This window comes from Perna viridis, chromosome 2 (genome assembly GCF_037379345.1).
Source record: "Perna viridis isolate PV_CMFRI_1.1 ecotype Kerala chromosome 2, ASM3737934v1, whole genome shotgun sequence".
Lineage (NCBI taxonomy): Eukaryota > Metazoa > Mollusca > Bivalvia > Mytilida > Mytilidae > Perna > Perna viridis.
In genome coordinates, this window is record NC_142446.1 from 14,154,971 (window position 1) to 14,299,149 (window position 144,179).

General features: G+C 33.6%; 7 protein-coding genes across 16 annotated transcripts; 3 read left to right on the top strand and 4 right to left on the bottom strand.

Annotated features, from left to right (window-relative positions):
* Positions 1-1,231: 1,231 nt before the first annotated feature.
* On the top strand, positions 1,232-18,237 carry LOC148623740 (uncharacterized). 7 transcript variants are annotated; one of them, XR_015919480.1, is made up of 9 exons: positions 3,383-3,652; positions 9,054-9,207; positions 9,966-9,980; positions 12,606-12,757; positions 12,968-13,059; positions 13,399-13,608; positions 14,629-14,663; positions 15,012-15,064; positions 18,066-18,237. XR_015919480.1 is itself a non-coding variant. In XM_088565809.1 (8 exons), the coding sequence occupies exons 1-7, from the start codon at positions 1,329-1,331 to the stop codon at positions 15,220-15,222; spliced, it is 765 nt and encodes a 254-aa protein (XP_088421935.1). In that variant the 5' UTR covers positions 1,232-1,328; the 3' UTR covers positions 15,223-15,227; positions 18,066-18,237. The 7 variants fall into 7 exon arrangements, 6 of the variants coding, with proteins under 6 accessions (XP_088421935.1, XP_088421934.1, XP_088421937.1 ...); XM_088565809.1 differs by lacking the exons at positions 3,383-3,652; positions 14,629-14,663; positions 15,012-15,064 and adding exons at positions 1,232-1,384; positions 15,137-15,227; XM_088565808.1 differs by lacking the exons at positions 14,629-14,663; positions 15,012-15,064 and adding an exon at positions 15,137-15,227 and having other exon boundaries at positions 3,382-3,652.
* Positions 18,238-23,236: 4,999 nt separating this feature from the next.
* On the bottom strand, positions 23,237-34,782 carry LOC148623741 (small nuclear ribonucleoprotein Sm D2). Its single transcript, XM_088565815.1, has 3 exons — positions 34,667-34,782; positions 24,106-24,285; positions 23,237-23,646 (listed from the first exon to the last, which is right to left on the bottom strand). The coding sequence occupies exons 1-3, from the start codon at positions 34,669-34,671 to the stop codon at positions 23,472-23,474; spliced, it is 360 nt and encodes a 119-aa protein (XP_088421941.1). The 5' UTR covers positions 34,672-34,782; the 3' UTR covers positions 23,237-23,471.
* Positions 34,783-42,292: 7,510 nt separating this feature from the next.
* Positions 42,293-56,058, top strand: LOC148623742 (peptidyl-prolyl cis-trans isomerase FKBP2-like). 3 transcript variants are annotated; one of them, XM_088565821.1, is made up of 6 exons: positions 42,293-42,432; positions 44,072-44,143; positions 50,314-50,482; positions 51,500-51,612; positions 51,893-51,975; positions 55,596-56,058. In XM_088565821.1, the coding sequence occupies exons 3-6, from the start codon at positions 50,315-50,317 to the stop codon at positions 55,655-55,657; spliced, it is 426 nt and encodes a 141-aa protein (XP_088421947.1). In that variant the 5' UTR covers positions 42,293-42,432; positions 44,072-44,143; position 50,314; the 3' UTR covers positions 55,658-56,058. The 3 variants fall into 3 exon arrangements, with proteins under 3 accessions (XP_088421947.1, XP_088421944.1, XP_088421946.1); XM_088565818.1 differs by lacking the exon at positions 44,072-44,143 and having other exon boundaries at positions 42,333-42,432; XM_088565820.1 differs by lacking the exons at positions 42,293-42,432; positions 44,072-44,143 and adding an exon at positions 45,209-45,329.
* A 2,477-nt stretch (positions 56,059-58,535) lies between these two features.
* LOC148623743 (AN1-type zinc finger protein 3 homolog) lies at positions 58,536-72,825 on the bottom strand. Of its 2 annotated transcripts, none has more exons than XM_088565817.1 (6): positions 72,679-72,825; positions 72,271-72,311; positions 69,587-69,649; positions 68,514-68,709; positions 62,466-62,602; positions 58,536-61,029 (listed from the first exon to the last, which is right to left on the bottom strand). In XM_088565817.1, the coding sequence occupies exons 1-6, from the start codon at positions 72,729-72,731 to the stop codon at positions 60,878-60,880; spliced, it is 642 nt and encodes a 213-aa protein (XP_088421943.1). In that variant the 5' UTR covers positions 72,732-72,825; the 3' UTR covers positions 58,536-60,877. The 2 variants fall into 2 exon arrangements, with proteins under 2 accessions (XP_088421943.1, XP_088421942.1); XM_088565816.1 differs by having other exon boundaries at positions 68,514-68,712.
* A 38,511-nt stretch (positions 72,826-111,336) lies between these two features.
* On the bottom strand, positions 111,337-115,490 carry LOC148623744 (uncharacterized). Its single transcript, XM_088565822.1, has one exon. The coding sequence runs from the start codon at positions 115,046-115,048 to the stop codon at positions 113,228-113,230; it is 1,821 nt and encodes a 606-aa protein (XP_088421948.1). The 5' UTR covers positions 115,049-115,490; the 3' UTR covers positions 111,337-113,227.
* A 7,995-nt stretch (positions 115,491-123,485) lies between these two features.
* LOC148623745 (cholecystokinin receptor type A-like) lies at positions 123,486-125,877 on the bottom strand. Its single transcript, XM_088571146.1, has 2 exons — positions 125,638-125,877; positions 123,486-125,068 (listed from the first exon to the last, which is right to left on the bottom strand). The coding sequence occupies exon 2, from the start codon at positions 125,040-125,042 to the stop codon at positions 123,855-123,857; it is 1,188 nt and encodes a 395-aa protein (XP_088427272.1). The 5' UTR covers positions 125,043-125,068; positions 125,638-125,877; the 3' UTR covers positions 123,486-123,854.
* A 12,686-nt stretch (positions 125,878-138,563) lies between these two features.
* On the top strand, positions 138,564-143,182 carry LOC148623746 (uncharacterized). The gene is made up of 2 exons (XM_088565823.1): positions 138,564-139,106; positions 142,604-143,182. The coding sequence occupies exons 1-2, from the start codon at positions 138,655-138,657 to the stop codon at positions 142,650-142,652; spliced, it is 501 nt and encodes a 166-aa protein (XP_088421949.1). The 5' UTR covers positions 138,564-138,654; the 3' UTR covers positions 142,653-143,182.
* Positions 143,183-144,179: the final 997 nt, after the last annotated feature.

Here is a 144,179-nt window from a genome sequence, read left to right on the forward strand (position 1 = left end):
CGTAAAAACTGTTCAGAAAGGATCAAGAACATTCTTTATTTAGTAATTTATTATTAAAACAAGTGAAAAGGATTATATATTGTTCAACAATTTTCTTTTAAAACAATATTTTGGTCCTGCTTTGAACCTCCTCATTCCCTTATTTCACCGCTTATCGGCCACTTATTCTCCAGGGGAAAAAAGAATATGTTAGTCCGTCCATGTGTATTTATGACCTCATTCACACTCCGTCAGGTTCTTCAGAATTAAAAATCTGGGACATATGAGAATGTCAATGCGTTCATTATTTCAATGCATTGTAAGCTGAAACGTTCTAGAAAATTTCAATACTTCACATATTTCATAATGAATTTCCTCATTTCCTAAAAAATGTATGAAATGCGATTTTTCATGCAAATATATATTAAGTGATTCACAGGCGAGGGAAATAGATGTTGCATTCAATTTTTGTTAACTGTTACTTCTCTTCGATTAATACAATAAATGTCTTACAAAGGGAATACCGGTTTCCACTATATATATATATATATATAGAAGGGTCTGAAAAATTCCCAACGATGTTGGAACTGTCAAATTTGCGAAGCAAATTTTTGGTCGTTCCCTCCGCGGGACTCGAACTCGTACCGCTGTGGCATCTATGGCAACACCGCCTGCACTAAGTCCAGCGCCCTAGACCACTCGGCCAGCTAGGCTATATAAAAATAGAGCTATCGCTGGCCGGGTCATTCCTCCTCGTAGGATTAATCTAGGGCTGTAACTTAGTACACGATGTATGGTAGTACGGGACAGATCATCTAGGTGTTATTATGTAGGATAGAGGATCAAATTAATGATGCATGTCACTAGATTAATCCTTCGAGGAGGAATGACCGAGCCAGCGAAAGCTATATAATATAGCCTAGCTGGCCGAGTGGTCTAGGGCGCTGGACTTAGTGCAGGCGGTGTTGCCATAGATGTCACAGCGGTACGAGGTCGAGTCCCGCGGAGGGAACGACCAAAAATTTGCTTCGCAAATTTAACAGTTCTAATATCGTTAGGAATTTTTCAGACCCTTATATATATACATGATTTACTTTACTTCGATGTATACCACTACATAAGATTTATTTAATTATTGGTAAATAAATGGTCACAACAAATGCTTTAGAACAATAATTCCTTTTAAGACAGATTCCGATTAGAACGCACCGTACTTAACACTTGTGCATTTAAGTATTAAACTGTATTTAACTGTGCAAGATATTAGATAAAACGCCGCGCCAGTTCTTTTATCCCGTAGTCATTGCCTTTGTTGGTGGTAACAGGATACTGTGAAATGTGTTACAGCCATGGGGAGGAGAAAATCTCGAATGGCCAGGTTAATGGAAATTGCCAAATGGTCAAGGTATGTCACAGTATAGCATAAAACTTACATGTAAAACCTAATCAAGAAATCAGAAATCCATTAACTCCTTTGTGTTGGGAATTAGACCAATTTTGTCTGTGACCCAATAAAAAAAAAACCCTACACCTTTTTTTTGCATCGCGCGAAAAGTAATTCGTTTAATTTTAGGGTTTTTATATTCATTTTTGCTGTGCTATGTTTATGTTTGTATCAGGTAAAAAAATCTAGATTTTATAATGTGCCGTAACAAAATAAAGTTTTCAAAATTCGTATATCTACTAGCGAATCAGTGGCACTCTTTCCCATTCATGGAGATTTTAAAGTCTCTAATGCCATACTTATCTAGCGGCGTATCAGGAAAACAATTCATGGAGATTTTAAAAGTCTCTAATGCCACACTTATCTAGCGGCGTATCAGAAAAACAATTTATGGAGATTTTAAAAGTCTCTAATGCCACACTTCCCTAGCGGCGTATCAGGAAAACAATACATGGAGGTTTTAAAAGTCTCTAATGCCATACTTCTCTAGCGGCATATCAGGAAAACAATTCATGGAGATTTAAAAGTCTCTAATGTCACACTTCTCTAGCGGCGTATCAGGAAAACAATTCATGGAGATTTTAGAAGTCTCTAATGCCATACTTCTCTAGCGGCGTGTCAGGAAAACAACTTTTAGTGACATTCCTCTCCTTTTTTTAATTCCTCTCCTTGCATAAATTGAAGGTGCTAATGGATTAAAAGTAATGCGGAGTCTATATCAAAATAATGTTAAAAACAATATTTAAAAAAATATTTAGTTGCTCTTGTGCCTTCCTGCAAATAATGCCTGCATGTATATCAAAATGGATGTATTCTATTTCACTACATAACAATCTAACATCTATAGATTAGAAAAAGCAACATATGGTGAAACGTAACAAATTCACCATCATATTAATTTGATAAAAATAGTAAATACTTAGAAATCACCGAAAATGTCTTCAATAAGTGTAAACACACCCTCAAGTAAGCCGACTTGGTTTATTTGGAGGTAAAGTTCTATTCTCAACATTATATCTACTAGAGATTTAATTGTCATAGTGGGAACTACAAAAAGGAAGAGCAGTATCATCTGCATAATTCTAAAGCGACCCATGAAACTGTTACATATATGTTACATCTATCTAGCAGAAGGTTCAGTTAGTCTTGGCAGAGTGGTTTGACATCCACGCCTATTGCGAAATATTCAAACTGACCAGATAGTAAGATAAACACGTCTAAAATATTTCTCGGTTATCAGTTTATTGTCATATTTTTCTTCACTCGAGGCAGTTAAAAATCTTAATTTTCAAAGCTATGACAAAAAAATTTAATTTTGAACATTGGAGATGGAGATTGTATTGACATATGAACCTCAACATGTCTTGCATATAAATGTTTATACATAGTACATAGAAACATGTTAGTAATGCAGTATACCTCATTGTATGTTTTCAAAGTCAACCAACAAGAGCTTAGGACAAATACTACTCGTAGTTCGATTTTTTTTCTTAAACGGATTAAAATGCATGTTTTAATAGCTACATTAATGTAAGGTTCATGTTGTTTTAGGCATACTGGAATACTGTCTGTATTAAATAAGCGGTTAATTTATATTAATCCCATATATATATTTCTATGCCGTGTATCCTACGATTTATGTACTTATGTATGCACGGTATTAGATTAGCCGTTAAGTCGGCTTCGTAATACCCGCTCGAATACCTTTCAATAACGGTAGTTAGGAACACAAACATTTTTTCTGTAGGTAAAACAGTTTGGTAAAAAAAGCAAGAACTGCGTCCGAAATGAATGATAATTATGATAAAATGTTCGTTAAAGTTCTTTATTAAGATTTGTAGAAGCAACTTTTTCAAGAAAATTTCAGCTTGAAATTTTAATCATATTTAAAGTCATATTGAATCCTTCATTCCCCAGACAGACCCAATAAACCAGTCCAAGATACCGGTACACTTCAGTTAAATAGTTCAAAGGAGTATGAATAACTTTGGAAGTTTAAATGTTGTTGATAAATTGGACTGAAATAATAATATATATATTTATGGTATAGCTGAAAACTTTCACTGAACAAATGAAACACGACGGAGCGTGAAAAAACGAATGAAAACATTGATCTATTAATTGCAATTTGACAGTTATTTAAAGTGATATCCTAGGATATAACTCAAACAAGATGCCGGGACAAGTTCGGAGACCGTATACTTCCTACGAAATTAAAGGTTATGACGTGTAAGTTTTGTTTTACGAGTTAATCGTGGATTTTAGTTTCTCCGAAGGTAAGATTCAGAATAAAGATATGTGAGAAGGTGTGAATGGTAGAATCTCTAAAGTGAAGCCTACAGACCATGGGTGACTAAAGCTAGGCCTACAGAACCGTTATTTATGGAGGCATCGATAGATATATGTATAGGTGTATTTATCTTTTTAAGTGGCACAAACAAAATAAAATAATAAGAAATCACACGATTTTGTCCTCTAATTATTGAACCTTATTGTTCTCGTAATTTCTGTTGCTGAGTATCTCCGGCACTAACACTCAGTATCACAAATCTTCTAAGACTGCATGTTTTAAGCTAGCTTGTATAACAACGTGAACATTGGACTCTGGTAAATTGGAATAAGAGAAAAATTCACTTGGTCAGCTTTCGATTTAATTCTTTCCAATAATTGTATATACATTAAATTAGTTCAAATCAAGTTCAATTATTTCTTTTAAACTGGGTAGAATTGCGTTTATATGTTTATAGATTGAAAACTGTAATCGAAATTTTCATTTAAATGTGGGTAAACATTATAATCAAATTATTTAATTCCGATTACATTATATTTTAAGTGTAATCTCTTTTATGCATGAACAAATATAAATTGTATGTTATTTACAATTCTGTCGTTGAAAGAGTGGATGATTACTAAGAACTTTCGCAAATCGTTTTTCAAAAGCTTTTTATTTTTGCAAAATCAATTTGCTTTTGACGTAATAAAATTTTGCATTGAACGTACATGGAACTTGTATTTGTTTAACTCTCACGATAGTTTTGAAAGTTGGAACGTATTCAGAATCGATTACAATTGTGTTGGTCGTCATTATCATGGTTGTTGATGATCGTCGAGAGTAAACTTCATCGTGCTTTTCTGGTTTTCCATGGGTTGTAAATACATGCAAAAACCATATCGGCCGGTTTTTCTTTATGAACAGGAATAGCTTACACCATTTTTTTTTTAAATTCAAAAACAATTCTGATAATTGAATAGCATTGAAAGATGACTTTATTGGTTTGTCACAACCAATCCCCAACCGTGTAGTCGTATAGATCTAGAAATGGCTTTTTATGATTTGAAAATAGGTTAAATCATTTAATACTTTGTTCATATGTCTCATAATGAAAATTGATCCCTAGACCTCGTGCCAAAGAACAAAACAAACATCACACGAACATATCTGAATTAATGGATACCAGATCGTTACAGGTTATCGTGGTGGGCATTTATACTATCAAAGACTTGACAATACAATATCTTTCTTATTATTGTTGGGCGCTATTAAATTCACCACTGTCAATAAAACCTGTAAAAGATAATTTAAAGTACAAAGTTTTATGTTCGTACTATACAAATGTTTTGATTTAATCAGGAATGGTAAATTATTCTGATCTGTCACCTATATCTACAGACACTTCGATATTACATTCCAGATAAAAATAGCGCAGTCAAAACAAGTTTCCCTGCTGAATGTGGTATAAATGTGAAGGTGGTATCCTGGTGGGGTACAGTTAACTGTTGTTTTTTGTTTTATTTGTTTTTTTTTACATTTTACTATTATCTTTTAAGAATGTCTGTATGATATTGGGAATTACGTTGTTGATAGAAAATTTGAAATATGATATATTATGCTAAACAGAAAGGATAAACTATACTGCAAACGATATATCTATTTTTTTAATACTTTTGTTTCTGTACAATATTTATTATACCTCTACAACCTGTCAAGCTAGTGGTAATTAACTGGTTATGGGTGTTCAGAATAGTTCATGACCTTTGTAACATATTCAAATGACAAACGTAAGATTCTGTCAACATTTATATGATCAAATAGAACAGACTCATTTCTAAATGAACTTTACGGCAAAGGAAATTACTCACATTAATAATTAATTTCTCTTTTTCTACTGCGTCCATATAGGTCTATTGCATACCTCCAAATTTGATCCTGGACAGAAGCAAACGCGACATAAAGTTCAACCCTTTAATTAAGTGCATTTAGGTGAAAAATGTATTTGAGCGCTTTCGTATACATGTACACATCTTTTGTGCACTTTTTGTTTAATACCAATCGCGAAGATATTTCAAGTTTCTGGTCTTTAATTCTTTCTTAACCAGAAGACGATTGTAGTTGTGCATGAACAAGTTTGACTGGTCATGAACCAATAAGCAACTCGGAGTTGCCGTGATTCACATTTTTAGTTGGGTTTCTTCAGTGTGCGTTTCCTTCATTGCGGTAATTCAAAAGTGCCTTCATCCATTTAAAGTCAACGACGGGAATTATTGCTTCTTTCGGGATATCAGTGTCAGATAAAAATGGTAGCCGGCGAAAAGCAGTATTACTGAACTTACCAAGTTTCTCTCCCTGTTAAGACCCCCACACCGTTGTTAACATAGACAGGGGTTCATTCTTAACTCTTTGACCTGGGGATATTTTTGGTGATTATTTTTTAAGTTTCTTTGACAGGAATGATAATCAAGGTGATAGTTTTAGAAAAAAAAAACGCGACTCCAAGTCTCTTTCAGTTTTTTTCGATAGAATATTATTATTTGAAGACCCCTTAGTAAAATTTTAGAGCTATAGACCACTTATCTGTAGTCCCTAATACGCCCTCCATAGTCTCCAATGCTAATAAGTTCCATGTGTTATAGAGCTTTTCACTTAAGTTTAACCTGATGAAGACTAACTATGTATATATCACCGAAATGCTGCATGTATACAATAACAGTTTTGAAAATATCTTACGAGGGTTAAGTAAGTTATCTCATATGAAAGTTCAGTGCGACCCCGACTCCTTGAAGTCAATTACGACATACATGTCATAAACAGGGGTCGTATCATACAAATAGAATTCAGTGAGTTACAACAGGGAGTTTATTTATTTGTAATAAAACGTCTCGGTTATAGTGACCATTTTAGATACAAAGAAAGAGAATATGATTCTCTGTAAAAACTGTGAACTTTTTCCACAATGACATATCACAAGTGCACTGACATTTGTATAGGATTACATTTTTATGTACTTTCTAAAAGTATATATTTGGGTTTTATTAGTGGTGTGTAACCTAAAAGTTATCTAACTGTTATTACTTTAAACTAAGAATATAATACGCACTGTCAACAGAAACTATTGTACTTAGATATAGCATACCGCATCGGCACTGAAGAATGTGATTGTATTTTCAGTTTTGCAAGTCACTTTGCAAGGTTGTGTATTCTTAGGCCTATGTAATGCAAGAACAGATGACTCTTGAAAGACTTTGTAAGCCTGTGGTGATTTTGAATGGCTCCGTAAATTGAGCTGGGAGAGGTTCCTAAAGGCTTGGTGGCTAGTCAGCACAAAAGGAACTCTCTTTTTCTTGGATATATACTTCATAATGTTATTACGGCTGATGTTTTTATCACGTTCAAATCCCTGTCTGTATCAGCTGTTAGCCATGCGATGACAAATAACCATGGAGTTCATTAAGATGTTTTTGGTGATATCGTCAGATGAGCAAAATACGCCGAATTCGGAGAGGTTGGCTGTATTGTATGCTTTAAGTGAAATGTTTAGGGTGAAAACTAATAGGAGAAATCTATTGGTGACTATCGATGAATTTATCGTGAAGGTCAATATACATAATGCCGTCTTAAAATTACAATAGTAACAGTATTAAAAAATGTAGTACTTGTATCAGAAATTTCATTTGTGAATGTGCGATAAAATTTACTAAATTTATTTTGACTCATTCCATTTTATATCGACATCATCAATGTATCGGTTGAGATAATAATTCATTTTCCAATTTGGCATACGAAGGATACTAAGAGAATGGATATGGTGAGTTTGTCAAAAAGACAGCAACCTCACTGGATGAAAATCGTCAGCTCAAGGATACCTTCGGTCTTCAGTGAACGACGATGAAACCCTCATACCACCGGGCAGGCTGCAGCTGTCCCTAAAGCAATATCATGCACAGGAACAGCGGAATTGTTGCTCCTATAGATCACGTTATTTAGACTCCAAAAACATAAAAGTAAACTGAAAGAGCAAACGAAACAAGACACACAGACTCCAGAAATTCCTGGCTTTGGGCAGATGCAGTAAATGCGGCGGGGTTAAAGTAATTTGACGTGATCACAGCCCTCCCCATTTAAAATCTGGCCACAGTGGAAACAATATTACACAATTAAACAGACCTAAAATCAGTTAAAACATTCTGAGCCCCTTGTTGAAATATAAATAAAAATATTGATTATATTTTAGACAAATGTACAAACAAATGACTACTAACAGTTAACTGACATGGCAATGTCACAGCGGTACGAATTCGAGTTCCATGGAGGGAACAACCAAAATTTTGCTTTGCAAATTAGACAGTTCAAGATAATATCGTTTTGGAATTTTTCACATACTTATGTTTGCTTTAAAGAACATATATTTTGTTTTAGCTCATCTGACCGAAAGGCCATGTGAGTTATTGACATCACTATGTGTCCGTCGTCCGTTGTCGTTCGTTAATTTGTTTCAAACATCTCCATTGAAACCACTTGACAAATTGTAACCAAACTTCGCTTGAATGATCCTTAGTGCTGTTTAAGGCAGATATATATTGGTGATTATATTTGTCTTGATATAATTTTAGTCCTATCAATATATCGTCGGTTATAAGTAAAAATGAATGACTGTTGACAGTAGAAATGAAATGTCTGTATGTGTCCTATACTACTCCTTTTATGTTGCTGGATTGATGTACTCAACTTAAAACACGTTAACATAAAGTTTCTTTCCAAGTCCAAGTATTTTAAGCAAAACCGAACATTTTGTTTTTGTGAAGTATAACTTTTTATCTTTTTTGTTTGTTGTTAATTGTAGATCAGATCGATTATTTGTTAGTTTTGACATTGAGGTAATAGTCGATACAGTGTAAATAAATTATAAGACAGTAAAACTAATTGTCATTTAATTCACGGTATCAGAATGCCAGTGTTGTACATGGAATGAAGTTTGTCATGTTTATAATGGACTATGATCCAATCCATAGGGCAAATTCGGTGACATATCAAGCAACAGGCACTGCTAGGTAGGGTAATAAGTGAACCATCCTTGTTTAGGATTTAGTACTTTTTGATACAAACGAAGTCAAGTACTAAGAAATACAACTTAGGGATATTTTATGAAAGGCAAGGCTGTACATGTGTAACTGTATATTAGTTAATTTGAATCTTCAGTCATAGAGGAAATAAAGAACATAATCAGAACGTATAAGTAAGCACGTAGTACTACACTAAAACATGCCAGACTGTGATCTGCCTATGACGGTCAGTCAACATTGATTTACAAGTTTAGGTGATCAAATGACTTCGAAGATGGTTATAATTTTGTAGATACCCATCTGATGTGTATGAAGAAGATCCTTATGAGAGATGCCCTTCCCCTCCCCCACCAGAAACATCGGGCAGATATGGTGCTTACTCTCCTGCAAAAGGACGCCAAACACCAGGCGTCAGACCGGGATCAAGAACGAACCACGCAACGCAGGTATATACAATTGTAAAATACGGGCAAAATATCTTCGACATTGTACATTTACTAATAATTTAATTTTAACCGCGACCAATTATGAATAACGGGACAAATATGAGTAAGAGGCCAAATATGGAATCTGTCTTGATATGAAATCAAATTCTAGGTTTTTCATAATTTTTCGTTCTTTATGAATACACATCTCGTAAATATAAACTAACTTTTTATGCCATCTGTATAACCGCAACGAAATTTGTGGAGACAATCATGAATAAATACTGCATCATAGCGAGTATTTAGCAAATTAGCAACTACCAACCATCCATACGAAATAGTTCGTATGCTGATCAATAAAGGTGTCATAAAACGAGTTTTGTTTTATATTTGTCCTTTACAGTGTTCTCGGTTAAGTTGCATTGGTCTTTTAATAGCCGTTTTAGGCCTCGACATTGCTTCATCCAAATATGCTTACCCTCGACCAATGAATACAATACAATAAAATACACTCTATAACACTTAAGTATTTCATGAAGTCTTTTAACCAACATAACTTTCGCTTTTCACCATATATGTATAGAAATCATTTCAATCTCAGAACTACGGCATGTAGTGGAAGATCTAGATGGTTAATATTTTTTTAAGATTTCGATTTGTTTACGAATTGTCATTTTTAAAAACTCAGTATTTATTTTTCTAAAACTTTCATTTCTGTTCATCATTATACAAATCAGAAACACTTTCCTTAAAGCATTTCTATGCATGTTTTACTTTAGGATTATTACATGCAGGTAAGTATAACTTAGCGCTTGATTTCTGATTCTGCTACTGCTACCCTCAACACATGCTTTGGTTTTGGTTGCATTTAGTAGGTTATAAGATATTAACTTTAAAACTTTGTACTGAAGTCAACATTACGGGGCGCCGAATGGGACTTGATCTTTTTGTAATCAAAATCAATTTTGTGAGACAAGTCTATTTTGTGAGATAAAATTCAATTTTGTGTCACAAAATTCAATTCTGTGAGACAAAATTCAGTTGTGTATCACAAAAAGTCAATTTTGTATGCAAATTAGTTTACAGAATCCTTTGGATATGCAAATGAATTCAAAATGTGCAATATCATGTACACGTGTATTACAAACTTAAAACATTCACTGCAATACAGTGGATAAGGTACGAACGTGCACGGTTATAATAAAGCACATTGAGTGAAAGAAATATCGGATATCATAATCGTATAACCCACTGTGTCACTTAATCTTGAATCTAGATCATTTGAGCATTTGTACACAAAAGGGAAACGACACGTACTATGTCGGTTTTTCATCTCCCCTGACCTGTTCCACTCAACCGAATTTCTTGTGTCATCCATCAATAGAATCGTATTGTAATAAGAAATCTATCTGTATCTTACAAAAAGTCGTGAGGGATAGTGGAACAAACATGCACAACATATTTCTAATATGATTTTCTTGGCTAATCTGACGATTCATTTCTTTTTCCAGCAAAATTTGGGACAAATATATTAATACAAATTATCTCGTCAAATTTTAACAAATTTAGTTGCGATTAACAGGTCGGGCAAAAGCATTTTATGGTTGAGTTGAAAGATGTCAAGAAATAATCACACGATTTACCAGGGAAAATCCCAATAAATCGAAAGTAGAAAAATCGCGTATTCTAAAGTCTGTTTTATCAAACAAATCTCATAAAAAACGTATAATAGCAATTTTAGTAATTTGAAAACAGTTTTACTGTAGAATGCAACTTAAAATATTTTTCTTGTAATTCCACTTAAAACGACCTTAACCGTACTGCGTTGCTCGAAGTAATCGGAAACCTGTTACTATATCCACTGAGACACCTTCTTACAAAATCGTGATGAGAGAATTTATTTGCATACCCAAATGATTCTGCAAACTAATTTGCATACAAAATAGACTTTTGTAACAAAATTCAATTTTGCCTCACAAAATTGTTTTTTTGTGAAAAAATCAATTTTGTCACAAAATTGAATTTTGTGACACAAAATAGACCTTTGTCTCACAAAATTGACTTTTATGAGACAAAATTGAAAATTTGTAGTATGTTCTAAATTTTTTTAATTAAAATTCATTTTTGTTGAACAAAAATCACTTTTGTCTGTACAAAATTGAAATTTGAGTACAAAACCACAAGAGTCCCATTCGGCGCCCCGTTAACATGAGATAAATAGACAACTATATCAACAAAAGATCGGGCTGAAGTTCACAAGGGGTAAACAGATAGGTATGCCAACAAAGAATTCGGCTGAAGCACAAAAGGAGAGAACTCTGGTAGATATACCAACGTGCCTGCACTTAATTTTGCCTTTTTTTTTGGAAATAAAATACATCCAGGAGAGGCATAAATGATGCTCTAAAACGCTATCTCCGCGGACCCCCTGCCGTAACTTTGCCTACACTTCAATTTGGCCTCAGCTACGCGCCTGAATGATTCGGCTGAAGTCAACTAGGTGGGAACACGGCCAGATATATCAACGAAGGATTGGTGGAAGTCCATCAGGACTTAGACAGGTATACCAACGAAGGATACGACTGCTCAAGTTCATCAAGAGGGAACTCAGACCGATGTACCAACAAAGAGTTCGGCTGAAATCCACCAGGAGACGAATCAGACAGATATGCCCATTCAAAAGATTCCCCAGGAAAGACATTAGACAGATGTTCCAATACGGATTCTCAAGGAGAGAAATCAGACATATATACAAAGAATTCGCCAGGAAAGAAATCAGATACACCGGCAAAGATTTGAAAAGTCATTTCTACTCCATACTGGTCAACGGAAACTTGCATTGTCACAATTCGCGTTCACAAGTTTTAACGTAGATTTAGACATCTTAAAATCTGCCACTGCAGGTGGACCAAAGGTCTCTGAGGGTATTCACCAGCGCAAGATTGTCTGACCTGATTTACATCATAGATTTTAACCGAAATTTGCAGTAGTAAAAATTCGATAGCACCCAAGTAACTGAGGCCCATGTATTGCATTTGGTAAAATTTCTTGGTGCTGGATTTGGCTTCACATTTCGATGTTTTATGGTAATGAGTACTCCTTGTATATATTAAATTTTGGGTAAAGATCTTCCTATGTATTTGCTTCTGATGAGAGCTTACATCTTAAAGAACGTGTACAGCATATCAATATGAGTGTAAACATCAAGAACAAGCTTAAAGTACATCTTCAATTGTATGTATGTATCTACATGTATGCATGTATGTATGTATGTATGTATGTGTGTGTGTATGTATTTATGTATGTATGTATGTATGATTTATTCAAATGTCATTTAGTACGTCAATGGTCAATGATTAGGAATGAAAAGTTTGTAAATGTATCTATTTATTATTTAGAATTATTATCATCTATTACAGACAGAATCAAGGTTAGGAAATTATAGACAGCCAACTCCTAATATGATGCTCCAGAGGGAAATGACTATGCCAGCTATGACGGGAGAACCACTAGATCCAATAACAAGACAATATTATAATAGATTAATGCACAGGGCTTACAGTCCAGACATGTAATTAGTACATCAATTATAATAATCTGAACTTACTTTTACTATTAAAAATAACGTATATATCTTATGTAAATATAATTTAATTCATTTTTTTTCTATAATAGTTAAATTTTAATCATGTCAAATTAAAGTTAGTCTTTACTTATAACTGATTGATATGCTATTTTTTCTGCAGTACTAATGTTCAATGCTTTTATGATCTACCTCCAGGAATTTGAATAGAATGGGACGGGCTGGTGGCAGATGGCGCCATATCACATCTTGTTTTGCAAACACAGGCTCACATATGGCGTTTGTCGAAGGTATTTATAATGCTTTAAATGGCCTTTGAAGATGTAATAGTTCGTTCAATCTGATTATTGAATAATCATTTAATCATATAATGAGTAGATGTTATCAAGAACATGAGTAGTTCATATACGACCCTCTTGTAAAATATTGTTATCTATTAATTGGTCTTATATCCCGAAAAAATATAGTAAAATTGAATATTTGATGGTGACTCCTGTTCGTAGAAATATACCAAGATGGCGACATCCTAAATAAGTAAGCCCTAAAATATTAGCTGTGGAGCTCATTTCTCTTTCGAGTACACGAACCTGTGACCTAGATTAATACAACAAACGTTCTATATTTTACAGGAACGGTAAAACAAGTAGACAACAATCTGTTGTTACCAAAACGACAACCAGTTGACAGACGACATTTTCAGAACGGAATAGCGGCACCACAGACCTCTTATAGAGTATCGTCTGCCACCAAACGGAAACCTAAATATAACTCCGTATTCTATGACCACGCCAAAAATGGGTTTAAGTATTGGTACCAGGATCAAAATAAACCTATGGATCGTAAGTTTTTTTTTTGCTTGCAATAACCATAGATAAATCTAATCACAATTTTTCAACATTTCAATTTAAATCTTTTTATTGCTTTTCATGAGGAGTGGACAGGGGGTAGTTTGACAACCGCTTCCCTCCCCCTTTCATTTTACCCGCGGTTACTGTTCCCAACCATAATTCCTACTTCCCGTATTTTTCACTCTCCGTTTTCTGTCCCTTTGGTTACCGTTCGCCGTCCCTTCCACCACAGTTGTCGCCTCTTCTACCACCGATTCCCGCCCCTTAACCCCCGAATCATCATCCCTTGTCCACCCCCTTTCATAGTATAGCTCAGATAGGTTGGGTTTACATTATGTGAACTGTGACCTTTTTAGCTCACCTGGCGTCCGTCGTCATTGTCCGTTGTCGTGGTAGTTAAAACATTTAAAAAAATCTTTTCTGAAAACAACTTAGTAGGTTATAACCAAATATGGTCATCAGCACTGTTAGGGTATCTACTTTAAACATTGTATAGAGTGTGCTGACCCAGTAACAAGCATGACCACCATGTCTGTTTTGACTGTTTTATAAGCACATCCTACGCTTGAATGGGATGAATTTCTCTGCATCCCGGGTCTTACTGTCTGACCAAGTACACTATCATACGAATGATCATTTGTTGTTTTAATGATAAAATTGTACATGATTGTACAGAAAAAAAACTGATTGTGTGTCTTAAATTGTCTATATACATGTTTCTGTGCATTTAATCATAAATGATATTTTGCCATTACCCCTAGATGTGGGGCCATGATTGGTAAAGTAAAATACTTTGAATTTACAACATACGGTGTAAAACCAATTATTCCAAGATATGTCTAAAAAATATGAAAGATTAGGGAAATTGTTTCAATTGCTGACATATTCTTATGATGTTCATGAGACGAAGAATAAGTTCCAGGTGAGCGATCTTTGGCCTCTAGTTTAAATTAGATTTATCTTTAATTAATCGGTTGTTAATAGTGACGGTATGTTGAAAATTTTTCACAGGTTATGCATATCCGTTACTTTACTCCTGCTAGAAGGTAACTTTATCTTAATGTAGACTATATATAATTGCACAATAGGATTTTATATAGAAGCACGACCAATCAGAAGCCTGTTTTCTTTACATTGTGGCTTCTACTATAATGGTTTCTCTTAAATGACATGCTTGCTTGTTGTTTTAGTATATGCACATACTTAGTATGAATTTATCTTTGAAATAGCAGATTATGCTTGATTTAACGTACACGTGTAAGGAATAACGTAGATGTTCTTTAGATATTTATCATTTCTATCAGTATCTGTTATAAAGTACTAGTATATCCTCATATTTAACCTGTTATTTCCATCAGTAGGATGCACGATGTAAATCTTGTTGCACATTTTAGCTGAAATCGACGAAACTTTATTGGATAGTCTGGTTAATGGTAGAAACATTACGGTAGAATATATTTGTTATTGATAAAATTATTTTGGGTACATGGGTTTAATACTGTCTAATTCCTCATAACAGTGGGCTTAAGGAAGTCAATCGGTGCCCGTGGTACTTGGTTAGGAGTAGCCGGCACGCTTCCGAATCCTTTGTCTGGATTAAACTGATTGTGGTAATGGGAACGAGTGTCTAATAAATTATGTATCTAAGAGTGCTTGCTTCTACTAAAATAATACATTTCTTCGTAGATATTTCAAAATGCATGTACTGTAGTCTATTATTATGGTGTGTGTGTGTGTTATATCAATGTGTGTGCATTGTGTCTTGGTATAAAACGTATCGATTAACAAAACTGCTTCCTATTATAGTGATGTAATAGACCTTTATATTTGTAGCCATTCTGTACATAAAAAAAAACAAGACCAATACATTTTTGGACCTGCGTCACTGTCATATATCTGCCAATGTCTTCACTTTGTTATAAACACTAATCAAGGTCCAAACTACATTGTGGGTTACACTTTCCATGTGATTTTACTACTGATAGCATGCTGCTGGAAGAATGGCTAAGTTCGACCTGCTAAAAATGTTGGTAAATAATTAAATTTCTCCATAATATGAGGTGTACATCTTCAACAGTATTTAATTACTATGCAAAATTTGAATACTGTTGCTTAAATACTTTTTGAGTTACAGATTACACAAAGTGAGTAACCATTAATGTGACGGACGAACGGAATGGAGCGGCCACTAGACCTGCTGTCACCTTTGGTGACGCGGGTATCACTGTATTAAAAATAGTTAAAAAATACAGTTCAAAACTTCAGTTGAATTTTGACAATTATTTTGTATTTAAAATTTGTATAATTAAACAATGACGTACCCGAATTCACTTGGTTGCCTAAAATGTTATCAATGATTGTACTCTCTATAGTTTCCTTTTCATTCTCGGATGTTAAATACGAAGGAATTTTCGAAACGTAGTACATCACTGTATATCTAAAGCATATATACCTAAAGTAAAAAGTTGGAATTGCTTCATCAACTCTTTTTTTACTACTAAATATAGTTATGTGCAAGTGTTTCGAAATTCATTATGTTGTATACAAGGATGTGTATTCTTTTGTGATGGCCTGATAGGAATACTTACAATATTGTTTATGATGACTTAAATATTTTGTTGATGTAGATAAAACATAAAATGATCCGTGTGAATAGTTTGTTGTGACTACAAATGTCTCAAACCTCGATCAAATAGATTGATTGATTGATTGTTGGGGTTTAACGCCCGAGCAGCAAAATGCTGTGGTGTCTTGGCGATGAACATGAAAAGGATGATAAAATGAACATGCAATGATGATGACATGAAAAATGGGATAGACACAAGGACAATGGGATAGACACAAGGATAATGGGATAGACACAAGGATAATGGGGTCGACAAATTTTGATTGCCACTGGTATTAGGGAGAGGTGGGTAGTGTCGGACAATTTAGCCTCCTGTGGCGGAGGTCAATGGTTCCTACACCGATAGAATACCACAGAAGGGTTCTTTATCGTGCGAAGAACGTGGCATCTTTCCCAACACGTTGCACCACTATAGTTTGCGGTCAGGTTTTCCGTATTATGGCCTGACGACCCCAGCATGTAACATGCCAGGGGTACCCCATTCCACCACCTGGGGCGCACAACCCAGTTGCTCTGTTGGCAGAGCGCCCTAGCCCTCGGTCAGAGTTCTGAGCACTATTTAGTCGCCTTTTACAACAAGCTTAGTGCTGCTGCGGGCCTATTCTTTTGACAACCGGACCTGCACGGGACTGATAAAATAGAAGTATGGATATTGTATATTCCAACTTCACATATATCTTCATTTGGATCATAAATATTTGACAAAATATAGGTTTCTGACAGAAGTTAACAATATTGAAAGATTTCTCTTGAATTAAAAAGCCAATATATCAAATAACGACAAATTTTATGAGTGAGTTGTAGATAGTAATCGAAATTCGCCTTGTATGCAAATATGGTTTTTTTCCTATTCCAAACAGATCTTTAATCGCACACAATACATTGCCCACGACAGAGACACAAACCTACGATGACTTAGATTCATTCACTGGTGACAAGCAATTTAAAAAAAAATAAAACTGGCCAGGTCATTTTACCTTATTTTCTGTTGCATAGATGACATTCTATCAATGAATTATCAAGGATCAGTGATTCATCTATCCAAAGAACTTCGAATAAAGGACACTATAGACGCCGATAGGTCTGCCTCATACATGTGAACTTGTAGAATTGCTTACCCTACCGGTGCGTCTGGTCAATACTCCCATTTGCTCATTTCTTCCTTTGTTTTTCTGAGTTATTTTTTGTTAAGTTATGGTGTTTAGTCTGTACTCCCTCGTTCCAAACATGGTTTCCTTGCTTTAGCTTCCACTTGAGTGGTCGAACAGAAAAAGTGGTTTGATATTCCTTCCATTTGAAACATGATCCAGATGGCTTACAGAACAGATGAACTATACAACTTGATTTATTACTATATATTCAATCGAAATCATATTAACTTGTCAGACTGGCTTATACTTTGTATTTCTATCCGTGCATGATTTAGATGTAACTGATCTTAAGATAAAATGATGCATTCTGTCGTGCTTACATTTTGTAAATACTTTACCACTTTTCTCTTGCAGTAATATTTCGGACCAGTTAAATTAAGTTTACTTATCGTGTTAACAACATGTCTGTACGTTAAATTCAACAAAATGCTCATGTCGAATTTTCTTTTCAGTTATTATGGGGAAAAAACAGGATGCAATTATCAAAGAAAAAAAAAATAACACAAAATCAACAACAAAAATACAAACAATATAAAACAGGGTCAAACTGCTTTTCTTTCTAAAAATGGAAATTTGTTACAAATTATAATACGATGAAAAATGAGGCTTCACTAATATAAAAAGCACCATTGACTGTGTAACTATTAACAAAGCAATATTTTTTTCTGCAGTGGCATCCAGTGTTCAGCTAACAGACACAGACTCAATATTTTAAGCTGCATGTACAGGCTACCTTACTACAGACTAGTCCATCAGTTCTTCACGGTTGTTGCTAAGATGTTTTTCTTGTTTCATTGTATTGTCTTTGTTGTTGAACACTTCTCCATTAAACTGATAAATATATTTTGTTTGCCCTTGTCCTAGGGACTTTTCTACGTGTATAATTAAAAAAAAACATAGACATGTAATTTGGTCCTGGACTAAAACATAAACAATCTCCTTCCGGACCAATAGCTCTATTAGCAAGGTTTTACAGTAAAGAAATCAACACAGTACATTATCTGTAAAAACCAAAGACATGGGTTTTAATATAAATCTCCAACTTTCTCATGGTTTCTGGTACGTGGCACATAATCTCAGGGCACGACTTATTAAAAGCCTATCTTGAGGGACACCGCGGACACAAGTTGTTATAAAAACAATTTGACCTCAAGTTCAAAGTTAAAGGTCAAATGTCACTAAACCTACTTATTCACCTCAAAAGTTACAGCCTGGTACTTTGGATTCTTACGAACGCTTGGGCGGACACAATGATCACTTGATCCACATTTTTGTAGAGACTCCTTATAATTTATAATCACTACAGTGCCAGTGTTAATCAGGAGGTATCCTTACTGATTATAAATAATATTTTTCAAAATTTTGTAAATACTATACAATTTAGATAATTTTATATTTGTGTGGACCTGTTAAACCGTCATATATATCTGTCAACACATAAGCGTCTTCAATATGTGTATACACAGTAAACAGTAAAAAGTTTGAATGATATTAGTTTTATACTTTTTAAGTTACAGATTACATAAAGTAGGTACCATTCACAACATAAAAGTAGCTATGTTAAACATGCTAAACATGAAGTCTAGATATGCCCCACTTTATATCGGGCAGCACCCAAAATCACTTATGCCCCATCAATATAAAGCTATACACCAGATTTAAAACCAATCCATCCATTGGGAGCTGAGATTTTTGTGACGAAATTTTTCTCTATCATTCTATATATATATATATATAGTGATAAGATTCATAGGGAGCATTTTTGTGACGAAATTCTGACAGACGGACGGACAAGGCGATTCCAATGTACCTTCCACTAGTTGAAATTAGAAAAAAATTCTCCATATTATAGAACCACAGTTGCAGTGTTTGAATAATATTGGTTCAATTAATACTTTTACCGTCCATTTGCTACAAAAGAGCTTTGCAGAGCGCAACATGATACATCAGCAGCATTTTTAACTATATTCACTTGGGGCAAGTGTGGACACAATATATTTTTTTAAAGATTCATATACAATTTAATTACAAATCCTGCAATACAGCGAACCTCCCTTTAAGCCCAGGGTAGCTGTAAAGGGGATCCCTGATTTCTTACACCCTTCATACTCTGGGATTGTGTGAAGACATACAAAAAACTCCCATAATTCAAATTAAACATTTATAAATAAAATATTCTATATCTTATACAATAACACAATTTATCTATTGCAAGTATCAGCCACATGCACCTCGACAATAATTTCGAATGAATGAATTCTCTCATCACGATTTTGTAAGAAGGTTTCTCGTTTTATAAAATAACCACTAGTCTCGCAGACGCAGAGGCCGTCTTACAAAAATCGTAATGAGAGAGAATTCATTTGCATTCCAAACGATTCTGCAAACTAATTTGCATACAAAATAGACTTTAGTCTAACAAAATTGAATTTTGTGTCACAAAATCTATTTTGTGAGATGAAAGTCCATTTGGCGTCACAAAAGTCAATTTTATATGCAAATTAGTTAACAGAAGTATAATTTTAAGATCCCAAATTATGAAAGGGTTTCTTGTTTCCTTTTTGGGCCCCTCATTCTTAAAAGGTTTAAGTCACAACTCCAAAAATTAATCCCGGTCTTCTTTTTTGGGGATGTGCCACCTAATGGTACAATTTCAGAGGTTCAATCAAACATACTAAAGTCATTGTCCAGTCTTAAAAAATGCTTAGTTTCTGCCCGCTTCTAGGCCCCTAAATTCATAGATCGATTGGTTGAAATGCGTGGGGCTTCTGCATTTTTGACATGATTTCTACCACTGAGAGTGAAAATATTGAAAGTTTTTGTTTGCAAGCGAATATATACTTATATTTGTATTAATTTAAACCACTCCAAGAAGAAAATGGTAAACAAAGTAAGAAATGTTAAAGCATTACACATATGAAGACCAGACTACAGTGACACCACTTCTGTCCGAAGATTACATAGAACTGTTTCATTATTTTCTGTCATGTAAGATTGACCTTTTTACATAAAGTAAATTAAATTAAATCATATTCTAAGATTTAAACTGTTCCGATCTCGATCTTCAATGAAATTATTGATTTCGCCCTTTTTATGGAACGTTACTCCTGACAATTATACCAGTTCCAGGGAGTGTAATATTAAGTCCATGCAAGTACAGAGAACAATACGAATATGTTTATTGTTATTGGTTTTTGATAATTTTATTCGATAACTCATAAGGGTTTCGTGCTGACACTTCCTCGTGTTATAGATTTTTTTTGCTAAAATTAAATATTTTAACAAGTAGTCCATAGGCTGGGAGGGTCCACCGTGCATCCCCCACTCATCAACTTCATGGTGATTTTTAGGTACCTTTATACCTCCCATTACCGAATCAATTTGTCGCCAAAGAATATTCTCGGATTCTTTTTCAGTATAAGCTTTTATTTGTATCCCACTGGGTCAAAAAGCCAAGATTATTTTTTACTAAATTGTTTGAGTGTCTAAGCCTTCCTGGGATAGCATGTGAGAACAAACTAAATGAATTTAAGTATAATCGAGTAGCCCAATGTCTCAGCTGTACAATGATACCAAGAACACAAATGTACCCCTACCCCGCCGAAAAATCGCTTAAATTGACATATTTTTCAATGTCAAAACCCCTAGAGTATTAATGCTTCAGTAAAAAATGGCTTATATGGTATTTTCTGTTTAGTTCTATCACAATTAATACTTCTGGGTTCTTTTGATCATTTTTGGCGATTTTCGTAGTCACAATTTATCAAAAAATAGGATTTTTCGGTCAAAAGTCATATATATTCGACTCCACAAGTTATTACTTAAGTAAAACGTCTCAAATTTGGTATCATTCGATAATTTAATTTTCTACATAAATGAAGCGCGAAAAACTATTTTTGGCATTTTTTGGATAAATTCGGACTACAAAAATCGCAAAATTCCGGAATCATCAATTTCAATTGGTCAAATAGCAAAAATCGTTGAAAAAGGGCAACAACTCCTACATGGTTTAGGTCTCACTAACCACTTCCGGGTCAAATGGCCACACCCCCCCCCCCTATGCAGTACCAAAAACACACTGAACCTAGACATATGCATTGCAAGTGCATTATTTGTGTGTATTATGATTAAAAGTAGTCAAAATGAAGCTGAGAATGTGTACTTCAAAATCATATACGTAATTAATTACAAAAGTGTATGAATATTGCTTACATGTGTGAGTAATTTGCCTCCATGCTGTCAGTTAGCAGAAGAGGTAAAAATGTGGATTTTCAGTATTATTTATACAAGTAAATTTTGTGAAGAATTTCTACTATCATCGTACCATTTGCATAATGATTTTGGAAGCCTTATTTTCCAAGCTTCGCAACGGTATGCAACTTTAAGATGTCGTTTGTCCTGGAAATTCACAGTGAGACTTTGAAAATTACTTTTTTAACATGTAAAGTAATGGAAACGTTAGAAGTGGTTAGTGAGGCCTTAACAGATTAAAACCAAAACTTTAACAGGGATAGATCTCATTATGCTGAACACTTTTACCCATGTCAGAATTTAGCTAAACCTAATGATTTTGGAGATATATATGAAAAACTACTGTCTGACCCATATGTTCTAATTTTAGTAACGGCGGTCATGTTTTTCGACAAATCAAAAATTACCACATCATTTCTATGCAGGATACCCAAAGGAACATTTATACCAAGTTTGGTTCCAATCAGTCAAGTAGTTTTAGAGAAGAGTTTTGTACAATTGTTAACAACGATGACTACGAACGCCAAGTGATGGCAATAGCTCACATGGCCTTTGGCCAGGTGAGCTAAAAAGGTATTGAATGATATGAAAGGAATTTAATTTGGACTATATTTTTATGTAGTGTTCACAATTAGTAGGGAATGTTTTTCCCTGTTTAATTGTTTAATCAACCACATTGTTATTTGAAAGATTAAAGGGAAAGACCACCTTTGCATTAAGTTAGGCTCTAATGATAAATCATACCCACGTAAACAAAAATAAATAACCTTTAATGCAAAATGCACTTTTATAAAATGCTCAAGGCTATGCAAAGTTCGAAATCTTTGACATACATGTAGATAGCCATCTTGCAGAACTCTCTTATCTGAACGAAGATCATAAGCAGACTTTATAGATTTTTACTGATAGCTTCCGATTGGCCCGTGAAGTCACTAAGTGGGTTTGGTACTGATACAAGTACCGCAAATAATATGTAAACAAAAGAATATTCCGTAAATATTTCTACGATCCTGTTTATCTAATCACCACAACACGTCTTGTTAAGCTTACAATGGCAAGAATGATAAAAGAGAAATATTCTGAAAGGTGTTTGACTGGCAACAAGAACATTCTTTGGAAGTAGCCATTAGACTTTCCTCTGAGAGTCTGACATACTAGTCTTCTATCTTCATATCCTGTTGTTTTCGTCAATGTTTTCTGACATTTGCTTGTATGTTGTGTCTCAATCTCTTCTGTTTATTTTGGGTTGAAATTATAGGGGAAAAGTCCCAAATTTGCGATTTCTTTGGACATCGTAATCAATTACCTATTTACATTTGTACTTCCACTTTACAAACTGACTTTGTGACGTCACAGCTCAACCGATCACGGTGGTGCCCATATGCGGGGGAAATTCAAATTCCCTAATTATAAATCACAATTAATTAGTCAAGAAAAGGAAATTATTTTGTTTCAGTTTAATTTTCATGAGCATTTCAAAATTAGTTTCGATATTTATGACTTGCACAATTACATAGTCTTCTCCTTTAAACCTAATTTAGAACAACCTAAGGTAACTTTGTACAAGGATGTAATTTAGTACTACAGAAAATAGACAGATGATTTTAATTACAAAGGAATACAAAAAGGCATTCAAATAAGGAACAGCTTCAGTGTAAATCAGATGAATTAATGAATAAATGACTGAACTATGGATACATCATGATTTGTTTTGGTCATTTTCACAACAACACATTTTGAGAATGTCTGTAAGTGTACTTCCATATCAAAATAACTATATTACATCAAAAAAGATATTTTGACAATCTGTTCTTTCAAAAGTAAAGTTATTTTCCCGTTGCCATTGGATTTCTTAACACCAATATAACAGAGTCCCCTCGAAGAAACATCTTTGAGATGTATCTATCTTTATTGACAGGCTTCGATTTCTTTTTCCCTTTTCCAGTTTTTGGTGTTTCTGTCCACATTTCTTTTACATTTTCAAGTACCATGTTACAATGCCTGAAAAATATCAGTAATTAATTTGATTTCCAATGCCTTTTTAGTTCTATTTATATATAAAAAATTAAAATGAACTATATCTCATTACGGCTAAAATTCTATGAAATCTTACAAAGAATGCAAAAGAATAGCCCATTAAATTGACACTATTTTGGGACAATCCAACTGAAACTTCTCAGAAAACTAACCTGATTAACCCTAAATTGCAATTTATTTATTTAAAACTATGAAGAAGGATTGCCAGAATTCATGAACATTTTTTCAACTTTTTAGAGACAGAAATTAAATGAACAAATGTTTATCCTGTTGAAGTCTGACAACTTATACCAAACATTTAGATCAACAGAAAACTAACAGACATTGGGCCAGTGATTATTTCACTCGACAGGTTTGTAATCAGGCATATTTCAAATCAAAAGCCTTTCAGTGCACTGCATATGTACATTGTATTGATCATACCTATCAAAAGCTTTAACTCTTGCTAGCAATTTCTTGTTGTTCCTGCAGTTGATCAGGACCTGTGTGTTGTTTTTTACTGATTGGGTGAGGACAGATAATGGTCCAGTGTTGAACTCTTCCTGTTCTCTTTGAGATAACTCCTCTGGACTCATCTCACTTTTGGGTTTTTGCAATAGAGCACTGTAAAAAGTAACAAAAAAAATAAACACGATTAATTATGCTCTTCTGACTGGAGTGTTTTCTTCATAAATTTTAAAAGAAAGAGAAACATGATTTTGAATCATGTGAATCTTAAGAGAGAAGTGATTCAAATTGAAATCATAACCCTTTTTGACATGTTTAAAACCAGTTCATTGGAACATTGTATTTTTTAAATGGTTAAAACATGGTTTAAATTCACGGAATAGTGATTCTAAAACATATGGCAGATTCACATTAAAGAAATGCAACCTTGAACACATCTTGTGGTACATGTAATGTAGCATCATGCCATATCAAGGCAAGATAAATGGTAAATTCACCTGCATGTACATTAACAGGTAATAAATGTATAATATCTGGTTATTACCAGAGTTAAATATATATATATATAGTGCTAAATATAAATCCTTGACCAGAAGAATCAATTAGCAATCATAAAATGCTCCACACTCATCATAATTTCCAAATATTTTTTTTAAGCTAATGCTAACAAGTTTATTTATAAAATGCTCCAACCTAACATGATGACAGAGATGGAACCATGAAAAAATAGGGCAAGTAAAGACACAATATTGTATTGAAGTCTACTTCTCTGTCCCTTTTTAGGCCAATTGCTTGGACCATAGACATACATGTACATTAATATATGTATTACTATAGGTTACACCTGTTTAGATTATTTTTAATTTTATATGTAAGGTTGCACTATACAGATGCAATTGAGGTGCATTGTCTTGCAAACAAAACTGATCCTGTTAAATATTGTAAAACTTAAATTAAAAGGCGAAACCTGGTGTAAATATTGATTGTGGGTAGTTGAACATAAATAGACGCAATCCTTGAAAAGATAAAGAGGTGTGAAATGTATGCTTAAAGCTATCCAGAAAGACTCAAGTCCTTGATGGATTGGATTCTCTCCTCTGCACCAACTGGCTGTTTCAAAATTGCAAAATTTTGCACCAACTTTAAGAATTAAAATTATGAACAAATGAGCAGCAAAAGGTACACCTTTCTTGCTTTTTTTTTTTTTTTTTTTTAACAATAATGCCATGCCTGCTTACTTTTTCTGGTAGTTTTAATGTGCCTCATATTTTAGAAAACCTGTTTTTTGACAATTAATTTGGGATGGCATCCAAAATTTGTTATGAAAACTGATATATTTTTTCATTATGTTACCATGGCAGCAGATTTTCATGATAAAATATAAAAGAATATCTATCTTTTTCATGGTTCTCCATGATATAATGTTTTGAAAAATATATACTTTTTACAGGGAAAAATTCTTGGATTTGCTTCCTAGCTTGAGTCCTGTACTCTATCAGGGAAGCTTCTTTGAGAGTCTCAATATAGCTTTATTTCCACATTTTGTCATAAAGTTATCTGCAGTGACCTATCCATAGAGTGAAACCTTAACATGGATACTAAAGAAGGATTAGACATATGTTTTACCAACTGATTTTCTCTCAAAAATTCAGTTTTCAATAACTATATTACAAGGTATGACACTAACTTCACTTGTTTGGTGGTCAATAGGACTACTTCAGAGGTAAAACTGGTAGTCTGCAGACAGTAATAACGGTTCCGTTCTTAGATCTTGTGAAAAATAAGGCAAAATTTAGATAGCCAGTAGAACTACTATGAAAAATTTCCAAGTAGTCAACTACAGTTTGTGTATAAACGACAAAAATGAAAATAACAAAACATGTGATGGTGGGTTCATCTACTGGTGTCATTTTCTCAAATGAGAAGCACAAGTAGCAAGCAAAGCTCAATCTGTGGAACAGCAGAGAGCTCTACGGCAAGATGCAAATGCAAACTAGCAGGGTTCAGAATGCTGAGAACAAAAATATACATGTATCGTCTGGAAGCAATATTTAAACCAGTCAATATAACAATAAGCATCGTGAATACATATTTTAATAACTTGAAGGATGTCATATGAATTATATATATTTGTAGAAAAAAAAAGATGTACACCTTTGTAGGGTAGTTTGAATAAACAAAAACCAGGTGTAAAACCTCAATGAAATACATATTTGGGTGGTATAATCGCTCACTATGTAAATTAAACATACTTGAAATAAGTTTATCATGAAAAAAAAAAAAAAGTTTTTTTTTTCCTATTCCAACACTTTCTAGACCCAACGAGAGTCTGATAATCAATATGGCATCAGTACTTCGAAAATGTTCATGTCCCTTTCTAACGCCTTACTGATTAATATGAGGAAGGCAATGGCCTCAAGTGCAAGCAAAATCAAAAACAAAAGTATTAGGTTCTCTTTTCAACAAATTAGGACTTTGTGCCATTAATCATTTTGCTAATTTTGTTAACGAACTTTTATCATCAGTAATAAGTGGGAGATGGCAAATTAAGATCAAAATACTTGTAAAATTATCAGAACTGTTCCAGGTCCGGTGTTGGTACATGTAGCAGGGTTTTACCAAGATCCTTCCAACCAGAAGTGCCTTTTTGGAAAAAATAACATGGACGTCATTGAAACATTTTGCCTAGCCTTAACTTCTACTACGTGTATTTCTGAAGCGTCAGTGTATCTCCAAGTAGTTCTTTGCTTGGATGAATTTCTATCTTAGACTTTCGTTGGGTACAAGTAGTTTGAAAGTGTTGTATTATGCATAAAAAACTTTTTTCATGAAAAAACTTATTTAATGTTTATTTAAATGAAGTAGGAAGCAATTATACCACAAAAAAAACATATTTTACTGAAGTTTCAGATTTATATACCTGAGTTTTCGGTTATTTAAGGTACTGCATTTATGTATGTTTACTAAATAAGAATGTGACATTGCAATCAGTGATGTTGTTCCCTTACACTCCTTTCCCAAACTCAGTTCCAAAGACATGCAATATGAAAATGCCAGAATTTAAGGTAAAAGAACAAATTTATGCATTTGGTTTAAAACATACAGAAATATTTTATTAGTTTCCCAATCACAGGAGCTTGTTTCATATGAAAAATAAAAATAATAAGAACTAAGTACTCCCTCTCTAAAATGTCAATATGAAGAATCAGACGACGTTTCAATTCAATATTGATACTCCACGAAAACACCACCAAATTTGTATTCACTTCCACCGTGACTCCTGAGACTTTATCTTTTGAATGTGCACAGCCTTCCTACTCGAACTTTTCAATTCACTTCATAATTTGACGATTTGTTGTCCTTGTTTCTGTTTAGAACTTTTACCAATTAATTTAAAGCTGCATTAGCTGCCAAATTTGTTCAGTTCTGATTGTACTGAATTTTGCTGATTTAATGAAATAAGTTTGTAGTAATTCAATTGAAGCAATAAATGTTGATAATACCTACAGAATAAATTATTTTTCGTTATTACATCGTAAGATTGCCTTGATTAAAAATATACTTTAACCTTAGTAAAAAAATAACAATAACGGTAAACATGTGTCTTGTTTACATTTCCTTTCATTTATTTCCTGATTAGTTTTCAAATACATAATGACAATTACTGGCCATATTTGTTCCACATTATATCACAATACGTAAATTTCAAAGGGATGCTTGTGTTATATTCAACTTTATTCTTTTATGACTGGAATCCATCGGTCTTCCTTGTCTTAATTCTGGTTTGTGATGTCAGAGTTAATATAAAATGTTTTCTTTAAAAATACAAATGTAATGTTGTATGAATGTTTATATTTTTAAAAGTTCTTGGAATGCACACTTATACAGAAACAAAATTTATAATTGATTAAGAATTTTAAGAAATTGAAAGTTCATTTGGCGGGAAATAAAGAAAATCCAAAAATACATGTAGATCCAATGGTGAATGGATATGTCTGAAATGAAGGCCAAAACAACACAACTGGTTTCTGGTAAGGTTAACCTGGTTCAATAAGAATTGAAATTAAGTTAAGAAAACACTCTCCCCGTTATCTCTGTTACCACTCAAATATGTCAGGGTGTGTGGTATCAGTGGACCAAACTTTGAAAAACAAGAGGCTCCCAGGAGCCTGAATGGTTCACCTGTTTAAAGTTGGTCTTTCAAGGGCAATAAATTTAACAAGTTGTCCAACAATGATAAGGCTCATTACAGCTATTGAAAGTTTCTATCTATTATAGTATTCAAGATATTGGCTGAAAACTGTACACGGACATGTCCAACAATTTTGACTCAAGGAAACTTTGGTAGGGCTATGATAAGGATCATTTTGGCAAATGAAAGTTTCTTTCTATCTATTATAGTTTTCAAGATATTGGCTAAAAACTGCAATAAAAAATCATCATTTTTCACCTTTCAAAGGCAATAACTCTTACAAGGAGTTGCCTGACAACTTTTGAAGGCCTTATAATAAGAGTTATTTCAGCAATTGAAATAATTTTGCTAAACCTAACAGTTTTGGAGATACATGCGAAAAACCTACTGTCTGACCCCTTTGTCCTATTTTTAGTAATGGAGGCCATTTTTCAACAGATCAAAAATCCCCACATCAGTTCTATGTAGGATACCCCAAGAGACATTCATACCAAGTTTGGTTCCAATTGGTCCAGTAGTGTCAGAGAAGATTTTTAAAAGAAATAACATAAAAATAGCAAATAACATTGAAAAAGGGCAATACATATATATGTAACTCCCAAAATGGCTAAACCGATAAAAATAAAAATTTGATCACAGATAGATCTCACCATGCTGAACACTTTCACCCTATGTCAGAATTTGGCTAAACCTAATGCTTTTGGAGATATATGTGAAAACTACTGTCTCACCGCTATGTTCTATTTTTAGTAATGGTGGCCATGTTTTTCGACAGATAAAAAAATCCCCAAATCAGCCTTTGTCCAGATGAGCTAAAAAAAAAAAGGGGGAGATCGTGTAATGTATTTCCATGTGGTGTTGTGAGAATGGACTGGGGATATTCTTGGTAAGTGCTAGTTAAAATGGCACTTGGTCAAAATGGCAACTATGTAAATAGCTGATATGGCACCTACATAAAGTTAAAATGGCACTATTTCTATTCAAGTACATTTAAGAGGTAAAGATGGGGCAAGATGGTTTTTCTAAGACTGTGTTCAATGTGCTTTAAATTCTTTGGTTATCTGTTATTGAGAAGATTTCTATACTGTTATATGTTATTGACAAATCAATTAAATGTTCTGCTGTTTTCTGAAGATAATTTATTAGTTTTCTGTAATATGTTATTAGCAAACTCAACTTGATTAACCGTCTGTTCCGTTTTTGGAACCCCTTGCGCCCCCAAGTAACAATAAAAAAAAAAGTGTCACGAAAGTTGTTACCAGACCTTCAACATATAGATAAACCCATGAGATGAGGGGATGGAAAGGGGGAATACCTTTCTCCCACCTCATTTTTCCACCCCCTCTGCTCCAAAGTGTGTCTTCCTTTTGAAGACTTTCCTCCTTTCTCCCTGGCGCTCAATACCCAGTGAATTTGCCAGCCTTAATTTACCTCCGAATTTCGGCTGTTTCCCCAGATATAGTTTCCCAATTCTGTGTATTTATTTCCCAAAATTATAAAAACTCCAAACGTAAAACTGGTAAAAATTTGATTGTTTACTTTTGAAAAGAAAAGCCTCTGCTTAGACTTCAAGCGTTGTGGTTCTAATTTTTGTTTCCTGAAGTGCTCAAGAGATTCAGATATCGTTTATTTTTGGTCCGAAGTCAGTGCGGGTACAATTCAACTGTACTTCGTTTCACACCATAATACGCATTTTACCCCAATAGTTCCGGAGATGGAATCATGTCTCACAACACAAATACCAGTGTGGGAAACCACCGCTCGCCAGCTCGCCAAATACGAGTAGAAGTGTAATTTGGCGAGTTCTCATTAGCTTACCCTTGTCAATTTGGCGATCATCATATGATTGGCGAGTTCCAAGGAAAGTTAACCAGCCAACAGCTTATTTAGTTAAACATCCCTTAACATCATACATTAAAAATATGTTCCCTACATATCAAGAAGTTAAGCTTGAATATGTCAAGTAATTTTTCACAATTTTATTGACTTGTAAAGCATTGTATACGATCTGCCATTTTAATTTCCCGTAAATGGGATGTGCCAAAACCTACGCGATGGTCCCTATCTCGTATTAGAAGTCAAACGAAATTATCTGGGTAAATGTTACCATGCAAATTAGTTGTTTATTGTCAAAATAAAAATGAACAAGAAGCAAATGATAAACATTTTCTTGTTTCTTAATGATGAATCTGTTGAAATATAATTTTATTTTTAAAACATGAGTTCAGAAATGGAGTACTTAAAGTACTTGAAAGACTTCAACAGGAGGGAATATTCGAAAATGGAAAAGTTTCTGATAAATTTAGAAACAAATGAAAAGATAGTTGAAGAAGGAAAAGGAAAGGCAGAAGATAGTCAAATCCAAGAGAAAACAGATGATAGTACAGACAAAAAACCAAAAAAAAAAAAATTCTGCTAGATGAATTTCTATTTGGCTAGCAAGATCAATATTCCACTAGCCAGTATGGCAAGTTTGGGAAAAAATGGTTTCCCACAGTGTTATACTAATCCAAAAAGTAAACTAAACGTGGCGCAACAGGTTCTAAAACCATAAAGGACTTATTTTGTACAACCCCAAGTACAAGTAGTGGTAAAAGTGACACAAAGATCGTACAGAAAATTGTTGATGGCATTATTTTTAACATGTTTACATCTTGCTCCAATCAGTCCAGTGTTGACATTTGTGAATCAGATGACCATATTTAAACTCCTCCATCAAAAATGAAGAAACTTACAGTAAGTAAACCACTCCTTAAAGATCCTGTGCAATTAGAATTTCAGTTGAAAAGTTTCAAAATGCAACTTTTTATGTTGAGGAATACTGGTCTGCTTGTCAACCATTTGACCTTTAGCGGTACTCATCTGTTTCATTTTAATGTTTTTACCAACTGTGTTCCAGCCAGGGGTACCTGACTACATGATTCAGATGCATGTCAAATTCAATCATTATGACTTTTCCAACCTTTTTTCTCAAAATGTACAAAGTAAACTGTGTATGATTTTCTAACTGCTAAAAGAAACCAGCTTACATAAACAAACTTCGATGCAATCATGAAAATTTGTCACAGGACTTAAATGAAGAGTTAACAAGTGAAGACCTAGACAAACAGGTTGAAATGTTTAAGGGACTTAAAGACAGAAAAATGGATCTTTAGTTAACCATGTGAAACTGTACTCTAAAGTGAATTATAACAAAGATCAAACTTACTTGTTCTCTTTAGTATTTGAAACAATGAATCAATTTTACATGCAAATACATTTTATTTGCATGTATATAGCTGTTATTTGTTTTGGCATTCTGTCATCATTGTCTGCATATTTTTTTCCCAATTTGGTGTAAATTTCCCAATAAAAAGGGAGGAGGATTCTTTGAAAAAAAGTAACAAAATCACTGATACCCTTTCCACCCTCCCATGAAATAGTGAGGCTGAGCTCTGAAATGTCCTAATATAAAAGGTGATTGATTTTAAGTTTTCATTAAAAATGCAATTTCAGGTTATTACAAAATATAAAAGAAGTTAATGGGACTGTTACTATGCTAGAAGACAAATCCAACGTTAATGATTCTAAACTCATTGGACAATATATTTCAAAACTTCTCAACAAATGTAAAGTCAACCGTAAGGATACAGGGGAAGACCGTCTTGTTATGAAAACATTGCCTTAACTTGTATCGATGCAACAGAATTCACTTTCAATGATATCGCCAGGTTATTGCCAAATGAATAGTTTATTTACAACTGGGATAAAAGCGCTATCATGTTTGCCCATTTCATGCATGTCAGGTTTAACGGTAGGCAACCGTAACTTGAATTGAAGGTTGTTTCTTTAAGAATGTTACAGTATTCCTCGATAAAATGGAGTTAACTGCTGATGATAGAGGCATCCCTAGAAGAGTTGATATGTTCATTCCTTAAACAGGGAACGATTTTCCCATTTTTTATCACTTGCTAAAAAAGGCAAGTGCTGATTTTTTCTACTTTCTAAAATAAATTTTCACTTGCTAAATTTTTTAATATGTAATTAAACAATTTGAACAGCTTAAATACAACTATCAACTATTGGTTAGGGCCATAAGGTACAGTATTTGGCCTCTGTTTTCTGTCCATTGCCTTTCCACTCATGTCAATTCTCATTAAATCAAATATATAGTGGACTATCATCAGTATTTTCTGCAGGGATCAAATTTTACTGGAAAATTTACTGCAAATTTTAGCGAGTGTTGTCTCCATTTACATGTATTTATCGTATATTTTATGTCAAATAAACTTTTTGTACCTGCAAATGATGACCTGTCTGTCGAGTATTTATGGGGGCATAATTTTAGATGAGATGTCTATACAAGAGGACCTTCAACTTGTAGGTACTAAAGGGGGAACAAACTAATCGGTTGGTCCGATTCTGGAAGTGAGGCAAAAAAACATGCAGACCTTAATCAAAGACAGATTACGAACTTGCAAATCATGTGTCTCAATACATTTTTAGTGGGTTGACCGGCTTCCGTTGGCCATTTGCTAATTTCCCACACATGCACAAACCGCTGAACTATTTTAACATTTTAGAAATGTGTAGATGTGCTCTATAGTTCAAGCCTATACATATTGCAGCGTTGATGGATCGGCTAATAATAAGGCATATATAAAAATACACTTCGATTGAGTATGTCCTACTACTAGCAGGATGTTTGTGAGAAATTACAAAGATCCCACAGAAAGAATAATATAATTTTTGATGGACCCTAGCCATTTACTAAAAAAAAGATTAGAAACAGTGTGTTAAGAAGTGGCTTTTTAGATAGTCATCAAAGACTATACATTGATAATCTGGAAAATGTGTATTGACATGTACAATTGGGATCTCATGAATAGCATTAGGGTTAACCACAAATTAACTGACAAACATATTTTACCAAACAATGCCCAAAACATGCTGAACAAACTAGTTTTTCAGACATCAGACTCAAAATGCTAAATTTGATGGAGAGTTATAGAAATTCACTGAAACAGCGCTCAATATCACTGTGCTAACACAAACCCAAACTACAGTCAATAAAGAACTGGAATGCACAGTGTAATACAGGGTGAAACAACAATTTCCAAAAAATCTAATACAGGTGAAGTCTCTGCTAAGCCATCTGCACTATCATTACCACCAAAAAATAAGAATGAATGTTGAAATGAGAACTTTAGTTTTAATCATCCTATCCATTAAAAAATACATGTCAAAAGCACTTGTTTTGTATAAAAATGAAATACACATTTATATTTGTAATTTATAATCCCTCCTTTTTTTATATAGAAATTAACTGTTGACCTGTAGTTCCACTTACACAGGCCCCTCACCATTCTTACAAGCCAGGGGCCTAAGGCCTAATGCAAACTGTGAAGACTGGAGGTTTCATAAATAGTACTCATTTCCAACTATTACTTTGGTTTCCTTTTATGTCTATTTCAGTCATGAAAAAATGTAACATCATCGCATGATCAAAGTTTTATTTTAAGCTGAAGAGAAACTAATTCAATATTCTATGATTTATTTTGTTTAATTTCTCAAACAATATTTTACTCAACACAACGTAGATCTACTGAAAATTATAGTGGTCAGAATAATTATTCAATTCTGCATACAAATCAAATATCACAAATATTTTTGGAAGTTTCCACAATTCAATCTCACGCGCTCTAAAACCAGCTATCATCACATATTACATCACTTGGTAATTCAGGGCACTAATTAGTGTTACCGATCAATTATTCACTGTTGATGGATTACCGCCATTGAAAACAGTAAAACGTCTAAACATAGCCAGTGACAACAAATCGTTAAATTAAGAAGTAAATAGAAAAGTTTGAGTATGAAGGCTATGTACGTTCAAAAGGTAAGTCTCAGGAGTTTAACAGTGTAAGTGAATACAAATTTGGTGTTTTCACGGAGTATCATCATTGAATTGTAACGTCGTCTGATTCTTCATATTGACCTTTTAGAGGGGAGCACTTAGTAATAATTATTATCATTTTTTATAAGAAACAAGCGCCTGCGTTCCCAATGACCTAATTTTAAATTAAATATTGTAACAAACTCAGCTGATCAAGTGTTACTCAAGCATGTTCTATATGTCTTTTACAGTGACGCCTTCTACTCTCCAATATGAAATGCCGTGTTCTCTTTTATGCACTGATTGCAACGCACGAAAAAAAAACAAATTACTGAGCTTGTACAGGACGCGATGTAAACAAATACTATGTCTGCAACACATTGGAATGACATAAGGAAATTTAGCATACATTGGTTTAATTAAGAATTAAATTATAGCCATTAACTTTGTGTGAGAGAATTAAAACTTACGACATTATAGATCAGGGATGCAAATGGATTATTTGCAATAACAAAAATTTAGGCTTAAGCCGCCGTTTTAACCGGAAGTTGTATGTATACGTTGGTCAAGTACAAAATGTGTAACCTATAACCGTAACCATACCAAATTTTCCCGTGAAAATTTAAAAAGGGAAACTGGTTTATTTTCAAAATATGTTTTAGTTGTATTGAAACTATTTTTTTTTACTTTTTTGTTTTATGCAGACAATAGTATCATCTGGGCTGTTAAAAAATCTATTCTTGCAGCAGAGACTTAATATTCGAGTAAATATACACCCCTGCTAATTAATGACCTTCACGGCAGTAAATGGCTGACAGACAACCATTTTTTTTTGTATTTTCATAAGGGGAAGATAAAAGTTATTATATTTACGTCAATATGTAAATTATCCAGTAAGTAAGCAAGTAAGTAAGTACTTATTAATAAGTAAGTAAATAAATCGGATACAAATAAACGAAGTAACATGAGCCATACCGACAAAAAAATAACCAATCATACCACATTAAGATATATCGGAGTTCGATCCACTGAATTTGAGTTCAGCAGAGGCATACGTACAATCAGTAATGGCTCCACATACAATTAAAGATATTGTAACGACAGCATAGGTTCATGCTGAAAAACCAGTAAGTAACTTTAACTCTTCCATCACACGAGGGAAGCGACGCTTAGAATCAGACTCTCAAAAAGCTCGTACCAAAAAGTTAAAGCCATAAAGTAATTGATTTCAATCATAACTATGGTAGTATTTTTGTGGCTTCTTGAGCGATAAAAATTGCTGTATCTTAAATGGGCGGAATAGAGTGCACAATGATTTTACCCCTATAGATTTAGTCGTGGAAGTAGTGTCGTGAACTAATGTATAATACCATATGAAGCACTAGACTATTTTGACAACTTTAATGTGGTAACAACTTGTGTGCTAATCGAGAATACTAATGCTCTCTGTAAATATGATCTATCCAGAATTGTTTCGGACCATTCGCTCTTAATATGGGATTTGAAACTTAATTTTCGGTGTGATTTATTCACCAACAATATTCCGAAAACCATGCAGTCATACTAAGAAAACATGTATGATACTCGTCACATTCCCGACGATTGGCTTTGCACGAATCGTCTGTTTCTGAAATTACACGAATAATTGGAAATTTAGAAAATTCGGAAGCTGCTCTGAGCAAATTAGACATCATGTATGAAGGATTTGTCAACACTATTGAAAACGAAATGCCTTTGAAACTGCATTCGAAAACCGTAATTATTCATGATGGTGTTGGTAATAAAAGGAGAAGATGTAAAAAGTCTTGGTGGAATGATAAGTTAACGATATTGTGGAATGAAGTGTGTAACTTTGAAAAATCGTGATTAAAATGTTCAATTCGGAGGCAAAAGAAAGAATTTCGGCGTCTATATGTTAATAAGCGAAAAAAAATTGAGATGGCTCAGTATCATGTAATAGGGAAGAAGTTTTAAATAAATGGAAATCTGATTTTTCAGATATGTTCAATAGAAATAGTGAAAGTCATTTTCATAGTGTTATTAATGAATCAATACATGTAGATGATAATTTGCTTGATTGTGAAATTTATATTGTAGAGGTGTACAATGTTTTAAAAACTTCCAAAAAATGGAAAAAGTCCAGGGTATGATAAAATTCCGGTTGAAATGTATAAAAACCAGACTGCGATAAAAGCATTAACTAAAATGTTTGATGTCTGTTTTAATTCTGGAAAAGTGCCTCGTATGTGGTCAAAATGCACGCCTTATTAACAAACTTTATGATGTTAACTTTTTACATGATACACTGATTGGCTTGTTGACGACATTAAGAAGCTGAATATTGCAATTGATATTAATTATGAAAAAAATTGTATTTTATTATACGCAGATGATGTATTTTTTAGCTGAAAATGAACAAGATTTACAACAATTGTTGGATGTACTAAATTCATGGTGTTTGAAAAGTTACTCAATTGATATTAATTATGAAAAAAATTGTATTTTATTATACGCAGATGATGTATTTTTTAGCTGAAAATGAACAAGATTTACAACAATTGTTGGATGTACTAAATTCATGGTGTTTGAAAAGTTACTCAATCGTCAATTGTGATAAATCAAAGGTTATTCTCTTCAGAACATAGTCAATGTCAAGAACTTCGTATTAATTTATGCCTAATGATAAAATAGTTGCCACTGTTTCTGATTAAATTATCTTGGTCTATGCTAACCGAATTTTTAAGCTATTATTGTATGGCTAATGCTGTTTCAAAATCAGGTAGTATAGATCATTATAGGGTTATTAATATCTAAATGTAAAGCTAATGGCGGATTTCAATACTCTGTATTTACAAATCTTTTTGATTCTCTTGTAATGTCTGTAATTGAGTATGGTGGTGCAATATGGGGCACAAAGGGGTATTCGTGTATAAACAGTGTAAAAAACAGAGCAATGCGTTTTTTTCATGGGTGTCGGTAAATACATACCAAATTTGGCTCTGTATGGTGATATGGGCTGAAATATGGTGTTTTTATGGTGTAATTCCCAAGGAAATAGGAAAGTTAAAAACTGGCAATTTAAGGTTAATGCAAAATTTAAGAGTATTAATATAGATTATTTGCATGTGTAATACAAACTATGTTATGTCAAAATCTGTTATAAAAGATATTGAGGATAATTCTTTTGAAACGTTCAATCAAGAATGGTATTGTAAACTTATGTCAAATGATACAAGCAAACCTCGTATATACTGAAAATTTAAAAATACTTATGGTAAAGAGAATTATTTGATAAGAAATATGCCTGGTAAATATAGAAGTTCTTCCTCTAAATTTCGGTGTGGTGTAGCGCCGATAAAAATCGAAACCGGTAGAAAATTTACGTATAGAAGAAAGAACATGTTGTAATTGTTGTTTTAGTGTTGAAGATGAACAGCATGTGTTATTGGAATGTCCTTTATATGAAGATATATGTAATGAATTTTTTTTACCCTTGCCTGTTGTATTTATGATGATTTTATAAACATGTCTGATGACCAAAAATTTATTTTTATGTTCAGTAATGATGCCATGATATTTTATACTGCCAAAATCTGCCATAATATTTTATTAAAACGAAAATTTGTTTAATTATGATATATATATATTATGTACATTAGGTGAGACTTTAAGAGTAATCAAGGGAACCAAGGTTATAGCGGTAATCAAAAGAATATAATTCAGGGACAAAGACCAGACATGGAAAACAGACACACACAACAAAGAACATAAAGTAACTAAAATCATACATACAAAGTAACAAAAGTAAATGAGCAACTCGGACTCCACTAAAAACTGGGAGCATGGACCAGGTACACCGGTAGGGTAAGCGTCCTCTGCTTTTCTAGAAACACCCGCCGAGTTGCTCATAAAAAGTCAAGTCCAGGGTAGACAAACGAGGAAAGGTAAACTATGACCCGTTGAATAAATCAGTTTTCATGGTGCTGATGGATACATCATAACGATCCACGAGTTCATGATGACGACCATAAAACTTCTGTAGTGATGACTTCAATCTTGTAGCAACATAACCCTATTCCAGAAGCCTATTTGTTAGACTTCTAGCGCGATACAAAAAGTCTGCGTAGTTTCGGCAAGCTCTGGCATAACGTATGAGTTGTGATATGAACACTCCATACGCAGGAGCCGAAGGGATGTTGCCACAGATGAAAGGAAAATTGACAATTCTGAATGAAAAGTCATCACATTTGTCGTAAAGTTTGGTCAATAGTTTTCCTTTACCATCGATTTCTAAGTGTAGGTCAAGATATGAGGCTGACTTCACAGTGTCTGTAGTATCCTTTATCTCAAGTTCTTTTGGGTAGATGCGATGTATAAAATCCCCGAAATTAGGATTGTTTAAAGATAATACGTCATCTATATAGCGGAAACTGAGATTGAAGGATCTAGCCAAACGATATTCTTTCTTTCTGATCAAATCAGCTATAAAGTCAGCCTTATAAGAGTGAAGAAATAGGTCAGCAAGTAAAGGAGCACAATTTGTTCTCATTGGAATGTCGACCGTTTGTTGAAAAACACGTCCACCACACTGGACAAATATGTTGTCGATTAAAAATTCCAGCATTTTGTAAACATCTTCCTCTGTATATTTGGAAGATGATTTGGAATTATTTCTTACAAAGTATGAGGAATCTCTACCAAGAACTATATATTTGTATCTAGGTGTACCATCTTTTTTGGGAAAAACAACGATGTATAATGTTTTTAAGTCGGGATTTTAACTGAGTATGGGGAATAGAAGTATACAGTGTTGAAAAATCATAGGTTTTAATGCTATAACATTCAGATAATAGTCTTGAACTGATTGTCTCCAAAAGATCTTTCGAATTTTTCAGGATCCACATTGAATTAATACCACTACGGGAGTAACAAGTGTTGTGGTAGGACTGCAGACCCTCTTTGACAGTTGTGAGTATAGAAGTTAAAAGTTTTGAAAGAGGTTTGGTGGTACATTTTGCAGATCCAGCTATGAAACGTTGTTTTGTATGGATTCTTGTGAAGTTTAGGAATCCAGTACATAGACGGTAAATCACCATCATCGTCCTTGGTAGAGAGACCAAAAGAGGATAGCACAGATTTATGGTTTTCCACAATCTCTTCTTTGGAGAGAGTGGTAGCAGTATAGGTCTTATCACTGCTATTATTTTCTACGTTTACCTCTGATAATAAACATTGGATATTAAACGTTTTGCTGACAAAAACACTTTTGTTTTGGGCTTTGTCTGCATAAAGTATTTGGCTTGTCTTGTCTTGTTTACACCCTTAAAAACCTATAAACTGATTAATGTTAATTCAAATAAGTTCAAATAAATTCGTTTTATTTAAACGACTCCATTTAGTAGTGTTTTGAATTGTTTTTACTGAGGTTTATACAAGTTGCTTAATTTCAATCGTTAATCACTAAAAATATTATTGCATACCATAAATGAATACATATTGCACTGCAAGAGAAACTTACAGGTTTGGAAATTGTTGGATTGTTTTCAAGACGATAACAGTACATGGCCATCTTGGTGAAATATTCTAAACTCAGATATATATATTTTTGCAATTTTTAGTAACAACTATATATTTACAAAGTTAGGATTTAACTTATGGGCTTCCAATTCTCTATTTACTCAAATGATTCAAAATTGGACTATCGAGGAGTGCTACTGTCGAATCACTAAGTCGGTAATTTTTTATTACATGCAATTGTTATTCTACACCAGACACGATAGAAAAGAACGAATAATACGGTGAAATGTAACAAATACACTAACACCGTTTGCAGCTACTTCCTGTTTTCTGAACGACTTAGAAGTATTGGGAAATTTCTCAGCACCACTTGGAAAGAGTGATTAGATTTTTGGGACGTATATGACTTAAGCATGATGACGTGTACCGCGTCTCCCTTGTCCAGCCTTTTAGGTCATCTACTTCCTGTTTTCTGAGGGACTTAGAATTTTTGCATGTGCGGTTCTGAGAAATTTTCCGTCGCATATTTCTAAGCACCCATTGGAAGGAACTTGGGTAAAAATATCAGAATTTCCTTGGCACTTTTAATCCCCAAAAGTCTTTTTTCGGTTCTGTACTTAGCCTACAATTAAGATTTCTGTTTGTATGGTCATTTTTGGGAGAACGGGGTGTATAATTGCTCTCAACTAACTGTTAGTATATCCTCCAACGGTTTTATACAGCATTAACCCCGCCGTAGTTTGCAAATGTCCAAAGTAAGGATTTCCGTATGTCTTGTAAAAGGTTAGTCAGTTTATAGCATGGAAGAGTAATCAAGGGAACCAGGATTCGTAGGAATAACCAGAAGAATGAACCCATGGACAAAGACTAGACAAGGAAAACGGACACACGCTACAAAGAACAAAAATCAACAAAAACGGACGAACGGACGGACAGGAGTAAATAAATACCCCGACATTTCGTTGCGAGGACTTAAAAAGGAAACTTTGAATTCCTCTGATTCTGTGTAAAGGAACCCAATCCCAAGTATCATGGGTCGGAAGCATTGCGCTGGAGTGATGGTTGCGATTTCATGTCTATCCGCGTTTTTTGATACGAAGTCAAATTAAACAGGCCTACCCTGCAAAGCCGCTAAGCTTGTCGTAAAAGGCGACTAAATAGTGCTCAGAACCCCGGCCGGAGGCTAGGGCGCTTTGCCACAGAGCAACTGGGTTGTGTGCCCCAAGTGATGCCACGTTCTTCGCACGTTAAAGAATACTTCTGTTGTATTCTCCCGGAGTAGGAGCCAGAGGGCTCCGCCACAAAAGGCTAAATTGCCCGACCCTACCCACCTCTCCCTATTTCCAGTAGCAATCAAAATTTGTCGACCCCATTATCCTTGTGTCACATCCCATTTTCATTTCATCATCATTGCATGTTCATTTTATCATCCATTTCATGTTCATCGCCTGAATATATCTGAAATATTGCTGCTCGGGCGTTAAACCCCAACAATCAATCAATCAACCATTAAGGTAAACTACAATACTGGGTCAAGGACTATGACAAGCCGTGGTGGATTTTATTAAATATTTATTAATATCAATAAATCATTATTGATATCGATAAATGAATTATTGATATTAAGGATAAACTATTGATATCAATAAATGAATTATTGATATTAAGGATAAACTATTGATATCAATAAATGAATTATTGATATTAAGGATAAACTATTGATATCAATAAATATAACATATTTATTCACACGTTAATAAATAAATATTGATATCAATAAATGTTTTATCAACACGTTAATGAATATTTGTCTACATGTTAATATTTAATAATTGATATAAATAAAGTGTACGATTTATCAATACGTTCATAAATATTTATTAACATGTTATTAAATCATTTATTGATATCAACAGATAGATGAATTATTAACGTGTTGATAAAGAGGGTGCCACTATAGATGGTTTAATCGTGGTCAGAAAAGTGTTTGTAATTGCTTATTTTATTGGAAATTGCCCAGCATGCAGAATCTACTAGCTTTAATAACACATGAACTAATATTTATTAACATGTTAATAATTCGTTCAATCTATTGATATCAATAAATGATTTATCAACATGTTAGTAAATGTTTATCAACATATTACTAATTCGTCAATTTATTGATATCAACAAATCATTTATGCACATGCTGATAAATATTTATTAACATGTTATTAAATATATATTAACACGTTGATAAATATTTATTAACATGTTGATAAATATGTATTAATATCAATAAATGGGGAATAAATTCCACAACGGCTTGCCATAAGGGACTGTATATTAGATATAAAGCCCCTGCTATGATATTTGCCATACATGCAAATTCTCTTTGAAGTTAAACATAAACATTGTTTCAGATCTCATAATAACGAAGAATTTGGCGAAAAAGTGATTTGGATGCGGGGGATTTTGGTACGTGTACGGATATCGGTTACATATTTTGTTGCTAGTTTGTTAAACTGATGTTAAAACATCCTCTGCTGCTTTTCCCTTAACTAATCATTTGAAATTAAAACCAGTTTAGTCTTTATCACTTTTGCGTTTTAAGTAAAGGAGACATGCAAGGATAACAAAATACTTAGGCTACACTGAGGCAAAGTTGGACCAGGCAGGAATGAGCAACCCAGGATACCAAGATGGCGGTTTGACCAATTACGTGTGGAATGGCGAGGTAAAAGTGTGATTTCTCTTAACTCCATGAATATATCAGGCTCGTTTTGAAACTGGGAATTTATATGTGCCTACAAATTTTGACCATTTATTTTTATTGAAGTACAATGAAAAATATTACCGAAATCAATAGTTGAAATTTTGGTTAAGGTGGGGAGTAACGGACAGTTTCAACGACATATTTTGTTGGAGAAGAAATTTAGGAATAACATTGAATATCTTCGTGTAATTTCACTTCTATAGCAATATCTATGGCTTCTTGACTGTATAGAAATGTGTTACTACTAAATTTGGTCGATCGTTTTAAAACCATCAGTAAAGATCAATATAGCTTGTTTGTTTACAAATTGTCTCCATTTATGTGGCAATTAATGCCTTCAGCTCAGAGTTGTCTGTCTTAGTGGTCGTTAATGAATTACTTTGAACAATTAATATAAAAATCATGATGTTATAGTTATATTATTTACATTTATATGGGTAACATACATTTTTGATTTTCAGTAAAATGTTTTAAGTGTCAAATCATGTATACTCGGCGTCACATAAATAACATACTGTTAAAATTTGAATAAAAATATTTTCTACGACTTTATTGACACCAACCTTCGTTTAAATTGTCTTAAATGACTTGCTCATTCGTTTAGCCAAACAGCTTCTCAAAAACAAGTCGCTTATTAGCTTAAATCATGCGTAACAAATCCTTACGGGAAAATCCCATACTAATATCCGCCATGTTGGTTTTTACGGGACGATTTGTTTACAAACGAAGTGCGTAAGTTCCCGTCGAACTCCGGTGACAATCGTCTGCTTGATCAACTTCTCGGTATTATACGTTGTTCGCGTAAAATAAATCCGAGATATCCGAAATAACGCCGAATTGCATTCTGGGTTCTTCGGTTTTTGGACAAACCATTTAAACGTAAACAACATCTCCTAGCAACCCGATCACTGTAAACATGGCCGACTTTTTACAATGTAAATATTGCCACCTAGAATTAAAATCTGACTGGAATTTAACGATTCAATGTTTAGGGAGAAGCCGTTTGGCTTAACGAATGAGCAAGTCATTTAAGACAATTTAAACGACGGTAGGTGTCAATAAAGTCGTAGAAAATATTTTTATTCAAATTTTAACAGTATGTTATTTATGTGACGCCGACTATAGTACTACTGATAATTTTGCATATCAAAATATTGCATAATACCATTTGATATATTCACATTGAATTTAAAGGTATTGTTAATAAACCCAATAGGTTGAACACACTCTACACGTTGACATACTCCCACACTGAGTGGGGAGACGCTCTCGGACCCACGTGGGGTCTGGGAGTAGGCCAGAGTGTCAACACAGCAGCCCAGCCGCTAGTAGGACCTACTTGGTGAGCTATCCTGAAGGCTGGGCTCCGCTATCTAACTGACATTACTAATAGAATCCCTGTACGGGGTGATTGTACGAGATCCGTAAGGATAGTCAAGACCATAAAAACCCCCAATCATTATTATTAAATTAATTTTTCATTTGGATGGATTTTCATGATGCAGACTGATGTTTCTGACGAATCTGATCGTTGATATGTTTCCTTTGATTAAATGGTCTTTTTACTCTCTATTGATTAAAGTAATTTTCCATGTTTCAGGTCATATGTGGAGGAAGATAAACTCTGGAGTAAACTCGCCATACTGTGGACATATCTGTGATAAAATTTTATGTATGAATAAATATATAATTATGAATTAATTTTAGCCCGGTCAATGACTATATTAGACATGACAAGTATGAATTGACAGACCCTGTGAGATGAATCTTGGTGTAATTGTGAGACTTATTTCAAATCAAACCTAAAAAAGGTACTAGAGTTTATTTTAAAGGGATTATAATAAGGCTAACTTTATGTTTTATTATAAAAATCTTCAGGTCTTGAAGTACTTCTAGGAAAACCATTGACATCAATCGAAGTTGATACATACAATTTCATGAGACAATAACACGTTCATGTTATGCAATACCTTGGAAAGTGTAATTTACTCCTGAGTACTGAGGCAAACGCTAATGCAGAAAACACCTAATAAAACTTAAATATACTAGGTATTCACATGCATATATGTATACATGTGCATCATTTAAATCAGGAAATAAAGACACAAATAACAAAGGAAAAGAGCCTGTTTATACTACATAAAGCGAAACGAAAAAAAATGTGCTCACACAAAAATTAAAAATTCTAGTAGTCTTCAAGATGTACACCTAAAACTGTTATCATATCCTACAAAACTTCTCAATAAAGATGTTACTGATTTTTAACCATATTGGTCCCGTTAACGTCTATGATAAAGCCGAAATACCTTTATCATGGACTCATTGGAATTCAGAGGTTGCATATAGCGTTTCAGAACCCCTGCATCCAAATACATTCCATTCATTTAGTTTACGCATATAAACATCCATTTTTTAATTCAATACCAGACTGTAACAAGTGAAAGAACAAAACCACTTTGCGAAGAAAATATAAAAAATCAAATATTTGAACGACCAGGCATGAAAAACAGGAATATTGACAGTCACCTTTTAGAAACATTTGTCATATGTATTGATTAAAATCCTAATTCATGTAAAGAAGCATGAAATGTATATTTATAACCAGTCCCTGTCATGGGCTGTTAGAACATCAAATTTTGTCTATACTACCCCGTCAGATACTAATGATGAAGTACTTAAATCAAAGTAAAGTAGAAAGGTCCGTTTAAGAAATGGTATAACCAAATACCCAAAAAATCTTCCACACCTTTTATAATGGGTTTCTCTCCCCTATACTATAATACCCCTGACTGGACGAGCAGAAGCGTTGACACGTACCAGCACTTCAGAATATAGTTTGCTCACACACCAGGAAAAAGGTTTAAGTAGAACCAAGGCTTTTTTTCATTTTTCGTTTATGTCTTACACAGGGAGACGACCAGGCAAAACAAAAATTAGCTTCCCCCAGAGGCAAGACGGCTACTATGGCAAGTGGTTGAATTTAGGGACCGGTTATTATCTCCAGGGTTGGACCAGCAAATTGAAAAATGATCCGGGAAAAAAAAATAACTGACCCCCCCTTTTCCAAACATAAAAATTCTCAACACATTCCTCCTCTCAAGTACCAAAAAAAAAGCCCCCTGCATTTTTTTAAAATGAAATTTCAAAGTATGTATTGATTTATTCAAAACAGAATAGGAAATATATAGTACAATCACAAGTTATTAAGTTTCCAATATTTGAGCATGTTATACAATATAACATGGTTTTGGGCAGTTTACACAGGACATTGTGTATAAAATTCTAGATATTGCACAAGTACACGTGTAAATGATTTTTCTTTAAAAAAAAAAATTATGACCCCTTCATCGATTTGTCAAAAAATACATACCCCCCCTTCAAGTACTGCTATTTTTTCTTTGACCCCCCTACTTTTTTGCCAGCCCACCCCTGGAGATAAATTATGACCGGTCCCTAATTCCTCATTAATTGATATCAATAAATATTTAATAACATGTTAATAAATATTTAATAATACGTTGATAAATATTTAAAAACATGTTAACAAATATTGACAGTCTTCACTGTTAAGCAGTAGTCCAAGGCCCAAGGCTTATCAAAATGGAGGTGGGCCTGTAAAATTAACTACGACTAGGGGACTGATCGACGTGAAATCACAGGTTTAACCTGTAAGAAGATGAAGTATAGGCTAGAGATTGCTTATCAATAGACATGTCCCTTATTTAAGGCAAGCAGTTGTGAAATTTATTCACCATTTATTGATGATAAGGCAATGGCCTTAAGTGCGAGCAAAGTCCGAAGCGAAAGTATCAGGTTTCCTTTTCAACAAATTAAAATTGATGATTGGGGGTTTTTACGGTCTTGACTATCCTTAAGGATCTTGCACGACTGCCCCTTATGGGGATTTTGTTCATAAATGTCTGTTAATAGTTGGAGGTAGCGGAGCCCAGCCTTCGGGATACCCGACAGAAGAACTCGGTCAGAGTATGTCCTACTAGCGGCTGGGCTGCTCTGTTGACGTTCTGGCCTACTCCCAGACCCCACGTGGTTCAGAGAGCGTTTCCCCACTCTAACTGTTTGGGAGTATGTTAATGTGAAGAGTGAAATTAGACTTCATATCATCAGGGACTTTATAGGAGAGTTTGCAAATCTCATTAGTGATGCCATATTCCCTAATTTGCATCTCATTAATTAAGTGTCAAAATTGGTTGGAAAATAAACAACATAATAAACAATTAACAATTTTAGGAAAATCATCCCAGTTTATCAAACCTTAATAAGTTTGTTATTTTATGTCTAATTTTGGTTCCATAAAATGTTTTATTTAGATGAAATAATTCATAATTTGTGGTCATTATTTGTCTGATTGGTCTGGTGTAAATGTGTACATGTAACTATAACTGGTCATTATTTGTCAATTGGTCTGGTGTAAATATGTACGTGTTACTATAATCCTGGTCATTATTTGTCAATTCGTCTGGTGTAAATGTGTACATGTAACTATAATCATGGTCATTATTTGTCAATTGGTGTGTTGGAAATGTGTTCATGTTCACATCTTGTGGTGAATTCTATTCTACTTTTAAACATGAATTCAGAATTGAACCATATCTTCTAAGATTGTCCCCAGCAGAACGCATTCATTTGACAAAATTCAGATGTTCCATCTTAAAACTACCCATAGAAAGTGAGGTGGTCTGGAGTCCCACGGAGTCAAAGAATATGTAATCTTTGTAAAGAAGGAATGGGAGATGAATTTCACACATTATTCCAGTGTAATAATCTAACGGTAAAGTATTTGAGATCTCGTTACATCCCAGATTACTACTCAAAGCACCCAAATATGATTAAATTTGGTGGGTTATAGTCTATCTGTAATGTTCAATTATACAAAAGAGTGTGTGCTTTTTTACGAAAAATAGCAAATCTCATATGAAAGTGAATGTGTTAAAATATAAATGTGAATTTGTATGTATGCATATATTTTAGGATATTGACTGTTCTATGTATTTGTCTTTTTTATGTATATGTTTGTGATTGTTTTTTTCTGTCCTCTTGTACACCTACTGTGTCTGATTGATTGATTGTTGGGGTTTAATGCCTGAGCAGCAATATTTCAGCTATATTCAGGCGATGAACATGAAAGGGATGATAAAATGAACATGAAATGATGATGATGAAATGAAAAAAGGGATGGGACACAAGGATAATAAGGGTCGACAAATTTTGATTGCCACAAGAAAAAGGGAAGGATGGGTAGGGTCGGGCAATTTAGCCTCCTGTGGCGGAGCACAAAGGTTCCTTCTCCTATCGAATACCACAGCAGGGTTCTGTAACGTGCAAGGAACGTGGCATCTTTCCCAACACAGTACACCACTATGGTTTGCGGTCAGGTTTTCTGTATTATAGCCTGACAACCCCTGCATGTAACACGCCAGAGGTACCCCATTCAACCACCTGGGGCACACATCCCAGTTGCTCAGTGGGCAGAGCACCTAGCCCCCGGCTAGGTTTCTGAGCACTATTTAGTTGCCTTTTACGACAAGCTTAGTGCTGCTGCAGGCCTATTCTTTTGACACCTGAACCAGCACAGGCCCTACTGTGTCTGAGGTTATTAATAAAATCATGTCTAATCTTGGAAACGTATAATTACTGATATAATTTAGGAATTGTGCCTAATAACTATAAGTTTTAGGAATTATTCATATGTATGAATACAATTTTTTATCTTGAACATCAGGTTTAATTAAAATTGTATTCATACATATGAAAAAGTATTTTTATACAATATCTTTAAAAATAATCAATGAACTTGCTAACATCAACAAAATAAGTACATGCATGCATTCATTTATTTTTACCTACAATGTTTGGGTGGATAATTACTATTGATTTTTGTGATTAGACATAATTACTGAAATTTCTGGAATCATGCATAATTTATTATTATACACTTTTACAGTAACATAAACATCGCTTATAATGCTATTTAGAAAGAAAAATGACACGACACATTTCTTCTGTTTGTTTTATATGTTTAGGGTACAAATTGCCTATTTTTGTCTCTCCAGGGGACAGTGTGTGAAGTATTTCAGCGTTCACAGAAGACTCATAGTTTTTTTTTATATTTTGTTTTGTTTTATTTTTGCTTTTGTGTTGTCTTTTTACAGATTACACTTTTCTATCATTTCTTTCATTACAATCAGCCAAATTAGTAGCGCAACTGTAACAGTCCTGGTTTTTAGGGTTGATAACAAAACCAAAACATCTAGGGTTTGTAACTTTATTCAACCAAATATAAATGTCAAATACAAAGCCCTGTAATAACAAATATATACATTAGTTGTATAATACTGAGTATTTCTATAAATAAAATACATGATACTTGAATAACCTACACTGCAAATAATTCTCCCTAAGTACAAATGACATGAATTCCTTTCGACCTGTAACATTGACCTGACCTATTCATTTCAACACTGCATATACTACAACACAAATCATGTATATATTTCATACAAGAACATTCAGCAAGGTGTTTTGCACAATAAATGACAAACTTCTGCTTGCAAATACCTTTCATTGGCTAAACACTCAGTTATCAGGACAGATAATTTAAACATATCTGATCATATTAATAGTAATTACAAAAGAGTTAAATTCAAGATAACCCTGCACCAGTAACAATATGCACATAACTATTCTTACAAAGCATCCTAAAATAAAGGGAAATAATCACAAGTAGAATCTATGAAAATTAACTATGAAATATCTGTCACACTTACTCAAGCTAATCGTAAATAAAATCAATACAACCAACTCACCAATTTGTGGAATTGAGCCCATTTAAATGTAAACATCACAACAGCTGCACTTTACTCAACAACTACAAGTACAATTCTTAGACACTAGAGTAATAAGCACCTGCAAGACAATAACACAGTAATAAATACAAGATTCAATAGATCATATAAATCTTTCAAAAATGCATACAACATAAAGTGTTTCAATATAACGAAGTCAAAATAAGAATACCTATTTTGAGCCGAATCAATTACTCTGTGTGACCCAATACACAGGATAAAAAGATCGAAGGTCACTGTCAAATAAATGGAACACTCAGGCAATACACATTCACACAAGGCTCGTACAACAGAAGCATACAACAAGTCATACTCAGGACGTGGGAAAACTTACTCTAAGACTGATGTTGTGAATGGTAACTCCTACTTCTATCAGCTGTCAAGACAGAGCCAAAATGAGGAAAATGACTTACCATGATTTCTGGTATAATATTCTTCTATAATTCTGGTCCTTCAAAATGTTGCATGCAAAACGAAAGTATTAAATAACTAGATGACTTTAAATCTGAAATATTACAAAATAATGACCAGCCATCATTACTAAATTTCCCTAAAAAATTAACACCTGACTAGAATAACCAATTAAAAGTAGAACACCTATACCAGGTAAATAGACAAGAGCAGAACATGTATGTTTAAATCAAATGATAAAAATGTGAAATATAATAGAACACGCCTATAACCAGTGGAATTAGCAAAATGGATAAAAGTTCACTCTACTATACAACCATACAGAAGGTATTATTTATATCCAATTGTATATTTGTTATATTTCTTAATAAAAAACAAAACTATAATCGTGGTCATTATTTGTCAATTGGCCTGTTGGAAATGTGCTCATTTAACTGTGGCCATTAGTAGTCTGATTAGTCTGTTCATTGTTTTGCATAGTAGCTAAACAAATTCTATAGATAGTTTTGTATCGGCAATTTTCAAAATGATGTATGTAAGACATGAAACTCTTCCATTTTTTTTACAGAATGAAGTTGGGATGTTGTTTAAACTCTGCTATTGTGCTCCTTATGGTGGTGCAATCTTGGGCAGGTGAAGAAGAAAAAAAGAAAAAACTACAAATTGGAGTCAAGAAAAGAGTTGATAACTGTCAAATTAAGTCAAGAAAAGGAGATACACTTCACATGCACTATACTGTTAGTTTGTCATCTTTTTTTTAAATACCATATAGGCTTCAATATACAATGTGATATGATATCTTAGTACATGTAGTATAAAATTTGTGAACCAATTTTTTTTGTTTGATTCAATGTTTTATTTTACAATGATTTTTTTTTATTGATTTAGTGAATAATCATTTTTAAAAATTATTAGTTGATAGGAAGCTATGATTCCTTTGCTGTTAAATTTTCCTTTGTAGACAGTTATGTGTATTACTGTACAATGATTTACTTGATATTGGAAGAAAATATTCAATCATAATTATTAATAAATAAAGCCCTTGTTATCCTTATTCTCTCACACAATATCAGAGTTATTTCCCTTGCCGTCATCGCTCAGGATAAAATAATGCAGCATAAATGGTCAGCCCGTGGTAAAACAATGAAAAAATAGAGTTTCTGTGATTTATTTTGATTGTAATAGGACAATTCTTTACATTTTCTTGACTTATTACAGTAACCTAAGAACAGCCATATTTGGCTGGACACTTTACGCTAAAATTAAAATGGTCGCTAGTGAAACTTTGTTTTGTATTTTTTACATATAATAAAAGAAAGGGCCAATTAAGTAGAACAATGATAGATGTAGCAAGAGTTGTTTTCATTATAAGATCAGTGTTCACACATGAACAGGTACAATGTTTCATTCATTGACAATTGTTATTGTTTGTTTTCTTACAAGATGGCACACGTGGCATGTGACAAGTGTTACTGTGTATGTGTGTAAATGATTTTTATGGAATATAATAAAACTTTTTTAAAACATAACATCTTGATATTTTTATTAAATATGAATTTGATGTAAATTAGGCTACTGAAATGAACGAAAATAGCTGATACACATTGGAAGGTTATGTGTTTGTTTACATGATTAAGGTGGGCAGTAACTTGCATACACACAAGCCACACCCAATAAGTTGCATGCTGCTCATATAGCTTTTAATGACGTCATATTAGAATTTATTAATAAACAATTGTGATTAAATTTCACAGGGAAAGTTGGAAGATGGAACAGAATTTGATAGCAGTATACCAAGGAAAGAACCCTTTGTATTTACTTTAGGAGCTGGACAAGTAATAAAGGGCTGGGACCAGGGATTACTTGGGTATGATTTAAACATACTGTATTGACTGAGTAACATTTCGTGCTAAAACAGACCAAGTTTATCTTTTAAAACTGTTTTGATATGAATATTTATACAATGTACTAGAGCTTTACATTTACATTGAAATTTTTACACTGCTCATGTCACAATAAAAAGTGGTCCTTTATGGTAGTGAGTTTAAGTTTTATAAATCTGAAAAAATTGAATCATTTCTAATGCAGATCCTTTTCTATAGCACATATGAACTCTGCCACAGTTAATTACACACATTTTGTTACAGGATGTGTATTGGAGAAAAAAGAAAATTAGTTATACCTTCTGATATGGGTTATGGAGATAGAGGTGCTCCTCCCAAAATTCCAGGTATGATTTTTGTAAGATCCTATTATATTGAAGATGTGCACCTTTTATATGGTGCTAATTTGACATATTTATACTCCCACTTTGTAACATTTTTCTCAGAAACTACAGATCATTTCCTCTTGATATTTGGTATGAAGCCTCAGCTAGTGGTTCTATACCACGCTTATCAATTTTGGTCTTGACAGACAACTTTTACCTTTTAACTGTTTTCCAACTTAAAACATATTTAATCAAATGTAAAATTTTTCTATAAAACCTCTCATCACAGCCACTTGATATTTGGTATGCAGCCTAAGCTACTGGTCCTATACAGCTTTTACAGATTTTGGTCCTGTCAGACAACTACTTCCTGTTTACCGACTATGGGAATTATACATTTTGAGGGTGGGAGAGCAGGGATATACTCAGTGAGAGGTGCTCACATATCCCTTGTTTGATTCAGAATTTTTATCTGTTTTTTACCAGAACTATTATTTGGGAAGGATATGATGAGAATAGTTCATACAAGGACCTAAATTATACTGGGCAATGGACTTTGTATGATAAAATTTTATTTAGACTATAAGTTACAACATATTTTTATCAAAAGCACATCCATATTAGGATGGTACCAGTTAGGATGGTACCAGTATTAAAAAAGTTTTCTCTGACAAACATGTGACCAGGATGCATTGTATGGACAGACATGTAATCAGTCTGGTTTAATATGACAGGGAGTCATAAACTCAAGACAATGTGCCAACGCTCCACAGTATTGTAGAACTGCCTAATTTTGGTCTTGTAATCTGATGCTTTGTAACATTTATCACTTTAAAAAATTGTCAAGCATCTGTAAATCTATATATCTAGAAATAGCTCAAGCCAAGGCCTTCAGGATGTAGTAAAAATTTTCTGGAAAAAAAAAATACCCACAGCAAATAGGGTTACCATAGAAACCATGCAAAAATATGTGAAAATTTGCAAAAAAGTACATAAACTCAGGTTTAAAAATATCCAATTTCCCGCAAAATATCTTAAATTTTTATTTCATGCCCTGACCTATACTGCTACCACTCTCTCAAGGGATTGTGGAAAACCATAAATCGGTGCTATCCTCTTTTGGTCTCTCTACCAAGGACGATGATTGTGATTTAATCCATATAAACAACGTTTCATTGCTGGATCTGCAAAATGTACCACCAAACCTCTTTCAAAACTTTTAACTTCTATACTCACAACTGTCAAAGAGGGTCTGCAGTCCTACCACAACACTTGTTACTCCCGTAGTGGTATTAATTCAATGTGGATCCTGAAAAATTTGAAAGATATTTTGGAGACAATCAGTTCAAGACTATTATCTGAATATTATAGCATTAAAACCTATTATTTTTCAACACTGTGTACTTCTATTCCCCATACTCAGTTAAAATCCCGACTTAAAAACATTATACATTGTTGTTTTTCCAAGAAAGATGGTACACCTAGATACAAATATATAGTCTTGGTAGAGATTCCTCATACTTTGTAAGACATAATTCCAAATCATCTTCCAAATATACAGTTTACAAAATGCTGGAATTTTTAATCGACAAAATATTTGTCCAGTATGGTGGACGTGTTTTTCAACAAACGGTCGGCATTCCAATGGGAACAAATTGTGCTCCTTTACTTGCTGACCTATTCCTTCACTCTTATGCGGCTGACTTTATTGCTGATCTGATCAGAAAGAAAGAATATAGTTTGGCTAGATCCTTCAATCTCAGTTTCCGCTATATAGATGACGTATTATCTATAAACAATCCTAATTTCGGGGATTTTATACATTGCATCTACCCAAAAGAATTTGAGATAAAGAATACTACAGACACTGTGAAGTCAGCCTCATATCTTGACCTATACTTAGAAATCTATTGACCAAACTTTACGACAAACGTGATGACTTTTCATTCAGAATTGTCAACTTTCCTTTCATCTGTGGCAACATCCCTTCAGCTCCTGCGTATGGAATGTTCATATCACAACTCATATGTTATGCCAGAGCTTGCCGAAATTACACAGACTTTTTTTTGCACTAGAACTCTAACAAATAGGCTTCTGGAACATGGTTATGTTACTACAAGATTGAAGTCATCCCTACAGAAGTTTTATGGTCGTCATCATGAACTCGTGGATCGTTAAGGTGTTTCCATTAGCACCATGAAAACTGATTTATTCAACGGGTCATAGTTTTCCTTTCCTCATTTGTCTACTGCGGACTTGACATTTTATGAGCAACTCGGCGGGTGTTTCTAGAAAAGCAGAGGACGCTTACCCTACTGGTGCACCTGGTCCATGCTCCCAGTTTTTAGTGGCGTCCAAGTTGCTCATTTGCTTTTGTTACTTTCTATGTATGATTTTAGTTACTTTATGTTCTTTGTTGTGTATGTCTGTTATCCATGTCTGGTCTTTGTCCCTGGATTACATTCTTTTGATTACCGCTATAACCTTGGTTTCCTTGATTACTCTGAAACTGTCCAGACTTTTTCCTTCGAAAACCCCTTCCTCATATGGGCATCGCCGGTTAGATTTTGACTTATTTCTCTTTGTAATCCACTTATTAAATTTAGCATGGTAAAAAATTCACTTACCTTCACTTTCACAATGAAGTCAAATTGTCATTGAAAAAAAGCCCCTTCAACATTGAAAATATATAAAACATTGCAAAATACTTTGAAAAGTCCCCTTTTTTTCAGAAAATAGATTCTTCATTTTTAATCACTATAGCAACCACCTGTTTCCATTAATGTCATTTTTCATCCTTGGCCAAAAGTGTGAAACTAAACTAAACTGTGAAGTGCTGGCTGTGTCATGCACAATGGTTGTTGACCTTTGACCTCAAGGTTAAATTCACAATTTTTGTGACAGATTTATGTCCAGGCTGTAACTTTTGGTTATGTTTTTGATATTGGGTTTACTCAAGACAAAATCATGTACAACAGTTGTTGACTTTTGACCTCAAGGTCACATTTATGATTTTTGCATAACAGATTCCTGTCAAGTCTGGGCAGTACCTTTTTGTCTTTTGGTGTATGCATTTGATTTTGAGCATGGCTTATTGTTGAAAACAGTCTTTTGGGCAGTTTATCGGTTTCCAGACTTAAGATATACATGTGCATCATTTATTGTGGAAAATATTTCTAGGACATTTTGAGTGGTTTCTAGATTATAGATATGCATGTGAATCATTTATTGTGGAAAATATTTCTGGGGCATTTTGATGGGTTTCCAGTTTATAGATATACTTGTGAATCATTTATTGTGGAAAATATTTCTGGGGTATTCTTAAGGACTTCCAGTCTATAGATATACATGTGAATCATTTATTATGGAAAATAATTATGGCACACTTTGAAGGGTTTCTAGAATATAGATATACATGTGAATTACTTATTGTCTGCACTTGTATAATTCTTAGGTTGAGCTTACTCATTTGAAAAGAGTAATTACATGTACATGCATGTACAATTACATATGTACGATGTATAGTTAACTGTTATAGTTATTACAGATACCATTTAAGCCTTTTTTTATTGTGGTATTTTATATGTGCTATAAATATGAATAAAAAAAAACACTAACATCAAATATTTGATTGGTTTCAGGTGGTGCAACATTAATTTTTGAAGTGGAACTGATTGATATCAAAAGACAGGACGAACTTTAAGAACATTCTATTATTTTTTTTCAATTTTTGATATTTGTTATTGTTAACTTCATTACAGTTTATTCTGATTCAGCATGCAATGACAACCAACAAGGATATACAAATGTTTGCAATTTAAATTAAAAGTTCAATATAACCTGATTCATTACTTCTGTGGAATTACTAGTAAAGAGATATGATTTGTCATAATTCATAATAGGGAGCCTTTCATTATGTTATACATGTAGTACAAATGTGTATCCAATTATAGCAAGTACTTTTTATACTTGTAAATTATTGGCATGTTACTAAAAAGTATGATTTCCTTAAATGTGTCAAATCTACACCTTTTTCATAGTGTAAATGTAGTGGAATATTCCATTTTGAATCATGTTTTTTACTAAACAGTATGTACACTTTAATTTGTGTTGTGATTTATTGCCAGTAGATTTTTGTACATGTACATGCATCAATTTTGATGGGACATATTATTCTATAACGCTGTCTGCCTGTCCATTGTCAACACTTCGTACAATAACTCCAAAATGCTTTAAGCCGTTTGAATAATACTTTAGTTAATTGTTCATATTGACGGAAGAAGGCTCCCTTTAAATTTATAAATTTACATTTATTTTGAATATTTAGTTTTTGAGTTGTAGGACTTTTTGCATTTAAAAAAAGGGGGATGGTTTTTCTATTTTCACTCTCTGCCATAGTCTTTCTATCCATGGTCATAGGCTACCTTTTGTTTTCTGTAAAATTTTTATTTCACTTTTTCAATTTTTGGCACTTTTTCATAAAAAAAGTGGGATTGTTTTTCTATTTTCATGCAAAGACCACGAAACTTTGAGATATTAATTGTATTCATTATCATAGGCTGCCCTTTGTTTTCTGTAAAATTTTTACTTCACGTTTTCAATTTTTGGCATTTTTTTTCATGATAAAGTAGGGTTGTTTTTCTGTTTTTGCAAACACTAACAGAAAAAGTTTTCAGCTAAGGCCACTAAAATTTGAGACATGGCTCCCTTTGGTTTTTTTGTAAAATTTCCATTTCAAGTGTACTAAGTTATTTTTCATCTTTTAAGGGCAATAACTCTTACAAAGTCGTCTGACAACTTTGATCCCTGGAGACTTTTGTAGGCCTTACAATAAGGATCATTTCAGTAATTGAAAGAATGTTGCTAAACCAATCAGTTTTGGAGATATAATGTGAAAAAACTACTGTCTGACCCCTATGTTCTATTTTTAGTAACAGCAGCAATGCTTTTTGACAGATCAAAAATCCCCACATTAGTTCTATGCAGGATACCCCAAGGAACATTCATCTAAGTTTGGTTCCAATTGGTCAAGTTGTGTCAGAGGTGAAGATTTTTGAAAGAAATAACATTAAAAATAGCAAAAAAACATCAAAAATGCAATAACTCAAACATTATTTAACAGATAAAAATGAAAGTTTGACCACAGATAGATCTCATCATGCTGAACACTTTTATTTATGTAAGAATTTGGCTAAACCTAATGGTTTTGGAGATATATGCAAAAAACTACTATCTAACCCCCAAGTTCTACTTAGTAACAACAGCCATATTTTTTTGTCGGATCAAAAATCTAAACACAATTTTTGTGCAAGATACCCAAGGAACATTCATACCAAGTTTGGTTCCAATTGGTCAAGTAGGTCAGAGGAGATTTTTTAAAAGAAATAACAAAGCAAAAAAAACCGTCAAAAAAGGGCAATAACTCCAAGATGGCTGAACAGATTAAAGTGAAAATTTGACAACAGGTAGATCTTATCATGCTGAACACTTTTACCCTGTCAGAATTTGGCTAAACCTAACGGTCTTGGAGATATATGTAAAAAAGTACTGTCTGACCCCTATGTTCTACTTAAGTGACATCCACCATGTTTTTTGACTGATCAAAAATCTAAGCACAACCTTTGTGAAATATAGTCTAAGGAACATCTGTGCAAAGTTTCATACAATTCCACTCAGTAGTTTCAGAGGAGAGATTTTTGGAAAAATTGGCAACAGACGACAACAGACCCCAAGTGATGGCAATAGCTCACATGGCCTCTGGCCAAGTGGGCTAAAAATTGACAAGTGCAAGAGTTTTGCCATCACTATGTATCTATCATCTATTAATTATAAAAAATTTCAAACTCTGAAAATCCTCTATCTGACTAGTAAGATGGATTGTAACCAAAGATGGTATGAATATTTGTCAAGATATTCTTAACAATCTTTGTGTGGATATTTTGGATCTGTCGAGAAACGTGGCAGCTGTTACTAAAAATTGAGAATTTGTGGAAAATAACTAAAAAACCAATGAAAACCATTAATCAAAATTGATACCATTTAAAAATCAAATGTGACATAATACGAAAGAAATATTATATGATTTTAAGAAATGACATTTGGATTATAAATTTGTGCATGATGCAAAAATACAAGTTACTACATGTAGTCATTTTGAACCCAAAAGGATTAAAAATCTAAAATGCAGGCATAAAGTCTAATACAAGTGTATCTCTAATTCAACTGAAAAAAAAGTGCTTGAATGTAAATTTAAGAAAAAGACATAATTCCAAGGGCCACAAATATCAAAAAATTATCTGAGCAATGTTTCATTTCTCCCAAGTAACTAATATGAAAGGACTGCAATGAAAGACAAAAAAGCTTCTGTCCATCCAATATGTTTTATTTTATGACAAACTAACTGAAAGAATATGTGATCGTCCTTAGATTTCCATGGCAAGGCAGATAAAATGACATACTGATTGTATAAAATGGTCTATAAATTTCTATGGCAAGGTAAGGCTGATAAAATGACATATTGATTGTATAAAATGGTCTGTAAATTTCTATGGCAAGGTAAGGCTGATAAAATGACATATTGATTGTATAAAATGGTTTTATTGATTATATGACAGAAAAGACAAGACTAAATGTACATGAAAACATTGTATGCCAGATGAAGCTATAGTGAAATACTGAGTGGAAGACAATAAAAAATAAGTCTTGTTGGGTGTTGCTCCAATTTGTCCCTAGAAGAATTTCAATAACCTGCTAAATGTTGAAGTCATTACTCCAACTCATTTATACAACATGAATTGTATAAAATAATTGTTAAAAAAAAACACCAAACTAATGGGTTGCTGGCTACCTTAAAGAATTACAAATAATCACTAAACAGGAATGAAAGGACAATTATTCACTGGTTGTTCAATAAAACTATCTTGAAAGTCAAAGCTCATGCTAGACTAAATGTGATTCAGATAGAAATATCTCCACAGTATGATAATCCAATAAAATGATTATAAACCAGCAATTTTCACACTGACAAAGGTAGGGACTAATAAAGATAGAAAGTGTACATATCATAAAACATTAGTTTTGAATACGATGAAATCTGGCATGTTTGTCTTCACCAATTCGAGGTAAGTAAGTTTTACATATATATACTAGTATCATGACATACAAATTAATTACAATAATTAAACAAAAACATGCTAAACTGAATAAAAACAAAATGCATTTAAACATGAGAAATAAATATAAATAGATATGTAGTACTCTGCTGAATAAAATATCAAAAACTCAACAATCACCTGTTCCTTACAACTCTTGGCTAAATTAAATGTTTGTTGTACTACAGTATTATAATAATGGTCTGGGCCAAACAATTACTTAGAAAGTGAACACATAACATCAGTCATTAATGTTGATATGTAACTAAGTTGTGGTGATACTTTTCCAAAATAAGAGAGGACCAGCTCTATGTATAAGGTAAAAATTTTAAAAGTGCGATCTGAAAAACACAACATTTTAGTGAAAATTTCCATCCATACCTACTTCATACACACAATATACTACATTTGTTAAAACATTGATATGATAAGTAAATAAAAGATGAAATTTCAGTATAATTTTTGTTTGAAGTTCATGTACTTACCCAGTATACATAATCACTGCCAATATTAACTAAATGTGATATAATACAAGCATCACAAGATATTTAGGCAGAGTAATTTTTCTGACAATTAATGCATGCTTATAACAAATCATTCATCCTGGAAATGAAAAACCATTGTTTTATTTGTATGAATATGATTATTTCTCTACAGTCATACTCACAACAAGCTTACTATTGCTCAACAAGTTTCAACATGTGCACTAAAATCAGATACTGTAACTGTCTATAGTAGATAGGAAAGAGCCACTTTTATATCAGTGGAAAATACTACTGCAGCGGTTGAACCCTGAACAAGTGTGGATTTAATGTACAAATTTGATACAGTTCTGAATATCTGTTTGACACAGAAACTGACCAGACAAAGTGGTAAAAGAACTATAAAAACTTCCAATAAGACAAAAGAAAACAAATTTATACAAATTTGAAGGACATGTACATGTAGTACAATTTTATAGTGGACCATATACATACATTCTAGTTATTTCCAAGAAACCAGAAAAATATTTGTTTTTTAACCCTGAATTCCTCAACATTTCAAATCACAAATTCCAAAATAAATCCAGTCTTCCTTTTGTGGTATGGCAAAATGCAGTAAAATTTCAAAGAGATCCATACATTTATACTGGACATATAATGTCTACATCGCTGCCATACCATGATTCTCTTATATGACCACAATTTTTTTTTGGTGGTACATGTAGTAAGAAAACCTAGTTTTTATTTTGCAATGTATTTTAAAAAGGGGGGTGTTTCTGTGTCATTGATGAAGAGTTCAATACATATATTTTGTATATATCAGATAAGAAAAAAAATCCTTTTTTGAATTTTACCACACAAAAAATTGAAACTGATTGTCAAAGTTGAAGTTTAATTAGAATGTTTGAGATACAGATAACATCTTTGTAATAATTTTAAACTTAACTAATGTAAGTGAAAAAAAGAAGAAATTCCACAAAAGCAAGAAAATAGCACCATAAAAAAGTTATGTGGTCAGGCAAATGGCTTGAACATATCGATAGCTGAGATAACATATAAATGTAAATTTAGAGGACTGTCTCATTAAACAACCAGTGCATTCATTGACAATATAGATACATAATTGATACAATGCCTCAAAAGATGGGTTTTGAAAACATGAACATTTTACTATAACAGCCCTCACACAAAATAAAGAGCAGTTTAAAGTTGCTTTGCATGCATTTCAAATTACGAAAGTTTTCTCAATATTTGGAAGTAGTTGCATATTAAGTTACAGGAAACTTATTCTCAGGTATCTGTATCCAATCGTTTGAATGATGTTCCTAAATGTCGAACTGGTTTGACCATTTTTTCCCTAGCTTCTCGTCGTCCATCTTCTTTGTGGTCAAAATCACAATTATGTAATTCAGGAAGTCTATGAAGAGCACAAAACACATTGTCTGAAAGAAAAAGCAGAGCTGGAAGTTTTTTCCAAAGTAACACATATTTTGTCAGTTTCTGAAAGAACACTAAATAGGATAAAGATACCAGTCAGTAGTGTTTCAAACATCCTTTTTTTTTTGGACAAAATGATGGGAGCATTCTCATCATAGTTCATCTTATTCAAGTAATACCCAATGAGGACAGAGTTTATATATATATATATTAGCCATATTATATTGGTGTTGGTGATCAGCTGAAGACAACCAATTAACTGAAATAATCTGGAAGCCTTACCAATATAATTACTGGGCTCATCATATTACATCACACAAAGCCAATTCATTTTGAAATGGATTGTACAATAAACTAGAAATACTGTGTCCCCACAATGTGTTACAGAAGGAGACAAAGAACATACTGATACCATTTTTTTCAACCAATAAGTTGATGTGGAAAATAAGTCAACATTGCCGATATTTTAAACAAAAAAAAACAAATATTTCTAATTTAAACTTGTTTTATAACTTTTATTCAATTCTGTGTCCTTTGTTCTGAAAGAAACCCTTAGATTATAAACATGTGAAGTGTGGGCACCCACGTGTGAAATTAGTGTGATGAATCCATAATAATTACAACTGGTAATTATTAAGAAATATAACCTGGTATTATAAATTACAAACAAAAAACTTTTTACTCTAGTTGCAATAAGTCATTAAGGTCACACTTTGTGCCAAGTGCGAAAGTGTTATGACATACTGTAAGTGGGCATAAATTTGCATATTAAAGGACCAACAACTCTGGAATGCTCAATCCGATGTTTTACCACAAAAGAATTTTGTAAACGAGTCTTCTAGAATATATTTGTTTTTATATCTAAACAGTTTTAAAGTTGTGTATTCAGACTGGGATAAAGCCTTGAGGGATGATTTAAATTACACTGTCATATTCATTCATAAATGGATGGCATCACGGATCAACTATCATATAATTGCCGGTTTGATTGATGGCTTTCAATTTTTAAAGACATGTGATTGCAGTTCACTAAATATTATGGTTTAATTTAATCAAAATATTGTAATCAAATCATTTTACAATGCAAGGGCCCAAGCTCAGGTCATGAAAACCACAGGTTCGAAAGTTCATAGTCTACAAAACAAATATCGGACAGTAAATAATAAACTTGATTAAAATAGATCTTTATCAAATAAACAATTCGGTAACAATTTATAGAACATAACAAAGAAACTTCAATCTAATGAAATACATTGTAGATTAGCATTTTTCTTGAAAAAACCTTGCATAAGTCGAAGTGTACACTAAGTCAAGGCTGATAACTTGCTGAAAAAAATATCAACTAATAATACGAAAAATAAAGTAAGTCTAGTGCAAACTGTCAAGGATTTTATTATCAATGTGAACTTAATAGTTAAAAAACTGTAACCATAATACCTACCACATTTACATCTGCCTATTTGGCGCTGTGCCAACTCCAATTTACATTTACAGTGGAAACACCTTTTCTTGACTTTCTGATTCTGTTTTTCTGGTGTTGATTCTGGGGTTGACTCAGGTTCTACACTTGAAATATCCCTGAAATTTGTTTATAAAAGATAAATGAATTTCGTTCATGTGAAATTCCACAAGATTCTCAAAGTATTGCAAATAGAAATACATAATGTCCCATACTGGCCAATTAAAAAAAAAAAAAAAAAAGAAGTTCAAAGATCATCACTCAGGCAGAGACTATCAATTGATGAAATGATCTTGATAAGGCCTACAAAAGTCGCCATTGCTTGGTCATAGGATGTCACTTTTTTGTAGTTATTGCCCTTGCAAGGCAAAATGATTTTTTCGGCAGTCATTTGATCATATCTTGAAAAACAAAACAGAAAGAAACTTATAACTGATGAAATGAGCCTTATGATGTTCAGTGTTGTTAGGATGGGCTTCTGTGAAAGAAAGATTTACAGCTAGTTAAATACAGACCAGTTCCAATTTCAATACAAATCTAGCTAGGCTAGTGAGCAATTCAAATAGCTCTCTAGGTAGAAATCTGCCTACATTATACCAACGTGTTCTACTCAACTACCACAGAACACCTGTGTGATCTTTTGGACACTGCCCTTTAATTTTGAATAGCTGTCAATTATGATGATCTTAATCTTGAAATTTGCCATCATAATGAGATCAATATACATTTGCTTAGATAACTGACCAGAAACCACAAATATGTTCGCCTTTTGCTTCTAGTTGGCCCAACATTATGAAACAGTTAAGGACATAAACTCCTTTACCAATTTTTGTTAAAGATATAGAACCCTAAAGTACAATTTTAGAGCCAAAATAAATCCCAGTCTGATTTTGTGGTATAGAACATGGTGGTAAAATTTTATTTAATTTAATACATTTAAGTCAAAGATACTAAATCAAGATGACAAGAACATTAGTGTAACAAACATAATAAAAAAATCATACATGTACAAAGCTTCCTTTGACAGGTTGAGACCACTAGAATTCTGATGTACTTAAGAATATAAATATTGACCAAATAAGGAGCAAAACAAAGACTCCACTCATATAAATGACCAATAGCTTCAATTACTATTCACTACTACTACTGTATTGACATGTGGTCACCCGTAAATTATAATAAAACTCTTTTAAGTTATCCAGTTATATTTCAGGGTTAATTCTGCTCGATTTCAAATACATAATGAGTTTAAATGATATTTTATCAATTCCATGCTTAAATAAGAAAAAAAAAAGAAATTTGATCCCTCAGTAAGGGTTTTTTTTTTTAAAGTAAATACTTGATCAAGCATTTTTTATGGAGGTGCAATGCTACTTTCCAAGACTTTTTATTTACTAAATAATGTATTGACAGTTAATCATTTCATGGAAATAATACTTTTGATAATACATGTCAAACAAGACAATGATGAAAGTCGAGAGGAGGAGTTATCAACTGAAAATGTACCTAAAAATCATATTAAAACAAAGTGATAACAGCTTATAGTAAACATGCAATAATGACATAATCAGGTATCTCATTAACTTGATTGGTAGGTCATACCGGGTCATCCCTTATATGTGTACAGGTATTCAATTTCCTTATCTAATAGAACGCCCGACCTGTTGAAGTATACAAAAATTTTCAAACTGCATTTTATAGTTCTTGTACCACATATGATTTAACAGGCAGACACACACAGTGCCATTCTATATTTCATCCATCAAGCTTGTATTATATATTCTCTATGATTTGGTCACTTAATCTACTTCTTGGAAGGCTAGATATTTTGCCTTATCACATCAAGGGACGATGCAATATGAACAATTTGCCATTGTGATCAGTTTTTGTTAGAGTGTGATGCACTGTCGATAAAATCTGATTAGTTGAAAACAACATTGTGATGTTTCTAATGTTCTCCTGTAACAGTTGGTGACAACATAGACTGACTATTGTTAAATGTCTGCCATAGTAGATGATGAATGTCAAGAGGCCAAAAATTCCAGAGGAATCATAGAGAAAAAGGTTTTAAAACTTGCAGGGGGTAACAATCCACCGTTGCATTGCAATATTTTTAGTTAACCCCTAATAACATGTGGAATTTGAATATCCCAAAGTATCAAGGTTTGTTTGTCATGATGTTGAAATTTAATAACTTAATTTGATATTTTGCATTTTTCACTAATTACAAAACCAATCAATAGCAGTTTCAGTTCAACCTTTATCAGTGATTTTTCTAACCCTCATCATTTTCATCATTTACGACAGATTTCTCAAAATGACAAAAAATCTGGCCTCATTTTGTCACTTATTTTATGTTATATGTTATATCATGTACAAACAACCAGGGTACTTGATAAGGCGCGTACATACTTGCTGGATGTGTCAAGTTAAAACATCATGCATCCGCAGGACGCGTCCTTTCAATAAAGGCTGTATCTTAACATCCGTTATTTATTTAAAAATCCTAAAAACTATCCTAAAAATCATGGAAAACCTGTTAGTTCAACATTTTTTTAACAACCGGACAACCACAAGCTTACAAAGTTATTTACACATGATGTTCATCAAACAATTTTTTTTACCAAAACATTGAGGCATTTGTCGTTTGTTTTACGTTTAAACTGTGAACAATGCACATGAACTTGATCTGGGGTCAGTCTAGGAGACAGATGATTATTTGTTTATATACTCAGTTATGAAGATTCACTTTAATTAGGTGTTAGTTGTTTCTTTTAAGTTTAATTGTGAATACTGCACAAGAATTAGACCTAATCACAGTGAGAGTCAGTCTAGCTGACAGATTTTACACAGTTATGGTGATTGCATGGCTTGGGGTAACAGCTTGAGGTTATACAGAAGACAAATTTATTAAAACTAATGTTTTAAGTCCAATTTCAAATTATTTGAGGAAAGGAAAGTTGCAACATTTTGTTGAAAAATTTTTTTTGTCTTCCTATTGAAAGAAAAAGATAAAAATGATATGTTGTGAAGTATCAGAAGTGTCTGTAATGAAGTTTTTTTCACTTTTATTTTAATATACATGAATTAAGATACAATTTATATTCAGTATAAAAAAAAATGAAGCCAAACATATAAATCACCCAAGCAGACAGCTGTTTGTGTAACAATTTATTAGAACTGAAACAATCATCTAATTTGCCAATTACACTAATCAGGCATGTAAAGTAAATGTTGATCTTTTTACCACTCATGTGTGACTTTTACAGCACATGTACAAATGTATTGTTGAAGGTCAATAAAGGTAAATGTCAATCTTTATTTCTGCTGGGAAAATTCATTAACTTCTAGTCAACTTTGCACCAATATAACATTAAAAGTTTATTATTATTTACTCAGGGTTCTCATTAGGTGAGTCCTGGGACTTGTCACTTTTTGGATAGGTGAGTCCCACCCTTTTCCTGGTTTAAGACCAGTTTGAACGCTACATTAATTATTTTAGTGCGTACATAGTACTACATGCATGTATGTACAAACATACAAAACCATATCTTACTGCAATTATGCATGTCATCCATATTCAATTGTGTAGAGTAAACTCAGCATCTTTTTTATATATTTGAAAACTTATTCTGTTTGCTGGCTTCATGATACAATACATAATGTGTATTTAGTTCCATGTACCTACATTTATAATACTAATATACATCAGTTTGTCAGCCCCCTTTTTGTGTTGGATTCCTCCAAACCTAATTAAAATTCCTAAGTTTTATCAAATTCAAAAAATAAAAAAAAATGAGAAAACTTCTATTTATTTTCAAATTCATTTCTACTATTTGAGTAAATACTTCCTTACTCCCATTGATGTCACTTGAAGGGGGAAGGGGGGTAGTATTCAAGTTTCAAAATTGAAGAATTACAGTCCAGCAAATTTGTTTGTCAAAATGAGCCTAACTTGGATTATGTGACAGTGTGATGCTACTGAAAAAGCAAGAAAAGCATTATTTAAAATTAGAAAAACTGTTGGTATGAATAACCCTTATAGACTCTTGGAAAAATTATTTGATTCACTTGTTTCTCCCATTCTATCATATTGTAGTGAAATTTGGGGTTTTGGTGTATCTTTGAAAGATTCTGACCCATTTGAAAAAATACATATCAAATTTATTAAAGAGATATTAGGGGTCCACTGTAAAGCCCCCAATGATGCTTGTAGAGCTGAATTGGGTAGACTTCCCCTGAAAAGTAAAATAAACATTGCAGCTATTGGGTATTTGAATCATTCTGTCTGATCAAAACACTCTAATATATGAAATATATAATACAGCCAGATTGTCAAATTTATGGACAAAACAAATTGAAGGATTATTAAACTCCCTGGGATATAGTTACTTAATAAATAAACAAAGCTTGCTTAAGCCACACTTGGAGCAAATCAAACAAAGAATTATTGACCAGTGTACCCAAGAACAAAATTCCAGAATATATAGCTCTTCCAAATTGTCATTTTTCCAAAGAGTCTATGAAATGGTTATAAGACCAGCTTACATAGACAAATTATCTTGTTTATCTGATAGATCTAATCTGTGCAAACTTAGAATTAGTGCACATCATTTAATGATTGAAAAAGGAAGACATTTGAACATTCCTAGAAATAATAGATTATGTCCAGTTTGTAATAGTGAAAACATTGAAGATGAAATACACGTCTTATTTAGTTGTAGTGCATATAATACAGAAAGAAATATATTTCAAAATAAAATTTGCAGCTACTATAAAAATTTTAATAATAAAGATGCAACCATAAAAGTAATCCTAATTTTAAATAGCAACGCTCTTCCTGTTCTTAAAATGTCTTCCTCCTTCATATCTGAATGCCTTGATCTAAGGAAAACTTTATTATAATTATTTCATATTTCAGTGTCATTGCCAAATTATTGTTATAGTCTCAACATTACATATGTATTTTGATAAAGTCATCTATATATCTTTGCATATAATGGGCCATAACCATTTCTTATATCTGAGTTTAAACTAATATTTTAAATAAATTACTGATGATAGGATGCAGCTGATATTGTTAAGGCGCATCCTGTGGACGCACAATGTTTTAACTTGGCTTGTCTAGCAAGTTTTTCTTGCATCCAGGACGCATGTACGCATCTTATCGAGAACCCTGCTTTACTTATGTACATTATCGAACTTGAGTGTAAACAAAATATGGGCACTACCTAGGTATCACTACATGTACATTTTTAATTACAAGTTTTGGATTTTGTAGTTGCATGTCTTATGATCATAGTTTACGATCTTGAAAATATCATATACGCCAACAATGAACTCCTAAGAGATCAATACCAAATATAACTGAAAAATAATGATATAAATTTGCCATTAATTTGGTCTAATTCCAATAGCCAACAATTATATTGACAGTTGAAAATGCACCAAAAATAAAATCCACTGAGGCAACACTGGGGAAATACTTATTTAAAAATATTTAAATAAGTCCAATATTTCAAAGTTGTAATACGTATACATGTAGTACTGGTGCATTCTAAGGCTTTCTAATGATATAGTTCACATCTATATCCACACTGTATTTTTGTGTCTCTTCAAAGGGTGACCATGCACAAAACATTAAAGAAATTTTAAATTAAGCAAGGGATGTAATCTATGGTCCCAGATTCACTATAAGAATGTAAAGAAATTTCTATTTTTGAATAAAGGCTATGGAGTTTCTTTTAAACTAAAGCTCAGGGAGTTCTAATTTGGATCATCTGGAAAACATATCCTTACATGATAGTGGAAAAAGTAATGTGCTTTATTCATATATTATAATGAACATATAGTTTTATATATAAGGTCTTTCCACTTTTGTAAATAAAATACTTTTTGAAATATACCATTAAATTTGTCCCCATTTTCTCAAGTGAAAGTGACTAAAGCTTTTGAACTCCTGTAAAAAAACCTGCTTGTATGCTACAATAATGCATAGAATTAAAGCTGTATTTATAGTGCAACACATACCTTTTACTACCTTTCCTTCCTGGAGAGGGGCCTGCTATATCATCTGAGGTACTTGGTGAGGGAGAATTATTTTGATTTCCATCACTAGAAGTTCCTGTTGAACTGTTAGAATTAGTAAGACATAAAAGTTCTTTATCACTTCGTCTTTCAGTCTCAGGTTTAGAACTACTGGCTTCTGAATAGTTTACATGAACAGCTTCTGAAGAAAAGTTAGCATTATACAATCATAGTTTCTTCTCGTGCAGCCAATTTACACTGAATGGGGTACATATATTTATAGTTATCTATGATTTAGTTGTTTTATAAAACTTCTTGGATATGTTTTCATAATCACACCATGGATGATGTGATACAAACTAGTGATATGCCGTTGCGATTGGTTGTTGTGTGATTGTGTATCATTTCCTCTAAAACCTGAGTGGTCGAAAGTGATGCGAGTTTTCTAAAGCTGTCCTCCTGACATCTCTGGTGACATTAAAGAGAAACAATTGCTAGAATTTCTGGCATGACAGATGCCGTATGTCAAGGGGCCAAATCATATAGGAAAATTTTAAAGTAATATGCTGTCATTGCCTTGATATACCTTTTTGTTGTCACATCAAAATCCTTACATAATTTAGAAGTAATTTTGATTCAGAGTTGTTTGTTATACAGATATACTGGCTTAAAGTGTATTTTTTTTCAACTATTTGTTGCAGTAAAAAGACAATAACAGTGCACTGACTTGACAGTTTTTTATGTACCTTGTAATTCATTGCCTGCAATGAAACCATTTTCACGTTATTCCAGCATTGTTAAGTTAAAGTCTTTTCTTTAAATTTTGTATTATAATTGTGTGGTTTGTTTCGCTTCAATATCAGGTTAACATTATATATTCTCTTTACTGTTGAACAATCTGTTAAATCTCTGTACATATGGTACAGCCTGGTGTCATGTAACTAACTTCATTGAAGTATATGTATGAGTGTTGTTGCCTCATACATGTATGTGATAACAAATTTTCTGAGTCATAATAAAGAAATCATGAACATGTTGTCAGTGGACTCAAGTGTACTAGCAATTCAATTGTATACCAGTAGTAGAAATCATGTGATCTGGTGTACTCTTTAAAGCTTCTTTTGACTTCTCAAGGTGGGCTACAAAGCAAACAAAATAAAATGTCTTTTGTTAAAAAAAAATAGAAAGCAATTACTTATTACATATATATAAGATATGTATAAAGCTTTACACATAGATGCATGTACATGACAAATTGTAAGTCTCTAACACAGATGAGAATGCAAAACACAGAAATTGTAGACATGCAAAGGAAAGATTCCTTTTATATAACAAGGCTTGGAATAACAGTAATGCATTGTATGTAAATGTTATACTACATTTTTTCAATGTAATGCCAGGTTTCATATACCAGACATAAAACATTTTAAAAAGTATTTTTTCTTTCTGAAATTTGATATGGCAGATGTGACAGGTAAATGTGGTGGCAACTGGGTGCAAATGTGATATCTCTTGGCTATCTGGAATTTATCAAAGTCAAATTCAAAATAGTCAACTGCATGAAGTGACGTAAATATTAATCAACTTTATCAATACCATGACGATAACCATAAAATTGCTGAAATAGATAATCGGCTTAAGATGTAAGATTCATGATACATAAATGTACATGTATATGTACATGTAGAATACATACAAACATTTTCTCACATTATCTGTCACACTTTATGGCTCCTTTTATTTAGAGAGGGAAAAATGTTTTTACACATTAGTCAAAGCATCTGCAAAATGGAATAAAACACTGGGATTTAAAAAAAAAAATTCATGTTCTAAATTTTGAGAAAAAAATTTACATAGTCATCCCTTAGAAAAAATAAAAATAATGTTTCTACATTTCCACCATTACTTAAATTAAAGCAGATTTTCAAATAAAAATATTGACTTTGGTTGGTGCTGAAAAATAAATAAAAATTTATGGCTTAGCCAAACTTTTTGTTTTTATCTAACTATCAAATTCCAGGCCCTCAATCAGTACAAAAATGATTGATTGATTGTTGGGGTTTAACGCCCGAGCAGCAATATTTCAGCTATATTCAGGCGATGAACATGAAATGGATGATAAATGAACATGAATGATGATGAAATGAAACAAAGGATGGGACACAAGGACAATAGGGTCGACAAATTTTGGTTGCCACTAGAAAAAAAAGGGGGGGTTGGCTTCGGTCGGACAATTTAGCCTCCTGTGGCTGAGCGCAAAGGTTCCTACTCCTATCGAATACCACAGCAGGGTTCTTTAACGTGCGAGGAACATGGCATCTTTCCCAACACGGTGCACCACTATGGTTTGCAGTCAGGTTTTCCGTATTATAGCCTGACAACCCCAGCGTGTAACACACCAGAGGTACCCCATTCCACCACCTAGGGCACACATCCCAGTTGCTCTGTGGGCAGAGCACCTAGCCCCCAGCTAGGTTTCTGAGCACTACTTAGTCGCCTTTTATGACAAGCTTAGCACTGCTGTAGGCCTATTCTTTTGACACCCGGATCTGCAAGGGGCCAGGATAAAAATGGTTGTTGCCCAAACACAAAATGTTAAAAAATCAAAGGCATGGCTTTTTTCATGACTGAAGCAACTTTCGTCAATATGCTCAATAAAAATCATTGAGTGCAAACTATTGAAGAAATGTTCACTTGTATGTTAGACATTAGTTACTTACAGTTTTAAAGTTGAGTATGAACTTAAGACTTAGTCTAGCAGTTTTTAAAATTTGAGCATGAACTTGTCTGGCAGACCATTTCTTCAGTAATCATAGCAAGCAAAGGGAAGAAACTCTCAAACCCGACAGACTGGTTAGCCAGCACTCCACAGTTTAGTTTAGTTTTCCACTTTTGGCTAGGGATGAAAAATGACATAAATGGAAACCAGTGGTTGCTATAGTGATTAAAAATGAAGAATCTATTGTTGATAAAATATTTTCTGAAAAAAGGGGACTTTTAAAAGTATTTTGCAATATTTTATATATTTTCAATGTTGAGGGGGCTTTTTTTCAATGACAATTTGACTTCATTGTGAAAGTGAAAGTAAGTCAATTTTTCACCATGCTAAATTTAATAAGTGGATTACAAAGTGAAATAGCTCAAAATCTAACCAGCGATGCCCATATGAGGAAGGGGTTTTCGAAGGAAAAAGTTTGAACAGTTTCAGGGGATGAAATAAAAATTGCAGATATTTTGCGGGAAATTTGATATTTTTAAACCTGATTTTATGAACTTTTTTGCAAATTTTCGCATATTTTTGCATGTTTTCTATGGTAACCCTATATGCTGTGGGTAATTTTTTTTCCAGAAAATTTTTACTGCATCCTGAAGGCCTTGGCTAGAGCTATTTCTAAATATATAGATTTACAGATGCTTGACATTTTTTTAAAGTGATAAATGTTACAAAGCATCAGATTACAAGACCAAAATTAGGCAGTTCTACAATACTGTGGAGTGCTGGCTTAACTGCTGGACTGGAGCAATGGACTGGGTAGACATCACATTTAAATATGTGATTTATAGGGGCATGTACAGGAGTGAAAATAGTTTAGTTTCCAAGAAAAGTGTGTACTGTTCTTCCTTTCCCCATACTAAGAGACTGCTACCAGGTTGCTGTTTATTGGTGGGTTACAAAAATGTATATACCTATGAAAAAAACTTAAATGGCTTGCATTCACTATTCAGTAAATATGAAAAAGGATTATATATTGTAACTTACCCTTGTAGCACTTGGAGCATAGTCCCAATGTCTTTGAAGACCTTGAAAAATGATTGAACAAATATAACAACCGTAGTCAGTCTGATCAACCCCTCAATTTTATCAGGTTTTTGTTCCATCATATAATATTGCAATTTTGGTAACAAAAATACTATGTGATACGTTTCTCTTTAGAGCAAGATAAAGCTTGAAAATATGATCCTATAATTATAGCTCAGTAATGCTCTATATCAAAGCTGATTTCACAATTTAAAATGCGTTTGTTTTTTTATGTTGTTGCTTTTTTTCTATTTGATAGTCAAATGTTGACAAGCCGTGATGCGTCAACACTTGTCAACAAATGAATCGACATAATGATAATGAAAGAGAAGTTCGTTTTTCTAGAAAAAAAAATCAATATAAACGTACCCGTAGAATCCACATGGACACATTGGCTGTTCTGCTCCTTTCGAATCTTCCATTTCGCGATGAAAAGTAAGTTTCCAGGGCAGAATATCGGGTTCCTGGCGACTGCCCCGAGTGACAATCACCAGTAATTGTTCTCCACCTGACAACAGATGGCGTAGTTGAAGTATTTCCGGGTCATAGGTATTCAGAAATTAACGAAAGGCAATTCTTTGGCAAGACAAACCTGCGGACACCAAATTGACAACGCACCAAGAACAAAGTGACTGTGAAGTAAAACAAAATACACATAGAAAATGATCATCAAGAACATAACCCATATAGCTATATATATAGTTATCTCCCTTTAGCCGTTCAACTCTCGGTGTGTGTGTGGCTGTGTGATTTTTTTTTTTTTGGGGGGGGTGAGAATGCTCCCAAAAGAACAATTTTTAGGGTATCAGGTAAATATTTATGATGCTATGCCTATTGTTACGTATGCATAGCCCAACACCTCCAATTATGACTTAGTCTTTAATTAGACCGATATAAGGTGGTATGTTATGTATTGGGTTAATAATGGGTCAGTAAATAGTAAATGGTAATTAGCTAGATGAGGATTAAGATTAATGTTAACAGTTGTATGCACAGACTTTCTCACGACCATCTGTTGAATGATCCCAGCATCACAGGATAAAGATCTATAGTCTTATTTTGATAACATTTTATGACACTATCCCCTGTTGAACATTACAGTGATTTAATTAATTGCTTTTGACCAAGTAATATTTTGGTTTGATTGAACTTAAAAAAGTTAACCATTGGTCAGACTTAGAATTTTTAATGTTTTTATTTATAATTTGTGGGAGGAGTTTTTGGGCTGTTATATTCTCTGCACGTTTTGTATCTTGAGATAGCTTACCATCATGCTCCGCTCTTGTAACATCGACCGTTACTTATGTTATTTGTAATATATTATACCGTCTTTATAACATCATAAAATACGATATATTTGGAACAATGGATTAAGTACTTGAAATAGTGGAATGCCAGCTCCTATTTATTATTTGGTTGACTTTTCCGGACTTTTAAATTAATAGTTGAACAACGTGTCCCCAGTTGTTTACATGGTGGAGAATTCCTAGTTGTTTACGTGGTGGATAATTCCTAGTTGTTTATTTGGATAATTTTAAAATCATGAATCCGTGGGATCCATTTGCATTACCAGAGTTTTCTTTAATCTACACCACAGAGACACGGACAAAATGATTAAACAAACCCTTCTAGTTCGGAATTTTCAGAAAACTCTAGAAATGCTTATAATTTATTGGACCTAAGATGCTTTGCAGTCTTCTAAATACAAATATGTTTTGCTGAGGCTAACAGGTGTGGATGTGTTTTCCATAAATGATTTAACTTACATGATCTTTGAAATTTCGGAAATAGCCTGTTTCGGAAAGATTGACAATGAAAATTCCAAAGCTATAATACCAGGAAATACACTGTTGGAGTCTGTCATGGTTCCTACTATTTTAAGTACTTTAATACTTCTTAATTTGCATAAGCAGAAGAATTGCGAATCCCGAATAATGGATTTTATCTAATTTTTAGTGTAAACCTACCACAGATCTTTAGTTCTTGGACTTACTCGAACTTGAACAACTGTGATGAAATGATATGACATGTAACATTTATTACCATAAGATAATGCTTATTCTGAATTATCGAACAAAAAAAAAATATTGTTCCAATTTGTTATGTCTTCAAAGATTATTTTGTAATGTCTTTATATGTTAATTGTGTAGTTTTAGTTTGTATTTGAAATACATGTATTTGTTGTAGTTTTAACAAGAGCAATGGGGTCTTGTTTGGATTTTGATACCAGATGGTATATTTTTGTTTATACTTTTCAAATCTTTTTAACCTGTTTTTTTTTAATGAAACCCAAAGGTTATAATTCCTGGAAAGTTTACGATGGGATGTAACATGTGTAGCATGTTTGATGTTTGGAATGCATTTGCCATGGGTTGCAAATTGTGGTGAGTATGGATACTTTCTTATTATGTTGTAGTTGGATACTTTTTGTACCAAGTTTTTTTTTATGAACTGCAATGGTAACTCTGTGTTGATCCTTTACACATAATTGTTTGAAGTTTGAATAGTGAAATGGTCATGATTGGTAAATTTTACATTTGCCTTTATTATATGCTAGAAATTATACATTATGGGAATTAATTATTTTCTTCATTATATATATATGAATGAATCTTTAGTTTATCTACTGGCCAGGGGTAAACAGTATGAATGTGCTTTGTATGCCTAAAATACTGAATTTTGAATTTTTGATTTTCATGAAACATTTCAAGAGTTTTGTAGCTCTACTAGCATGGCATATTATATGTAATTTATCACATGATTCATTGGTAGGTACCAGATTAAGTAATAGATACTATAATTAATTTTTTTTGTTTTATTTTTATTTTTTATGAGTGGTTTAATAACATTGTATATATTTTGTAAATATGTTCTGGTATAAAATTCTAAATATTTTGTTTTCATTATATTTACAGACCCATTGTAAAATTTGTAATCAAATTTCATTTTGTCGGCGGGGATGTTATGTATTGGGTTAATTGTGGGTCAGTAAATAGTAAATGGTAATTAGCTAGATGAGGATTAAGATTAATGTTAAGAGTTGTATGCACAGACTTTCTCACGACCATCTGTTGATTGATCCCAGCATCACAGGATAAAGATCTATAGTCTTATTTTGATAAAATTTTATGACACTACCCCTGTTGAACATTACACTGATTTAATTAATTGCTTTTGACAAGTAAATATTTTGGTTTGATTGAACTTAAGAAAGTTAAACAATGGTCAGACTTAGAATTTTTAATGTTTTTATTTATAATTTGTGGGAGGAGTTTTTGGGCTGTTATATTCTATGCTCGTTTTGTATCTTGAGATAGCTTACCACCATGCTCCGCTCTTGTAACATCGAGCGTTACTTATGTTATTTGCAATATATTGTACCGTCTTTATAACATCATAATAAACGATATATTTAGAACAATGGATTAAGTACTTGAAATAGTGGAATGCCCAGCTCCTATTTATTATTTGGTTGACTTCCGGAGTTATAATTTAATAGTTGAGCAACGTGTCCCAGTTGTTCACAGGTAAAAAGGTTGGTCAAGTCAAGTCAAGTCAAGTCAACTTTATTTACAGTCGATATAAATCCAACAATAAACATAAGCTCTTTTAAAATTGACAGAAATAAAACACAAGACATACATATTAACTGAAATCAACATGACATACAAATTATAAATAACATCCAAGTAATCAAGCACACAAAAGCACTATAATAAAAGCAATGCAGACTAAATTTAAAAGCAGATGTTACTAAGCAGCTAAGATGCCAGCAAGATTAAAATAATAAATTGAAATATTTTAAGGAGATGATGTTGCATCTGTCAGTTGGGTAAGCCAAACTATTGGCCAAAGGAACAAGAACATCCCTTCCCCTCCCACTAATTTATCAAACTATTAAATTGATCAAGGCCCATGTCCCCTCTTAATTCATTTGGAAGTTGGTTCCACAGTTTAGCTGCCCCATAGCTGACAGAGTGCAGGACATACCTGGTTGTGTTTACTCTTGGTATGTTAATCAAGTTTGTACACCTAAAAGAGTAAGAACTTTCTGTAACAGTTATCATATCATGTACGTATACAGTAGTAAGTTAGTTTATTATTTTATATACATGTATAGCTAAAAATCTTAATCATCTAACTCTTAAGGATGGCATCTTAGACTTGGTGAAAGCATAGACCTGTAATTAAAATTCAATTACAGGTCTAAGGTGAAAGTAATGTTAATAAGATTTTGGTAAAATGAATTTTAAAAAGCCACAGGTGTATATGGCACACCAGCTAAGATTGTGAAATTGTACCTCAGTTTTACAAATTTAATAAATTGTTCTATAGACAGTAGACTTTTTCCAGACAGACTGGCACAAGTAACACCTTTACACAAGGAAAATATCGAATTACCGGCCGTTCAGTGCATTATCTATTTTTTTTCTTCAAAAGTTTATGAAAAAGTTTTAGAATTTCAATTGAGCGAATATTTTAATACTAATTTTCACCCTTATTTATGTGTTTTTCATAGGAGGCATATGGGTGTCAAACTACACTACTGGGACAGTTTTCAGATTACCGATCAGTACTAGAAAAAAACTACTATGTTGTTTCAGTTTTGATGAATCTGTCACTGGCATTTGACTGCCTCCCCCATGAAATTTTGCATGTGGAGTTTCCAAATTTTCAGAACCCCTTCTTCATTCCTACATTAAAATTAACTAATCGAAAACAGGAAGAAAAAAGCAGTATTCTCAGTAGCCGGGCTGGCACCCATAAGGGCGTACCATGAGGATCTATCCTTGACCCTCTTCTTTCAATGTTTTTATCAATAACATTTTTTACTTCATCAAACATGGCACACTATATAATAATGCAGATGACAACACTTTATTTTTTTGTTTACCTGATTACGATGCATTAATCTCATCTTTAGAAACCGAGTGAATCATTGGAGTTGATTGAGTGGTTTAAAATAAATAAAATGCAGACTAATCTTGACAAGTTTCATGTCTAAGCAGTTGGTAAAAACAATGGAAAAAAACAATTAACCATGTATTAATGATCACTCTGCAAATTTATCCTGTGAAAATACTGTGAAACTATTGGGTATTGAAATTGGTTATAAACTAAACTATGATATGCTTATTGGTAAGTTGTGCAAGAAGCCATCTCAACAGCTAAATATACTAGAACGTGTGGGTCCATTTTTGAATAGACTTCCTAGACTCACCATTTTCCGTACTTTTTTCTTAGTAATTTTAATTTTTGCCATTTGGCATGACATTTCTATACTAGCAAAAAAAAATCTATAAAATAATCTGGAAAAAGTGCAGGAAAGAGCACTCCATTATGTGTATGATAGATTTCAAGACTTACGAAATGTGACAGGATACTTTCTCTTCACATTAGACGCCAAAGAACAATGATTCTTATTACTCTTAAATCCTGAATAATTTATCACCTGTATGCCTACATGATCTTGTCACTGTGAAATCTCATTAATATATACTAATATATATATGTTTTGCTGCTGCTACTCTATTGAATAGTCATCCAAACTATTTTTAGGACAGAGAAAAGTTTTTTTTTCTTCAATTTAAAGCTTACTTCGGTCCTGGAATGGTTCAGAACGTCGCTGTTCTGCGTGCAAATAGCTGTTGTCGCTATTTCTTTCTTTCTTTTTTGCTCATTAGTGTTATTTTTAATTTGCAGTCGTATATTGGAGAGGGGCATTTTCGCTATCGTGATCCGTTTTTCTACAGATTTATTTTTCGTGATTCGTGAAAGTGAAAAGTGAAAGCGTTGTTCGTGAATCGTTTTCATTGGAGTTTTATGTTCGTTCTACGTGATGGAGACATAGGGTGCACTATACAGTTACATTAAGGCGCACTGTTTCGCACACCAAGTTACCCCCGTCAAATTTTGTAAAACGGTAAAATTAAAAGTTGAAATTTGGTGGATATATTGTTTAAATGTAGTTAAGCATTAATACATAGACAAATGTAATATATGTAATGGTAAACAGGTGTAATTTAAAGGAAGAATGGTATCCGGAACGTTTCAGTCCCCTGCCGTATTAGGTTCTCTTCTTAGCATCAAGTGGCTGATTTTCGAAATACCATATTTCGCATGAACTTTTGGAACTAAAATTGTGAGAGAATGAATAGAAAAGGGTCTTATTATTTTTACCCTTTTTCCAACTACTCCATGCATGCTTTCATCCTGTGGTAGTGTCTAAATGCTTGATATTTTATAAAACATAGTAATTGGCTGTTAGTTTTGGAAAGGTACCCCTGATTTGTACTAAAACTCAGTATTATTTTTTCAGTATGTTACCATGGCTGCTGGATTTTATAACAATTATCACTAAATTACTTATAAATGACTTGAACCTCCACACAGGATTTCAAAATTATGCACTTTTTTATGACAAAACACTAGAAATTTCTGTGCGGACTGCCTCCAAACAGCTTTATTTCAACAAAATGAGACCAAATATTCAGAAATGACCTAACTGTATTGTACTACCATATATTTCGTTCTCGTGATTTTTTTCCATTACGGAAATAAAGAGTCTTTCTTGGCTTAAAAAGTTGAAGTTGCGATTTAATTTAGAACATGGATGAATTCAATACGTAAACAAGTTATGAGCCAGTAATGTATTTGATTGTAGCTTAATTAATCTACAACACAAACAACCAGCCTCTGAATCTCTATTATCGAGATTGATTGGGGATACTCTTTTTATATTTTCGTGATCCGTTGTTATGGAAATTTATTTTCTGTGAATCGTGATTGACAAAAAAATCAACTCGTGAATCGTGAGACCCCTTCCCCAATTAGGCTCCTCATTGGAATGGCGGTATCGTCGTCGTGGTGCGCGGACACTTGGTTTTGTGCGATAACTTGAGTATTAGTTAGTTGATCTTTATAAAATTTTATAACAAGGTTTCAAACCACAAAGTAAGGTTGGTATTGATTTTTTGTATTATAGCCAACCCGTTTTAGAAGTAGGGATCAAAAGGGGCCTAAAACAAGCATTTGATAGAATTCAACTATAAAACTCCATTGAAATCATCGGAAGTCAATGATATTGTTTCACAGTATTTTGTATCACAATGGTCAGATTTGGATTGATTTTGGTGGTAAAGACTTGAACTTTTTAGAAATTTGGGACCAAAAAGGGGAGGGGGCAGAAACATGCATTTTCCTGATGTCAAGACAATAACTTGTTTACATTTGGTCCGATTTTGAGATTTTTTTATTGGATTCCATATGAAAATTTTTGTCTGCCATTTAACAATCAGATTTCAGATAATATCTTTAGCGGTTTTCGAGTTATAAGAGGTCAAAGAGGCCACACACAAAAAAAAAACAAAAAAAAACCCGACATTTTTCTTTTTGGTCGGATTTCGAAAGTTTTTAATTAAATTTCAAATTTTGTGTTATTTTGTGTACAAACCAGTTGTTGTGTCCATTATGAATTGTAAGTACCAATGTTTTTAAGTGTGTCAAAAACTAATATTGTGTCCACACTTGCCCCAACTATTCAGGGTTTGACCACTGCGGTTGTATCATGCTGCGCTTGACGACGCTTTTTACTGCTTGATTCTTGATATTTTACTCAGTTTTATTATAATTCTGTTTTTTTTTTATGTTTGTGCATAATAATGTGTTTTATATTGTCTATATAAGAAGAATGGATATGGTAAATGTCGAAGAGACAACAACCCCACCGGGATGAAAGATGTCAGCTCAAGGCCACCCATGAGTCTCCAATGAAACCGTAACACCACTGGGCAGGCCGAAGCTGGACCCAAAACATCATTTTACACAAGTACAACAAAATGGTTGTCTCTGAATACTCTAGCAACATAAATTAATCTGAAACCGAAAATGAAGCAAGACATAGAGGGCAGAAATTCCTTACTTGGGGTTAAAGTACTTGGGTGCGATCACAACGTTTCCTCTTTTAATACTGGCCACTGTGGAAAAATAGAACACAATTGAACATACATAAAAATCTGTTCAAAAAGGTGTCATGTTGAAAATAGATAAAGAAATTGATTATACGTTACACAAATGAACAAAGAAAGGACTACTAGCAGTTTGTCCCAATCGTATGTAATATCAATCTCAATTCTTCCAATGCGGGGTTGAGATCCATGTCATACAATACAGGCACAACCCATGTCATTCTAAAACTGCTTTAAAATATAATGTGTTAGTTTCTATACAAAGATCATTGTAAATACCCAAAAAATTGCTATCATCATTAACGGTCTGACAACATTATCATAACTATAACCCTTAGCCTTACGAATTATTCAACGATTTAAGTAACATATTTGGTGAGTATTGAACTTTCGGTGCTTTATAAAGATAAAGGGTGAGAGATACTTGCACGTATTTATCGTTTGCAAGTTCATGTTACAAGAGTTAATTACATCATGTATTTAGATTAAGATATAACTTTTTTGTATATGCATTATAGGAGTTTGTTAAAACCCTTTATCATCTACCCTATATCGGGTACTCTATATCACACCTCTAGACCTATATCACATACCTTATATCGCGCTCCTTCACATACTATATACTTGAAATATTGCTAAAATATATGGTATAATGAATATGACATGTTAAAATCTGTATCACATGCTGTATAAACCCTCGACCTACATCACCCGCGGGCCGATGAATACTAAGATAAACGGACATTCTTTATCATCAATATTTGCTTTATTCAAAGAAAGTTCAGCAGGATGTATATCATTAGTATAAGTATTGAAGTCGTCGTTGTTATAAGATGTTAAGAATAAAAAAATCGTCCAAATATCTGAAGGTGTTATTAAATTTTTTTATCAACTGTTGTTTGGAAGGGTCTTTATTCATTCTAGTCATAGATACAGAAAGTGGTCGATCCGCATTAAGTGGTGCACAATTGGTCCCCATGAGAATTCCAATAAATTTACGATAAACGATATCGCCAAAGCGAACGAAAATGTTGTCTAACAGGAATTCGAGTGCTGTAAGCATATTCATTCATTTATTCATTCATTCATGTCTTTATTTCCTCTAATAGAGATTACAGCATGCGTAAATAAACAAAGGAATATCGAGCTATATGTACATGAACATAAAGGATACGCAGTTATAACATATATCAAAATATCAAATTGAGACATATAAATGAAAACAAAATATGCAATATCATCATACATTTTAGCACCATATACTGCTGACAATTACGTGCCCTTGTAGCGATCGAGCACAAAGAGCGACTTTAAATAGAGTTCTACGGGGCGCCGAAAGGGACTTGATCTTTTTGTAATAAAAATTAATTTTCGTTTTGTGAGACAAAAGTCAATTTTGTGCCACAAGATTCAATTTTGTGTTACACAAGTGAATTTTGTATGCAAACAAGTTTACAGAATCCTTTGGATATTCACATGAATCCTCTCTCATTACGATTTTGTATGATGGCCTCAAATATAAATGTAAAAACCAACAATATATACAGCTATTAAAGGTTGGCTTCATTTTGCTCAATGACATAAGACTTACGATCTATCCAATTACTAGACAAATCCGGACCAGGATGTACCCCATCAATCAACTTTGAGTAACAATACCTAATTGCACCAGGGGCGGATCCAGGGTTTGAGTTTAGGGGGGGGGCGGGGAGGGGGTTACTTGAATTTAATGCCGTGCAAAGCAAGGCAAAAATATTATGGGGTGAAACTAGTGGTGAAAATTTTTTTTCTTACCGATTTAGGGGGGGGGGCGTACGCCCGGTACGCCAGTCCTTGGATCCGCGCCTGTGCACCCTTCTTACATTTCTGCACTGGTGAATGTAAAAAAAAGGTATAAGTACACAATTACTGGTGTTCATAAATGTAATCAAATTATTGATCTCATATGTAAACAAGAATCCAATCTTTCTTGCATATCACCATATAGCTTGTATACTTCAAGTATGAAGTTTTATTCTGAGAATGTCTCAAACTATTCCATACTTCAAAGGTAATAGTAGTAACCGTGGCAAAAATTACCTTACACCTTGGCATTCAATTCAATTTATCAAAAACCTCATTTATAAGATCTTTAATTTTTACATGATCAATGGGCTTCCCATCATCATCAACAATCTTTAAATATGACTCTTCATTTTCAATATCCTAACCAAGAGTAAAAATATCTGGTATTCCAGCGACAAAATATACAGGTTTGTCCCCGTCAACTGATCTGAGCTTTTGAATAACTATAAAATCGCTAAGTTTATTCAACTTTCCAAGTCACTAATCGTCAAATATTCCCGGTCACTGAATTTGGCTCATTTTCAACATCCGAAACAGTACGAATGCGATATGCCCAAAAAACGGGTGATTTTCGCTAAATTTTTGGTTCCCTTGATATTATTGCGTACTCCTTCGTAACCAGGATGACCCGAATGTTTTCAATTTCCCGGAACCATATTAAAACAACTGGCAATGGCTATATATATAGATATCGGGGTCCTGATAATATATATATATATATATATACAGTCAATTGTAACGTGCCCCTGTGATTGAATCGGAAACTGGGTAATACATGTATTACATAAATTCAATGCTAACCGATTATTTCATCATTTAATGTACACTTCACGTTCTTATACAAGCCAAACAAAAAAAAAAAAAAACACAAAACACAAAACACACACGTAGACATGTGTATAATATATTTTTTTAAAGAGATACGTTGCAACGATCTTTGGGTCGCTTTATGATATTGACCAGGGAACCAGATTAGGAACCAGATTAAACAACTGACAATGAACATTCATAGATATCGAGGCCATGCTAATGAATATGAACTATATAGTCTTGTAACGAATCCCTGTGCCTGAATCGGAAACTGGGTAATGTTCAATGCTAACCGATCATTCATGTAAACTCCCCGTTCTCATACAAGCAAGAAACACTGTTGAACACACGTGTATGAAGCTGGAACAATGACGCTATGGCGGTAAACACGCATTACGTGGAATATAAATATAATTATGCAAATCATATGCGAATGTAAAGTACTGAAATTACGAGTGCAAGAAGAACAATATAAGCGACTTAAAAACACACAAATGAATGTATAAAGTCACATTTGAGAGTAGGCGGAGCTTGTGATTTTTGGAACGGAAGGGTAGCGGACACGTAATTTTTCAACGGAATTTTTAAATATTCTGTTAGATTCCGGTTTTAAAAATCGTTTCTGCTCCGTTCCGTTCCAAAGGTAACAAGCTCCGCCTACTTTCTATTACGGTTCAAAATGTCAACAAAACAGGGTCTCTCGTGGAAAATTATCGAAACTTCAGTAATAACTGATACTCCGCGGTACTGCTAAATCTCCAACTTTTTGTATGGCACATCGTTCTGACCCCAAACCCGACATATCAATATCCAAATAAAAAAGAGGGTCAGAGGAAATTCGGACTATAGCGGACCCTGTGACGTCTACCCGCTTTTTCTGCTGTCCTGGAAGCAGTTTTATGGGCAAATTCAACCGTTTCCTCAGATTTTTAACATATGCTGTTAGATGAAGAATTAACAGCTGGTTTGTTGAAAAAGGCGTCGATGGCTAATCGCGGATGCCAACCAAACATGAGGTAATTTGGACTGTATCCAGTGCTCTCATGCATAGTAGCATTTTAAACGTGTACTAATGGCGCTATGTATACCGTTATACTTTCCAGTTTGCCTTTTTGTCATCCTCGAGTGTAACCCAGCATATTGAGCAGCGTTTGGTTAAATCTCTCACGTTGATCATTTTCCATTAGGTGATACAGTGTCATGCGAGATTTCTTTATGCCAGCTAGGATACAAAGTTTCATATGACCTTGGATTCGAAATTCCTGCCTTGGTCACTATGGCCCTAGCTGGGAAAGGGTAATGCTGAATTAAGTTTTCCTTAAGTCTTTGTGCAGTAGTTTTTGCAGATGAATTTCTCGTAGGTACTACGGGGCGCCGAATGGGACCTTCAAATCAAATCAAATCAAATAAGCTTTATTTAAAGTCGGCAAGTTATGTAACAAAACAACATAAGCTCCTAAAGAGCTTTTATAACCGACATAAAGTGAATAATAAAACAGTGAGTGCATGCATACTTGTAAGACAATACATAAAACGAGACATAAATAAAATATGACGAAGACAAGTTAAGACATTTACAAGCACTTATAAGCAAATTAAATGCAAAGCAAGCAATAAGCTGTTTAATAAAACTATTAGCGTAAATTTAAGCAAGATAAGCAAGCAAAACATCAATAAAAATAAACAGAACCACACAGAGAACAGGGTTTAGGTGCGCTGCTTCAGTCATGGTAACACAAATCATGTTTTACAGGAGCAGTTTTTCCCTCCCAGCTCGAAATCATAGATTTAAATTGATTAAAATTTGAGCACTGTCTGAACTCATCAGGAAGAGAGTTCCAGAGGACTGGAGCAGCGTACCTAAATGATTGTTTCCTATACCTTGTTGTTTCTACATGAGGGATCTGTAATAGGTTACTGTATCCGAAATTATAAGTATGATTTTGTTTACAGATTAAATTGGATAATACAGGTGGTGCTTGGTCATGTACAATTTTAAAAGTTTCTAGTGCCATGGCTCTAACACGTCTTATATGTAGTGAAGGCATTTTTGCCTTTATTAAAAGATCCTCATAAGAAGAGTTATTAATCATAAAACACATACCGTAATGCTCTTTCTTGTATTTTTTCTATTTTCTTTGTATTGGCCATTGAACAAACGTGCCAAAAAAGAGGGCAAAAATTAAAATTTGACAATATAAATGTATGAAAAATAGTAAGTCTACTTAGTTTACAAAGATTTCTACCAACTCTTTATAAAATATTCAGCTGTTGTACAGCTTTTGCACAAATAGTTTTAATATGACTATCAAAATTTAACATAAAATCTATATCAACACCTAGGAGTATGACTGTCTCTTCACATGTCACATTAATATCACCAATTCTAAAAAAAGGAGACCTTTCAGCAGACTTTTTACCTACAACAATCGCCTGAAATTTTTCAGTGTTAGCCTGCATGCAGTTAACATGAAACCAATCAATTGAAATTTTACTTTCTGTTTCAAGTAATGGAAATGTTAAAATTTTATAATAATGAACAATTTTGTAATATAGAAGTAGATATACTTGATAAGAGTACCATATGTCAATTAGAGGAAAAAATGTTTGATAAATATAAAACTGACTGGTGTAACAGAATGAGTCAATATGTCCAAGGTGATAAATTAAGAACATATAAATTGTTTAAATTTTCATATTTTACTGAACAATATTTGTTGCAAAATATACTTTTACGTTTTCGTAGTGCATTTGCAAAATTAAGATGTGGTGTAGCACCTTTAAAGATTGAAACTGGTCGTTATGAAAGGTTAGCATTAAACGAAAGATTATGTCTCAGTTGTAATGATATAGAGGATGAAAACCACTATTTTTAGTTACTATTAGTTATAATGAAAATTTTTTGTCATTGTCTGATGATGATAAATTTATATTTTTATTTAACAATGAAATTGTTTGTAGCTTAGTTGCCAAAACCTGCCGTAGTATTTTACCGAGAAGAAATAGTATTTTATATCATTGATCTATGATACTTTTTATAAATCGTACCTTTTTTTAACTGTATTTTAGATGTATATATTACTATGTTCTCAATAGTCTCTCATAATTCTTTTTAGAATGGCTCATGCATTTTAATTTGTATGTTTTATCTCTTATTGTTATCATGTTTTATATGAATGTATGTGGTGACTCTTTAATAACCTATTGAACCTTCTAAAACATTTAGTAAATCATCATAACTAGACGAACAATATGACAAAATATTGTCATCTGCATAATTATAAAGATTACCCTTTTCAATGAAATAAAAAATGTCACTGATAAATACATTAAATAGTAAAGGCCCCAGTATTGATCCCTGGGGTACACCTTTTTCAATATCTGTCCATTGGCGTACAATACCACCTATCTGTATTTGTTGTTTTCTACTTGAAGAATAAGATGAAAGTAGATTATAGGCTTCTTCAGACAGGCCATAGGAAGGCAGTTTACATATCAAAATATTGTGGGGAAGGCAGGCAAACGCTTTAGATAAATCCATAAGAGTAGCAGCCAGCACTTTTTCGAAAATTTTAGAAGGAATAGGGAGAATACTGACAGGTCTATAGTTGTTTTTCAGGAAAGGATCGCTCTTTTTTAGATAGGTGTAACCTGTGCTTCCTTTAGCCTGTCTGGAAAAGAACTAGTCTCTATAGAAAAATTGATCATATCAGTAATTGGTTGTACATTTGATGAGCTGCAACATTTTATCAATTTTACAGAAATTTTATCAACACCTGTAGCCTTTTTTGTATCAAATTTGCTTATAATTTTGGCTACTTTTTCCTTACTGGTGGGTTGAAAGGTAAAACAATTTTCTCAAACATTTTATCTTCAATTTTCTCCACACTAGGATGATTATCCTTGTCAAAATTGTAATCTTTTCCAATATCTTTGGCTACGTTTACAAAAAAATATTAAAAACATCTGCCACTTCCTCATTTTTTTAAATAACATTTTCATTTTCTTGCAGAATAATTTTTGAATCTGAGCTTTTGCATTTCTTTGAAAAATAAGGCTTTATAGTTTGCCAGAAATCCTTTTGTTTACATCCTCCAGTGCATCGTTCTAAAAAAAAAATACTTATTCTCTGATTTACGTTTTAGTTTGTTAACAAGATTTCGTCTAATTCTATACTCTTGTGGTTTTGTACTCAAATGCAATTTTGTACAGACAAAAGTGAATTTTATTCTACAAAAATGAGTTCAGATTAACAAAACTTATAACATGCTACAAATCTAAATTTTGTCATACAAAGTAATATGTCAGTGGACAAAATTCACTTTTGTATCTGTTGCCTAATTTAAATATTGGGTAACAAAAGTCAATATGTATGCAAATTAGTTTAGTTTGGATTCTGTGAACTAATTTACATACAAAACTGAGAAATATTATGACAAAATTAAATTTTGTCACAAAATTCAACTTTGTGTTTACCAAATTGATTTCTGTCATAACAAAATCACGTTTGCATGCAATTTAACACAAAATTCACTTTTGTGAGACAAAAGTCTATTTTGTGTCACAAAAGTCAATCTTGTGAGACAAAATTAAATTTTGTGTCACAAACGTTAATTTTGTATGCAAATTAGTTTACAGAATCCTTTTGATATGCAAATGAATTCTCTCATCACGATTTTGTAAGAAAGTTTCTCATTAGATATAGTAACCGCGGGTTCTCGCAGACACAAATTTCCGGTTACTTCGAGCAAGGATATATCATATGGGTGATTTTGCAAAAGTAAGTAGTACCTAATAAAGTATTACTTACTTGAGCAGAATAGCTCATCAACCGTTTGATATTCCCTTCTAAAGTAATCGGAAACATGCAAGAACTTGCAATAGCAGGAACTTCCATGCTATTAGGCTCAGCGTGTAGAGGCAGCGGAGAGTTTGTTCACAATTTCACCTTCTGAAAATTTAGTCAGTTGTAATGTAGGTGAATTCGTAACTTATTTTAGCAGAATTTCAATGTAAAATTTATGTCAAATAACAACATTATTTGCAGCTTTATGTGCTCTAATTACTGTGCCATCTGATTATGGTCTGGTACATGTTACATGAATGCGTGTTGTATGTTCTTTTGCTTTTCAGCTTTGTCTTATTGTATGTGCAGTTTCTATGCTGTGCTCGTCCTGTGCTATTGATAAAATTGTTCATTCGGTTAATAGATCACTAGAGCTGATGTTGTCAGTTATTAACTATACCGATTTTAAATAAAGTTCTTATTTTTTGACCTATTTAGCATAGACCTGTAATTAAGTTAATTACAAGAGTATATGCTTTTAATGAATAAGTTGATTCAAGATTTTATTTTTATAAGTAAATTTCGTAGAACCTTGCATGTTATACTGAGTCGAATTACTAGTATGAAATAGGTTATTGTATAGTGTAGAATCAGAATTTTATTGGTATAAAAATCCAAACAACTGGATTGTCGCCATAAAACATATATAGAATTACAATGTTTAAAGTACATGTGAACATAAAAGTATAATCAATATTTTATAAACTGCATGCCTCGATCCAGAGAAATCTAACAAGTTAGTGCTTTAACAAGTATATATAGCACCTCTCTGACTGAATTGTCTACTTTCTTCAGGGTGTTAAGTCAGATGAGGATGTGTGATACATTGAGTTAGTAATTACAAACACTAATATATATAATTTACTTTTGATTAATGACATTCATTGTTGACAGTTTCACATCTGTTGTTGTACATCACTGCAATACCATTGACAATCAAAGAACTCATGTACTGAATCAATTTATATGGATCGTTTGAATTTTTACGCCTTAAATAATTGTCAAATTTAAAAAAAAAAATAGAGTGTAAAAAGAAAGACACTTGATCGAACCCAATCGTATCTAAAACACAAGCTTATTGTTGTAAATGGTTAACTATGAACTCTTCGATTTTAAAAACTTTTAAATTCACCATTCCGAGTAGGAAGGACATTACAAAATACAAGTACTGAAGTACAGAGTCAATGAAGGCCTTCATAATTTGCTCTGTTCACATTTCAAATCATAAAAAATGGATTGTATAACATTTAAATAGGGAAAGTAATTTTAAAACATCTGTTTCGAAGGAGAGGGATATGCAGTTTTACCCTTGTCCGTGTTTCCATTTTTCCTTAACACTTTTTACGTCACAGTTTTCAAAAAATCAAACCGATTTGAAATATATAATAAACTCCCTTCTTATTATTTCACAGGTTGTAGATTATGTAATATTCTACACACGAAACTTAGACATAGGTGTAGTGCCCTGAATGCAGATCTATTTCTTGTTAATTTTGTGAATGATCCGGTTTGTGTCTGCGGCTGGGTGGTTGAAGATGCCATACATTACCTTTTGGAATGCCCATTATATTTTGAGACACGAGAACAATTGAAAAATAATATTGCCCTTTTACCAGAATTAACTTGAAAAGTCATCCTCCCAAGTCAGGGTTTTGAGTCCCTTGCTCCCTAAAACCCCTGACATCGCTCATTCATATTTAGCGGGTATCGTCCAGATAATTCCGCTTGGTTGCTTCTCCGGGTGAGAAGCACCAATGAAAATCGATTTAACGTAAAATGTCTCCGGAAAGGTAAACATTAATACGAGGTAATGGACGATCCGATATAGTAACTGAAAGTTGTATGATGTCACAAATGATGCAATATGAGCAAAAATGATATAACTGTGATGATTCTGTTTAGAGTCTTTACTGAAAAAAAATGACGTTATGTGTAGCCACATTGTAAGTTATATCGAAGAGTTTCTATTACGAGTGATTTGATTGGATTTTAGATGCGGGTTAAATTTAAGTAACTCACTAGATCGCCATCTGGACGATACCTGCTAAATATGAATGCGTGATGTCAGGGGTTTGAGGGAGCGAGGATGGACTCCAAACTGTGACTTGGAGGATGAGGAAAAGTGCGATATAGTAGAATTAAGGCATATTTCAACAGAATTTTTTTACGAAAATGACAGCTAATGCAGCTTTAAACAAACAGTAGACGTGCTGCAGTCCGGAAATTTAAATTCCGAGGTATGGGACCCCAAATTTACTTAAGTTGTATTCCAAATACCAACTGCGGTTCTTTCATAGAAGAAGACGTTCAAAGTCGTTCATTTGATAAATAAGGTAATTGCTCTCGCAAATTTTAGCAGGAGCTTTGACAGACGATCTGCACCCTTTTAACTTCAAGTCATAGATTCACCCCCGTTATTTTATTTGCAGCCACCTGTAGAAATGTAATTTGGAAAAATGAAAAAAAAAGTATAGAAGGTTATATCATCCTAATATATAATATGTAAATAGTTCTTAATCAGTCCAATGCCCATGGTGACCACTTGACTATAGTGTGCACCATGTGATTAAAGTCTTTCCGTCATCGACAGAAAGGTTCTTAAATTCACACACGTTCTTAGGTTAATTCAGAGTCGATTCTTTCTGCATTTTCATCTTCTCGTGTTTTCAAGATGTAATATTGCCGGGGAAATTTCCTACAGGATTGACTTTGCTCAAAGATCTTCCAATCAGCTCTCTTCAAGCATTGGACGACATATAGAAAGTCTTGGTAAGACTGGTACACAAGAGTCTTTCCTTTTATATGGAACTTAATGTAAACTGTTGTATAATTTACGATGAAACAGCATGAAATTCGTGAGTAATATTGCTAAAATTCGTCAAACGACACGGAACTCGTAAGGAAAAACTTCAACTGCATTATCTTTGGCAGATTGCCTGATAGTGGCGATGATATTTAGAAATATCGTGTATTCACTCGATTAAGGAAAGGCTTTATGTATCCAAACTCTATAATTTTATTGCTTACAATGCATCAATGATAATTACGATGTGATGTAAGTCAAATTCTTTACTTTTAATTAACATGATTTCCGTTGAATGTGTCTTCTTGAATCAGTTGTTCCGTTTTTTTTCTTCATTTACGTTTAAAAAACAAAAAATGTAAAAAGTGAAATTTGGTTTCATTTCATGTCAATAACAATAAAGTTATATTTATATTTTTGTTTTTTTTTTATTCTTCAAACGTCTAAATTTTACGGAAAGTTAATCATTACATATAGCCCACTATCTCAGATGTATAATGGTATCAAGAAAATTACGGCCACACAAACGGTTAAAGTTGATGGTTACTCTTACTCTAGAACATTTACCTTAATATGAACAATAATGCAATTTTAAGTAAATATACGCTTAAATCAGACATTTTGGACATTGCGATCTTAAATAACTATATATCCATCATTTTTGCCAATTTCAAGCACTTAAATCTCAGTTTAATTACATTTTCGTATGAAGGAGAATTTTGGAATTTCAGATTTTATTTAATTTCATCTGTAATGTAATTTTTTAAAATACCATGCTTTAAACTATCTTTAATATGACCAAACGATATTTACATACAGCATCATTGTTTTCGTTCGAACTCTTGTAATGATTGGTTGAGCCCCTCCAATGTCATTGTATCCGTATTACGCTAAATTTTGCCTCAATATGAACAGAAATGCTCATAAAAAGCATAAAAATTGTACACCGTGTCTTTTCGGCATACACATGTATAACGAAAATTTAATGTATCAAATATATCTTCAAGATCAGGCTCTATGTAATCTCCACTTACTTGTCACAAGGGGACCAAGGTTATAGCAGTAATCAAAAGAATGTAATCCAGGGACAAAGACCAGACATGGAAAGCAGACACACACAACAAAGAACATAAAGCAACTAAAACCATACATACAAAGTAACAAAAGCAAATTAACAACTCGGACTCCACTAAAAACTTCAGCACGAACCAGGTGCACCGGTAGGGTTAGCATCCTCTGCTTTTCTAGAAACACCCACCGAGTTGCTCATAAAAAGTCAAATCCGGGGTAGACAACTATGACAACGTTGAACAAATCAGTTTTCATGGCGGAGATTGATACACCGTAACGATCCACGAGTTCATGATGACGACCATAAAACTTCTGTTGTGATGACTTCAATCTTGTAGCAACATAACCCTGCTCCAGAAGCCTATTTGTTAGAATTCTAGCGCGATACAAAAAGTCTGTGTAATTTCGGCAAGCTCTGGCATAACGTATGGGTTGTGATATAAACACTCCATACGCAGGTGCTGAAGGGATGTTTCCAAAGACGAAAGGAAAGTTGACAATTCTTAATGAAAAGTCATCACGTTTGTCGTAAAGTTTGGTCAATAGTTTTCCTTTACCATCGATTTGTAAGTGCAGGTCAAGATATGAGACTGACTCCACAGTGTCTGTAGTATCCATTATCTCAAGTTCCGTGGGGTAGATGCGATGTATCAAATACCCGAAATTTGGATTGTTTAAAGATAATACGTCATCTATATAGCGAAAAGTGAGATTAAAGGATCTAGCGAAACGATACTCTTTCTTTCGGATCAGATCAGCTATAAAGTCAGCCTCATAAGAGTGAAGGAATAGGTCAGCAAGTACAGAAGCAGACATGAAGGACTTGTGGTTGTTGTGGTTGTTACGGTTTTCACCCTTATCAAAAGTAATCAAAGCGTAATCAAGGGAACCAAGATTCTAACGAAAATCAAAAAGATGTAATCCAGTGACAAAGACCAGACATGGAAAACAGACACGTACAACAAAGAACATAAAATAACCAAAATAATACATACATTGCAACAAAAGTAAATGAGCAACTCGGACTCCACTATAAAAACTGTACCATAAAATGCAATCACAGATTTTTCCCAAATTTCCACCAATCATAGATCTTTGCATACTTTTACATAGACATTTTTAAAATCTACATTAATCGTCAATCTGCTATCGTTTTGTTATTTAATGGCAAAAACAGGAAAAATGGTCAAAATGACAATTTCAAGAACCATAACTCAAAGAAAGGTCAACAGATTTTTCTTAAATTTGCACCAAAAATAGATATTGAAATACTGAAGATTTCATCAATTTACATTAATCACCAATTTGCTATTGTTTTCCAAATAATAGACAAAAACTGATAACGACGCCAAAAATGACACTTATAAGAATCACACTCTAAAAGGTCAACAGTCTTTTCTGAAATTTGCACAAAAAATAGATATTGAAAAACTGAACATTTTATCATTTTACAATCATAATCAGTCTCCTTTCGTTTTCAAAATAATAGGCAAAAACTGCCCCCCCTCCCACACACACACACAAAAAGGGTAAAATTAACAAAAAGGGCAAAAACTCAATCGCTTATCTTGAAATTTTCAAGGAAGATAGATCTCTTCGAGCCAAAGAGCCCAAGGTGTCTCAGATTCTGTCTGTTATGATTTTTGAGGTATAAACCAAAATATATGTTGATGCCCTCTGTTCTCCTTTCAGTAACAGCAGCCACATTTTTGACGAGGGACTTTAACGGAAATATTTTTGAGAGTAGACATGCCAAGGATGAATATGACAAAGTTTTACCAAATTCTGTGTCAGTGGTTTCAGAAGGGAAAATTTTTAAAGAAAAGTCAACGACGGACGACGACGACGCCAAATGATGATAAAAGCTCTCATGGCCTTTTATGCCAGGTTAGCTAAAAAAGTTAATTTCATTATTATAGCCATTTCTTCAGTGATATGTATTTGTAACAAGGGCGGATCCAGGATTTAATGTAAGTGGGCGTAATTAGAATTAAAGGTCGATCAAAGTAAGATTTGCATGTACTTTGAGGGTGTTGTAGAATTTGTGAAAAATCAAGATTTCATGCAAAACCGCGTATTGTAATAGTTTTGAATTGTATACGACCTTTAAAATATATTTTGGAATCTACTTACTTGATGATGTAAAATTTCAAGCATCTTAATCTATTTTATTTCAAAATTCTTATGCAATGTTTTTTATATTCTTTCTTCAAAACATTATTCAAATAGTTGACATCCGAACTAAACATCTTGAAGAACACTTTACCACTAACAAAAACATAAAAGCCGTAACTCTTGAATAAAACACAAATTGAATTAAGTCGGCAAAGAATCTGGTTTTATGCTCCTTCTGATAAAGCTACAAATAATATCGTTGCTATTTGACGTAAATTTTATATTGAAATTCTACAAATTGTAGAAATTTGTAGAAGTTACAAATTCACCTACATTCCAACTGACTAGATTTTTTAGAAAGTGAATTTGTAAACGACGTTTACTATGTAATGGCTTCCCAAACTTCACCAAACACCTTATGCACATAGATCTTTGCTATACAACCAGACTGTCTATTTTACTAACAAGTGCACTCGATAACATGAAAACCTAATATTGAATTTTTAGACCAAATCTTATGAAATAGTGGAATTAACTATTTTTGGAGTGTTAAAAATTCGCTTGAAGTGCTTGATAAATTACATGCCAATGTTGGTTCTTTCGAATCCGTTCAGATTTTTGAATATGTCCCTGGTTGGGATGAATAAGGTCTGCTTAACTGCCAATATCATAAAATCAAGCTTAGTGACGTAGTGTACAGTGTTGGTGTCATATTTGGTAACGAGTTAAATCTTACAGCGTTCTTGGCGTGAGGGACATTTTGGTTATTCACGATAACTAATTGATTATCCTATTTATTATATAGATTTCCTGCAGTAGTTAACAATAAAATTGAAGTGGTCAAGGGCACAAATTTACCAACTGATTTGGTGGGGGGGGGGGTGGTCATTTAAAATTTCCTTGGTCTGATTAAATAACACTATTACAATAAAGTTGAAAACGATAGCACTTTCCGTTTATCCGTTACACCCTTCATTTCGTGCATTTTAAAGCTAGGACATCGTTGCTTCGAGCTGATAATTCGACTGTCTTTGTGGAAATAAACCACTAAAATCCCAGAAAATCTTTCGTAACACAGTGTTAGCCAATCATTTGCACGATATGAGTGACGCCGACTATCAGCTGACTGTTCATATATTTGGTTTAGCTAACATATATACTCATTACTAAATGACCCTGTTTTAGCTCAGTAATACATGACGGGCAGAGGGGTTTCTTAACGCCCTTGGCTATCATTTGGGATCTCTCACGGACGGTGTAAAGCGTTCAAAGCGTTTACATAGTCCCCGAGCATAGTCATACCCGTGAATGTGGGTCATGGTGTATTCGGGGAAATTAATTGTCATGTGACCACGTTCATCAATGCAGTGTCAAGTGACGTAATGTCGATCCGTGACCTAGTGTTTCAATGTGTAATATGTGCGCTATATATTATACAGCCTACAGCATTTGCTGAATCTTCGACCCAGCAAAATATTTTTTGATATAAAAAACAGCACCTCCAAGTGCATGTAAGACAGAAAGGTAGGTCAACTTAATGGTACACGCCAGTCAATTGATGAGAAATCTCCAAGGCCGAAAAAGTAATGTTATGTTTCCGATCACCATTCTAAAATTTTGTCAGGTCTGTAGGAAAGGATTTATTTTTATTTATTTTGTTTAAAATGGAACAAGTGAAGTGACACCAAACTTAGAATACAATGAAACAAATATGCAAAAACTAATAGACTTAGTCCACGGCCTAATCTCTTTTTGGATTCGGCGATTTAGATACTTTTTGTTTTGACGGTGGTGGTCAAAACAAACAAAAAATATTTAATTAAAGTGCCGAATCAAAAAAGGGATTATCCACGACCAAGAGCACACTCACGGCATGTGTGTTTACAATCGAAACTAAATATAAAAACCAATATTTCTCTTTGTTTTTCCATCTAGGATAGATAAAAATCTACTTTATTTTCTACTTTTTTTTTTCTGAAAGACAATCGGCAGACTTCATCATTATTTTTTTTTCTCAAAATAACAAATAAAAACTTTCGGTAGGTGGGTCTGAAGGAGGATCGGTAGGATGACCGGAAACATATCAGGTCTAAAAAGATGGTCTATTTATTACTCCAGCAGTGCTAGAGGTTGTCTGGCAAGCTATTTTGCTGCAAATCACATGGCATTGAGGAATTTCAAAATTGAATGACGAAAATCATAAGTTGCCAGACTTTGTCAGTAGAACAAATAATCATATTTTTGGTATCAGGATTGAAGAGCAAGAAATTATTGATATTATTCAAATTATAAAAATCGAAAAAAGCATCGGGTCCCGACACCATTAGCCACAAAATGCTTAAACTATGTCATGAAAAAAAATGGCAATCCTATTGAAAATCATTTTTAACAAATCATTGGAGCTCTGCAAATGTCCATCTTGCTGGAAGATGGCTAACGTGATAGCAATATTTAAAAAGGGTGATTTCTCGTTACCGTCTAACTACAGGCCTATTTCATTAATTAGCTGTGTTGGTAAAGAAATGGAAAGGGTTGTGTTTAAAAATATTTATAACCATCTTCATAAGAACAAGTTAATTTATAATTATCAGTCTGGGTTGATGCCAAAACATTCCACCGTTCACCAGTTGTTAGAAATGTATAACTGCATTCTAAATTCTTCAGAGAAAAAAGGTATTAACTGCTTTGTTTTCTGTGATTTTTCAAAAGCTTTCGACAAAGTATGGCACAAAGGATTGATATATAAACTAAAATCTTATGGAATTCGAGGAGATATTCTGAAATGGTTACAAAGCTATCTGAGTGATAGGAAACAAAAAGTCGTTCTAAATTCATTAGCCTCGTCAAAAAACAATCTCACATCAGGTGTGCCTCAAGGTTCAGTACTTGGACCTCTCTTATTTGTTGTTTTCATTAATGATATAGCTGAAAATCTTACCTCTTTATGCAGACTTTTTACAGATGACACATCATTTAACTACTCAGATCGCGATAGTGAGCAAATAAGAACGGTCATTAGTCATGATTTAAATGAGTTGGATAAATGGGCAAAAACTTGGCTCATGACTTTTAATGCTGAAAAAAAAAACTGAGATTATGTTATTCTCAAATATCGAAATACCGATGTTTAATTTTTCTTTAAATGGAGGTGAAATTCCAATAAAACATCATAAACATTGAGGCATAACATTTACTAGTGATGCAAAATGGTCCAAGCATATTGAAAATACAATAGGTAGCGCAAAAAAGCATCTTAACGTATTACGAAAATTAAAATTTCAGCTGAATCGTAACATTTTAGAAAAACTATATTTGTCTTATATTCGACCATTATTAGAATATGCCCCTGAAGTATGGGACAATGGTAATGCTTCACTCGTTGGAAAATTAGAGCAAATCCAAACGGAGGCGGCAAGAATTGTAACTGGATTACCGGTGTTTACAAAAACTGAAAACATATAAAGAAGTGAAATGGGAGACATTACAAGAACGTCGAAAACGTAGAAAATTACAAATGCTCTACAATTTCGAACAAAAGCATGCCCCTGAATATTTGTGTAATCTTGTTCCACCTAAGGTACAATCTATTTCCAACTATCCATTGCGAAACGGGGATGACATTTTATTGCCGTATTGTAGATTGTCTGTTACGACGGAATCCTTCCTTCCAACTACTATTAATGAATGGAACAATCTCGACATTACAATAAGAAAGATTGATTCAGTATCCAAATTTAAGTCGGTTTCAACTAGGAATAAGGACCGATCCATTGTACCAAAGTATTTTTCATACGGGCCTAGAAAGCTAAACATACAGATAACCCATTCTCCATCGTTTCTGAATTATGACCTGCACCGAGTAAATATCATCACAGATCCGCTATGTAGATGTGGTACTAAAATGGAAGATGTTGACCTCTACCTCTTTCATTGTCCTTTATATATAGTCCAAAGACAAACTTTGTTTAATAATTTAAGCTGGCTCTGTGATACTTATCCACTTAACGCAAACATTTTACTATCTGGAAGCCCTGAATTAACATATGAAGAAAACATTTGTATTTTTCAGCAGGTTTTTCAGTATATAAAAGGGTCGAAAAGATTCCTTGTTGTATGATTTGTGAATCCAGTTGATATTTTTGTGTTTTTGCTGTGTTATAGATCGTCACTATCACTTTCCCTTCCCCAAACTAATTTTCTCTCCAGTTGACTTTTAGTTACACTCATTACAGTATTATATAGTTCTTATATTGTTATAGCATGCTCTCTTATTCTATATGTATTCTGTATATGTATATTGTATTTAGGAAAGGACTAAATGAGTATGATTTACTTTTGTCCAATCCATTTTGTTTTGAGCAAATAAAATATGTTTAAACTAAACATTGAGGAATATGTTGAGTTGGGGTAGTCCAATTAGCTGCCCGTTACTGTAACGTGAAGTTTCGGTGACTCCATATTATACACATAGACATTATATACACGTAAAAGTACAGTGTACATATAGGTACATTCCAGAAGGAGCTCCAACGATTTTTAGTTTCGCTATATATGTATATGTGGTTATTCAACGGCAAGGAAGACCGACGGACCCAAGCCATAAAGGAAAAAAGTTCGAATATAAGATCCTTTTGAAATTTACGTATTGTGATATAATGCGGCTCCGATATGGTCATTATTTATTTGAAAACTAATCAAGAAATAGATGAAATGAAATGAAAACAAGACACGTGCTTACCTGTGTATCCGTTATTGTTATTTTTTACCAAGGTCAAAGTATTTTTAACCCTGGTGAATGTCCTGTCGGCAATCTTCGGAAGTAATGGCGAAAAATAATTTGATCAGACCTATCGGTCTTCTCTGAATAAAAAAAAAAACAAAAAAAAACGTTGTTTTCACAATATTCTGTAGGTATTATCGACATTAATGGCTTCAATTGCATTACTACAAACTTATTTCATTGAATCAGCAAAATTAAGTAGAATCAAAACTGAACAAATTCGGCAGCTAATGCAGCTTTGAAGTCCTTCATATACCGGTATTGTAATTTTGATTCATAAGAATTTTGAATGTTTTCTGTTTAGTACACGACTGTAGGTGGGAAAACTTTACAATTTTATTCTCTTTTGATAGTGAGCTGTTTAACTAGGACTAGTGTAAAAACAAGGACCTTATATATTTAAAAAAAATGCGGTCGTATATTGGTATGGTGCTGACAGCGGTGCCATTGTCGGCGGCGTCCGTGTCGTCCATATTCATATTTTCGTGTCATGAATGTAGTAATGGTTGATTAATTGTTATGAAGTTTCAATATTATTTTACTAACTACTAAAGGAATGCTCCTATTTAATTTTGAGTTTATGATCCCTACCGTTTTCAAATTAGGGCCATCGATGTAAGACAGATACCACACTGAGAGTCCAGAATTTTACCAAGCTAACGTACATAAAGTGAAATGGTCAATCCTTAACATGACATACCAAGTTCAACACACCCATGCACGTACACCTTCAAGAAAGAAGTATTGTTATATGTATATGACTTGTCTTATGGTTATGGCAAACCATTGTGGAATTTGTTCCCCATTTATTGATGTCAGTAGGTATTTAGTAACATATGTTGATGGATATTGATCAACATATGCATAATTCAGTTATTGATATCAATAAATTGAGGAGTTTTTTCTAGACAATGCGAACACATTCAAGACAAAACGTATGTATGTTAAAATTTGCTCTTCTGCGTCCATACTTGCCCCTCGGGCAAAACCAGTCTGTGTCCACACTTGTTTAAATAAAAAAAATAATCTAGCTTATACATTATGTCATTTAAAAAGAAATTATTGTCAACAAATATTTACTGTTTGGAGGGGGGCACTCCAATTCTTATTGATAGGGGTGCGCTAGGATTCTCTAACCCCATCCTATTCATAAACATGTAATTCGCTTTTGAAAAAATGTAGATATATTAATATTGTTTGTAAGAAAAAAGAGACATAATCCCATAAATAGTCTTTTACAAGTACATGCAGATATGTAGAATGACACCAATCTTCAACCTATTCCTATAGTGTAACCTCCAAGTGGGACAGTATTTAGACAATTAAAACAGACAATTAACAGATTATCAACTCTCCCATCAGCAGCTGTGTTAAATGTCTGTACTATCCATATAATTTGTAATGGAAACTTTATTGACTAACCATACAATTTTGTTTCCCCCCACCTATTCCCATATTGATTTGCAAGCTGGAAAATGCTACCTATTCCAATGGCACGTACAATTACCTTATATATAGGAAGTGCCCCCCACCCCAGTTTACAGGCTTTATACATATGTAACTAAGAAGGAGAATTGAAAAATATTTCTGATTGACTTACAAAACCCAGCAACTGCATGGTGAAAATTAAAAATTGAATGGTTTGTTCCTATGATATGAATAGGAATAAGACCATAAGTAGTAATATACTTGTACAATTGATGATTATGATGTAACATATTATGTACATGTACATGTATTAAACTGAATTTACAAGTAATTAGAGATGTACCTATAGCTATATGAAATATTTTTCAAAAACCCCATGTTTCCAGTAACCTAACTGATAATATATTTTTTATTTATGCGAAGAATTGAACCACACACACACACACACACACACACACACACACACACACACAAATAATTGTGTAGTTCCAAAAATCCTAGCTACCCTATGTGTTTTTGTTCATTTTCTGAAAGGCCAAATAAAAAAAAACGTGCGATTTAAGTAACCTCTTTGAAAAAAAGGGGTTTTCATTTTTTGTTAACCACATAAGCTGATGCTGACATTTTCTTAGAGCCACCCATAACCTCAATATATACTTAAGTTTTGCCTTTCAAAATCATTTAATACACAGCACCTAATTGTCCTAGCCAGTTGGGTTCTTTTTGTCTGTTACCATGGTGGCTTTACCTGAACCAAGTGGTGGTGAAAATGAGTTCATGTCAGTCAGTTGTTTTTTTTCTTCATTTTGACAAATGAATAGCTTCGGTGAGCACTGCAATAAGCTTGATTTTAGGATATTGGCGGTTAACCTTTTTCCCCCCAACCAGGGACATATATAAATGTTCATGTATATTTCTGCCCTGAAAAAAAATAAAGAGAGCAGACAAATGTTAGAGGCTCTTCATCACTAGAATACAATGATTTTTATGATGAATATAATTTGTATCGAATAAACACATTGGGTATTTACTACTTTGGAGAGTTTTTTTTCTTCTTTTTGAAATGGTTTTTGAGAGAGAAAAAAATAGGCTACTATTTTTGTATTTCTGTTTCAAAAATTACCACGATGTGATGTTTTCTTTAACAATGCGATTTTTTATTCCTTCTTCATCCTTCTGGAAAGCTTCTGGCTGCTTTTCCTTTTTTTCCATTTTCAAAATTGTTCGCATTTTTTCACCACGTATACTCCTTATCGGAACTTCTTTTTCTTTCATTCCAGCTATTTCGGAACATCTCGGGAGTTTATCTGTGTTACTTCCCCTGGAAATTCTTAGAAACTTCCGGGCACGGAAACATTTTCTATGCATTGGAATTTTAAAAGTTTATATTCTGACTATAAAGACATTGTCGTGCCGGAAATAAGTATTGTGCAAGAAGGAAAACACGATAAGAAACGAACGATTTGTCGATACTGACTGGGAAAAAAATCAAAGAGAAAAACGAAGCGGAGTTACCGTTGGTTAAAAAATGTTCTATTTTTAGAATTGATATAGTTTCTATGTTAGAGAAGTAGATATACAAAAACTGGGCATAGTATCAACAACATTAAATAGCAAGCGGACATGTCTGAGAACACACATAGTAACTCAAATATGGAAATAATATGATTTGGTTTTTTTTGTTGTTTCTGGGTTTTTTTTTTTGTTGTTTTTTTTTTTATTTTGATAAAAAAATCCTGGTCCCAAGGACCTGTGACTATTTCTGCACGACATGGGTTGTGACCTTATTGTGTTACTTACAATGTACCGTAGTTTTCAACCCCGCAACGCAAGAAATGGGATTGATATTGCATTCAATGAAGGCATAACTTTTTGTGGGTTTAAACTGGTCTGGAACTGGCATGTCAGTTTACTGCTAGTTGTCCTTTGTATGTGCATACGTGTAGCTTAGTTTATATCAGTTTCTTTATGTGTGTTTTAACAAAGGACTCAGACCTTATTACAATAATTTTTAAATGTGTTTAATTGTGGAATATTTTTTCCACAGTGACCGGATTTAAAAAGGGTAAGATTGTGATCACGCAAAAGTACTTTAACATTTTTGTGCCTGTCCCAAGTCAGGAATTGTCCGCCTCTGCATGTCTTGTCTTATTTTCACATTCAGTTTACTTTTATGATGGAGGAGTCCATAATTAAGGGCAACTATTTCACTGTTTCTGTGTACATAATGTTGTTTTGGGACCAGCTGCATTCTGTCCTGTGGTGTGAGGCTTTCCTCGTCGTTCAGTGAAGACCCATGGATGACTTTTAGCTGACATTCCCATGGGGTTGTTATCTCTTTGACATTTTCGCCATCCATTCTCATTATTAAAGTCTTGTTTGTTCGTTTTTATCTAAAATGGGGTACTGATGAAATATAGTTTGACACAATTGTAACGCACTAAATGCATTATTTTTTTCAATTGAAATGTTTTTGGATTTTTTAAATAATTAAAATAATAAAAAGGACATGGGTTTTGTACATTAATCGATTTATTAATTTATCTATACTGTTTGAATGCTGTACAAACAACTATTGTTATTGTAGAAAATTTTATCGACATTCGAGGAAACTTTAGACCTCGTTGAGATTATTCACATATTTTAGTATCAAGTCGCCGGTCGAATTTGTTCTTGCCTTTTTTTCTTGACTGGAACTTGTGCATATATCATGCAAACTAGAAAATTATGAAGACACATTACGACATTGAGTTCTAAATTTCCGATTTGTCAGGTATATTTTTTGCACATGACTTTTGTTTCGTTCCTTTTTATTGGCTTTATCTCGTCTGTTTTCACACCATATTTAACAAACATGCAATAATTCATTATGACAAGGGATCAAATCTCTGAATTAGCTGTAAATGTCAATATGATGTTTATTGTTAAAGCGACTCATACACTTTAAGAATTGACCAAAGATCTGACAACTTCGTTTAATCACACTTCCGTAAGGGGTTCATTTTGATGTTGTTTCTCATTATTTGTTGTTATTGTACATGCATGATTATCGACAAATTACAAGAGAGAGCGAATGCACATTCTAGGCATTCCTTATTGAAATAGAACGCCTATAAATAACACTTTGGGTATTTCAGAAATATAAATGATACTTTTGTATCTTTTTCTTCGATATTAAAAAGTAAGTTGGGATTTGAATCGGACGGCTTTTTTGTATGGTTACTTTCACAATTCTCTATTTTAACATGTTTTTGAATCTTTGAATTATATTGAAGAATATATATTTAAATTGAAGAAATTATATTGAGGCATTCAAAAGTTGCGCCCCGGAAACTTATTTTCGGCTCCAAAATTATATTTCATTAAGTTCATGTGACCTTGACCTTTGACCTCAAAATCAACCGGCGTCATCCTTACCTCGTAAGCCTTTTTTACTGTGTAAGTTTGGTGAAATTCTATAGAAGCGTTCAAAAGTTACGCTTTGGAAGCCAAATTGGGACGCACCGAAGGACGAATTCTATACTCCTCCGCTTTCGCGAACGGCGGGGAACAGTAAGTGTTTGAATACAATGCATTTGTTTTGGAATATCAACAAAAAATACAGATTAATTGGGGGTAGATCAAAAGATGTGGGCATCGAAGGAATAAACCTCTAGTGATACTGAGAATGGAAATCAACTTAACTTATCAACTCAGGAACAACTAATGAGAAATCTTATTAGCTTAACTTTTGATAGGTATTTATCGTGACTTTCCGCTCTTTTTCAATATAACTTTAGAATAATGAAGTTTCTGTTATATACTCACAAAAGGCTAAATACAGTTACGATCAAAATCAGAAGTGTAAATTTAATCCTAACTATCACGATACTGTAAGTTTGATCGTAACTATCACGATACATTAAGTTTGATCGTAACTGCCGCGATACTGTAAGTATGGTCTTTACTGTCACGTTACTGTAAGTGTGATCGTAATTATCACGTTACATTAAGTTTGATCGTAACAGTCACGCCTCTGTTCTGCTAGTGTCCTAAAATATATTGTATTGAAGGAAAGCACTTGAATAACTTGTCTTTATCGGTTATGGCTGTAAATTCTACAAGTTTTTGTTTTTATATTGTCCCTTTTAATTTTAACCTTCCCATGTCATTAAGTTTAAGGATTTAAAGGGTTGTGAAATCTTTTATGCTAGAACAATATACGTGCAAAAATTAATGGGTAGGTGCGCTCGTTTTTTAGATATAAGCATTTGACATTTTGGCGGGAAAAAGACTTCTCTTGTTTGTTTTTGTAGGTTTTATCTATTAACAAGGGTTTCATAAAAAACTGATCAAACATCATTTTAAGATGTTTTTTTTATCATAGTGTGGGTCACTGGGCACAAAATATGAATGCTATGAAATGGATAAAACCAGAGGAATCCAAACAAAAGTATTTGTGTAATCGAATACTTCTGCCACGCCTCTGTTCTGCTAGCGTCCAACAAAATATATTGTACTGAAGGAAAGCACTTGAATAACTTGTCTTTATCTATCGGTTATGGCATGCATTTAAAAGCTGTAAATTAACTAAGGGGGTTTTTAACGTCCTTGACTACCCTGTCGGGTCTCGCACGGACGTTACTGAATAGTTGTAAATTCTACAAGTTTTTGTTTTTTGATAAACAGAGAACAGAGAACATCTTAAACAATTCCACACTTCGTCTGACTATATAGTGCGAATCGAAAGCGAGTTTGCAAACACGCTCTTGAGAGTTAATTTGAATTAGTTCGAATTCACACGTTATTCGCATTCAATTCTGTAAATAACACTATAACAATGAAGTTGAAAAAGATGGCACTTTCCGTATATTCGTTACACCATTCATTTCGTGCATTATAGAGGTAGTATACCGTTGCATTGAGCAGATAATTCGACTGTCTTTGTGGAAATAAAACCACTAAAATCCCCAAAAATCTTTCCTAACACAGTGTTAGCCAATTATTTGCACGTTATGAGTGACGCCGACCATCAAACTGTGTTTCTATACTTGATTTAATTTTTGTTTTCGTGCTAACATATATAGGCTAAAAACCACTAATTCCACTTCCCATAGGCTTCTATGCTAATTTCACATAATTCAATGGCTTCTCTGGACTTTACCTTAACTTTAACCTGCAGAGGACTATATATCAGCATGATTCTACATATGTCAGCTCACAATCCTCAGAATGACATATGGGGTTAGCAGACTTGCAGTGCAGTACTGGTCACCGGAAGTGAAGTGTCTATAAATAGCATGGGAAATCCCAGTGTTTTCACAAGATAGGGGTATATTTAGAAATCATTATGGAGATTAGGCTTCACATCACAAGAAGCAAAATGCACCTATAAAATGTACAGAAATGTTTTTCCTTTCAGAAACTGTTTAAATTTTTCAAATGAGATGAGAACTTTTTTCACAATACTATGAGGAACAGGGGTAATTTCTGCGTAGGACTATTTTTGCCTACGTTCCAAATGCTCATTTGTTGAATTGGTGGTCTGTAACCTATATACTAAATACTGTTAGGCCCGGTTTTAACTCATGTGGTATTCATAGTACATGACGGGCAGAGGGGTTTCTTAACGCCCTTGGCTATCATTTGGGGTCTCACGGACGGTGTAACGCATTGAAGCGTTTACACAGTCCCCGGGCATAGTCATACCTGTGAATGTGGGTCATGGTTTATTCGGGGAAATTAGTTGTCATGTGATCACGTTCATTCATTAAATTCATTGAATGCATTATCACGTGATTTAATGTCGATCCGTGACCTAGTGATCCAAATTGTAATGTGTACGCTATATATTATACAGCCTACAGCATTTGATAAAACTTTGACCCAGCAAAATATTTTTTTGGGATAAAATGAACACTTACAAGTGCATGTAAGACAGTAAGGTCTCCAAGGCCGAACAAATAATGTTATGTTTCCGATCACCACATGCATTCTAAAATGTTGGCGGGTCGGACGTTAGCGATTTATTTTTATTTAAAACTTTTAAAATGGAATAAGTCATAGTGACACCAAACTTAGAATACAATGAACCAAATATCCAAAAACTAATAGACTTAGTCCACGGCCTAATCCCTTTTTGGATTCGGCGATTTAGATACTTTTTGTTTTGACGGTGGTGGTCAAAACAAACAAAAAATATTTAATTAAAGTGCCGAATCAAAAAAGGGATTATCCACGACCAAGAGCACACTCACGGCATGTGTGTTTACAATCGAAACTAAATATAAAAACCAATATTTCTCTTTGTTTTTCCATCTATGATAGAAAAAAATCATCTATGGCTTTATTTTCTACTTTTCTTCTGAAAGACAATCGGCAGACTTCATATTTTTTTTTCAAAATAACATTTATAAATAAAAACTTTTGGGTTGGGGGTCAGAAGGAGGGTCGGTAGGGTGACCGGAAACATAACATATTTTTAGGCCTAATAGGATGGTCTATCCATTACTCCAGTAGTGCTAGAGATTGCAAGCTATTATGTTGCAAAACACATAACATAGAGGAATCTGTTGAGTCGGGGTAGTCCAATTAGCTGCCCATTACTGTAACATGAAGTTTCGCGGACTTTTCATCATACATACAGACATTATATACACGTAATAGTAGAGTGTACACGTAAGTACATTCCCGAGGAGCTCCAGCAATATTTAGTTTTGCTATATATTTATACAATGTATGTCAGACTGCATGTACTGACAACTCTTAATATGATTTTTACTCGGAAGTCACATGAGTGGCTTCGAGTATTATAAGTATAAGAATGACAAAAGGGCTTCCGGCAGATAAATTCACGGACGGATATGCTGTCTTCAAATCAATGCGTGATTCTCTTTTAAACTTTAAATATTTCACCGATATCCCAAATGAATGATATTTCGAACATTTTCAAGTGTTAATTTTCAGCTAAATATTGTCGAACTGGTAAATCGAGACGCCAAACTATTTTTTGCTGCTTGGCCGCGTAGTAATTTCAAAGAAGATAGTTAAAAACTACCCTGGTTCCCGGGACTACTGGATACTGCGATCGGGAACAAGTCTAGTTAAAAGCCAATACAACTTAATTGTCTCTTTGGGTGGTGTTGGATTTTAACTATGCCCCGTGGATGGTATTATAATCAAAATCATTTTATCAAGAAGCGTCACATTCAACATCATCAGCTTCCTTTTTCCTTTTTTAAACAAATGCAAAAATCTTATTTTCACGATATTTGTGTACATCTTTGTTTTGTTTTGCTGCAGGTTGGAAGGGAAATATGGGTTCAACACCAAAACAGTCTCAAACCTTGGTCCATGTCATGACCGACATGACCAATGCTAGAGCACATTGCTTTAAAAATGAGCATCGGGAACCTATCTTGCAGGTTGCACGCCAAGCGACTTCCGAGTTTCAGCACCTTCGGTGCTTTGATTAAATAAAACTATATGAGCCATGAAAACTGATTTGTTCAACGTGTCATAGTTTCCCTTTTCTCTTTCGTCTACCCTGGACTTGACTTTTTATGCTAATGATTTCCTTGAGCCTATAGCTCATGGAAAGGTAAAAATAGCTTCATTTTTTAAATGTACAAACCCATTTGATCCACGACAGTATAAACCGCTAAAAGAACAATGTTTGAACGGGTCATAGTTTTCCTTTCCTCGTTTGTCTACCCCGGACTTGACTTTTTATGAACAACTCTGCGGTTGTTTCTGGAAAAGCAGATGACGCTTACCCTACCGGTGCACCTAGTCCATGCTCCCAGTTTTTAGTGGATTCCGAGTTGCTCATTCGCTTTTGTTGCTTTGTGTGTATGATTTTAGTTACTTTGTGTTCTTTGTTGTGTATGTCTATTTTCCATGTCTGGTCTTTGTCCCTGGATTGCATTCTTTTGATTACCGCTATAACCTTGGTTTCCTTGATTACTCTTGTTTATGACTTCATACCAATAAAGTAAGGTTTGTACATGTACATAAAAATAATTTTAGTCACATACATACTTAAACATTTGTTAAAAGTGTGGGAGTTTTGTTAAGTATTTTGTTGAATTGTGAAGAAAACTTACAGGGTTTAATGAAACAGAGATTCTAAAGTTAATGACAGTGTTGTGAAGTACTGAATGTACATACACATTATGTTGGTTCTTAAACCAAATAATACTGGCAGTGCCTCTGGTATATTTTATACAGCTGCAAAACAAGTACTATAGTATAGGAAACATTTTCCAGCCTATTTAGGAGTTGATAAAATTGTTTGGTACAAGATTTAGTTGAAATATTGATTTTGAATTGTTAACTCAAATTCTTCATATACCGGTATTGTAATTTTGATTCATAAGAATTTTGAATGTTTTCTGTGACTGTAAGTGGGAAAACTTGACAGTTTTGCAGTTTTATTCGCTTTTGAAAGAGAACTGTTTAACTAGGACTAATGTAAAAACAAAGACCTTATATATGTAACTTCTTAGCAAGTCACAAAAGCTAACTGCTAATTTGATCCTAAGGAAAAGTAAATGACAGGTTTTTTCAAGAAATTGAAATGGAGCAGGCCAAACCCCGAATCTGCCTATATATATATATATATATATATATATATATATATATATATATATATATATATATATATATATATATATAATATAATAGTGTCACAGCAAAACATTGCGGTCGTATATTGGTATGGTGCTGACAGCGGCGTCATCGTCGGCGGTGTCTGTTTTGATATGATTTTACTAACTACTAAAGGAATGCTCCTATTTACTTTGCCACGAGTAGGTCCGGGTGTCAAAAGAATAGTCCTACAGCAGCGCTAAGCTTGTCGTAAAAGGCGACTAAATATTGCTTAGAAACCTAGCCGGGGGCTAGGCGCTCTGCCCACAGAGCAACTGGGATGTGTGCCCCAGGTGGTGGAATGGGGTACCCCTGGTATGTTGCATGTTGGGGTTGTCAGGCTATAATACGGAAAACCTGACCGCAAACCATAGTGGTGCACTGTGTCGGGAAAGATGCCACGTTCGTCGCACGTTAAAGAACCCTACTGTGGTATTCTCCCGGAGTAGGAACCATAGGGCTCCGCTACAGGAGGCTAAATTGCCCGACCCTACCTACCTCTCCCTATTTCCAGTGGCAATAAAAAATTGTCGACCCCATTATCCTTGTGTCCCATCCCATTTTTCATTTCATCATCATCATTTCATGTTCATTTTATCATCCACTTCATGTTCATCGCCTGAATATAGCTGAAATATTGCTGCTCGGGCGTTATACCCCAACAATCAATCAATCCTATTTAATTTTGAGTTTATGGCCCCTACCGTTTTCAAATTAGGGCCATCCGTGTAACTGACAGATACCACACCGTTGTTTCCTCTAATCAAAAAAAAAACCAAAAAAACTGAGAGTCCAGAATTTACCAAGCTCACGTACATAAAGTGAAATGGTCAATCCTTAACATGACATATCAAGTTCAACACATGCATGCAAATACACCTTCAAGAAAGAAGCACTGTTATATGTATATGACTTGTCTTATGATTATGGCAGGCCATTGTGGAATTTGTTCCCCATTCATTGATGTCAGTAGATATTTAGTAACATTTGTTAATGGATATTTATCAACATATGCATAATTCAATGCGAACACATTCAAGACAAAACGTATGTATGTTCAAATCTGCTCTTCGGGCAGTACCAGTCTGCGCCCACACTTACCCCTCGGGCAATACCAGTCTGTGCATACACTTATATTATTTATTAATAAATTATGGAGGATTTATTAATAAACAAAGCAATAGTATATCTAGAATACTATCTGTGGCATTGAAAATAGCCAAGAAATCTAGAAAAATATTTAAAACAAAACTAAATAAAAAAAATCAAAGACTGAAGTCATCAAAGTCGCTAATCGTCAAATATTCACTGTCACTGATTTTGGCATACTTTAAACATCCGAAATGGTACAAATGCGATATGCTTTAAAATCGGGGGACGCAAAAATCTTGGTTCCATTGATATTATTGCGTACTCTTTCGTAACCGTTCCGAATGGCTATAAAATGATATCGGTGTACTGATAATATATGTGACCTTTATATAATCAATTGTAACGAACGCCTGTGTTAGAATCGGAAACTGTGTAAAGTTACATAAATTCAATGCTAACCGATAATTTTATCTTTTAATGTAAACTTCCCGTTCTAATACAAGCAAAAAACAGCATAGACATGTCTATGATATGTTTTGAAAAAGGTACGTTGTAGCTATAGCGACCGTTGGGTCGCTTGTGATACGGAAAGGGAACCAGTTTATGTACCAGATTAAGCAGCTGGCAATGAATATTCATAAATATCGGGGCGTGCTAATGCATATGATCTATATAGTTTTGTAATTAGCCTTAGTGCCTGAATTGGAAACAGGGTTATGTTCAAAGCCAATTGATCATTTCATGTAAACTTCCCGTTCTCATTCAAGCAAGATAGATACGTAGAACGCACGTGTATGATATTTAAGAGGTACATTTTTTACCTCGTATGAAGCTAGAACTATAGGTGTAAAATCACTATTAAAAGTCCCATTACTTTCTATGTTGAATTAAGCAGTTTTTCAAGGTCCCAATCTTTTTTAAAGTTTGTTAAAATGAACTTTAACGGGTTTTATCATAGAGGGGACCCTTTAAAGACTCTCTCATAAAATTTGCAACATACCTTTAATGGCTTCTAAGAAAGAACGGTGAAGTGAAAGTAGGCAGGTACTAAACATACTTTCCTTTTGGAAATTTGACAAATCAATGGGCTTAAGATCTAGACGCTAACAAATTATTCGCTACATCATAGTTCAGAACTGTTGCATTCAGTACATGTGTACCTGACATGATAAGCTTTCATATGGTACCCAGTTTGCATATACTGGCTAAATCACAAAAAATATACAATGCATCCTAGGAACTACTTTTTTTTACTGACTACTTTCTGCAATGTGCAGGCGACTGGTTTCCCTTAACAGTGGTATTATATCTATAACGCTGTGGCGGTGAACACGGCGAAGATCTGCTGGATTATGAGGCGTATAACTATACATTGATGCAAATCATATGCGAATATTAAATACAGAAATTACGAGTGCAAGAAGTCGCTAACAGTATTAGCAACTTAAAAAGGAAAATACTTAATACATATCCTATTAATATAGAATATGAAATCAATCATTTTATGATCCTCACAACATTGTGAATGTATTAAATTCTCATTTTTTCCAGTCAAATTGCAGATAAATTAGTATTAATACCTCAGATTTTATTTTAGTTTGTTGCAAATCTTTACATAAGAAAACACATGGGGATACGAAGATTTCAAACTGAACTTTATTCCTGTAAATGAAGTATATAAACAGTTTGAAAATAGACTTGAACAAATCGGCGGGTTTACATTAAATCACAGGGGCTTGCTCCCATCATCAAATATGCAGTCCAACTAGTATATAAACGCGAAAAGGGTGATCTCAGATTGGGGATGCCTCGCTTCAACCCATTTTTTTCCAAATAAAATCGAGTAGTTTACTATTTAGTGTACTGCAATCACTTGACAGATAATATTCAAACACATGTATCACCATCAAATACTTCTAATTAAACTCAAGTATTAAGTTGAATGCTGACTTGTTGAATCATGCATTGTGTGATAGATAACCGAAGTATGAAGATAAACACTGAAATAAGTATTGAAGTTTATGCCCTAGACAGAGACGTAATTTTCAAATCAATAATGATGTTATTAAAAATTGATTAGTGTAGAAATGAAAACTTTGATTGGAATGAGCAAGTAACAAATATTTCCTTAATAATTTCACTTTTAAACAAACTAAAGGTGTATTTATGGACTCATTGGAGATTGCCATTTTAGAAAACTATATATTTACGTAAATATATAACATATCTCATTGTACATATCATGGTGGTGTTTAAATTTTATTTGTGTTTTTGAAGGTCCCCATGAAAATTAGAGTTACTTACTTACTAATGTCCATTGAAAACGTCGATAATGCTTACACGTATTTTGAATTTGCATCAATGCGTATTTGAATTCACTTTGCGTTCACATGCGTTATCAAAAACGTTAAATTCTCATTGGACTGGTAAACCGTCCGATCACACGGCATTTGAATGCTTTATCTTCAGAAGCGCATTAAAAAATTCGCACTATTTCAATTCGCATTGGAATTTCGTTTTACGTGTGAACGCGTCATTAGAATTCGCATTTAATGCGAATTGAATGCGCATAATTTGACCATGTGAACGCACCATCAGTGTGCGTATTATGCAATTGGCACTACCGATACATTTTATAATCATGCGCTTTCGTATTCATGCGAGATTTTGCCTCTGTCGTCGTTACATGATATTTGTGTGTGTGTATTTGTCTATTTCCTGACTATCGTATTTCCGGTTATGTGTGGGTTTGGAAACTAGGTATTGCCTGTTGAGAGTGCGTGTCCCTGACTATTGTCATTGCAGGTTGGGTGGACTTTTGAGTTTGTCCCTGACTATAGTCTTTGAATCTAGATATTGCATGTTCTATGTGTGTGTGTCTCGGACTATCGTCATTGAATCTAGTTATTGCCTGTTCGGTGTGTGTGTGTGTGTGTGTGTTTGTGTGTGCGACTATCGTTGGGATACTAGGTAATGCTGGTTAGGATCTCTTAGACTATCCTAGCTGCCAAATGTCATTGTTTCATAAAAAAGTACATGTACTACCTTATGTTATGATTTAGTAAAACATTATATGTCAGTTTATGTCAGACATAATACATGACATATGGATCTGTAGCCATAATTTTATCATGGACTAAGAAAACGTTGAACAAATCTTTCCATGAGGACCAATATAGTGTTTCCTTTATTTTTTATTACCAAATACCTGCCGTTAATTTATGGCATTATTACGGACATTAAGTAATTGTTGATGTAAAAGTTTGGAAACCGAAATAAAGTTCTATCCTCCTTAAACTACAAACATGTTAAAACATTAGAACTACAAATGTTAAATATTAGTACCAAAAGCATTTTCTGAAAGGAGGGGATAAATACACCACCAAATCATACTAATATATGAATAGTAAATTAAAAGATTAACTAGTAAAACAGGTATAAATATTCATCAATGACATTGATATTATACTAGAATGAAGACATGGGAACAAGAAGTAGCCTAATATGTACTCGGTATTCACATGAATTCCTCTTTACTGTCTGTAATACAATTTTCTTCTCCTGCATGCTGCCCTGCAGTCTTTCCTGAAGTTGGCGTTAAAGAAAGAATAAATGATAGGATTTATAGCACAGTTTAAAAGATAAGAACGGTATAAGGCTTCGTATACAGTATCGAATTCTTCATCAAACGTTAGCGGCACGACCGGGTTGATAGATCTCTGAATAACTACCCCTAGAAACGGCAGAAAACTGACAATATAAACAACTGTCACAACCAATAACATAAGGGTCGTCTTACCTAGACGATGAGTCCTTAAGCTTCTTTTGGAAGGTCTCATCCGACTCTTATTTGATCCGCTTAATGAAATTTCACCGGTATAACTAGGAGAACGCGATTTACACGATTTTCTTCGAAAGTTTTCGAAATCCAGAGCGTTCGGAAAGCTGTTTCGAAACAACTTACATTTTCCTAGAAAAAAAGCCTTTTCGTCAGATGAATTGCTGTTGAGTGGAATGTCTAAACTAGATGTTTTTGAGAGATTTTTTTTTTCACATGATTCTTTATCTGGAATGTCTATACTCTTAGTCTTTAGTGTAATTTTATTGCTAAAAGATTCTTCATGACTTATTTCTTTTGAAAGAAATGTTCCGGTTGATGCTTCCGTATCAATATGGTCGAAACAGGCGTTAACTGAAAGAAGACTTTTCGTGCGTTTACTATTCATGTCAATGTCTCTGGGAAGTCTTTCATGAAACGTTTTTTCTTGTGAAGAAATGGAATATTTTTTAATATTATCGTTATCACCGAAATTTGAACTACCAACTAATTCATCAACATTTGAACATCCATATGAGTTGAGACTTTTATCATTTGTTTCACAACGACCTTCCGATTTTTGTAAACCGTTGTCATAATTATCATTTGGCATCTTAATATCACCAATAACAGCAACGGGCGCTGGTTCGTACTGATAAAGATTAGACTCGTCTGTACGGCAGCATACATTTAGGCTTCTTGTGGATCCGTGGGCGCTGCTAACTTGGACAACTCGTGTGTCTCGGCAATCAGCCACATGCGACGACGGGTTTTCTATCTGAATATCTGGCACATTTCTTTTCGAAGTAAATTGTCCGCCAACTAAACTAGAAAAGTTTCTTCGTTTTGCCATCTTAATTACAATAGAGATGTATGATGCAAGTAGTATGAAATAAATTCCACATGTTGAAAAGCACATATACGAATAATAAATTAATGGGTATATTGTGATAACATACGAGTCATGAATTTCACATACCTTTTGCGTAATATTTTCATTGTCTGTCCGTGCATGGACTGTTCGGGGACCGTAAATAACCAATGAAGGCCATGTAAAGCTCACGGCCATGATAAACGCCATAGCGGCCATGTATTTAGCTCTTTTAAGAGTTATTTGTTTTCCATGAGGTTTACAGACCCTTTTATATCTATCTACAGCAATTGCTGCCAATATTACAGCCGCTGAACTGTTACACGTATACGTAGTAAACCTGGACATTTTACACACTGGTCCTATGTGAAATACAAATGGATTCAGCAACATAACTATTTCGGTAGGTAAAGTAGCCGTACAGTTTATAAGATCAAACACAGCAAGCACTAAAATAAAAACAGTTGTGGAATTTTTTCTAGTCTTCTTGGAATATACATAGAACACGGTAATATTTCCAGGTAGTCCCACCATGAATAAAAATGACGTGTAGACCAAGCCATAATAATTAATTGAGGTTATTACATCGTCATATGTGTTGTTAAAAGACAATGAAATAGTGAATGAAGTATTTCCTATACTTGATCTTACTCTGTCGTCAGTCATCTTAACCGAAGTTATCTGTGACACAATCCACCCTTTTAATTTAATAAACGTGTCTCGAGTGGTTTCTGAACAACAGAACAATTATAGAATCCAGTTCGTCCTTTTAAAGACAGAGCGATCAATACTTGCCCGCCGATTGTCACATCGAAGCAAAATGATTTAATTTCCATATCCTAAATCTGTTACATCTCCCGGGGAAAACTATCACAGATGACTCTCAGTAAGCTCTCAACTAGCATGAGCATTTTTGTGTTTGTTATTCAGCTATGTTTTAACGTTCTCCTGGGAATCACTTGATAGCAGAATAATCATGATTTTCAAATGTCGAGATGATCTATAGTAATTCGTTAAATAATGAATCAAAACTATGTCCCTAACCAATTCGATCGTTCGATTGTATTTGTTCTCGGAATGACAAACCTTATTTAACTAATGGTATCGAATATAGAAATGTCATCATGTGATAACTGCAATATATTTTCGACCCATGATTATTCAGTGGTTATTTGAAATCTATATTACAACATATAAATATTCTAGCAATCATCGTGATCTAAAATGATCAATTCCATTATGATTAAGATTCATAATTAAACGTGTTACCAATTTATTTTGAATATAAGGAATGACTACATATCATCTTTATTAGCGAAGTCAATATAAACTATAATCATTTGAATTGTGATGATATCAATGCATCAGTGTGTATTCCACAAACAACGGACAGGCTCTGTAGGTAATAAACCTAGTAACCTGTAAATAACTGTACCAACGATAGATGAAAAGTTACACAACTACCCTTGACCTGCTAGGAGAAGCCGCACACACCGCCGCTACGATGTGTAATTAATTAAAGCAACAAGATATTGAGATACCACATTTTTAGCTCACCTGGCCGAAAGCCAAGTGAGCTTATGCCATCACTTTGCGTCCGTCGTCGTCGTGGTGGACAAATTAAAAAAAATCTTCTCTGAAACTACCGGACTGACAGGTTTTAAACTTGGCATGATTTTTCCTTAGGGTGTTCTGCACAAAATAACCGTTGGGATTTTTGATTCATGAAAAAACATGGCCACTTTACTAAAAATAGAAAATAGAGGTCAGATTGCAGTTTTTTGCAAATAACTAAAAAACCGTTGCCTTTCGCAAATTTCTGGCATGGGAAAATATTGTTCAGCATCATGAGACGGACCTATGCCAAAATTATCAAAACGATTGGTCAACTGATGTAGGAGTTACGGCCCCTGAAACAGTTTTTTTTTAATTTTCGCATGTGCAACTTCGAAAATCTTCTTCTCAAAATCCATTGCATAGAATTTAATGAAAGTTGACATATATGTTCATTAGGGTATCCCATACAAATTGACTGTTGGGATTTTTGATTCATGAAAAAACATGGCCGCCATTACTAAAAATAGAACATAGGGGTCAGATGGCAGTTTTTTGCAAGTAACTCAAAAACCGTTGCCTTTAGCTAATTTCTGGCATGGGTACAATTGTTAAGCATCACGAGAAGGTCCTATGCCGAATTTTTCAAAACCATTCATTGACTAATGTAGGAGAAATGACCACTGAAACAGTTTTTTTTTGTTTTTTTTTTTACATGTACAACTTTGAAAATCTTCTTCTCTAAAACCATTTAAGATCATTGAATGAAAATAAGCATAATAGTTCTTTAGTGTATTGTGCTCAAAATGACTGTTATGATTTTTAATCCGTGAATAGATATGGCTGCCTATACTAAAATGGAACTTAGTGGTCATAAGACAGGTTTTTTGAAAAAAAAAAAAAATGTTGCCTTTAGCAAAACTCTGGTTCAGGTCGTGAAAATGCTATGAAAAGCATTTCTTGCATTTGACAATTTAGTTGATTTCAACTCATTCCTCAACTTTTTCAAATAAGCAAATGGTTAACCAGGTGAGCGATTCAGGCTCTCTTGAGCCTCTAGTTTACCTTAGCAAACCATTTGCATTTTAGAGACACAAATAAAAAATGAAAAATAAAGAAACGAATTGTACAAATTGACTTACTAATAAAAGCTAAAATCATACTTAAGATTCTAAGTGAGCAGAGAAATTGAAGATGTCATGTTTACTGATTCTTTTAACATTTGCAATAAGCCTCTTGTTTTTACCTAAAAAATGAGTTTCATAATTTTAAGCCAGTTTTTGACAGTTTTTTAATAGCAGAATATGGGAGCAACATTGAGAAAGTACTGAATATCTTATTTTTTGTCTTTCTTTTAAGGTTTTTGATTTTCAAGATCTTACGCAGTTTTATATTTTCGAATTCTTCTCTTGATTTGTTCATTCATACTCCGTCTTACTAACTATTGCTCCTAAATAATTAATTAACTCCTATTACATCTTGCACATTTTGCCCTTTGATGGTAATTAGCTTTGTCTTTCCATTACTATCTTCCAGTCCTGTTTTTGTCTGTAATTTCTCCAATATGTTGACCTTTTTGCTGCAAATTATTGGTTTTTTTTTCTGTTTGATTGTTGCACGGATGGACGATATGCTTTATCTATTTTTTCGAGACTCATTCCATAATGTTTCGAAGTCATCGAAGATTTGGTCAAGAGAGAGGTTTAGATGAAATGGTGAAATACTCGACTATCAAAATGTGCCATATTAATTAAGGAGCAATTTTAGCCCCTATAGCTATACTGTTGATTTGGTGACAGTGTTCGTAATAAAAAGTAGTTTGTTTATATCAGTTCTACAGTACCAGGAAAGGGAAATGGGGAACCAGGATTATAACGTTAATCAAGAGAAAAAAAGAACACAATCCAGAGATAGTGACCATTGCAAAGAAAATAGCTTTTCTATTAACACCCACCGAGTTCATAAAATGTCACACCGAGGTTGATGAGACGGCAAAGAAAACTGTTACATGAAGAATAACTAAGTTATGGTGGTGCAGATGGATACACCGTAACGATCAACGAGTTCATGATGACGACCATGTAGCAACATAAACCTTTTCCATGAACCTAAGGTAATTGCAAGAAGTCAAGCACGGTGCAAAAAGTCCGCGTAGTTTCGGTAATAAGCTCTGGCATAACGTAGGAGTTGTAATATGTAAACTACTTACACAGATGCTTAATGGATATTACCACAAGTGAAAGGAAAGTTGACGATAGATTTCCTTTTCCATCGATCACTAAGAGTAGGTCAACATATGAAGCTGATTACATACATGTAGTATCCTTTATCCCACGTTCTTCGGATTTATTCCCCGGAAGTAGCTTGATGGGAAAGCCAGCAGGAGGTTCAAAAATATTTGAGGTGTCATTCCACTATTTCTGGTTTCAATTACTTTTTATGTTAAATTCAGCTTTTTATAAGGCTTATTTTTTTTACATCAGTACAGATGGTGCTAGAGGGGTATCATTATGATGTTCACCCTTTACCTTAACTCTCATAAAAATACCTTATGTGCCTTCTAAGAAAGAACGGTAAAGTGAAAGTAGACAGGTGCAGAAATCACTACTTTCGTTTTGAAATTTAGCCATATCAAGGGGCCTAGAGTTTTTGTTCAGAACTGTTTTACCCTACACTGAATAAAGAAAATGAAGTTTTTAGAGTATTGCTGATTCATTTAGCTTTCAGATAACACCAAATTTGTATACCTCTACTAAACAAGGAGAATGATAGGATGCAAACTTATTAACTTATATGTAATTTTTTTTTTTTTATAAAACTTGAGTTTCGAAGACTTATGGGAGAAGAGTAACTTTTCAACATCTTCCTGAGAGCTGCCGACCTGAATCTTCATCTTTTTAACATGCATACGAATAGTATTAAATGAGATTGTAAAAAAATGATTCATGTTTTTCTTTTGTATTAATGTTGAATCGGATTTGTAAAAATTGAAGTTGCACTCGACAGATGCGATTGAGTTTCTCTGTTTCGTAAACAAAGTTGACCTGGTCTAATATAGTAAAACTTAAAAGTAAAAGTTGAAACTTTGATTAATTCCGATTTTGGGTAGTAGAACTTTCGTATATAGATAGATGCAATACTTGTGAAGATAAAGAAGTGAAAAGTGCATATTTTAGACAAACCGGGAAGATTCTGGTCATCACCCCTCTATATTAGCTGGCTGTTTCTCAAAAAGTGCATAATTTCGCACAAAGTTTTAGAATTAAAGCCATGAACAAATAAGTAGAAAAAGGTACACTGTTTTTTTTCCATAAATACCATAACTGCTTTCTTTTCTTGGCAGTTTTAAAGTGCCTGATACTGTAAATTAGAAAAGTAGTTTTGGGAAATCACCTTTCAATATGTTATGTTAACTTATCTTTTTTTCCCATTATGTTACCATAGCTACAGATTTTTATGACAAAATATACCATAACGTTAGGATTTTAAGAATGTATAAATTTTATTGTAAAAAAAATGTTGGATTTGCTTGTTTTATTGTCTCAGTTTAAGTTTATTTGCACAAATTGACAAAAATATCTATGTAGCCTAATTATTGCGTGAAACCTTAAAAATTCCACGGACACCTCTATTAATTTGACATTTTGACATAGTATTATCAAGTCTGCGATATCGTGTTATATTATAAACTACTGTTTAAGACAAAAAGGGAGGCTAAAAACCAAAATGCTGGACTTACTATTAGGCCTTAAATCGATTCTGTGTTTCCGATATTTCTCGCAGAACAGCTCACAAATTCGCCACTGAGTTTTGATAACTATCTTATGCATAAGCACTTCGCATAAACTGGTCATCTGCTTTACTTTTAAAGTTTGCTAAAGCAGTCTTCTCACTCACAATTATCATTTTAAAAACAGTCATATAATTCTTTATGAAATTCCAAATCTTTCCATGCAATTTAATTCATGGAGTATGGTATGACAATTTAATAATGACCAATTTCATTCTCTCGGTATAATGTTAATTTTAACCATTTTCTTAAAATGTTTTATCGCTTTAAGTAAATCTCTTGGGAAGTCACACGAAAGTCGCTGGTCGTTAACAATTATGGTTTAATTCCAATGTAACAGCATAAAATCCGAATTATTTTAATGTGCGACAAAACAAACTGATATGTAAAATTCTGTATAAAATTTATATTAAATAATTGAAATCTTGGGTAAATCGATGATTCAGTTCAATATCGCTCGGAATGAAACTATTTTAATGAAAATATAAAAATGGAATAAATACAAATTTTAAAAAGAAAAAAATGTGACACTTAAGACATATAGAATAGGTAACTAATCTAGTTCTAGTTGCAATAAATTAAATGAATTTCAGAATCTCTTTAACAGTACAATCAGGCGTAGTAGAAGAAAAACCAATGCTATATATCCAACAACAAAATTCCTTGATCTTTTAGTATCTGTCGTAGTTCATGCGTGAATGAACTGTCTCTATTGATACGAAAAAGGGCAGGCAAATGAGTACTTATCAATCGGTGGTAATTTATGGAATGTCATAATCATTGCATTGCCTCTGCTTTTATAGAAATTGACATAAGAGGAAAGCTTTCTCTGACCGAAAAGTAGGTAATGTCAAATTTGTTATATGTATTTATATCTTAACATTCCCCTAAGCCTCAATGCGACCATTTCGCATTTTTAGGACGATATGACCCCACCCCGATTAAAGTAAATTTGTGTGGATCGTTTAGTACAAATGGAATTTTAGGAATGAAGAAAGTTCTGAAGGAAGAACAGAAGGTGAGACGGACGAAATGGAATCATGATTACTATATGCAAACAGTTTTATAGCGGAAGTTTACTAATTATTCCTAGAAATTTTATGAAAATACGTAAATGCTTGTGAATACAAATTGAAAACCTTTCATCTCAAGTATTCCATGCTACTCTAATGGAAACCTCAGGTACCGTAAGATCAAAAGTCATAATAGCAGGTGCACAATGGCACCATCTACTAATCATCATAAAAGGTTTTATACAGTCCATTAGTGGTTGATGCAGAAGTGTGACTGGCATTATGTACGTGTGTACATGTGTATATATAAAAAAAAACAAAACAAAAACATAAAGAATAAGATAGTACAGATCTGAATGAAAATTTTTGAACAGGTTTTGTGTTTTAAATAGTTATCCATTATATAATGACATCATATCTGTCATTTCTTTAATTCTTATAGATTAAAAATGATATCTATTGAAGCCTGAGTCGTTGCATAATGGAATTAGAACACATACACTTCTCTTACAGCGTTAGCTTTATATAAACCGCCTTTTATAGTGTTGCTTTCAAATAAACCGTCTCTTATAGTGTTAGCTTCACTTAAACCGTCTCACTTGTTTATTCTAAACAAACCGTCTCTCATAGTGTCTTATAGCGCTAGCTTCACATAAACCGTCTCTTATAGTGTTAGTTTCACACAAACCGTCTTTTAACAATCCTTACAAACAAAGTTACATAGCTGGATCCGCAAAATGTACCACCAAACCTCTTTCAAAACTTTTAACTTCTATACTCACAGCTTTCAAAGAGGGTTTGCAGTCCTACCACAACACTTGTTACTCCCGTAGTGGTATTAATTCAATGTGGATCCTAAAAAATTCGAAAGATCTTTTGGAGACAATCAGTTGAAGAATATTATCAAAATATAATAGCATAAAAACCTATGATTTTTCAACACTGTATACTTCTATTTCACACACCCAGTTAAAATCCCGACGTAAAACATTATACATCGTTGTTTGTTCCAAAAAAGATGGTACACCTAGATACAAATATATAGTTCTTGGTAGAAATTCCTCATACTTTGTAAGAAATAATTCCAAATCATCTTCCAGATATACAGAAGATGTCTACAAAATGCTGGAATTTTTTAATCGACAACATATTTGTCCAATGTGGTGGACGCGTTTTTCATCAAATGGTCGGCAGTCCAATGGGAACGAATTGTGCTCCTTTACTTGCTGACCTATTCCTTCACTCTTATAAGGCTGACTTTATACCTGGTCTCATCCGAAAGATAGAATATCGTTTAGCTAGATTCTTTCATCTCATTTTCCGCTATATAGATGACGAATTATCTTTAAACAATCCTAATTTTGGGGATTTGATACATCGCATCTACCCAAAAGAACTTGAGATTACGGATACTACAGAAACTGTTAAATCAGCCTCATATCTGACCTACACTTAGAAATCGATGGTAAAGGAAAACTATTGACCAAACTTTACGACAAACGTGATGACTTTTCATTCAATATTATTAACTTTCCTTTCATCTGTAACAACATTCCTTCAGCACCTGCTTATGGAGTGTTCATATCTCAACTCGCACGTTATGCCAGAGCTTGCCGAGACTACGTAGACTTTTTGTATCACGCTAGAATAACAAATAGGCTTCTGGAGCAAGGTTATGTTGCTACAAGATTGAGGTAATCACTACAAAAGTTATATGGTCGTCATCATGAACTTGAAGATCGTTACGGTGTATTCATCTCCGCCATGAAAACTGATTTGTTCAACGTGTCAAAGTTTTCCCTCCCTCTTTCGTCTACCCCGGACTTGACTTTTATGAGCAACTCGGCGGGTGTTTCTAGAAAAGCAGAGGACGCTTACCCTATCGGTACACCTGGTCCATGCTCCCAGTTTTTAGTGGAGTCCGAGTTTCTTATTTGCTTTTACTTTGTATATATGATTTTAGTTACTTTATGTTCTTTGTTGTGTATGTCTGTTTTCCATGTCTGGTCTTTGTCCCTGGATTACATTCTTTTGATTACCGCTAAAACCTTGGTTCCCTTGATTACTCTTTCAATGTTAGCTGAACATAAACCGCCTCATATAGCATTAGCTTCACATAAACCATCTATCATATTGCAAGTTTCACTTAAACTGTCTTCTACAGTGTGAGCTTCTCATAAACCACCTCTTATAGTTAAAGCTTTACATAAACCGTCTCTTTTAATGTAAGCTTCATATAAAAAGTATTTTTTCATGTTAGCTTCATATAAAAACTCTCTTTTAATGTTAGCTTCACATAAAAAGTCTCTTATAGTGTTAGCTGCACATAACCCGTATCGAAGAGTATAAATCGTCTCTTATAACGTTAGCTTCACAAAAACCGTCTCTTGAAGTTTAAGTTGCACAAAGCCCATCTATTATAGTGTTATTTTCACATATACAGGGCGCCGAATGGGATTGGTGTGGTTTTGTACTCACAATTAAATTTTGTACAGACAAAAATGAATTTTGTTCGACAAAAAATGAGTTCAGATTAACAAAATTTATAACATACAACGAATTTTCATTTATGCGTCATAAAAGTCAATTTTGTGTCACGAAAGTTATACTTTCACCTTGTCCCAAACCAATATCACATGCTGAAAAAGTCGAATGAATATCATTTATTGATTCACAAGATCTGATATTTCGATAAATGATTCTAATAATATTATAACACCACTAGCATCGTTGAACTTTGTCGAAAGCTTTATTGAAATCAACGAATGTACAGAAAATAAGTTTTTTTTTTAATCTATGGGCGTGGGACATGTAATTTTTTAACATAGGTAAATTAGTTTGCACCGGTGATAAATATTTCCTGGTCACTTACAGCGACTGACATCTAATTTTTATATCAAAAAAAGGAACACGCTCTACAAACGTTTTACGTGTATAAACACGTAAAATTAAAGCATCTATATACATTTTGGTACAATGAAAAAGATGACTTTCAAAAGGTGCATACTGATCATTTACTTACAAAAAGAAGACAGACAATGAAGTAACACCGTGCATTAAATCCCCCAAAGAATACCATAGAACCAAATATGAAAGTTATTTTTCTTGGTGCGTTTTAAGGACTCCGTCTATTAAAATGTAACCACAATATCCTGTATAAATTGACACACTCCTTTCTGAACATTGGATTAAAAAATGAGTAAATAATTGGGTTAACTGCACAATTGGCCAAATATGACCTTAAAAAGAAATGATAAGCAATTTCTCCTGAATCAGATAGGTTTAGCCATCTTTCTGGGTAAACTGAGCGATGACTGGCAAGTACTAAAAATGGTGAAAAACACAAGATGTATACAATAGTTACCACGAACAACATGACAGTCGTCTTTCCAATCCGTATTGTACGTCTGTCAAGAACTCTTCTATTTTTTTGTAATGCCGACGGTGCTAAAATTCTATGTCTTGTTGTTGAAGTGTGCGAACTCTCTGTTTCATGTTCCCGAGTTGTTACTTTTGTTTCTCCTCTCCACAAAACTTCGTCACCTTCACAGTTCGCTTTTGGCGTGTCTGGAATAACACTATCATCTGGGTCACTTATTGTTTTGATGGACCGTGTACGGAATTTCCAACGACGACATACTTGAGTGCCAATAACAGAATAAATAACTACCAAAATGGAGAAGACCACTAACGTACAGGCGCACTGTACTAAAATATAAGCCAATGGATATTGTGTATTACGGTACTGATCTTCTATTTGACAGAACTTCAATTCGATTGTAGGCGTGACATTCCTACTCTCTGTCCCGTATAATACCAAAGACGGCCAACAAAAAAACACAGACGTAATGACAATAACAGCAGTTATGATTTTAGCCACTTTGGGGTTTATTGGTTTACTGTACGGCTTACATATCCGACTGTGTCTATCTAAAGCTATAGCTATTAACAACAGAGCACCCCCGCTATTACAAGTATATGTGAAAAAACGGAAAACTTTACATAGAACAGAATGGTCAAACGTAAAAGGGTTCAACATATTGGCAAGTTCAAATGGTAATGTAAACAAACAGTTGGTAAAATCTAAAACGGCAAGTGCTATTATAAATACACGAGTTGAACTTGGTTTCCATCTGGTAAAGTATATATAAAAAACAGTAGAATTTCCTGGGATGCCAATGATAAGCAATATACACGTGTATATGATGGATGGTATATAGATGTAAATCCTTTTCTCCGATATCTTTTCTACTGTCAATGATAGATGTTGTATTTCATCACAAGAACTATTTGTCCAATTCATTACTATAACATTATTCCTGGGTTCGCCTGAGATAAAAAAAAAGCTTACATGAAATATTTTAAGTCGCCCAAAGCACGATACAAGCGACAAAAATATTGTTAAAATCTCAATGTAGGCATTCTGTTTACTTCACTGCTTACAATACAAACCTATAATAACCACTTTGACAATTGTTAGCGATGTCATATGTTCAAATATTGCTTTTGATATAATATTTCTATTCGTTGAACAGAAAATTAATATAAACGGCAGTTATCAAGTACGATTAGAACGCATAATAGCAAGATTTGTTCTTCAACATAAAATAGAAGTACAGATGAGCCTGAAGTAACGGGAAATTTATAGCTATCTTTCTATCATATTCTAGTCTTGTGATAACGCTTGTTTGTATATTCAAAATCCCAGGCAAAGAAATGATATAAAATCCTTACATTGAAGCTGGTATATGATTTAAACATATCAAAATAATATTTACACCATGCAATCATGCACAGTTTAACAAGTATATGATCAGAGCAGAATTTTAAAAGAAACTGCTCAACAACGTGATTGTGCAATCTACCCAAAAGTTGTTTTACAACAAAAATAAACTTACCCCGTTTATTTTTCAGCAATAACAAATAGAAATGCTGTATTAAGCGTTCATCTGTAGTTGACTGTACAAGGAATTGTTAACATATACCCAAACATACCCAAAAAATCTTCCCAGGTTGTATTCCATCTCTCTACTCATTCTATTCGCTAGGACGAGCTTACAGATACTTCAAACTGATCTAAATATCCAATTAACATAAAAGCTAAAGTAAAGCTTTCATCAAAACAAGCTGTACCAACTCATAGCCTTTCATTTTCGTGCTTAGTAGAAGTAAATAGAACTTGGTGCTACCCAATATAATCTAATTTAAACTACTGTAAACAATAATTAAGGTTAATTAACGTTAATCAAATCGTGCTCAGGGATGCATTGGAAGTGGTAAATCGTTGTGTTGTTTAAACATTCGTTATCTTTGTGGTTATTAATTGATGACAATATTAATTTGATCTAATAGCAATCAATGATCAACAAACAATAAAACTTTCCACTTAAGTCAATCACAGGACTGGTAACGTTTTTTTTTTTCAAGTTGTCACGCCCGGTTGTTTGTTCAGGGTGGGGGTCCACATTGTTTGTTTAGGGTTCACGTTGTTTGTTCACGTCCTGTTAGGGGGTGGGTAATCATATCCATAAAGGTTCTTCTTTGTTCTAAGTGGTGAGGTTCTTGTTGTTTGTTAAGGATGGGTATAATCTGGCAGGGATGTTGATTTTCGGCGAGGTTCACGTAATTTGTTTAGAATCAGAAGTCATTCCAGCGATGTGTTCTTGTCAATGTGGATTATTGCATCCGGTGAGGTTCCAGTTGTTTGTTCGAGGTGGGTAATCACGTCCAATCGAGGAGGTTCTAGTTTGTTCAGGGTGGATAATTATGTCCAGCTAAGTGTTTTTAGTTTGTTTAGGATGGTTTATCACGTCCGGCGGGGTTCACATTGTTCAGGGTAATTTATCCCGTCAGGCCCGGTTCACGTTGTTTGTTCAGGGTGGGTTGTCCGGTCTGGCAAAGTTCTTGTTTGTTCGGGACGGGTAATCACGTTCGGCGAAGTTCTTGTTGTTTATTCAGGGTGGGTTATCGCGTTCGTCTAGGTTGTTCTTGTTTGTTCATGGTGGGTAATCACGTCTCCGAGGTTCTTGTTGTTCTTTCGGTAAGTAATCACGTCTGGCTAGGTTCTTGCTGTTTGTTTTGATGGGTAATCACGTCCGGTGAAGTTCTTTTTGTGTATTCAGGGTGGGTAATCGCGTCCAGCGAAGTTCTTGTTGTTTGTTAAGAATGAGTAATCATGTCAGATGTGATTCACGTTGTTTGTTCAGGGTGGGTTGGTCACGTCCGGTGAGGTTCTTGTTATTTGTTTAGTATGGATAATCATGACTGGTTCATTTACTGTTGTTTTCTAAGGGTGGGTAATTACGTCCGGCTAGGTTCTTGTTGCTTTTTTTTCAGGTTTTCGCGTTCGGCGAGGTACTTGTTATTTTTTAAGGATGGTAAATCACGTCTGATCGAGGAGGTTCTTGTTTGTTCAAGGTTGGAAATTATGTCCGACGAGGTTCACTTGTCTGTTCAGGGTGGGTAGCCACATCCTGCGAGGTTGTTGTCCGATCTGGGCGGGCAATAACGTCTGGCGAGGTTCATGTTTTTTTTTATATCTGGGTGGGCATGCAATTACTTCCAGCAAGGCTTATTTTTCTAGAGACACAGGTTCCTGTCTTTAAGCGCTATATTTAACAAGCAAATTTTGGCACAAATACTCATGCTATAATGGGCAAAGGTGGGTTTTAGAGTTTTGAATGTCCTTATTAATAGTTATCATACTATCATGACAAAATAGCGGCAGACTGTTCTTTTTATCGGCGATGTAGTCGAGTCATTGGAAACAACAGATGTTCAGTGAAATAAAAATAGTATAGTAAATGTATGTGTACAAAGACCTACGTATATATAGTCCATTTAATGTCTTAAGGATTATAACAAAAAATCAGATTTTCATCAGAATTCATAAACATTTTGGCAAAGAAAGTTCTAACATCATACGAACTCTGAAATCAACCATCATAAAATAGAAAAGTTTCCTATTACCCTTAATGCAAAATTTTAACCCAATGTTACCATATTTGTTGTATGAGTTCTCAGGTAAAAGGAATAGCTCAGGTACATGAAAACAAAAATAGAAACCATGTGCTTTTGGTATATTTTTAGCTTGACATGTGTTCAATCCATTGAGGGGCTTTTGTTATTTAATAGAAAGGTCATGACAAGCCATGCTTAAAATAGACCAAAAGCACATAGTTTTTGTTTTTATTTATTACTTTTACCTGGTCACTCCTACAAAATATATGAGCATTTTAACTTTGCATAAGGGGTAATGGAAAACTTTTTTTTTATTTCAACATGAAAGTTTTTGGTAAATACTTCACGAGATCGTATGATATGGAAACTGTGTTTGCCTTTTTTTTTTATTTTGACCAAAATCTGATTTTTAAAGATTTTTTTCGTAATCCTATAGAAATAAAATATGCTAAACATATACTTACCATTTATAAAAAAATATTAATTTTATCACGTAAATTGACGTCAAATTAAGAGATAGAAATTATCAGGCAAAAAAACAATGGAAAAATTATATGTACATGCATTTTTCTATGTACACGTAGTTGTCTATGTATATATGTAGTTGTCTATGTACATGTAGCTGTCGATGTACACGTAGTTGTCTATGTACATGTAGTTGTCTATGTACATGTAGTCGTCTATGTATATATATAGTTGTCTATGTACACGTAGTTGTCTATGTACATGCAGTTGCCTATGTACATGCAGTTATCTATGTGCATTTAGTTGTCTATGTACATGTAGTTGCCTAATATATACATGCAATTGCCTATGTACATGCAGTTGTCTATGTACATGGAATTGTCCATGAGTATTTAGTTCTCTATGTACATGTAGTTGTCGATAAAAAACAAACAGATATGCATGTACTATATTTAACTTCATGGGAGGGTCTATACTTTCAGGTTATGAATACCGTAAATAGAAATAAAGGCCGTGTGAAGCGAGGTTAGAATTGGTGAAAAATTAAGACTCCCTGCACACAAAAAATCCCCGCCTGAACTTGACAGCTACATGAATTGACTGGCTTAGTCTATTTTCCGTGATTTTATGCTTGTTTTCAGGTTAGTATTTGTTCGCGAACAGATAAAATAAAACCTTTCAGATATCTAAATTACAATTATTCTTACGTAAATAACGGCTTTTTTCGGTTATTTTATATATACCCCCTCCCCCCCCCAAAAAAAATCGAATGAACCGAAAGGGATACTTACCGTATACATGTGGCATTCATAATCACGGTTTTCGTTTCCGGGGTGGGGGTTTCTGTAAACAGCCACTAAATATCCAGACCGTAACGTGAAAGAATAGTGCACAGTCGTAGTTCCAAAAAGGTTATTCACAGCAAAACAAAATGTTCAGTGCAGAATATCAAGTCTGAAAAAATCGCTTTGATTTTTATTCCTTTTTTGAAATTGTGAATTTCCTTTCCATGATTATAGGTCCAATTTTTTAATGAAGGTTCCAATATTTTTTTTTAATTTCATGATGTTTTAATTATTCCAAGAAATGTTATTTGTTACTTCACAACTACACATTACCAACCTGCCCAACCTTTTGGCTTCAGAGAAAATCGAGCAATGACACTGTTATTAAAAGTAAAAAATGTACAACGATAAATCGCATAAAACGTTGAAGGTAATGTACCATTGTTTTTCTTGGAAAGATTTTATACACAAATTTATAGCATACATTTTGAATAATTATACATTAAGCTACATAAATATTTTGTTTGGAGCTATAAGAAACATTCGAATAACATGAAATACCAAGAAATTCAGTACGCATGTAACATGTTTTTTTTCATACATAATAAAAACTGAAGCTTGTCGCCCGCCGCGAAGCGATGGATGGCGATTAAGTATTCGAGGCATTCCTCCCGAAACACTTCGTTAACGCATCTTTGATACCGCTTGACCAACAGAGAAGTTTCTAGATTCTTTATACATATACACCCAATTATACATTGGAGAAAAGAAACTATTTACACTATACTATGTACACAGTGTTTTATTCATGAAAAAAAAATCAGTACTGCTATTAGTATGTTTTGCGAATATGCAATTGCCTTTTCAACACACAACGTTTTTACCATGACATTGATTCTTGATTTTCAGACGTATTTTTGTTTTTTTTTGTTTTTTGTTGTGTTTTTTTTTTTTTTTATTTTTTGTCTCTGGAATGCAGATGAAATTACATGTACTTAGAATCTACACATTCTACACTCTCTAGCTCAAACGTAAAAGAGGGCGAAGGTGAACTCAAAACCCTGACTTGGAGGAACTCACTGCTACATGTAAAGTTAGTTAGATCAATGACATCATCTGAACGAAAAGGGATAAAATCTCGGTCTGCATCCATTTTTGCACAATTCTTTAAATTGTGAATGCGTGTTTTTCGTCAATTCATTTGCTGAAGTAATTTAATATGTTTAATCTGGAATTCAAAATCTAGAGAAAAAGGAAAACCGCGGAACTTCATAACCTGTTAACCATTTTAATCAGACCAAATATCAACGTAAAAACCGATATCAAAGCATGGCAAAGAAGGTAAATTCAGAGACATCAGAATCCAGATATGAAAATCATCCAAGTACACAGACATCCGAAATATGCAACTTAATGTAAAAACTGACATTACAACAAAAATAAAAGCACTTGCAATATGAATTCCACAAAAACCGGGTGTGACATAAAGTGCTTAGGAACTGCACCTCCGATAGCATCCGCCCCATTGTGAGTATGTAACATCAAAAGCATTGTTTTGTTTCTATTTAAATAATAAAGTTATTTTGTGGGATTTTCCAGTTTCAATATCTAGTGAATGAATACTTATCCGAATTAAGTAAATTTACTCGGAATTTTTTTTATGGCTAAGATGTTCATCTCCAAAATAAGAAAAGATTTTTACTATAAAACAAGAGTTTGCCCAATTACTCCTCTTTGGTTTTGATGTGTATTATTTATTCTTGTAGTTGAACAGAACAACTTTATTAAGAAATGTTATGTAAAAGAGTAATCAAGGGGACCAAGGTTATAGCGGTAATCAAAAGAATGTAATCCAGGGACAAAGACCAGACATGGAAAACAGTCATACACAACAAAGTATATAAAGTAACTAAAATCATACATACAAAGTAACAAAAGTAAATGAGCAACTCGGACTCCACTAAAAACTGGGAGCATGGACCAGGTGCACCGGTAGGGTAAGCGTCCTCTGCTTTTCTAGAAACACCCGCCGAGTTGCTCATAAAAAGTCAAGTCCGGGGTAGACAAACGAGGAAAGGTGAACTATGACCCGTTGAATAAATCAGTTTTCATGGTGCTGATGGATACATCATAACGATCCACGAGTTCATGATGACGACCATAAAACTTCTGTAGTGATGGCATCAATTTTGTAGCAACATAACCCTGTTCCAGAAGCCTATTTGTTAGAGTTCAAGCGCTATACAAAAAGTCTGCGTAGTTTCGGCAAGCTCTGGCATAACGTATGAGTTGTGATATGAACACTCCATACGCAGGAGCCGAAGGGATGTTGCCACAGATGAAAGGAAAGTTTACAATTCTGAATGAAAAGTCATCACGTTTGTCGTAAAGTTTGGTCAATAGTTTTCCCTTACCATCGATTTCTAATTGTAGGTCAAGATATGAGGCTGACTTCACAGTGTCTGTAGTATCCTTTATCTCAAGTTCTTTTGGGTAGATGCGATGTATCAAATCCCCGAAATTAGGATTGTTTAAAGATAATACGTCATCTATATAGCGGAAACTGAGATTGAAGGATCTTGCCAAACGATATTCTTTCTTTCTGATCAAATCAGCTATAAAGTCAGCCTCTTAAGAGTGAAGAAATAGGTCAGCAAGCAAAGGAGCACCATTTTGTTCCCATTGGAATGCCGGCCGTTTGTTGAAAAACACGTCCACCACACTGGACAAATATGTTGTCGATTAAAAATTCCAGCATTTTGTAAACATCTTCCTCTGTATATTTGGAAGATGATTTGGAATTATTTCTTAAAATGTATGAGGAATCTCTACCAAGAACTATATATTTGTATCTAGGTGTACCAATTTTTTTTTGGAAAAACAACGATGTATAATGTTTTTAAGTCGGGATTTTAACTGAGTATGGGGAATAGAAGTATACAGTGTTGAAAAATCATAGGTTTTAATGCTATTATATTCAGATAATAGTCTAGAAATAGTAAACCTAGAAACAAGAATTTCATTACCGATTCAAGAAACGAAATTTCTTGAAAGAATACAATTACTGAAAAAAAACAGAAGCAAGCAGAATTCAATGCATGAAACGGAACGGTTTTGTTTCTGGAAATAGTAATCATCATACTCTAATTACTCCTTTACAGAGATTGGTAAATATGGATGTATAAATTTCTCAGGATTTGTAAGGTTCTATTGGTAGTTATGACTTTTCTAACTAGTATACACTACTATATAAAGTTGCAATATTCAATTAAACGGTCCTTTGATCAATCTGGCTCTCAATTTATTAGTGACTACGATGCATATTTCAGTTATTTGAAAAAATCATTCCCTACAGACAAATTAAAAGTGGTACTTGAACTATTACTGTAAAAATTAACCCCATCCAAGCTTATATCCCATAGATTTTTTTCAGCCTCCCCCTCCCAAAAAAAGGTTCCTCTTGACCAATTTGACCATCTTTTTTGTGAAAATCAATCAATCCCATCCAAGATATCATTCTTACTAACCATTCACCAAAGTTTGAAGAATATTGTGTAAAATGGAGTCGCAATCCAGGCGACACGCAAAAATTGTTGATTTTAAACTAAGCCCCCCCCTTTCCCAAAATAAAGAGCTTCGCGGATACGATACAGCCTGATACGACCACAATGGCCCAGGAGCAGAGCTTAGCATGGAACAAAGTGTAGGCACCATTACGGCGAGTCGCTTGGGGCCGCTTATGGCCCCCAAGCGGGTCCAGGGCAAAGCCATGGTAGGGGGTTCAGGGGGCAAAGCCCCCCCCCTCGACGGAAAATGTTTTTTAGCTGTTAAAAACTGAAATATCTATAGACATGATTTATTTAGCGAACATTTAGTCGAATATTCGTGCATGTCTAGCGTGTGATTTCAATTATAAAAAAGACACTACGTAATGCATTAAAAAAATCAAGTTCTGGTCGCAAACTTGCTGATGGACATGCCACCGTGATTAACGTTTGTTCAAGACAAAAGTGAGCAAATACTAGTGTTAGACTTGAACCCCTTTTTTCTGGTACTCCTCTGGAAATCCCCTCTGGATCCGCCACTCTTGTTATGGTTTTAAATTTTATTTCGAGATGAAAATACATATAATTTGTCTGCTGGGAACTTGAAAACATGGCTATCGCCCCCACTTAACGCCCAGTGCCCATTAACATATAGAAAAGTTCGCAGTTTATATTTTGCGTAGAAACTGATGTTTCAGAGAGCTATAATAGTTTGTGTTGGATTTTCAATGCTTTGTTTATTATTTGTAACTTAAAAATAATTTTCAGACCGCATTGCGTCCTTTTCAATTATGTTGTCAGTTTTGGATGTCTCCCTCATCCGTTTGAACATCAGGTCCAGTGTCCTCACTTTCCGCTTTGATTCAGTCATGATTTCCGTCTGGTCGAAATGATAGTGGCATTTACTTTGTCTATTAACTTGAGTGGTAAACCGTAAGCGTTGATATCATGTGATGACGTACCGGAAAATGGAATCATAGGAGACAGGATTCGAGCGAAAATCATAGGAACTTATTCCAAGGATAAAGACTAAATAGGGAAAACAGAAACGCACAACAAAGAACATGAAATAACTAAAATAACATGTATAAAGAAACCTAATGAAATGGGCAACTAGGACTCCACTACAAACTGCGGGAGTATGGACTAGGTGTACCGGTGGGGTAGGCGTCCTCTGCTTTTCAAGAAACAATCTCCGTTGTTTGTTAAATGTCAAGAATGGCGGGGTAGATGAAAGAGAAAACGAAACCTAATCTATGATATGGTGAACAAATCGGTTCTCATACTGCACTCCGACGGGTAAACATTAACGATCCACGAGCTCAAGATTCAAGAAGCCTAATTATTAGAAGTGTAGCACGGAGGTGCTGAAAGGGTATTGCTACAGAAGAAAGGAAAGTTGACAATAAGGAATGTCGTATTGTTTGGTCAATACTTTCCTTTTTTCTTCGATCTCTAAATATTGGTCAAGACATAGTGTCTGTAGTAGCCTCTATATCGAGTTCTTTGGGGTAGATGAAATCTATGTACTAGTAATCCCCGATCGAAACTGAGATTGTTTAAAGATAATACATCATCTATTTAGCGAAAACTGAAATCAAAGGATCTGGCTAAATGATGTTCCTTTTTGGATCAGATCAGCTATAAAATCAGCTGCATAGGAGTAAAGGAGTAGGTCAGCAAGTAGCGGAGCATAATTTTTCTCATTGGAGTGCCGACCATCTGTTGAAAAATAAGTCCACCACACTAGAAAAATATGTTGTTGATCAGCAATTCCAGCATTTGTACAACCTCTTCTCCGGTATGTTTAGAAGATGATTTGGAATCGTTTTTTTTTCCAAAGTATGAAACAATCATATCAATTTTCATTAAATTCTGTCTAGTAGTTTCTTAGGAGAATTTTTTTTGTAAGTAATAACATTAAAAAAATAGCAAAAGAAAACGTCAAAAAAAGGCAATAGCTCCAACATAGCTTCACAGATTAACACGAACATTTGGCCACAGATAGATCTCGTCATGTTAAACATTTTATCCATGTCAGAATTTGGCTTAACTTAACGATTTTTTTGGCGTGGCCCAATGTTGTACCCCTTTAACTATAATACAGATAAAGATAAGCCTGTTTTGTAAAAAGACAAAAAAGATTTTCATAAAGAACAGATTGGCATCTGAATTATTATCATAAAAATTGGATCAACAATGTACTTTTTCAATAAAATATAGTGATAATACCTATTTTGCACCTTTTAGTCCCTTATTTCCAAAAGGGATGGGGCAAAAACCAGTAATGCCTTCCATCTTGTCCTTAGGAATCTTATGTTTTCAAAAAGATTGGATAAATTTTACTAAAGTTTTCGTAAATAAACCAATGTTAACGGATGCCAACGACGAAGGTGACGACAGGGTGATACCATGATACAACCTGAAGAAAGTGATCCACTGGACAAGAAAAAATATCGTCCTGTCAGTATTTTACCAACGATATATGATACCAAGTTATATGATTTGATTCTGTCTGATCAATTGCTAATTATTTTGAAAACATTTTTCATTCTTTTTCATGTGTTTTTAGAAAAGGGCATGGGTGTCAGACCACTTTGCTGAAGCTCCTTGAAGATTGGAAATCCGCACTTGATAAAAACCAGTATGTGGCAGCTATATTAATGGACCTTTCGAAAGCTTTTTGATTATCTGCCATATGATATTTTTTAAGTAAACTCTGCGCTTACGGCTTATCTTCTAAATATGCGAAATTACTGGAAAATTATTTAACAGATAGTAAGAAGCAAACCAAATTGCAGGGAGTAGACAGTGACTGGGCTGACATCACTAAGGGTGTGCCTTAAGGTTCTATGTTTGGAACCTTGCTTTTTAACGTATTTTATAAATGATATGTTTTGGTTTATTGAACAGGGTACTTTATATAATTATGCTGATGATAACACCTTGTCTTATGCTGATTATGACTTGTTAGTTTAATGTCTGTTCTTTTAAGGTAAGTACTGTATTGATAGAATGGTTCAAAATAAACTACATGCAAGCCAACCCTGGAAAATTTCAGGCTATTGCTATTGGTAATAAATCTCATGATATGAAGCCTGTTTTTAATATTGAATCAGCTGTAATAACCTGTGATATGATGTTGTCAAATTACTGGGGATCGATATAAACTTTTAATTGAGTTTCAATCAACATATAAAAAATATATATTTCGTTTGGCCTCACAGCAACTCAGTGTGCTTAAGCGCATTGGCTGCTTCCTCTCCAAGTTAATTAAACTTACCATATTTCACACATTCATTCTTACAAACTTTAATTTTGTCCTTTGGCATGACACTTTTGTATAAATGTAATAGTTCTAAATTGGAAGAAATACAAGAGAGAGCCTTGTGGTTTATACATGAAGACTATATGAGATTACATATGATGAATTATTAGATAGAGCTAAAGTACCATCGCTTAAGATCAGAAGGATGCGTACCCTGGCTACAGAGTGTTTTAAGATTTTAAACAAACTGTCACCGTCATGTTTACATGATCTTGTTGTTTTTAAAAACTCAAATTATAGCTTTAGATTTTCAGATACTGCAGATATACCAAGAGTACGAACCACTACTTATGGTAAGGACTCTTTTAAATATGCTGCAGCTGTTTTATGTGTAACGATTTCGCCTATGGTCTCACTAACCACTTCTAACGTTTCCATTACTTTACATGTTAAAAAAGTAATTATTTTCAAAGTTTCACTGTGAATTCCCAGGACAAATGACATCTTAAAGTTATATACCGTTGCAAAGCTTGGAAAATAAGGCTTCCAAAATCATTATGCTAATGGTACGATGATTGTAGAAATTCTTCACAAAATTTACTTGAATAAATAATACTGAAAATCCACATTTTTACCTGTTCTGCTAACTGACAGCATGGAGGCAAATTACTCACACATGTAAACAATATTCATACACTTTTGTAGTTAATTACATATATGATTTTAAAGTACACATTCTCAGCTTTATTTTGACTACTTTTAATCATAATACACACAAATAATGCACTTACAATGCATATGTCTAGGTTCAGTGTGTTTTTGGTACTACATAGGGGGTGGCCATTTGACCCGAAAGTGGTTAGTGAGACCTATAGTAATTATGTAATTATTTCCCTTGAATACATACAGAACCAAAAATCGATAATAAAAGTCGTTGTAAGTTATAACAATATAAATAATGTATGTTTATAGTTTCTTTAGGTAAAAACTACTCATTAAAAGTTTTAGTAGTAGGAAAGTTTAATAATAAATAAATATTTGGCGTTTTATTAATCGTTCAATACCAAATGGAAAAAGAAATGATTTCTATATATATATATTTTTTACAAAAAATGTTCGAATTGTCTTGGAACGACCAGTAGCTAAACTATGCCTCACTTTTATAATGAAATAAGTGTTACTTGAACTTTTGGAAAGTCACTAATGTGACAATACTCCAAAAGAGTGAAATCTGACAAAATCTTTTATTTTACAGAAGCTCCTTTACTACTAAAACATGAATTATAAATAGGTAACTTGTTTATTTAAGTGACACCACAGCGTGTTCTTTTCTTGTCTTTTCTTTTGTCCTTCATATCCAAATTCAAGATGAAGGTTAAAATATAGAACTGTGTTGCCGGACTTACAAAGTACATGTCTTGAAATGTAAGTAATAGATTTAAATACGGGTGTTTTTGGTGCTTATTAGGGAATAAATAAGTGCAATTGTTAAACTACAATTAATTTTGCTAGCTAAATATACATTTAATATATTTTTGATACTCATTTAATTCACAACTGTTGAATTGAAATGTTTGATATGACATTGTTATATTTGCATATACATTATGTTGAATTTATATAAAGTATAAAAAAACTATAGTATTTTCTCTATATACTGCCATAACTCGATTCCTTGTGATCGAACTTGTAAACTGAGAGTGACTACATATAAAAGATCAACTGCCTCATTTTGCAGCCATCGTCAATTAATCAATGGTCTGAATTGAGAATTGGGAAAGCATAGTCTTTGTTGGTGGTTTTTGAGGTCATTGCATTGTCTAAATTAGACATTTTCAGGTAACAGAAGGGGACGGAAGAATCCAAGCCCGACCCTCCTGTTACATATGGAATTACCTACCTGGTGAATTTAGAAAAAAAAATCAAATTTTAATCAATTTAAACATTATAAAATCGTGGGATCCAAAAAAAAACTGTAAATGCACGGCATGTGCTGACTCCATCTAGGTCATTTCAAGTATGTACATAGACTATCTTTTATTTTGCTAAAAACGCTTTTGTATTGCTTTTATCACTTTAGTTTTAGTTGTTTTTAGTACTAGTGCTATTTATTCATCTGCTTTTATTTTGACTCTATCCAGGTGACAAGTCTACATCATATTTTTTTTAATTTGAATATATTTTTTTATTTCAAATAAATACATTTCAAATTTCACACACTTTTTGACGCGGGAAAGGAGTAGTAACTCGAGCAGGTCACGTTTCAATCGGAACATCTCTGGTAAAGGCTAAAAACCACCAATTCCACTTTCCATAGGCTTCTATGCTAATTTCACAATATTCAATGGCTTCTCTGGACTTTACCTTAACTTTAACCTGCAGAGGACTATATATCAGCATGATTCTACATATGTCAGCTCACAATCCTCAGAATGGCATGTGGGGTTAGCAGACTTGCAGTGCAGTACTGGTCACCAGAAGTGAAGGGTCTATAAATAGCATGGGAAATCCCAGTGTTTTCACAAGATAGGGGTATATTTAAAAATCATTATGGAGATTAGGCCTCACATCACAAGAAGCAAAATGCACCTATAAAATGTACAGAAATGTTTTTCCTTTCAGAAACTGTTTAAATTTTTTAAATAAGATGAGAACTTTTTTCACAGCACTATGAGGAACAGGGGTAATTTCTGCGTAGGACTATTTTTGCGTACGTTCCAAATGCTCAATGGTTGAATTGGTGGTCTGTAACCTAAAGTTCTTCGAAAGGCGAGAAAAGCGGAGTAGTTCCGGTCGTTAAACGTTCATATGATACAGACATTTCAAGCGCGCCTTGATAATTGACATTGACAACGATCTTGGAGACGCTGTCGTTTAATATTGCTTTCAAGAATGACGGCTCTAAGTATGGGCGCCTTTGGTGCCTATCGTCTTCAGTATAGCAAATATTTAAAGGAACAAGAGGAATTGGCCCAGAAAAAAGAAGGCGAACCTGAGACAGTTTGGGTAACAAAGCGATATATACCAACAGATTTGAGGACAACTGCCCCAGTTCCCAGACACAAACTGTATGCCCCCAGACAACTTCCACATCCAGAGCAGCATTGGGTACCCCCAACTGATCCACCACTAAAAGGGTTTGAACGAAAAACTCTCCCAGTAATTTTTAAATCGCATCCAAGCACAAGGTGTGAAGATTATTCAACACTTCGGCAAATGTTGCCATCCAATGGAAGCTATGCTACATTTCCTCCACAAAGATGGGGCACAGGGTGTGATTTGCCAATTGTTTACAAAGAAAGACCACCAAGGAGATTTCCACAAATTAACAGTCCAATGACTATGTAAGTTATTTCTTAAATATGTATAAAAAACAGTGTTCTAGCTAGGATTTGAAAATAAAGGGGCACAGGGAAGAGGGCACTTTAATGCACAGCATTGTTTTTTTTTTCAACAAAAAAGGGACATTGATTTTGTATTTTTGTGTTAAGTCAGTAATTTGTATTCTTATTGCTTACCTGCCAACTTTCGAAAATGAAGGTCACATCATAATTTGCAAACTGAGTAAATTTGACTGCATGATAAATATATACATGACACCCTTTTTGTATTGAAAGACCTTTCTCAGATGATCTAGTACTTTTAGATATTTAACGCAAATATATAGAGGCGATTGAGCTGAAAATGTATTTCTGAAGCCTTAAGATCCCTATGAATGAGTTAAGAATTCAGTTTTGATATGATCAGATTGTTGTGTGGACAAGATTTGTCATTGTTCTTGAGTTGAGGCAGCATGTTAACTCATGGGGTGATAAGTGATTCTTTACATTTATGACATACTATGAGGTGAAATGTTTCAAATATTCAATATTGCTCCAACTAAATATCAAAATCTTAAGTAAGTAGAAGGAATATCATTTCCTATAACTATTGCAATTACAACTCATTGAAAATGTCCTTTTCTGTCAAACATATAGAAAATTTTTAAAATATTGAAATTATAAGGGCAGTAACTGACATCTTGAACAAACAAACATGTGTAACATGCAATTGTTTACACTGGTAGTTCAACAAAATTTAGACCTGTTAACTTGAAAATATTTGTAAAATTAATTGTGCAGTAGAAATTAATTATTAACCAACGATTGGCTGTCCATAAAATTGTTATAGATCCAATCAGGATTCATTTTCTTCTTGTCAATCATTATCTGATAACCCTGGTCAGCTGATTGTTCACTGATAATTACCTGAGGTATACCTGAGGGTTAATTATGACAGGATGTTAATGAAGGTGACACTTCTTAATTGGCTTGGGTTAATTTATTAACAAGAGTGGAAATCTTAAAGGGCCATTCAGATAATTGTTAATGGGCACTAAAGGGGTACTCAATAGGGGCAGAGGGGCGTGATAGGGACAGGGCGCGGTACCCCTCCATTTTGCCCCAGCTAGGACACTGGTAGAGACTATTTCTTATAATATGGAGTGAGAACTCCATGTAATTGATGATAAAAAATGAAGGTTAATGATTATTTAGCTGTAAATATTATTGTTTCTGGAAAAAAATAATAAAAGGGGGGGGACAAAGTATGTCATGACCTTTGTACCTGTGGTTTTTACTCATAATACCATCTCTTTTTTAAATAAGATAGAAAAGGACTCAAGACTCAGGAATAATGCATTTTTACCAAGAGGTGATCTTTAGTCAACCATTTTTATTTGTTTGGCTAAAGAGAATGTTTAAGTATCTATGTATGGACTGTCACTTTTTGTTACTTCCTATACAAGACTTAAGAGCCGACACAAATTCACTTTGCTCACTGTTAACATGAGACAGGTGAAACCTAAAATGCTCTGGTAGAAATGTAAGTCCATACCAACAATGCAGATTATCTCAGCTGCTTGGTCTGAACAAATCTTAACTTAGTTCTACATATTACACATTTAATTGTGAGGTCATGAAATGGCTATAATTGAGGTAAATTCACATGCAGGAAACCTGTTTTCGGCTATCTTGCAGTTTTTTTTTACTTATAATTACATTGTACAAATATGTATTCCTTAATTTTCATTTTACCATATTCAGACTGATATACTGTAAGGCTTATTACTATCTTTTTTTCAATTTTTTTAAATATTTTTGTCAGTAAAACAAAATTAAAAAAAAAAAAAAACAAATCATTTAAAAAAAAATTCTGTGGCTGTTCACAACAGTATGATTCACAAACTGAAAATCAAAGTGTAATCATCTCTAATTTCTTTTATACCTCAATAAAAGAAATTTCCCAATTTAAAATTTGCAGAAATTAAGGTGAAAAAAGTTAGGGTTGGTAGTAGGATGGGTCAAGTTACTGGAAAATTAATGTTTTTCAGCACAATTCAGGGGTTATTCCTTTCCCATTTATATTTAAGAATAATTCATAGGTTTGTTATTGATTAAATATCAAACTGACAAACACTGGCATTTTTTTTAATTTACCAAATCTTTTGTATTCCCCCATGGTCAAGCATTGTGCATGTAATTGTGGTTACTATTTAGAATGCACAGAAGAAAGTATTGTACTTCAGTTTTTTGACCTTACTGCTTTACAATGAGAGAACCAAAGGCTGAAAAGGGAGACCAGTTCATAGATACTTACAAGAAAGCACTGAAAATTTAATTGCTTAACTGGGGGTACTATTATATCAAATCAATGGTTGCTAATATTTTAATCCTTTACATGAAAAATTAAATAAAAAATTAAATTACAATTTGGATACCATCTTTTGCCATCATCCTTTTATATTAATTAGAACTGCACATTTAGAGAAGCTGAAATAGGAGGGTGCAGCACTCTGTCCTTTTCCCTTCACAAGATTGAAGAATGACACATGTATGCTCTGCCTTTTCCCTTCGAAAAACTATTTAAGTAAACTAAATAAGTCATGAATGCTTTGTATGCCAGAAATTCCCTGTAATATTGTTAAGCCAAGAAAAAGGTCTGAATTTAGAAGTATAGTGTCAATATACATGTACATATGAATAGAAACATAGTGTCAATATATTTAAAAATAGAAACAAGGCTCCATGTATGTTGAATATCCTTTGCATCACATGATCATAATAACCAATGAACAAAAAAGACTGGTACACCATATGTAATATTTGATCATATATCATCAGAATCATATGAATCTGTTTCAATGCAAAGTCTGTATTTTTTTAGAATATCTGAAAAAAAAAACAGTAAAAATAGTCTCCTTCTGCTGAATAGAATAATTTTAGTCACAAATGTTTTCTATTGTGTGAAACACTTATTTCTGTTAATGGTGAGATATCCTCTTTCAAGTATATATATAGCCTAGCTGGCCGAGTGGTCTAGGGCACTGAACTTTGTGCAGGCGGTGTTGCCATAGATGTCGCAGTGGTATGAGTTTGAGTCCTGCGGAGGGAACAACCAAAAAAATTTGCATCGCAAATTTGACAGTTCTAACATTGTTGGGAATTATAGTTTAACATGAATTGTACGTTTTGACAAAAGTTGAAAATCATAGACCCCATCAAAGCCTTTGTGAAGGACTGGAGATGATATGAGGACCATGGAGAAGTTTATGTAGAAATGTATTGGTGCAATGATCCAAATTTGTGATGTTTTTTTTAACTGCTCAAGTGAACCTTTTCTTGAAAACACATGAATACATCTATGCTATAACACCAGAACAACAAAAATAAATGCAAGCAATTACTTGTCAGATTTCTATGTACAAAACTGACTAATACTTAGAGGAAATAAGATGGTAATATAATGTTGACTGCAGTGTTGTTAAGTATTTGTGTGAATTAAATTTTCTGCTATATTTCAGGTATGTTGATGAGATGCATACAACAAACAAACTTTTTAAATTACATTAAAGATTCCATTTCATGACCAGTATTAATAGAACGAACCATTCTTAGTGAAACCTGTTTAATCCGTCTTCTTAGTGAAACCTGTTTAATCCGTCTTGTATGTTTTACCCAGCTATGAAGAACTTATCAGTATTATGAATGTTTGTTAATATTTGTTGTCGTTTGTTACATTTTTTATACTTGTTAGAATAGTTTGATAGACTTTTACACTTTATTTATTGCACAGTATTAGAACATTTATTGTTGTTCAAAGTGGTGTTATATCACTATATCATGGTGTCATTGTTGTCCGAAGTGGTGTTATATCACTATTCCATGGTGTTATTGTTGTTTTTAATCATTTACTTGATGTTTGCATAATCCTTTGTCATAATATAAAATTCATTGAAGTTATGAGGTCCAAGTTAGTCCATGATAAATCCAGATATTAAACTTCTACCACTTTACTATGAACAGATGTTTTAGATTTCCTGTTGTACATGCCTACTCTTTACTTCAAATGAAATGAAATAAAAAAATTAAACAAAATAAAATGCAGGATTTTTCACTTAATTTTTACATTAGTTTAATGCAGTATTGCTTTTGGGACAACGGTTAGAATAAGAACTATCAGGAATGCTAGTTAATGATATTTCCGTAACTAATTTAAGATATATTATCCTCAAATGTTGTTTTTTAGGGAGAATCGTTAATTAAGACTTAAAAAAATGGAAAAAAAATGATTTGCATGCCACATACTAAATTCCTGATACGCATGTTGTACTATATTGCTTTATAGGTTACAGACCACCAATTCAACCAATGAGCATTTGGAACGTACGCAAAAATAGTCCTACGCAGAAATTACCCCTGTTCCTCATAGTGCTGTGAAAAAAGTTCTCATCTTATTTTAAAAATTTAAACAGTTTCTGAAAGGAAAAACATTTCTGTACATTTTATAGGTGCATTTTGCTTCTTGTGATGTGAAGCCTAATCTCCATAATGATTTTTAAATATACCCCTATCTTGTGAAAACACTGGGATTTCCCATGCTATTTATAGACCCTTCACTTCCGGTGACCAGTACTGCACTGCAAGTCTGCTAACCCCACATGCCATTCTGAGGATTGTGAGCTGACATATGTAGAATCATGCTGATATATAGTCATCTGCAGGTTAAAGTTAAGGTAAAGTCCAGAGAAGCCATTGAATATTGTGAAATTAGCATAGAAGCCTATGGGAAGTGGAATTAGTGGTTTTTAGCCTTAAGCTGAAGCCATGGCAAAATGAAAAGTTTCTTGAAATAGCTTTAAACTACTTGAAGATCTTGTTAACTTTGCCATGAGAGGAATACACTACAAAAATCCTTCAAAATATGCATTTTTTTAAGTTATAGGTCCAAATTATGGAAAATTGGTCTTTTTGGCTGATTTTTATGTCCTATCTTGTAAAAAGTGTAGAAAATTTAGTAAAAATATCAAATATTAAACTTTGAGGGCTACATTTACCTAAATATGGTAGTAATAAGCACTTGAAATCAAGTTTTGTGTA

Bases quoted from the DNA above. Each gene is read 5' to 3' on its own strand.
- LOC148623740 (XM_088565809.1), top strand. From the start codon at position 1,329: ATGGGGAGGAGAAAATCTCGAATGGCCAGGTTAATGGAAATTGCCAAA. The intron at 13,060-13,398 runs GTATTTATAATG...TATATTTTACAG, and splicing joins ACATATGGCGTTTGTCGAAG to GAACGGTAAAACAAGTAGAC. The intron at 13,609-15,136 runs GTAAGTTTTTTT...TCCTCATAACAG, and splicing joins TCAAAATAAACCTATGGATC to TGGGCTTAAGGAAGTCAATC.
- LOC148623741 (XM_088565815.1), bottom strand. The intron at 23,647-24,105 runs GTATGATCAATA...GATATTTTTCAG, and splicing joins AGAGTTAAAGCTTTTGATAG to GCATTGTAACATGGTACTTG.
- LOC148623742 (XM_088565818.1), top strand. The intron at 51,613-51,892 runs GTATGATTTAAA...ATTTTGTTACAG, and splicing joins TGGGACCAGGGATTACTTGG to GATGTGTATTGGAGAAAAAA. The intron at 51,976-55,595 runs GTATGATTTTTG...GATTGGTTTCAG, and splicing joins TGCTCCTCCCAAAATTCCAG to GTGGTGCAACATTAATTTTT.
- LOC148623743 (XM_088565816.1), bottom strand. From the start codon at position 72,731: ATGGAAGATTCGAAAGGAGCAGAACAGCCAATGTGTCCATGTGGATTC. The intron at 72,312-72,678 runs GTACGTTTATAT...TCATTTTTCAAG, and splicing joins TGTCCATGTGGATTCTACGG to GTCTTCAAAGACATTGGGAC. The intron at 69,650-72,270 runs GTAAGTTACAAT...TTTGCTTTGTAG, and splicing joins ATGCTCCAAGTGCTACAAGG to CCCACCTTGAGAAGTCAAAA.
- LOC148623744 (XM_088565822.1), bottom strand. From the start codon at position 115,048: ATGACTGACGACAGAGTAAGATCAAGTATAGGAAATACTTCATTCACT.
- LOC148623745 (XM_088571146.1), bottom strand. From the start codon at position 125,042: ATGAATTGGACAAATAGTTCTTGTGATGAAATACAACATCTATCATTG.
- LOC148623746 (XM_088565823.1), top strand. From the start codon at position 138,655: ATGACGGCTCTAAGTATGGGCGCCTTTGGTGCCTATCGTCTTCAGTAT. The intron at 139,107-142,603 runs GTAAGTTATTTC...GCTATATTTCAG, and splicing joins ATTAACAGTCCAATGACTAT to GTATGTTGATGAGATGCATA.